The sequence below is a fragment of the Chelonia mydas genome, chromosome 7, assembly GCF_015237465.2.
Source record: "Chelonia mydas isolate rCheMyd1 chromosome 7, rCheMyd1.pri.v2, whole genome shotgun sequence".
NCBI classification, from domain to species: domain Eukaryota; kingdom Metazoa; phylum Chordata; order Testudines; family Cheloniidae; genus Chelonia; species Chelonia mydas.
Genome location: NC_057853.1, coordinates 90591934 through 90713451, shown reverse-complemented (window position 1 = coordinate 90713451; position 121518 = coordinate 90591934). Strand labels below are relative to the sequence as shown.

The 121518-nt window shown below is 40.5% G+C and overlaps 1 protein-coding gene across 6 annotated transcripts; it reads right to left on the bottom strand.

Moving 5' to 3' along the window:
- Positions 1 to 4236: 4236 nt before the first annotated feature.
- On the bottom strand, positions 4237 to 121271 carry PCGF5 (polycomb group ring finger 5). 6 transcript variants are annotated; one of them, XM_037905809.2, is made up of 11 exons: positions 120910 to 121263; positions 101781 to 101898; positions 68627 to 68927; positions 62866 to 62962; positions 43441 to 43496; positions 43268 to 43327; positions 29171 to 29319; positions 23074 to 23172; positions 21442 to 21531; positions 19274 to 19333; positions 4237 to 16825 (listed from the first exon to the last, which is right to left on the bottom strand). In XM_037905809.2, exons 3-11 carry the CDS (start codon positions 68736 to 68738, stop codon positions 16778 to 16780), a joined length of 771 nt encoding a protein of 256 aa, XP_037761737.1. In that variant the 5' UTR covers positions 68739 to 68927; positions 101781 to 101898; positions 120910 to 121263; the 3' UTR covers positions 4237 to 16777. The 6 variants fall into 6 exon arrangements, with proteins under 6 accessions (XP_037761737.1, XP_043408292.1, XP_043408294.1 ...); XM_043552357.1 differs by lacking the exon at positions 120910 to 121263 and adding an exon at positions 102316 to 103523; XM_043552359.1 differs by lacking the exon at positions 19274 to 19333 and having other exon boundaries at positions 120910 to 121271.
- Between the last annotated feature and the right edge of the window lie 247 nt (positions 121272 to 121518).

Genomic DNA, 121518 nt, shown 5'->3' with positions numbered 1-121518 from the left:
ATTTTAAGAAAGTAATGAGCTACTTGTGGAGTCAAGTGCTACTCAGCATGAGTAAAGGTGGTGCAATCTGGCCCTGTGTTATATGCTTAGATACTATGAGTGCTTTAAAAATGCCTGAAATAGATAGCTGCATTGTACTAAATTGGATGAGAAATACAGCACGTTCGGTGAGGGAATGGATCCAGTTTAGATAAGCAGATGCAAATTGCTTCCAACAGCCTACAAGAAATTTCACAAGCTGATGCCAAATGGTCTTAAAGGCTCTCTTCATACTCACTGTATTACAGTCAACAATCCATTGTAGGATTGACTAATGTAGACCAGGGCTTATACCATGCGTGGTGGCACCATGCAATATAGGCTGCATTACAGCATTCTAAATAAAATATCCCTTTTGTTCACTACAGCCAAGTCCTGTATCTTCTGTATCATGACGCACACCTTTGGCACCAAGATATGCAGATTGCTTGTGACAGAGAAAGTGGGAAAGAACTGTTCCAGGTGCTACAGGGTCTGGTGAATCCAGACCATCTCCATTAGTTTACAGAGTGGAGCACTTCTCATTGTGGGATTATTACCTACATAAAATCACTCCAATTTGGATGGCAGAACCATAGCTGGAGAGGAGTGGGACAGGATGCAAATATAGTGTCTTTGATTTAGTTTCAGTCAGCGTCAATTACGAAGTTTCTGGAAGTGTTTGAAGAGTTCTGGGCTATGAGCTGTGGACACGTTTTTGTTGGCTTGTGAAGTCCAGTAGGGAGGCAGAGAGTCCATTATTGGAAAAATCCTCCAATGTCTCCCTTCAGAAGGATTAGTGCTAGAAAGGGGATTTGCTAGGGTCTTACTAAAATTCTTGCAATGCTGAGAATCTCATCAACTATTGACCTTTCTCTAATATTCCTCTTTAATGAATATTGAGAAGTGTGTGGTGATGCAATTCTGTAAAATCTGAAGTCTTCAGATTTCCTGGATACCCTGAACATATTATGAGCTTGGAAATGGTACGTATCTTGTTGTTTGATGATCATCTTCTGGCAAGGATGAAGACCAAGTATCCCTACCTATTTCTTTAGATGAATGAGCAGCCTTTGAGATCACTGACCATGAGGTAGTGTTGACATGATTTTGACCATAACAGGCTTAGACAGAGTTCCTCATGAGTGGCTTCCCCCTTTTGTGTCTGAGATGACTCAGAACATAAGTACTCCTGAGGGAAGCGCCAAAAAATTAAAAATTCTGCACACAATATTTTAAAATTCTGCATATTTTGTTAAAATAACAATATAATCACACCATTTTCAACCATTTGCTGACAAGTATTGTGAAACAAATTACCAAAATACTTAAAAATGGTGTGATTATATTGTTATTGTGCTAGTGTTATTTTGACAAATAAAATATGCAGAACTTGGTAGAATTTTAAAATTTTTAATTATTTGGCATAGAATTTTTGATGCAGAATTCCCCCAAGAGTACCAGGGTTCTGTGTGGGGCAATCTGGGTGCAGGCAGCTCAATGCAGGGTCAGGGTGCAGGGGGGATTTGGATGCACAGGGGCTCATTGGGGGGTTCTGGGTGCAGGGGGAATGGGACTCTGCAGGCAAGTCCAGGTAAAGATGGTTAGGGCTCAGCGGGGGGTCTGGGTCCTGAGGAAGTAAGGCTTGGTGGGGTGGGGTTGGGGTCCAGGTGTCGGGGGCTCCTGATGCACGGAGTGAGGCTTGGGGTTGGGGTGGGAAATTCAGGGGGGATCAGGGGGATTCTTGGGGGGGGATGAGGCTCAGCATACGGCTTAGGTGCAGAATTCCCCCAGGAGTAAATAAGGTGATTTCTCATCTTCCTGAAGGGCTCTCTCCTGTGGTGTACTTGCTGGATTATAATTTGTATGTATGTATATATTTATTTTTAATGTTTTTTTTAGTTTCTTGAAATTCCTAACAAACAGAAATTAGAAAATATACACCCAATCACAAGGAACAATACTGATATCAGGTTAACTCAAGCAGACACTGTAACAAAATCAAAAGGAAAAAACGTAAAAGGGAAATTAAATATCATGATGAAAAAGCTACAATCGTATTGTTACATTTTAAAGGATTGCTTTGGAAATTGTAAAATACTGAATTGTATGGTAAAACCCACGCCCACACTATATACTCTGATTTGAAAAATACACTTAAAATAACTGTATTTTAAGGATGGGTATTCCAAAAGCATTCAGTATTTATTAGCCTATTTCTGTTTCTATTAAAGTTAATGGTAAAGCTCCCAATGACTTAAATAGGAGCAATATTAGGCCTACACTGAGCATCTTTGAAATTTCCATCCCAAATGTTTTACCATTACATCTCATGGCTGTATCACAATAAAGTATAAAAGCAAAATAGAAAGACTCATCAATCAAATCAATCTTACTGATCTGGACGTTAACGAAAAATCATTAGAGCCAAGCCCTATTCCTAAGGTACATGTGAACTTCTATATAATTTTCACTTATTTGGACTTGCACCAAGAGGCTCAGATAGGAACACATTAAAATTATCTAAATAAACAGTATTTCATATGCATTTTGAACTTTATTCAGAGTTATGGGTCTTTTGATTTGGAGATTTCAGAATGTTGGTCTAAGAAAAATAAAGTACCGTAGATCAGCAGTTCTCAACCAGGGGTCTGCAAGTAGGTTTCATGGGGGTCTATGAAGCAGGGCTGACAGACTCACTGGGACCCAGGACAGAAAGCCAAAGCCCAACCGCATGGGGCTGAAGACAAGGGCCCTGAGTCTTGCCACCTGGGGCTGAAGCCAAAGCCTGAACAACTTAGCTTTGTGGGGGCCCCTGTGGCATGGGGCCTTGGGGAATTTCCCTGCTTGCTACTCCCTAATGCCAGCCCTTTTATATGCAGAAAAACAGTTGTGGCACAGGTGGGCCATGGAATTTTTATAGTATATTGTGGGGCCTCAGAAAGAAAAAGGTTGAGAACCCCTGCTGTAGATAGTTTCTTCTTCCACAGCACGAAACAAACAGGGGCAGGGCTGTGCATAGCACATGATTATTTATGGTAATTATGGAACCTAGAACTTCTAAGGAGTGTCCAGAAATCAGCATTAGGTTCTTTAGTTCAGAAATGTTAACATTAGATTTATACATACAAAACACATTGATTGAAATGTTCCTACCAATCTCACATCAAATAAGGTGGAAGAGTGGGACTTATTTCACCTAAAAGGTAGAACAGCTGGCACTCCTGAGATTAACCTTTTAAGCAAATTTCTAACAGAAATTAAGTGAGAAGAAGGTGTGTTGATGACATCTGGTTTGGAACTCTACCATCTGAAACATGATCTGGAGCTACTGTTTCAACCCTCAGGCCCTATTTGCCACTTTTCTGAGATCAGGATGTGCAGATCTGACATAAGAATTTTTTCTTTATACTGCAAATAATTGGTGAAATTATGCTCTAATGGTTACTGCACATCCTGTCTTCTACTGTAGGGGAGAAAGCAGTGTAATGCTTGAACTTCCATACAGCTTTTTAAAAACTTCAAGGGCCGTACATATGATGTCATCTAGAGCAGTGTTTCTCAACAACCGGTCCCTGAGATCTCCCTGATACAGTTAGGAAGGCAGCAAGTCAGTCCCTGGTATCAAAAAGGTTGAGAAACTCTCATCTAGAGGAAGTTTAACATACAGTAGAATACTTATACATTTAAGTGGTTGCTGGTAGTAACTCTAACTCAACATTCAACAATCTTCCACATAAAACAAGTGCATGCTGATCTAGCAAAAATATATAGAGTTCCATTTCCAATTGGTTTTGAGCACTGGTATTTCATAACTTTAAAAGTAGGTTTTTACAAAATTACATTCTGAATGAAGTTTTCACTTCTGGACACTCTTCAGACATTTTAATATTACATTAATTGATTACTAAAAGTCCTGATTTTTTATCGCTCTAACACTGTCATTTCCTATCTCTTCTCCCCTTGTTTAGGTCAACTCTTGTGTTACATTTAATTTAAAGCCCAACCCTGTGGTTAGCTGAGTGCCATCAATGACCAGGACACACCACGCCTCTAGGAGGCACTAAGCATCATATAGGATTGAGCGTTAAATCAAGTATTGCAAAAAGAGACTCCTTGAAGTAAGGCACCTGCCATCTAATTGGTCTATAAAGCCTGCATGATTAGATTTGAAATTAGGAAATGTGAATTCAAATATTTTTACAATCTAGAGAAAAGTCAGAGAAACCAGAGAAACTTTTTATTGCACAAAATAAATTATATAGAAAACAAAATGCAACAAAACAATTTGTATTTGTAGGCTGCACAACAGATGTTACAACATGAATATATTTATTGCTTTCAGAAAGGAGCAATTCAGTGCTAGTAAGCAGATTAGTTATACTTCTTGCTCATCTAGATTTTTCATAGGATTAATTCAACTGGGCCAGAGGCATCTTGCAGCATATGGACCTTACACAATTGTAACTTACTATAGCAGTAAATGAAGGTGCCGTGGATATTCTTGACAATTACATGAAACACTCAATTTAACATCACTGGTACTGAAGCATACATACAATCACAATAAGAAACTGTTACATATCAAATATATTTCTTAAAATGTCCATTTACAGAGTTTGCATGAGTCATTGTACTAAAATTTACCCTCTTTACAAATGTAGATATAACTCCAAACAAACTCAATTCTCTCTGCATCAAAATACAACACAGACCCGATTTTGCCAAATGAAGGCTAGTACCAACTCAGTACCTAATTATAGAAGTGTTCACTTGTTCTAATGTAGTTATAGGTTTATCATCCTTTTTCAGGACAACCCTCTATTTTTTAAAAGAGTTATAACTCAGCTGAAAAGAATATTCGAGTGACCTTTGGCAGAGCGGGGGAGGGGGGAAGGGAAACGACAGTACTTGTTTTATACACTAACAAAAATATTCATTTGGTTACTTAAAAAAATATATAGGGCTGCAATATATATTTTACATATATATTACATTTATAACTCAAAGTGGTTTGAGACTCTAAAATACTACTTTGTTGACCCTGAGATGTTGAGCCCCCATTGATTTAATATGGACATACTATTAGTAGCTATTTAACAAGAAATTTAAAAAGTGTAAAATATTCAAATTGTAAGATGTTTAAAAAATACTGACTACTTTAGGAACTTAAGAAAAGCGTAAGTGTATTAATATGGTAATGGTTTTACCAAGTATTTGCAGTCTATTGAATAAAATCCTCTCACTATTTAATTATGTAAATATTTACACACATTTAGGATTGTAATATTGTAATTTACTGTGGACTTCTGGGATTATAGTTACTAAACTTTACAAACTTATGGAAAACTAACACAAAAGATTAAGTGTGACTAATGTTAGAGATATGACAGATGCCACAAATGTAAGGAAATTCAGAGTTAAGGTGGGAACACTTGGCCATATTCAAGTCTAAGTTACATGAATGTAAAAGCAAAGAAACACCATTAAAGTCAAATCTAGAGCTCTGACCCAGCCTAAGGACCTGTTAGTGAAGACCCATGCAGAGTCCCATTGTGTGAAGACTGTGGGTTTACACGTGTGGAACTGAGATCAGAGTCTGGCCATCTGTCTTTAAGTGATCTGGTAGAATTCATTTGGAATGGTGTGTGTGTGTTGCTGGGTTCTTTTAGATGTTAGATATACTACAGTGCAAGCTGGCACAAAAAATGGGTTAAGAATGGCAATTTAGCCATCATTGCAATTTCACCATTTCAGTGTCCATGGTTCCATGAGATTAAGTCCTAATGTCATATCATGTGATTTTTTGTGTTTTCAAAAAAGTAGTTTAAAAGTACGGTTGGTACAAATTACTATGTACTAGTAACTCAAAAGGTGCAGTTGTAACATGCATATGTTCCAGCAGCAGTTTCCTAAAATTAAAAAATATCGAGTATCAGATATGTCCCACGGCACTAGGAAAATACTATTTGCTTCACATATCTGGTATGTCATTTTCATTCAGTGGGGAATTTGCTATTAAATACTGATGTCTTGCAAATCTGTTGTAATTTTAGATAATTTTATGGATTGCATAAACTGTAAATGGACTATGTAAATATTGTATACCTTAAAACATCCATTGGAATGTGACCCTCACAATGAAATTTGCTGTATCACAACAAATACAATGAAGTAGGAATGTTATAAGGTAGGAAGAAAATAATGTCAAAAATGAAAAAACAGCACCGTCATTATATGTTATGCAATCAAATTATTGATAATGTAGACATTTTTTGTAGCATGGTCAGATATACTTGGCTAAGTCCAGGTATAAAATGCATTTAGCCCAGCTGTAACAACTATACAGCTTTATACAGAATAAACATTCCATAAATCAACTGAGAATGCATTTGAGCACAAAAATAAAAATATTTAAGTGATTCTCTAAGCAGCTTTTTGTTTTTTCAAAACATAAACATAGATATTGGACTGATTAAATATCTACAAGTGCTTTTCCTTTATAAAAATACATATATTCTTAGTAGTAGGATAGACTAAGTCATTAACAATGACCTGGTATTTTTTTTCACTTCAATTTGAATGATTTATAAGCTAAATTTTACAACCACAAAAAGGTTCATTTGTAATAAGGTGTTACCACTTTTGACAAAAAGCTTAAAATATTTTATATTTTAAAAGAAAATTAGCAACATAACATTACAATACGTTCTATGATCTATAAGTATTGTGAGGGCTGTTGTATTAAAAACGGATAGCCACTGACCAGATGCAAGGAAGAATTACTGCCCACCACAAGCTCCTTTCTTATCTTTACTTGGATCACAGCTTATATAAGGACACTTAGGCCCCCATCCAAAAAAATGCCATTTAGAGTACTCTATAAAGACTATTCGGTAGCCTGGAACGTCTAATAGATCAGGCTTTGCATTGATTTTTTTTAAAATGCAAAATATTTTTGAGTTTGCATTTGGGAAAATATTTACAAAATTATCCATTGCTTAATGTTTATTCCAGGAAGTTTCTACTCCTGAAAAAAAAGAAAAGAAATAAGAGCTACTGCAATTTTTTAAGTGACAGATTTTAAAATCTCTTTAAATAATTGTTCTGTTTTTTCCAATGTAGTTCAGGACTATCCTGGAAAAGAAATGCAAGAGATTTATCTAATTTTTTATTTTTACTGCACCACACACAAAATAACCTTGATATTTTTACTAATCAATAGTCTGATGTTACTGAAAGCAATGCCATTTGCTAAAAAAATAGCTATAAAATCTGTAAAATGTACTTTAACATCTTTGCATGATCCTCCAAGTCTGTTCTTTTTACCCTCCAAAAATTCACTAAGCTACAGCTAGAAAACCCAAAAGTATCTTGGTGAATATTTTGTGCTTCAGAAGGTTTATGAGATTGACAGTGCACGGAAGTATTTTATTAGTTCACAGGCCAGGTATAGCACAGATATCAGTAATGCAAGCCTTTATGCTTCTTTTTGTTAACAGACATTACCCATGACCTAAAAGGGACCATTCTTTCTACCCATGACTGGTAAATTCAATCCTTATGCTAATTTCCAATAATTTATCTGTTATTCAAAAATTGACAGGTATGCCAAACTCTAGTTTGGCAATAAACAGCTACCACCAGTAACATACGTTTGTTTGATACCAGATGCATTACACTTGACTAACTAGATGTCCACTGCACTCCTCAACGGAAAATGACAATGCTTCATTCCAAGTCAGTTTCTCGATGGCTGACCTTTGGTATTAAAATGTCCCTTACAACTATTAGGCAAGCAAATAAGTCATAAAAATATAGTCTTTAAAAAAAACTTTATGAATAAATTAAATGTATGATAGGCAGATGCACGGAGTAATTTAAGTCAATCAGAATTCAGTTTTCCAGTAAAAAGGTACAGTGAGCAACTGATTATACTGCACCAAAATCCCTCAGACACAACGGCAACATCTACATTGCTAATCACCTGATAGAATACAAAACACAGTTATGGGACCAGAATATCACCACAGAATAAATGCTTCTCACTTTGACAGTAAACATCTTTGCTTCACCTTTGTTTGCAATAGAAAACGTAGACTATAGCCAGCAGCACAAAAATGTTTTACCCTTGTAAGAATTTTATATACTACACCATTCTCTCTTAATCCAAACCCTGCCTGCTACTCATCACCTTAAGGGAAAAAAAATAATTTATTTTCATCCCATCCATCCTTTTATATGTCATGTATTAAGCCCCCTTTAAAAATATCTGCTAGAAAAAATTTATATATATACTGTAAGAAAAAGTACATATATCATAGCAATATGCAAATTCAATCTAATGCCTCTCTTTGGTTCATTAATATAATCATGGAATCTTTATCTTATGGGACTGGCCTCTCCTGCAGTTTGAAACATTAGAGCTGCACCTCTCTTTCTACAAATACAAGAGGCAGCTCAGGTCCACGGGCTTTTCCACACACCTACCACCACTCTTGAAGTGCTTCCAGAGCTGTATAGAAACATTAAATTGCTTATCAGTAAAGGAAACAAACTTCTTAATGGTAATGACAGGATTCAGAAGTGACCATTGTAAAAACACCAGCAGAATGTCTTGTGTCAAAGGAAACCCTACTTAGAAATCCCATCTGAAAGATCCTGACCTCTCCCTCCCATCTATCTGAGACATCTGGGATGTAGTGAGTAGTAAGGAAAAAAATTAGCTGGGAAGTAAAGATGAGTAAGATAAGGAAAATGTTCCCCTTCTCTAAAATTAGTAGCATTAATCTATTCTGGGATCACTGTTTGGAGCACATTCCCACAGAAGGATGCTTCAGTTGAGAAGGGAAGATCAAGCCAATAGTGTTTTACTAAAATGTTGATAGATGACCAGGTGGAAGTTTTTCAGATTTCTTCTGTGGTGGCTCAAGCTCTTTCTGCCCTGAAAGTCATCTTGGAAAGTGTTAAGTAGGCTCTGATCCCTTCTAGAATCAGTCTGTCTACAGCTGAATATGCTTTGGTGAAGCAGGACTAGATCCACCTGACTATGGAGGATTTAGCTGGCTTAGCCCAGGCATTATGGGCAAAAACAAAACAATCAATATTCTTCTGAATTGATTGGTTCTACTAAGGTATATTTTCACTGTTCTTCTCACATGTAGGATATGCCATGCTTTTATCCTCTCCAAATGTGAGGTATTGGACAAAATGAATGAATGATCTCCCATGAAGTACTGATGGGCTAACCTTGTTTATGAATGCCTCTAGAGTAGAAAGAGCTTTATCTTGTCCTCCTGGAAGATGTAGTAAGGCTTTATGTCTTCTAAAAGCAATGTTTTCTGAAACTCTTCTGGTTGACATGACGCATAATTTTACTATAAGGAAATACAGGGAATTATGTATCATTGATTCAAAGGTCTGGATTGCGAAAGCTTGTAGCATTGTGGACAGCTCCTATGTGGCTTGCTTTATTGGAAAATAGATGAGTTTATTCTCAGGAGGAAATCTGCATTACTTTGGCACTTAGACTTGAAATTCTCATGTCCTCATGTCAATTTATTTATGCCATGGTCATGACTGAACTAGAACATGCTCCTTCCCTAAGGCAAGAGCTGAAGTCTCAAAGAGCCAAATCTGGGAACCTGATGCTCTGGAGCTTTTTTAACTTTGTTTATTGTGGTGCTCCAGGTGTGTTCCCCATCCTGAAAGATTGATACCAGAAGTCTGGATTTTGGTATCTGGACTGCAGAAGGAAGTTGCTACAATCATATGGGCTTCCCATCACCACCAAATGAATCACTGAAACACTCTGGATAATATCTGCTTTCCTACACATCTCTTGTTGTGACAGTTCCAGGCTCATAAGAGAAATCCTTGACGTAATACCATATGCACTCTTGTCTAGGGTGTAATTTCTATGTACAAGGCCAGAAGACCAAGGGGCTGCAAGTATGCACAACTTAAAGATCAGTGCGTGGGCCATGTTGAATCTTTCCTGTGTTGGTAAGGCTGCATTCAACTCCTAGGTGAATGATACTTTGAGAGGGCCTCAGAAAATTCTTCTATCTGAATATTTTCTATTTTGTCAACCTGTTCATTTTCCTTGTCTAAGACCGCTTGGACTCTCCTCATCTTTTTCTTACTCTGAAGAATATGAAGCAGAGTCCCGAATCTTTGAGGGACAAGTTCTATTGCTTCTTACTCCAAGTGACTGTCTGACTGAACCAGGACATTTTCCTTCAGGTGTGAGATCTCCTTCAGGATTATTTGATGTTTTTAGTTGTCTTGCGAGGTTGAAGAGGGATGAAAAAGAGATGTGGAGGAGTCTGGAACTCCAGGGTGCATCTCTGCTTCACTCGGTTCTGAACTTACCTGTTGGAAATCAATTAGAATGAGGTATCTGGAAAAGGGAATACCCTGCTTTGTAGGCCTACTTGACTGAAAACTGTTGTAGGCCTACTTGACTGCTCAAACTGAATGAGCTGGAAAGAGGAGTTGGACTCATTTCTTGGTTTGGGCTTTCTTCTTATGTTCTTACCCCATTGTGGATAGGAATAAAAGGACCTTTACATCCTTCAACTTGACTGGAGTGGGAGCAAACACTTTGGCTAGTCCATGTAATTGGCTAGCACTGTATCAAGCTTTTCTCCAGGTAGGATTCCGCTGGTGTGTTTTGAAACTCAGAGAATTGGCACTGAATAACTATGCTGTCAAGAACTTCAATCAGTTAGGGCTTCTCTAGTTTGTGGCAAACTGGGATGTGAATCTACCCTGCCTTATTTTGCCATGGACTAACTGACGTGCATTAACAGTTCTTTTATTAACTGAATGAAACTGTATTAATGAACTGTTAATACTTGTCAGCAGGATCGAGAGCAGGCTAGTGTAGGGTATATTCACACTGCAGTTTGCGGGGAATTAAATGTTTGTGTACACAAGCCCTTAGTGTCTGGCTGAGTTGGCTTTTGTGGTTTTGCTGCAACTCCATGGAATGCCCTTCTGTAGCTTCTCAGACCTTATGGCAAATAGATTGCCTCTTGACCTCTGTGGTGATATGGAAATGGAAAACAAATAGAGCAAAAGAGCTCAGGGGTGGTCCCATTTAGGGAGAAAAGCCCTACAAATTTTGGTTCACTATGGGAGAGTAGAGAGCAAAAGATTTTGGTTGCTGCTGTCACAAAATCAGCTTTAAAAAGCTAGGATTGCAATGGATAAGATGGGAGCCTTGTCTACCACTCTGCTGCAGAAAGTGAATTTAAATCCTAAACCACAATGGACAAATCTGAGTTGCCCCTGGAATTTGTAAGAGAAATACAGCCAAAATATCTCAGACTAAGGAAAAAGATAAGGATCCAGAATTCAAGATTATTGCTTAGGGGAAGATAAAATTGACTCAACATAAGACTCATCCTTTTTAAATAGTTTCTAGTATGTGAGATACTGTATTTGCCCATATTTAAACTGCCTAATTAACAGAAAATATTTCTTTGATGTCAGCTTGTTTCACTTGAAGGAAGATTCTTCTATGTAGAGTTCTATTGAGAAATACTATTACTGAAAATATTGAGACCATTTATAATACACAGAAAAATATTCTTATTTAAAATGTATAAAGTGGGTCTAAAAGATATTCTATATTAGTAATCCACCATTTTCCTTTAAATAACATTTTCAGTAAAACCAGAAGAGTCAAAATAATTTACATTATAAAATGTCATTAAAAAGAAGTTACATTTTTGTTGCACATTGTTTCCTATCTGAGCACACCATACGTTAGGGTCTGATTCTGAAAACATTTATCTGAATAATCCTTACTGTAGTGATAAGTTCCAATGACTACAGTGGGGGCTATTCAGACAAATAAGAATTATTCATGTGTTTGCAGGATTGGGCCCTTAGTCAAGGTAGTTTAATAGTTCACAATGTAATGCACATTTCATGCTAATCTAATAGATTTGTATTATATATGCTTTTGAGATCTTACAAGATTCTATTCTGTAAACTCTTAATTTACAGTATGTTAGAGGACATACACTGCATACAGATTTCTAGTCTAACAAAAGGCATTACATTTGACTTCTATTAATGGGCTATCTGGGGGAAGGAGGTGGATGTAACTTGTGGGCTCTCATTTTAGAAAAAAACCTAAACGTGTGGGATAGAGTTAAAGGTTGTACAATTAGGGAAAGTGTCTCATTTTAGGTCTGACCACCCCCCATTGCAGGTGGGAACCAACAATATGGATAATTGCAGAATAACTACTGGGGGCTCAGCTATTTTCTTCCTTCCTGATTGACTTTATGCAGTGGTGAGACACTGTCTGCTATTTAAATGTCCACATCAAGCATGCCTGTACGTAGTAGTGTCCTGTTTTATTTGGAGACGCTGTGTGATTTTCATTGAATACCCATGTTCCCACTGCATTATAATCTGACTTTGGCACTCAAAAGTGTCATGCACTTGACTATTCTTACATTTGTCTTATTTTTTAATTGGCACAATGTATCAACAGGGATAATCACACATACATATCTGTAGACATGTCACACCTATGCAGTATAAGAAAAGAGGAATTTACTGCAGGAGAGACAGCACTTGTGTTATGCAAACTGCCCATATAGATATCAATTTGGCTGGCATCTAACCCCTAGGACAAGCATTCAACCAAACCACAAGCAGGCACTATGCTGTCATATCTGAAATTCATACTTGTAGGTAGCTAGATCGTATGTTTATAAAAGCACTGAAAGACAGGATACTCAGCTAAGTACATTGAAAATGTATCTGTCCTTAGTTTTCGAACTTATAGTGAAGAAGATTTGACTTCCCTAATCCAGTTCTGAGCTGGATTTAAAAAACAAACAAAAACCATGAAATAACACAGTTGTCAATTCTGAGCAAGACAAATTTTTGGCTTCCTGAACTTAGAATGCAGAAAATCTTATGAAACATTCAAATCTCTATTCATTGTCACTCATGGGCCCTCATAATAGAGTAAAAAGAATTTTCAGTGGCCATGCTAAATCCAATATGAATTTGTTGGTTGGGTGCAAAATTCTGTCTATGGCATGGCCTTAAGAATGGACTCAAAGTGATAAATTGTGTGTTAGACAAGGTAGGTGAGGGAAAATCTTATATTGGACCAACTTCTGTTGATGAAAGACAAGCTTTCAAGCTCACAGAGCTTTTCTTTGGGTCTGGGAAAGATACTCAGATTGCCAATGGTTAAATACAAGATGGAACAGACAGTTAAAAATAAAAAGTTAACACGTTTCAAGAGATCATTCAAGATAAAGTGGGAAAAATATTTGAGAAAAATGTTTACCCACAGGTAATATGGTGTTTCCACATTGGAACCCATATAGGGAATCATTAAATAATTATAACCCATACTCGATGGGACCACATCCTGAAATAAATCTTTCCCAAACCCCCTCTTCTGGCCTTCAAACAACCTTCCAACCTTACCAAGGTCATCATCAGAAGCAAGCTCCCCACAGACCAGAATACACCAACTCAAAGTGGCACTAGACCCTGCCAGAACAACAGATGCAAAACCTGGATGACATATCTCCACTTTTATAATGATCAGTATCTTCCACAATACACCATTCAAGATCCATGGGTTCTACACATGCCTAACACAATATGTGGTGTACCTCATTCAATGCACTAAATGCCCCATTAACAACTGTGGGTGAAACCAGACAATCACTATACTCTCAAATGAACTCACAGAGAAAAATGATAAAAGACAAAAAACACCCTATCACCCGTGACCAAACACCTTTCAAAAAGCCATCACTCCATATCTGACCTATCCTCATCCTCAAAGGAAGTCCGCATAACACCTTCAAAAGCTGGAAAAAATTCACAACTCTGCTAGACATTAAAAATCATGGACTCAATAAAGACACTGGATTTATGGCTCATTATAACCATCTGTGCTCCACTAGTCCTCCTTTGTCCCATGACTGCAGAGGTGTTAACTGCTCACTTAATGACCTGAATGGTCTCTTGCAACGTGTTAACTCCTTACGTTTAGCAATTTGTTCCGTCTTGTATTTAGCTGTGACACACTGTGTACTTTTCTCAGACCTGAAGAAGAGCTCTGTGAGCTTGAAAGCTTGTCTTTCACCAGCAGAAGTTGGTCCAATAAATATTACCTCACCTAACTTGTCTCTCGACTATCCTGAGACTACATGGCTACAATAACACTGCCGACAAATTCTGTGCTGTCCTTCTGTTTGTTTAAAACACCCAGTCCAAATGTACCAAACCAGCAAATATACAACTGAAGAAATACATTGTCTCCCCCAGATCAACTAAAAATTAAGCTTGAAATATTGCTATTAATTTTATGACAAACTGAAACCAAAAGCTTTGAAACAAACCTTTCATTTTAACGTGAAGCCACCCTGAAAATACTCCTGGCATAAAAACAATACTTCTATGATGTGAAGGGCATAAAAATTGTAAGGTGTCATTTGTACATACATGTAAATATTTAGAAATAACATCCTATTGCTACTTTATAAAGGAATTTAGTATGATGCACATAACATTGATATGCAATAGAAATTTGGATCCCCCTCCTGCAAGCTGATCCATGTGGGCAGACCTCTGTGTCTGTCAAGAGTACCACTGCATTTGTTAAGGCTCTGTGTAGGAGCTGGGGGTTTACCACCATGGAGCAGCTTGTCAAATCTGCCAACGAGCGTGCCATGGACTGGGAACAAGCATGCCATGGACTGGGAGGGCAAGAGGTGACTAGCCTTTGCAACCAGCAAGTGCATCTGTTTCTATCAACTGTATGACCCTGCTAGCCCCAAAACCAGTCAGCACACTGTGCCTGCAGAAGGGAGTATCAGAGTGTTTCCCATGGCACCCTGTGTCAGCACATTATATGCAATCTTCATCTGCAATGGCAGGATTCCTTAACAGAATGCTATGGGCAATGTCTCTACTCCCCCTTGTTATGTGGCTTTTGGAACACAAAGGTAGGATTTGACTCAGTGTGTACAAACAGGATGTAATCCTGTTGTCACTAAAGTCAATGGCAAAACTCCCATTGACTTCAGGGGCCACCATTTCACCCGTAATGCATGTTTGTTTGCATGCCCGACACATATAAATTGTACTGACACCAAACTTCTACAGGAGCTATTTCCCATCATCTATCTTTTATGCTTTGACCCTGTGGTTTTTTATTTAGGTTTTTTGTTTGATTTTCAAAGCTTGAGTAATTCATTCTATAGTAGCTTCTGAAAGTCAATTTGTTTCCTTTTTGTTGTATACATAAAGTCATATAAAAGTTAGTAGGAATGCTGGTAGCTGTGCATTAAGTAGAAATTATACCAAGTATTGAACTGTAAGTATCTCTGCAGAGTTTGAAATAAAAAACCCACTCTGACTTGTAAACTGAGCAAAGACAATGGAAGACTACAGAAAAATATATGAAATATAATGCTCCCTGCAATGTTACCAGAAACCTTAATACAATTTTCTTCACTAGAACCATTATATTTGTGATACCTAAGGCAAAAATCACATTTTTCCCCCACCACCACCAGGTCTGAGAAAAAAAATGCCTTAAACAGCCTATTTTCATCAGACTGCTTATCTACTACATTGCATTACCTCTAGTTTTATGGAACTAGCTTTAAGATGCGACAATAACTAATTAAATTAATCTGCAATAGCTTCTGAACTCCAGATAAACATAACAGAAATTTAATGCCATTAAAGCTGTGTATTTTGAAATATGTTAGTTTGTATTATTATACTCTATTATATGCCACACTTGGACACATCTAAACCCAATCTTAAAAAGAAATCCTTAATGTGAATGACAACAGAGTGACAAAAGATATATAAATGTTTGTCATATGGTGTAATTTCAGACAGGAATTTCTGCTTTTTTATTGGATATTTAAATGATTTTAACCTCACTTTTACACTGACTTTATTAAAAGAAATGTAATTTGACCAGCTGCCATTATCCTAAATAGTTGTATATCATTTTCCAATCTCTAGGCCAATCATACAATTTTGCACTCACGAGGGCTATTGTGCTATTTAGGTGACACTGGCAGAATCTATTTAGACAATTTAAAATGGCTTAGTTGAATTATTATGTTCTAATATTGTTGTAAGGATAATCTTCATTCATTGAAAAAGGACTGCTGCACACTCATGAGCGAGCTATACCTGGACGCATGAGAAACTTAACAAGAAAAATGTAGTGGCACAATCACCACTGTTCTAAATATATTTTCTATACAAAATATTTTCAAGGTATAATCCATAACTTTTTGTACAGTTCGCTATCATTTATACAACAATAATCAGTAAAATAGTAAATATGTGACAATTGCAACACCACATGGAATGAGCATTCTGCCATTTTGCTAGTGTAATCAACATTAGGACCAGAAAACTCTTCTAACAGGCAGGCAAAATGTTCTGTAGTTTTTGAATCTTGACTATACACGTCATGATTTTGGCTATGACTTGCAGCACACTTTTAAGATACTACAAATATCTTATGCACATTTCAGTAACAGAATGGCACTTGGCTTGCTCTAATAGAAACAACAAAGATGCAATTGACAATTTTAAGAAAGACAATGTCCTTATTTGCATGCTGAAAGTCTGGTTGTGTCCCCTTAGTCCAGGCACATCCATTCATTGTGCAATCTGTCGATGGGTAAACAAATAGTGCAGGATTCATCTCAGTGGGATCCAGCCCTTTGGTCTAACCAAAGTCAATTCTGGGTCGATACTGCAGTACCATAGGGTAAGACTAGAAACAAAAACAAAAGAAGAACACAACAACAAACAAAAAAAGACAAACAAGGATAACATGAAGGCATGGTTTATACGAAATACAAACAAGATATAATTAAACCGTACCGTAAGGAAAGTTAAAAACTTACCTCTAGGGTGAACATTAGATTAATGTGGTTTTATACATTTCAATAAAATTTACATCCACAACCAGATTTCAAAAATACAATGAAAAGTCTCTTTTTCACGGTGAGTTCACGAGTCAGATTATAATTATATCATCCATACACAATACACATGCTACATAACTTAAATTGTATGTATGACATACTGGAATCACACTTGTGTGATCCTAGAAATAATTCAGGTATTCCTGTGCTGTTAGATTTGACAAAAACATTCACAAGATGTTTTTATCCCATATTGATCAAATCAATTCTAAGATGACATACTTGGCCTGATATTTCAGAAGTACAGAGAGCCAACAGCTCCCATTATAACCAGTACTAACCAATGTAAGCTGCAGTTACTCAACTCTTTTGAAAATCAAGTCAACCAGTCACTTGCTTTCATGAGAAAGGAGGACTGAAATCTCCTGAAAATATTTCCCTTATTTTCATATTCATTCAGGACTGCATTTTCAATAGCTCTCAATCGTGCATTCACAAAAATGCAACACATCCATTTGGATACATAAACTGAGGAGCACTGTGATTAGGGAAGGAAGGTGGCTCTTGTGGTCACTTGCTGCTGAAAGTTCCATTTATATAATGTATATTTTTTCAGTCTAAGTCTGATGTTTTCTCCACATAACTTTACTTCAGTGTTGAAGCTTCTCTAACACAAAATCAGGAATGGTCTATTATGTCAACAGTAGCATGGGGTTCAAATAGCCTCTGACTTCACTAGCAGAAGGGACAACAGTTGAGGTACAAACTTCTTTAATTGTGTGGGTGGAATTACTGAGGTTTAACAAAATTATCATTAGCAAAAAAAATATTGCATTCTTTTTTCATTCTTCAAATACAACAGATGAATCTCAGAGACCAAAAAAAAAAGAATAACCATTGCATTCAAGACTTATGCAAGAAGTTAATGAATTTTTCTCACTATGGTAGAAAAAGAGTCAGAAATTGGAGTGATCACAATTGTTGTGGGCTTTTAGGTGTGGAAATCTGAAAAATCAGACAATTAGAGCAAAGGTATTTATAGTATCCAGGGCATTTGGGTGAGAAGGCAGAAAGCACTTTAAGTGAGTTCTTGTTATAAGTAATAACCATATGCTCAAATAAACTCAATCTCAGATTATTTAGTCCAGTATATGATTACTACATGAGAAATAGGAAACCATCCCATTTAACATTTAAGAATCTTTCACACCTCAAACTAATGCTTGGTCTTGCAGACTATGTATTTGCTTCTGAACACAAGCACCTAACTTCTATTAACACTAATGGGAATTACACACAAGCACTGAGGACAATTACACCCCTAAAATTTAGTATGAGACGATACTATACTCAAAACTGCTGTGGACAAAGTCTGCATACCACTAGAAATGTTGAGCTAACTGAACAAATACAAATTGTGATGCGTGAACAACAATGTTTTTCTAGAACACCCTTTTATTTGGACTGAATTCTGTCCTCAGTTACACCCAAGTCACTCAACTGAAGTCAGCACAATTGCAAAGTGTCATTTGTATCAGAATTTGACCCTCGATCATTAATTTTGGTTTTCCATGTAAGAAAAATATTACTTGGGGTCATTTTTAAAAAACAGCCATTTTTAATAGAGATGGGCTCAAATCAAACACTGAAACCAGGTTCAGATCCAAATTTGCAGCTTGAAATCTTCTTTAAAATTGGCCAAATTAGAACACCCATTGTGAACAATATGAAAATTTGAGAAAGTTTTGATCAGATTTCGATTCCAATGTTTTGGGGTGTTTAGATCTAGAGTTTTTGTTTGCTCCATTAGAGGGATATGAAGCTGGGATGTCAGCCCATTTCCAAATTTTAAAGCAGTAAAAAGGAACACAACATTAGCAAAATCTAACATTTCTTTACTCGCCAATTTTGGATGCTTTAGAGAGGTATAAACTTCCATTATGTCCCTAACCATGCAGTACCATGCAGTCCCTAACCATGCAGTATTATCATGAGGGAGGACAAGGGGAGAAAGGGAAGAGTGGAGACGTCTTTTAGCACCCTGCTGGTGATCATTGTATGCACTGAAGCATGAAGATAAAAAGCCTTTATTTAAAAAATCGTAAGCCTTAAAACTCCTGAGTGTACTTCATTAATTCAATACAAGCTTTATGGAATGAATAAATAGACGACTTAGACCTTATATGTCAAGTTTTAGCTCAGAGGAACATAGAGTTATAAAACCTCCACAATGACGAGTTACAATTAAAATGTTGACAGGATATGTAATATGTACAGTCGTGAGTGCCTCTTACCTGATAAAAAGTGCCATCCTGTGAGCAGACTTGCGAAGATGAGCAGTTCTGACACCGAAACTGCGGAGGAGATGATTTTCTGATCAGATAAGAGGCATCCACAACTGGACACATACATTTATCATCAATCATTTAATTTTTTTTGTTTCAAATTAGAGAATTAAAATTAATTATTTTTAAAATAGAAAAGCATTTTCCAAGGAATAAATTATCATTGTTTCTTAGACTATATCTAGCTCTCCTAGTGTCCAGAGGTGTGTCCACAAAAGGTCACAGTGAACAGTGTCATAGACACAGATAATGGATTTAACTGAGCTTCATCCATCAAAGAAAGAGATTATCAGCTAAGAACTAGTATAGCTTCTGTACCACACTTTGGCCTAAAACCAACTTGACCAGGGGCTAGACAACCACAGAAGAGCATATATCACTGGAGCTGCCTTACTATAACCTTCTTGATAATTCCCCCCCCCACCAAAAAAAAGAAGTTTCCAAACAGATTAATAACTGGAGAGTTTGTTACCAACATAATTTCTGAAATATTTCACCCAGGCAGGAATAGCACCCTGAAGAGACCTGAGCTACTTCAAAGATGATAGTATTATACATTTTATATTTTTTTCTGTTGGTTTTGGTTTGCAATCATTGGCTATTAAGAATAATTTATAATTCTCCAATGGAAAAGGTGAATGCATCACCTGGAGATTCTGTGGGACTATAAATAATCCATAAAATTTCACTGAGTTTTCAGTAACATCATATATACCCAAGAAAAAGTTTTTCTTTTAATTTTTTTGAAAAATTTAAGCTGATGCAAATATGAGCATTTGTCCAAATATTGCCTCCAAACCAATACAACTGTCAGGGATCCATGTGTTGACAGGAGGCAGTAGTTCAGCCATCTTGAATGCATTCTATTATTGTTATTGCCTCATTTCTCCTCAATATTTCCTTAGAGCACAAGCAATGTTACCAAAATTCAGAAGGTTAGTAAAACAAATATCAACTGGATTCAAGGGCAATACTACTCTTAGATTAAAACACTCTTTGATGGTGCAAAATTGCATTCTTGATAGCTATTTTAATCTCTGTGCAATATTCTGTCCTCAAACCCAGTCAATATTTGCTATGCAGAAATTAATTTTTTAAAGGTCTTTCTAGGTTTAAAGGTAAAACTGTTAAAGAAGTTTGCAAGTTGTTTGATCATCATTGTGCTTAATCCCATCTCCTCTGCCCATGCCACAGTGAGTACTTGTAAATCAGAAAAACAGAGTGATGGGGGTGCTCTGGAATTTACTACAGCTCAGTATGTAAAACTACACCAGTACTTAACCTTAATTGAACCCATGTGCAGCTTCCCCTTGCACTGAGATGCAACCACTTTGCACACAATCCAAAGCCTTGCAAGGTAAAAGCAGAATATATAACCACATATAACATGAATGAACATATAAAAGAAAGATAAAATAAATACAACAGACAATGAGATGATTTCTGACAATTAGTGATCAAATGGGAGTAGTTAATGGTCCAAAACAAACCTAAGGGTTACTAACTCAATTTGATTATTGATCCCTAAGAAATGTCCTTCAGCAAGACAGCTATTGCTTCTCTAAACTATATATGTGGGGGTAGAAAATTAGCTGTCCTATCTGTTGTGGACATTATTATATGTTTACTGTACATGACATGAATACAGAATTAAGCAATGTCAAAATAATTAGATGGCTCGAATGATTTCTGAATGTCCCATCGTATTATAAATAGAGCATTCTGAATACAGAATGATTGGACACAAACTCTTAGACTTTTGCAAGTTAAGGGATCATACTATTTCAGCTGAAATTCCCAGGATGACTAAGTGTTTGTGGTTTCAGATATTTCACCTAAGAATTCAAAATTAGAACATATATTCAAACTTTGTATTCCTGCTAATTCTGAATGTCAAACTTTATATAGTATGCCTGTTGTAGTGTTTCAATAACTAATCTTAGAATTTTTTAATATAAATAATCTGAAGAGTATGTGAGATTAATTTTTAAATACAAATTTTGTAAAGATCACAGAACACCTTTTGGACCAAGCCACGAAGCCATACAAACTCTATAAAGAAATCTGTCTCTACACAGGCACACACAAATACATGTAAAAATGATAAAAGTACTCACATTTTCGCCTCTTAGTCTCCATCTTGTCATATAGATGAATTCCATAGTATGATCCTTCCCCATAATTTCACCATTGCATAGTACATCCAGCTTTAAAAAAAATGATGACATAGTCCAACAGATATGAAATTGTTACTTTAAATGAAATAATAAGTGAATCTCTTAGGTATTTAATAATCCCACCAGAGATTCTTAGTGCATGAACCATACATTGACTTAAATAACATGTTGATAAATGTCAATGCAGATGAATTCCCCCTAAAATATTGATTTTATTAATCCTATACAGTTATCTGAGTAAAGAGAAAAGCTTTACAGTGTGCCTTGGAAGATGCTCTGAACATTGCAATACTCTTTCAGTCCTAAGGATACACACATGACTATCACACTTTCCTGCTTATTAAAAAACATAAGAATAACCCAAAAATGCAAATACCATTCTTCATTAATTGAGGACTTAGGGCAGGAGAAGGAAGCAATGTGATGAAGTGAGATAAGTCTGTGAGAAGCATTTCTACAAAAATGGCATTGTGGAGTCCCCTGTTTATCGTCACTCAGGTCTTATCTCCACTGAGACTTTTTAGAAATTTTCCTATTGCTGCTTAGCAGAAGAGCTGCTCCACTGGCTAGTTCAATATTACTTCCCCACTTCACATAGGTATGGTGAGGGCAAATATATTAAAGGTCATGAGGTGTTCAGATACTATGGTAATGGAGGCCATATAAGTTCTTAGACATAGGCTAGTCTATCAGAACTGGGCTGCTTTTCACATTACACAGTAAAAATGAAGAATCACTACTGAAACTGCAGAATGTTTTGGTCAGGTGGTGTCTAGTCACCACTCCTCCTTTCTCAGCAGTTATAGCTATAGGGCTCACTTTTGTTATTAACCATATAAAAGGAGGCAAGAAGAGAAAACAGACCTGTATATCAAAAAACTGAAAAGATAACTAATACATAAGGATATGATTCTGTTATGGATACTGTGACTTTCCAGGACCTCTACGACTTCTTCTGGGGCAGGGCTGGAGCTGCTGTCAGCCCTGGGCTGCCAAAGCAGCTGGCCGGGGTTGGGTCAGCCCCTGTTGCAGGAGCAGCATGGGGGCTGGAGCAGTGACCCCCCGGAACAGCTGACTAGCGGCTAGCCCCGGGGCCACCAAAGAAGCTGGCTGGGGTTGGGTCAGTCCCTGCCGCAAGAGCAGTGGAAGGGCTGGAGCAGCTGCAAGCCCCTGGCAGCACTCTATTTGTCCCTCCCTCCCCAGAGTATTTTTAGTAAAAGTCAGGGACAGGTCGCGGGCAACAAACAAAAGTTCATGGAAGCCCGCAACCTGTCCCTGACTTTTACTAAAAATACCTGTGACAGAATCTTAACCTTACTGATAAAACAAAATGATGGTCGCTCCAAAGCTGAGCAACAAGCAATATTTATATGAAGGTGCCTGGGTAGCAAGTGCAGTTGGGTGCTCCATTTTTTAAGTGCTCTTCAGTGGGCCCGGCTCATTTCCAGGTTTAGAAAACCTTGTACCAGAGACTGAATACTGCCTTGTACCCACTGATTGAGTTATTTTAAAAAGCCTTTGTTTAGCTGAAGCTTAAATTTATATTTTGCAGTTGGGGGCAGGAGAACTTACCTCATAAGAACTCGGAAGCTTTAATTTTAAACTGAGAAACTTTTTGATGGTTCCCACAGTCACTCGTGTAGAACAGCGGATGAATTTCTTCATTAAACCCTAAAGGAACATATCAGAGATGGGGTGTTAGATATTTTGAAACAAAGCACCCTCACTTAAATAGCATGTATGCAACTTTTGGTACAAGAATATTTATTAGAGTGGGCATGTTTACTGTTAACTAATTTTACTGTAGTGCCTGTATTTATTTAGTTTTATTATTAATTCATGAAGGATGTGTATAACTTTCTGGAAGGCTTGATTTTTTTATTAATCCAAGGTAGGCTGGTGACATTTACACTGCCACAATTTTCTTGTGCAGTAAAGACCTGGTGTTTGGCTGGGTTAGAGCACCCCCAATCTGCTACTGCTTTGCACTGGCTAGTTTGAAAATACCATAGATATTTGGAACAGCTAGCCCATCCTATTCAATGGGTCTGTATAAAGAATCTACACTCACTTTAGGTCTTTTCTTGTTCCATATAAATTCTAACAACCACCTTTGTATTCCTGCAAGGGTTTTATCTGAGATAATCACAGAAAGATTTTGAAACAAGAAAGATATTCTTGGCAAAACGTTTATTTTGAATGGACTATTCTTCCTAACCAAATTGCATACTTCCTCCAGTCCTCCGCATCTTTTTTCATTTGCTGAAATAGTTGTTTGACATTTAAATCATAGAGCTCTTCTAGGTTGTCTGAGATTTAAATTCCCAGGTATCTTGTAGAATTTGTTGCCCATTTGTACCTTCAAGGTTTCTGGAGCAGACTTTTCAGAATCTGGCAAATTTATAGCTAGCATTTCAGATTGACATAATTTACTTTAAATCCACTTTCCCAAAGTCATGGATTTCTTTAGAAATTTATTTTAGAGAAATACTTGGCTTAGTTAAAAATAATATGACAGTACTTGTATTTAAAGATACGTTCTGATAATTTTTTTATTCAATATTTTCATTAATGATTTGGAGGATGGCGTGGATTGCACCCTCAGCAAGTCTGCAGATTACACTAAACTGGGAAGAGTGGTAGATACACTGGAGATTAGGGATAGGATACAGAGGGACTTAGACAAATTAGAAGATTGGGCCAAAAGAAATCTGATGAGGTTCAACAAGGACAAGTGCAGAGTCCTGAACCTAGGAAGGAAGAATCCTATGCACTGCTACAGACTAGGGACTGAGTGGCTAGGCAGCAGTTCTGTAGAAAAGGACCTAGGGGTTACAGTGGACGAGAAGCTGGATATGAGTTAACAGTGTGCTAACGGCATTTTGGGCTGTGTCAGTAGGAGCACTGCCAGCAGATCGAAGAATGTGATCATTCCCCTCTATTCGGGATTGGTGAGGCCTCATCTGGAGTACTGTGTCCAGCTTTAGGCCCCACACTAAAAGAAGGATGTGAAAAAATTTGAAAGAGTCCAGCGGAGGGCAACAAAAATGATTAGGGGGCTGGAGCACATTATTTATGAGGAGAGGCTGAGGGAACCGGGATTATTTAGTCTGCAGAAGAGAAGAATGAGGGGGGATTTGATAGCTGCTTTCAACTACCTGAAAGGGGGTTCCAAAGAGGATGGATCTAGACTGTTCTCACTGGTACCAGATGATAGAACAAGGAGTAATGGTCTCAAGTTGCAGTGGGGGAGGTTTAGGTTGGATATTAGAAAAACTTTTTCACTAGGAGGGCGGTGAAGCACTGGAATGGGTTACCTAGGGAGGTGGTGGAATCTCCTTCCTTAGAGGTTTTTAAGGTCAGGCTCGACAAAGCCCTGGCTGGGATGATTTAGTTGGGGATTAGGTCCTGCTTTGAGCAGGGGGTTGGACTAGATGACCTCCTGACTTCCCTTCCAACCCTGATATTCTATGATTCTATGAAGTTCCTGCAAGTTTTATTCCTGTGATAGATTCATTGTCCTTTGTGCAAAAGGCTCCATGCCAGTGAAAAAGTAATGGACAATGGACATCCTTGCCTAGTCCCTCTGTGTAATTCAAACAGTGGTGATTTAACCCCAGTAACTTGCACAGCTGCTTTTGGACTGGTGTAAAAAGCAATTATTCATTTAAGGAACTGGGGGTCAGTGTCCATAAGGGGCAGGACTTGAAATAGAAAGTTCCACTCTATTCTACCAAATGGTTTCTCTACAAGAAGCGATAACAAAAGAAACAGATTTTTACTTGATTCAGCATTTTGGATGATTCCAAGTACTTTCTGAATATTGTCTGACATTTGTCTCTCCTTAATTAATCAAGTTTGATCTGGATTTATATAAGCTGAGAGCATGGAATTTTGCAATTGGCTAGCTAGTATTTTTGCTAAAATACTTATGTCATGATTCAACAGTGCATAAAGTAAGATCTTTTCCTACTTTAGGGAGAATAACAGTAGCTTCTTTCATAGGTTGTGGAAGTTCTTCCTTTAACAGAAAAGGGCAAAAGGTACCTCTTAAGGGACCCACAAATACCTCCTTAAATATCTTGTAAAATTCAGTTGGAACACCATCAGGTCCTGGAGTTTTATCACTGTTCATGCTTGCTATTGCCTCTAACATTTCTTCTTCTGTTATTTCTTTAACTTAAGTTGCTTAATCAATTTTATCTTTGGCAAGCCTGCTATTTACAGATATTTCTGAATAGCTTCAGAGCTTGGATAATCTGACATACTGAGGTTTTTATAATAAGCAGCAAAAATAGCACATATTTCATTAGGGTGTGTAATTATCTTTTGCTGATTGTTTTTACTTACTGGAATAACACGTTGCTGTTGAATCTCTAAGCTTTTGAGCCAAAAGATTATCATTTTTATTTCCTTTTCCATAAGACATCTGCTTTGGATACCTACAGGATTTTTCAGTGGCATCTGTCATCAACATATTCAGTTTCCCCTTATATTAGTTAATCATTGATGTTCTTCTTTTGAACCTATTTGTATGACTTTCTTGTAATCTTTTAATCTCCCATTCTAGTTCTGTTTTTTTCTTGAGCTCTTTCTTTCTTCAATTGAGAGTTCTGCTTATCCAAATGGTCCCTAAATACAGTTTTACCTATCTCCCAGATACGACCTCTTTTTATACTGTCTATATCATTAATCTGAAAGTATTTAACAATATCTTCTTTAATTGCTGAAACCCGATCTTTGTCTTTGAGAAGCAAGCAGTTCATTTTCCCAAAAAAGTCATCTTTAGGACCTATCCCACCTATCAAATACTACTTTCAGTGGTGCATGATCTGACCGTGTAATGGTGCCAATTTGTGCGGGTCCTGTCTGCGTCATTAAGGATTTAGACAGAAACAATACATCTAGCCTAGTGTGGGTGTGAATAAAATGTATAGTCTCTTTCCCACGGGTGCAGTTCTCTCCTACAATCTGAGATTGAGTTATTAGCACAGAGAAATCAATGCTACACCTGTTTTCCCACCCCTCTTGACTTTTTTGTCAGATCTGTCCCCCTAAAGAATCAGTGTGAAACAGAAGTCTCCTCCAGGTATAATTTCTCCATCCTAAAGTCCTTCAGAATTTTAAAAATCTTAAAAAAAAAGATTTGCTTTTGACTGGGAGGCACTGAGCCAACTCTTATTAATAACCCAGCCATGGTGCCCTTCAACAAGCTAAACTGGTCTTTAATGTTAAAACATACATGTTCAGCAAATACATGCACACCTATTTTTTGCTTGAGCCAAAGTAAGGATCTGCCTAAACCAATTACCTTTCATGCCCATAAGTTGCCCCTCCTGAGAATGAGTTTCTTGAAGTACAATAATCTAAAAGCATGTTTTTTAAATTTGGCCAGAACTTTTTCCCTTTTAATGCAATTACTTAGCCCTTTGACATTCAAAGATGTTATTTAAAAGGAAGAGCCATTGAGAATAACTATTTAAGCTTACTGAAAAACTTGAAATTATTGTGATTTTTTCAGCTGTTTGATGGCATGAATCCTTGTGTGTCCGATGTCTCTAGTTTCTAATTGTGTTACATTCGTGACAGTTTGCCTGAATATGGCTTGATTTCTGTTTCTAAACTTCCCTAGCTATTTCCTATAACACTTCCCCTCTGCCTCCCCACTCCTGCCTTTCCCATAGTTTCAATCCAAAACCAAAATACCACCATAGCATATAAATCACTCCCCAAACAAGCATTTTGCTGAACCCTAAACCTCTGTACTCTCCCCATGAATACTTGGACTGCTTCTCTTGTAATTCAAAGATGGTATACTCTCCACCTATGGGACCTTGACCCTCACCCTCAGGGATTGATTATCACCTGCTAACTTGAATTACATCTGATCCTAAGGGCTCCTCCCCATTACTTCTCTATTGTCAATCTCCTCCATACCTAGGATACCCCTACCCATTCCCTATTGTCCTTTATTTTCTAAAATGCAGCTATCACAATATTATGCTCATTTCACTTAAAGCAAATACCATACTATTTCCCTTCTAACATTAATACAGTTACTTCACAATTGTTCATTCTTGATGACTTCAGGAAGTCCCTTCTATATAATCTTTAGCTGATTCCTCAGATATCTGAGTACTCCTGTTTAGGTTCACTTCTGCCACTGACAGTACGTTATCAAGAGGATTTGTCTTTTCTTTTCCTAGTCTCCTTTTCTTGGGTTTCACCATCTGCCAGGATTTTTCCAGCATTTTATCCTTGATTTCTACCTCTGGAGTAGGTGTTCTGATTTTTTTTTTCCCTTGGAGACTCCATCTTCTGAAACCCTGTACTGTGCTTTATGAGAGGAATTAGTAGGTTCAGAAAGTTGATGGAGGCAGTTTACTTTGCTAACCCCTTACATCTCAGGCTTCAGGAAGCCATTTTTGTCCAGCCCCCTGCTGGTCCTCTATTGCATTGCTTTTAACTTTCTTTTAAGGGAATCAATAACACTGACAAAGCAAGTTCTTCCAATGTATCAGTATTTTGTACAGTTTTTAAAAAAATACAGAAATGAAGAAAATATAAAAGGGACATAGGCTAACAGGAAAGGGACACAGTCACATGACAGCTGAACAGATGGAACACTTCTTGAAACCTCTTTGGCTTATAAGAGTAAAAGACTAAAACCTTTTTCAAGTAATCCAGTGAAAACTCTCTAAGGCCCCAATGTTGAGATGTGATCTGTTATTGCAGAACCTAGCGCTTATGTGGTTAACACTTTTAATCCAACCTGCAAAACACAGAGACCTATCTTGGGAGAAAGAGACATTTCTTGCAACATGTGAGTTATCAAGCTGAGGGAGGGACACGGACACACACACAGTTCTGCTGATCCTGGGCCAGAACAAAGACTTTTCTACTGAGTAAGAGTTTCAAATATTGAGCATGATTGTTTAAAATACACACCTACACAGTAAAACATTCTGTAGTATTTGACTAGATGAGTACTTTGTATCTACCATTTTATGATTTTCTCTCTGCAGCAGTTTGACAATTTGACAGTAAAATCGGCAAGGATTCCTACATAGCTTACTCCCCCTAGAAAGAGCTCAGACATGAGAGAAAGAAAATACCCCTAAGTGCTGGAAGACTGGTAAGCAAGCCTCATCATCTCCATTTTTCAAATAGGGAAAGTGACTTGCCCCAAGATCACAGAACAAGTTCGTGTCAACACCAGGTTTATAGCTCAGAAGATTTGGCTCTCAGTTCCTCAGTACTCGAGCAATCCTTGGGTTAAAAATACTAAATACTTTTTTTTGTGAAAGTGATGGGAAGATATTTGAGCCTGTTCATGTTAAGTGGACAAACCACAACAGAAGAAGATTTAAAATATTGTAATACCACGGTGTACATTTCTATTTGGTATTCCAATTCTCATCCTGTTTTACCACAACATGTGCTAGTCCTATAGGTTATTGAAAAGGTTAATCACAAATTGAGTAATTTTATAGGCAGCGAATTGTGAAAATTGCAAGATTCTTTATAATGCTCCAATCAAGAGAGGATTTTGTTATGGCGACAATGGAGATGGTTATAGGTCATGAACACTGCAAAACTCTCTCCCACAGAAGTTTATCTTAAATTGTCAGGAAATAATAAGCAGCACAGATTCTTTCCAACAACTCACTTTTACTATGTTATCCCCTGACTGCCCATTGTTCCGTAAACAATCAAGGCAAATAGCAATCTGTGGGTCACTCCGATGATAATCTTTATCGTCTTGATTTTCATCATCCTCTTCATCTACTTTGGGCTTGTCAGCTTTTGGACTTTCATCTGTAACATATAAAGATCAGATTATTCAGGTACCATACAATTAAAAGGAATGGTTTGCAATGTCTGGGAATGAATTAGTACACTCATGCATACACACAGAGATATAGATATGAAATCAAAGATATATTTAAAGCTAAATTCTCCCAAATGCATTAAAATGCTTTGGTTCAATTATTTTAAATCTGGCACGTTCTTTAAAAATATGCTATTGGACTGAATTTCATTCAATGCATTCTTTAAAAACAGCTCAATTTACAATCCTTGAAAATTGAAGTTTACTACTGAAATTGCAATTTTACATGCACATAAAGGATTTCTACTTTACAGATAGTGGTTAGGCAGGTGGTGAGTAGTGATTATGGTAGTCTATTTTTGTGTGTTTACTTCCTGTAATTAATAAAGCTCACATCTCAGAATAAGTCAACCCCATTTTACTATGCAAAACTAACATGCATTTCAGTTGTGGGATAACTAACATGCATTAGCTATCCTGCAGTAAAATCCTAGAGGCGACAAAGCACTGTATTTTTACCATGAAGTATACTAGGCAAGATCAGCCACAGGTGGAGGTACAGTATTGACTTTGCAGTAATATCTACAGGTGCCATGTCTCCACTAAGATTTTACAACTAATATGTTAAATATACTGCTATAAACCCCCCGCCCCTTTTTTTTTCACAGTGAAGACATAGTCTCTGTAACTATGTGTTCTTATCAGTTACCTTTTATCCTCCTTCACCCATTCCCTCCATTTATTTGTTACACCCACTTGTTGCATCTTAATTTACACTGTAAACTTTTCAGGCCATGGAGTGTCTCCTACCATGTATGTTACAGTGTCTAGCACAATAGAGCCCAGTATCAGCGGAAGCTTCCTAAAAGTGGGGGGGAGTGGGGGAGCCCCACTGGTGACCTGCCCTTGCTGCCAGACCCTAGGCCCTGCCTCTGCACTGCTCCTTCTCCTCAAGCCCCTGCCCTCATGCTGCCCCTCCCCCCCAAGGCCCCGTCCCCGCTCACTCTTCTCCGCCCCTTCCTCACCCCTCATTCGCCCTCATGGCTGGTAAAAAGTGCATAGCCCTCCCACTTTTAAGAGTGCAGGGGCCGTGGCCCCCTCACCCCCCCCATTCTGGTGCCCCTGACAGAGTCCCAATCCTAACAGGCACCTCTGGGTGTTTTTGTAATACAAACAACACTAATCATACAGCAAATTAAAATGGTGTGTTTCTAACTGGCTTAGCTTTTAACAAGTTTGGAAGACAACATACAACACACCTATTATATACACCTAATAGTGCAGGGGCGGGCAAACTTTTTAGTCTGAGGGCCACACTGGGTTTCCAAAATTATATGGAGGGCCGGTTAGGGGAGGCTGTGTCTCCCCAAACAGCCAGGTGTGGTCCGGCCCCTGCCTCCTATCCGACCCCCCTGATTCTTACCCCTGACGGCTCCCCCAGGACTCCTGCCCTACCCAACCCCCACTGTTTCCTGTCTCCTGACGGCCCCCCAGGACTCCTGCCCCATCCACTACCCCCTGCTCCCTGTCTCCTGACTACCCCCGGACCGCCACTCCTGACTGCTCCTGCCGCCCCATCCAACCCCCTCCTCATTCCTGACTGCCCCCCGGGACCCCGCCCCATCCAACCCCCCCGTTCCCTGCCCTCTGACCCCCCCAACCCCTATTCACACCCCAGAACTCCCCTGCCCTCTATCCAACCTCCCCCCCGCCCCCTTACCGCACTGCCTGGAGCACCGGTGGCTGGCAGTGCTACAGCCACGCCGCCCAGAGCACCAGGTCAGGCCGCAGCTCTGCAACTGCGCTGCCCAGAACGTGGCACAATGTGCTGAGGCTGCGGGGGAGGGGGAACAGGAAGGGAGGGGCCGGGGGCTAGCCTCCTGGGCCAGGAGCTCAGGGGCCGGGCAGGAGGGTCCCGCGGTCCGGATATGGCCCGGGGGCCGTAGTTTGCCCACCTCTGTAATAGGGGCAATCTCAGAGTCTTTCTATTTTATTTAGGGGGTTACTAAATAAATGCTAGGTTTCAGAGCATCCGATGAAGTGAGCTGTAGCTCACGAAAGCTTATGCTCAAATAAATTGGTGAGCATCCGATGAAGTGAGCTGTAGCTCACGAAAGCTTATGCTCAAATAAATTGGTTAGTCTCTAAGGTGCCACAAGTACTCCTTTTCTTTTTGTAAATAAATGCTGTTCAGGGCAGGCACAAAACACTAATTCCACATATCAAGACTAATAAAGTGCTGACATGAGTTACAGAAAAATGAGTAGCTGATAAAAATTGAGAAATATGAATGAAACTAGGACAAAAGAACAGTTTAAACATTCTTATCTATCAGCTCCAATTCACATGCATGCAAAAACTGGTTTATGAGATAAACAAGTGACTTGAATGGATTACTTTTTGCCGATTCTGATACTCTGTTAAATCAGGTTCTATTATGTTTTTCTATTTCCACCTCAAACTACTCATACATGAATAAAAACAGTTAAAATGTGAAACCAGAGTCAAAACTGTATGGAAAACAATCTCTCATGCCTAAAGTAATTAATGAATAAATGCACACATTTTCAGACATAGTACCTTATTCACCTTGTCCACTTTTGTTACTCCAAATTTTTGGAAAGAAAAATATCTTAGACAAGCCAGAAACAAGACATCACTAATCACTGGCACGTTTTCTAGTTGAACAAACCACATTTTTATTTGTCCCTGCAGCTGCTTTTTACCATCTATAAACAGGATATACTGTATCAAACTACCAAGGAAAGTTCTGTGAAATTCCAGGAATTAAACCCCTTCCCTCGAACAGGCAAAGTACATATGACAAGCATTTGTCTGTGGAGAATTATCTGTGCTTCATGGCTTCTGCAGCAAATACAAAACCTTGCATAACTTTAATTTTCAGTAGTTACTAATGTTGAATAATAGAGGAAGCTTCAATTAAGGATCTGGGTTTCCTGTTAAGGCTTTTCCAATACCAGACGCTAGGGAATCAGCTAACTTTCAATCAGATAAACAATTCAGGAACATGTGCAAGAGAAATATCTTTCAGGACGCCCGGACAGGAATTCAAACTCCCCTCCCAGGCCTTAAGAGCTCTATGCTATTTCCCAGAAAAGTCCTTGCAGCTATTTCAACTATGATCTTGTCTAGGCAACTGTCCAGGCATCTGGTATAAGCAACCTCTTAAAGCATGACTTGATGCGATTGAAAAAAAAAAAAATCTTTTTTAGACTTATAATACTGAATCAGTATCCAAGAAATTTCTTCAAGTCAAAAGAACCAAACCACACATGGCAGAAAAGTCCTTCACACATTACAGTATTAAGCTGCTGCCGGTACCACAAGGAAACACTAGTGAAATTATTCAGTAAGAAATCCATACACTTAATTTCTTTTCAGAGCAGATTTCTAAGTACTTTCTGGGTGTCTAACTTATTCCAAATGCTTCTGTTATGTAAACATATCTATCCAACCTGTAATCTGGACTTAGAAGTGTCTTGCAGATCCAGACCCCCTCAGCCCAAGGTCACCTTGGCTCTAACAGAAAGACCTTATATCTGTGGCAGCATATTTTGGTAGTTTGAGACTTGCGGTGAACAGACCTCACTACTGATATTAATAAAATTATTATAACTTATTCTTAAAACATTAGGTCATAACAAACTTGCTTGTGCCTTTACTGAATAGTAACATATAGTTACAAGCAGATTATAGCCAGGGTACTTGGTGAGTATGATAAACATGTTTTTAGTTATTTATGTTAGGAGGTTTTCTAGCTAATCAAAGGAATTCCAGGAGGCTTCTGCCTCCTGTCACCTCAGGGACAAGTCCCCAAGTATCAAGGGAGATACTTAGGAAGCCTAAGAGTGTTTACAAAAACTTGGAAATGCTGCATTTTTAACTTTATCTTGCTTTAATCTTCTATGCCAATTCCTTTTATGCTATGTTTTGGAAAATGGATGTAAACTTGGGTGTTGTGATTCATACTTTGTATAGAATATTTAACTGGAGTTTTAATTGTAAAAATTGCAACTGTTAAACACAATTTGGTCAAAAGGACTTCAAAAAGAAGTAAGAAGAAGTTACTCACCTTGTACAGTAACGATGGTTCTTCGAGATGTGTGTCCCTGTGGGTGCTCCACTCTAGGTGTCGGTGTGTCCCTGCGCCGGAGATTTCTCGCAGCAGTACTTGGTCGGGGGAAGGGCACGCACAGGAGTCGTCTAGTGCAGCCGTTGGCACCTCCTGTAGCACACGCTCCCCCGACAGTCCCTCCGTTCCTTCTCTACCACAGAGCTCGGCTGCGTGAATTCTGAAGTAGAGCGGAGAAGGGTGGGTAGTGGCGCACCCACAGGGACACACATCTCGAAGAACCATCGTTACTGCACAAGGTGAGTAACTTCTTCTTCGAGTGGTGTCCCTGTGGGTGCTCCACTCTAGGTGCTTGTAGAGCAGTACCCCACGAAGGATGGTAGGGGTTCGGAGTTATGTATAAGTGTGTGATGAGAGCACTATAAGGCCAACGATAGAGTCTGAGACAAGGCCTGAGGTGATAGTGTAATGCTTTGCAAAAATGTGCTCCGATACCCAGGTTGCAGCTCTACAAATATCTATTAAGGGGACATTGTTCAAGAATGCAGTCGATGTCACCATGGCTTGCGTTGAGTGGGATCTGATGCCCATGGGTATGTGGGCACGGGTGTGATGCAGGTGGTAGCAAGTTTGAATACAGGTAGAGACCCATTTGGAGAGTCTCCGAGTCAATACTGTAGAGCTCTTAGAGCGCTCTGCTATAGAGATGAATAGTCTTGGTGACTTGCGGAAAGGTTTAGTTCTGTCCAAGTAGAAGGCTACAGCCCGTCTGACATCTAGCAAGTGCAATGTTGCTTCTCGAGAGTTGTTATGTGGCTTGGGATAGAAGGCAGGTAAAGTTATGGTTTGGTTAATATGAAAATTTGTAGCCACTTTGGGCAAGAATTTTGGGTGAGGACATAACAATTTTGTCTTTGGTAAATACAGTGTATGGTGGTTCAGCCATAAATGCTCCTATTTCACTGACACATCTGGCAGACATGATTGCCACTAGGAATGTAGCCTTCATTGACATATGAAGGAGCAAGCAGGTTGCTAGAGCTTTGAAGGGTGGTCTTGTGAGACATTTGAACACAAAAGACTGAGATCCCATGGTGGTGCAGGTTGGCGTACCTCTGGGTACATGTTCTGTATACCTGCTAGAAAGCGCCATGTAATCGGGTGAGCGAATATTGGAGCCCCTTCTATCTGTTTGTGGAGGGCCATAATGGCAGCGAGGTATACTTTAATAGAGCTTATGGCTAACCCCATTTCCTTAAGTTCTAGTAGGTAGTCTAGAATCATAGAGAGAGGCGCCTTGGTCACATCCAGCTGTTTTTGCTGACATCAAAGGGAGAATCTTCTCCACTTATGGCGGTAAGTATTTCTAGTGGTGAGGGGACAGCTATTTAGCAATACCTGTTTTACTTTCTCCGAACAGAGGAGCCATGCTTTGAGATGAAGTTTCGCTGGGTCTGGATGGAGCGTCAGGCCCTTGTTCTGGGTCAGGAAGGAGGTTCATCCGGAAAGGCAGTGGTTGTGGGGCATAGACTGCTAGACGTGAGAGGTACGCAAACCAAGTCTGTCTGGGCCGTGTGGGGACAATGAGAATGATGTATGCTTTATCGAGTCGTATCTTCTGGATGACCCGTGGGATCAGTGGTATCAGCGGGAAGGCGTACATGAGTGATGCATTCCATGAGATGAGGAAGGCATCCCCTAACGATCCAGGTGCCAGGCCTGCCCTTGAGCAAAATAGTGGACATTTGTGATCTGTCACTGAGGCGAAAAGGTCAATTACTGAGTAACCCCATTTTTGGAATATTGTGTTGAGAACACTGTTGTGGATTTCCCACTAGTGTTCCTGTGAGAAGTGCCTGCTGAGGTTGTTGGCTGTAGTGTTTTGGCACCCTGGTAGGTATGATGCTGTGATGTTTACATTGTTGCGGATGCAGAAGTTCCATAAATTCATGGCTTCTATGCACAGCGAGTGAGACCTGGCTCCTCCTTAGCGATTGATGTAAAACACGCACGCTACATTGTCGGTGAGAATAGAGATTGAGGTTTCTCGTATGAGAGGGAGGAAGTGTCGGCATGAATTGTGTACTGCGCGGAGTTCCAGGAGATTGATATGTAGTCGGGTTTCTGTTGCAGACCACTTGCCTTGTACATTGTGGTGACCCAAGTGAGCGCCCCTACCTATCAGGGAGGAATCTGTTGTAATAGTCACTGATGGGTAGTCTTGTTGAAAGGGAATCCCAGAGCATACATTCCCTGGCTTTGTCCACCATTGTAGGGAGAGGATAACCCTGGGTGGTAGTGTCACATGTCTGTTGAGTGTTTGCTGGGTGCATAGACCATGCTCAACCAGTGCTGCAGAGAGCGCATATGGAGTCTGGCATACTTTACTACGAAAGTCGTAGCTGCCATACATCCCAGAATCTGAAGGCATGTCCTCACTGAAGCTTGTGGGCTGATGGTCACCGTGGAAATAAGACTGGTCAACGTAGTGAATCTGTGGTTTGGCAATATTGCCTTGGCTTGTATGGAGTCTACGTCGGCTCCAATAAACTCCAATTGCTCGGTTGGTTCCAGGGTGGATTTCTTTTCATTTATCTGTAGACCTAGGTGGTCTATTGTGGTCTTCAGCATGGTCTATTGTGGTCTTCAGCATGCCTGCTGTTTCTTGTCGATTGGTACCCTTGAGAAGACAATCGTCCAAATAGGGAAGATGATGACTCCTTTGCATCGTAAATGTGCTGCTACTACCGTGAGCGTTTTTGAGAACACGCGGGGAGCAGGGGACAGTCCGAAGGGAAGGACCCTGTATTGGTAGTGATGGGTCCTACTGTGAACCTCAGGAACCGTCTGTGGGCAGGATGTATTGTAATATAGAAGTATGCATCTTGGAGGTCAAGGGATGCAAACCAGTCCCCCATCTAGCGCTGGGATTATTGTGGCCAGAGTGACCATTTTGAACCTGCGGTTACATACGAACCTGTTGAGTTTTCGGAGATCTAAGATTGGTCTCCATTCCCCTCCTTTCTTCTCCATCAGGAAATATTTGGAATAAAAACCCCCTCCCTCGGTACTGATGTGGTACTGGTTTTACAGCACCCAGCAGTAGGAGGTGCTCTACTTCCTGCTGCAGAAGGTGCTCGTGAGAGGGGTCCCTGAAGAGGGACGGGGAAGGGGGGATTGTAGGGGGGAATAGCTGTGAAAGGAATGGTGTAGCCAGACTGCATGATCTCCAAAACCCATTGATCTGTCGTTATCACAGCCCAGGCATGGTAAGATGGGCATAGACGGTGATCAAAATTGTGGGATGGGGTATCTATTGGCGCTAGAGGTGTGGGGAGGTCGTGCATACTCTCGACCATGACTTGAAAATTGTGGCTTAGATGTAAATGGACGGGTGGACGAGGCCTGGTTCTGTGGAGCTCGTCGTCTCTGAGCCCGTTGTTTGGGTCTGTTCTGAGTGAAGTATCTTGGTTGTTGATGGTTAAACGAGGCGTCTCGTGACCTCTGGTATGGTGTAAAGCAAGGGCGCTTGTCTGGCGGTGGATATATGTCTAGTGTACGCAGCATTGCTCGGGAGACCCTCATGGTATGGAGGATGTTGTCTGTTTGAGACGAGAATAGTTTATCCCTATCGAAGGGGAGGTCCTCCACTTTTAGCTGTAGTTCTTTTGGAATTCCCAAAGCCTGCAACCATGATGTTCTTCTCATTACGACAGCTCTTGCGGTTGTTCGGGCAGCTGTGTCCACTACATCCATTGAGGCTTGCAGCGCTGTGCGGGCTATTAACTGACCCTCATCGATAATGGTGTTGTGTTGAGGACGTTTATGCTATGTTTATGCTTTATCCTCCACAAGCTCTTGTATTTTACTGTAGTTAGAGTAGTCCTAATTTGCTAGTAAAGCAGAATAGTTGGCAACTCTACGCAGAAGGGTGGCTGACAAGTAAACTTTTCGCCCAAAGAGGTCCAGTCTCTTGTGTTCTTTATCTTGCAGTGAGGAGCGGAAATGAGGCTGTTTACTGCGCTGATTAGCAGCCTCTACTACCAGAGAACAGGCTTGAGGGTGTGAAAACAAAAATTCCATGCCTTTGGCTGGAACGAAGTATTTTCTGTCAGCCCTTTTGTTGGTGGGTGGTGCTGATGCCGGTGTTTGCCATATTACCTCTGCAGACTCCATTATAGCCTCATCCATGGGGAGGGCAATCCTGGTCGATGATGCCGGTTGTAAGATTTTTAACAACTTATGTTGTTTCTCCTGCACCTCATGTAAGGCAATTTCTTGGCTGTCTGCTACTCTTTTGAAGAGTTCTTAGAACCGTTTCAGGTCATCTGGTGTCGTAGGGGTAGACGGCGTCACTGCTTCATCTGGTGCAGAAGATGAGTGTGGGGCACGTGGTGAATCATCCAGGTCTGCCTGAGATAGTATCTCTTCCTCTTCTATCTCTGTCTCAGGGGGGTCAGGTTTCTCTGTGTGGTAATGATGGGTGTACCCTGGAACCTCTGGGGAAGGGGGACCAGAATAGGGGTTCTGGTATGTGGGCCAAGGACCCCATTGTGGCCACTGCATGGGCTAAGGTGGCAATGGGTAAGGCCAGTGCTGTGCATACCAGGGCTGTGAATGCTTGGAGGGATGTGGCTTAGGTTTCACAGCATTCCAAGTAGGTCTCATCTGTGATGGGGATGAACGTTGAGAGGAGACGCCATTGTCCTGTACATCTCCTTCCTTGCCACTATGCATGGAGAGTGGTGCAGGAGATGAAGGATGGTACCGCACTATGTAGCTCGGGGAGTGTTCGGTGCCGAGCAGTGGTGACTGTGGTGCTGAAGAAACTGCTATGTCAGCAGGATGCAGGAGTTGTGCTGGTCCCGCCTTGGGGTTGCGGTCAACCGTTGGAGCACCGACACGTACTGGGTTCGGCTTGTTAGGCGGCAGCAAGTCTTGGGTCAGTGCCGGTGGTGGCAGCATTGATCGCGGTGCCGCTGCCTGTGCCGTGCTCTGCACCGGGGTACTTGGGGCTGTGGAGGAGACTTGACGTCTCAACTCTTGTGCCGCGCGTTGAGGCTGGGCGGTGGTCCGCTGAGGGATGGTGCTGGAGGAGCCCAGTGCCTCGTAAGTGCTAACTCTGGATGAGTGGAGCACTGAGGGTAAAGACCTCGCTGGGGAAGCTCTCTTTTTCTGAGAGACCCTTGCTGGAGAGGTCAAGGCTCGCTTCCTGACAGTTTGGAAGTCAGAGCCTTATCAGAGCTCAGGGATCTCGATTTATGAGACTCCCCGGAGGATGTCTCTTGCGGAGGTTGGGGGATTTCTCCAGGAGAAGCACTTTCAAGCGGAGATCCCTGTCACGTCTTGCCCTTGTTATTAAGTTGGTGCAATGTATGCATTTCTGGGAGATATGAGTTTCTCCCAGACAGCGAATGCAGGATGTGTGGCCATCAGAGACCAGCATCGGTTCACGGCAGGAGTCACACTTTTTAAATCCTGTTGAGCCCGGCATGATTGCAGTTAAGCCTCTCCCACCTCTCGAGAGATAAGGGTTAATTGTAATGGTAAACAGAAACTGTTCCCAAACGGGGAGTTAAGGAGAGAAAAAGTCTTTTTTGTTCTTCTCTTTTCCTTTTTTTTTTTTTTAAAGAAAAACATCTAAGAGAAATTATTGAAACTATGTAATTATGTATTGACTAAGACCAACTAAACAATGTAACTAAGTATAGACTAAAAAGAAGTTCCTATGTAACTTGTAACTTTTTTTTTTTTTTTTAATAGAAAGTATCAAAGAGAGCACTGCCGCGGAAATCTGTCTGCAGCCGAGGACGGTCGGGGGAGTGCACACTACAGGAGGTTCTAACGGTTGTACGAGACGACTCCTGTGGGTGCCCTTCCCCCGACCGCGTACTGCTGCGAGAAATCTCCAATCTCCGGCGCAGTGACGCACCAACACCTAGAATGGAGCACCCACAGGGACACCACTCGAAGAGGAACACTGAAGATCCTTATCAAAGACATAAAACCCAGGAGTATAGCGGGCCTCTGCAAGCTCCCCTTTCCAAGAAAAAACACTGTAGTAAACCCAAACAAAAGAATGCTGGAAATATCCTTATTGAAATGGGTTTCTTTCACAATCACTCTAAAATCTTCATTCTGGAAATTCTAGGAAAAATGCCTTACAGAAAATTTTTGTTTATTTCTTAAATGTTGAAATGGCATATCTATAAGTATTCTAAGTGAATGAAAAACATTTAATATGGTTTGCTAATATCATGGCTATGGTAAAATGCTTTATGTACCAACCTGAAATTTAATAACCTTGCTAAACTGATTTCTAGTCTAAGAAGCCTTTTAAGTATAGAATATATATATTGATGGGAGCTTTATTAATTATTTAATACGTAAGCAATCCCCTCCCCCAAGTCAGGAAGAATCATCTCTCCAAAAATTATGATGAACCAATAAATTCTGCAATGACCATTTAAGCTAGAGACCCTCTTTAAAAGTTATTTAATTTTAAAAAAGATTGTAAAACTGAAAGTGTTTATATTAAGAGTGTCTGGAGTTTTTACAAACAGAATTTCATTTCCTGCTGAACCCTAATGAAACTGAAGAGATCTCTGAGGCCTGGTCTACCCTACAGACTTAGTTTGGTATAACTACATCACTCAGGGATGTGGATTGTTCACACCAGTAGTTATACTGACGAAACCCCTTGTACAGAAAGCGCTACGTCAGTGTGAGAGGTTTGCCCGTCAACACAGCTAGCGCCTCTTGTGGAGGGGAGTGACTACGCCAACGGGAGGAGCTCTCCCATAGGCATAGGCGTGTCTTCACTTAAACATTACTCTAGTTCAGCTGTGCCATTGCGACCTTTTAAGTGTAGATCTGCCCTCAGGAAATGGACTGAATAATAATAATAATAATAATACTAATAACAACAACAAAAAGATAAAACTAATTTTAAAAGATTATCTGAGGATAAGAGAACAAAGGCAATTAGAAGTATGCGGCAAATTCATTAAACAGATTGCGTGCTCAGGAGCTGAAGGTGTGACCAAAACCAGGCATGGAGCCCATGAAAGTATAATGGCAGCCAACCTTGAATCTAAACAGACCTGAAAGAGGTGTATTTTCCTAAAATTCCATTAAAATAGAAAGAAGAGTATAAAACTCTTAAGTGATCACCCTTCACTCACACTCTCTGCTACCCTGCTCAAGAACTCCTACAGTCATCCTATCGATCTCTACAAGCAAGCTGCCACAAACACCTGAGAAGAGAAAGAAGGTAACAACTGTGACAATCAGGGTGCAGACACCCCAGGGAGAACAGGTGTGTCTGAACCCAAGAAATAAGCAACTGAATCAACTGGTTGTATACAATGTTATTGTGTATAAATATATGCCAAGTAAGGTCTTTTATGAAAGCTTGTAATGTTCTGACCTTGATGGTCATTAGGTGATATGTATACAGGTTATGGTTATGAATGTGTATGTGTGTGTGTATAGAAAATTGTAATAACTGTAGTGCAACTACAGCATCACCTCAGAACAGAGGGTGAAGTAATCAGGCAGAGAAGGGCACCTTCCAGGTTAGTTGTTTACATGAAACCAACTTCAAATACCCACCCATTGTCCAGCCAGGAAGATACAATGGTGGATCATTAAAGTTAATGGAAAGACATTTAAATTGAAAAGAAAACTAAGGAAGGAGGGAGTTTCCCCTGCTCTGTGTAACCATGAATTACCAGAGCCTGACAGAAAGGGGGGAAAAAAAAAAAAGGCACACCCTGTTAAAAGAGAAGAGGGTTTGAAGTGAAGGCTATCCAAAAACTGAGGGCCAGCATCTAAGCTGGGTGCTATCTGGGAAACATGGGATCCCCTGTAGAACAGAGGGTATATGCTGGGAAACTGTTCAGAGGCAATAGTTAACTTGTATGAGAAAAGGGAATTTAACTAACATAGAAGGGTAAAGACCGAGACTCCATCTTTATATATATTTTCTGTGTAACGTGTGTTTGTTTTTCCTCCCTATTTCATCTTTGAATTTATGATTTTTCTATCAAACAAAAACTTTGGTTTATTTTTACTGCAAGCAAGAGTTTGTTGTGCAAACTGTATGGAGTGTGTGTGCCCAAGTGAACTCATGACTGGGGGCAGGTTTCACTCCTTCAGGGGTGACAAACCGGAGGAGAAAAGTCCAAGTGTCTGATAGTTAAGAACTTGGGCAGACAGATTTGGGAGAGACTCGAGACTAGAAGGGCTAGTGGGATCAGCCCTGCAACGAGTAACTAGGCAGGTGGAAGCCAGGGTTGAGACCTTTATGCTTGTAGGCTGGCTACTGGTGTCAAAACGCTGAGCTCTTATAGCATAGCAGTAAAGCACCCAAAATTACAAGACAGGTGGTGACAGAATCACCTGGGTGATCCCCAAAATGTCACAACAACCGCACAGTAGGAGCAAAGGCAGGCAACCTTTCAGCCTAGATGACAACCAAGAAGACTTCATCGTGGTGAGATGGAAGTAGCCAGCCTACATAACCCGTTTATATTCTACACTTTGATTTACAAAGCAAAGAAGTCCTTAGATTAACAACTGAACTATTTGAGGAAGATCTAGAAGGACGAACTGGTTAAAAATATATCAATCGTACAATCCTTATAACTGTATAAATTTACAGAAACTGGTAATTTACAGTGTATTTCCTTGACTCTGTTATATTCCTTTATCTTGTAAAGGACACCCTTCTTTTAATGGATCATTATGATGAGTAAATAACACTATCAACAGTTCTGTTTATCGTTAATAAAAATTAATAAATAAATATATTTGTCTTAAGTTTATTTAATATGTACTTCTAATTATATCTGGTACTTTGTAGTGGACTAGTAAAGTTTTGTCTAAATTGTACTATAGGCTAACATTAAAATAATTGTATTAATAGGAAGAGAAAAAATTAAAGCTGTCCCTGTAATGTTTGCCAAATGTAAATGTACAAAGTACTAGTGAGGTAGGAAATATTATTTTTTCAAACTGCAAAGAGAATATTATAAACAGAAAATATATAAAAAATTTATAAAAAGAGTACTTGACAATGCCTCTTTGAAACAGATGATCCTCATACAGCATAATAAATCTCTCTTTGGATTGACAGTGCGTCTTTAAATGGTTTACAAAAAGTCAAACACGCTGTGGCATCCCAATCATGAAACCAGTTTAGAGAATACAAAACCCCTGGATTTTCTGCACTACTTATCAGCTCAATAAAGGACTCCGAAAGATTTTTAAGACTAAATAGTGAAAGACGTCCATTCTGGAATATATATAAAGCAATTGTTTAGCACTTGTGGAAAAATATTTCTGTTACTTGTCAAACCTAATTCTTGACAACCTCCCACTTAACAGCTGGCCAAATTTGATAACAAAAGAAATTAACTGTATATAAAGACTCACGTAGTTCTATGTTTTACCACTGGTAGATTATAACTAGGGTCGAAGTAGAAAACATCAAGTATAAAAGATATTAAGAATTCAAAGCAGAAAGTAGTATGAATCTCAAACATGGGAATATTATTGGGAAAATTATTGGGAAATGCAAGTGAAAATAAGGATGAAATTGTTAGATTTAAAATTTACAATTGCTGAATAGACAAACATCAGGGTATCGTGGCCCTAATCCTGTAAACACGTATGCAAAGGTGTAATTTTATGCACCTGTGTAGTTCCAACCACTTAATTCAATGGATCTATACACAAACACCAGTATTTGCAGGGGACTGCGGCCTATGGAGGAGCCATTACATTACTTAACAGATACATTATTAAATTTATAGCTAGAACAGCAACAAAAAAATCACCTTGTCCATTTTCTTGAGGTTTGTTTTTCTTCCAAAATTCGATCTCACGCTGAAGTTCCTCTAGTTAACATCAAACAAAAGCAAAGTGATGTTTCAGATCAGCAGTATAGAAATATCACTAGAAATGCTGCTTCCAATAACACAAAAAAGGTAGCAAAACTAATCAAACTTACGTTCTCGAAGTCCAGGCACCAGCTTAAATATAATTTCCTCTAATGTGTTATCCAACCTTTCAAGGAAGAAAAAAAAATTTCTTTCAAAGAAAGAAGATGCCTATGCAGGATTTTAGACACCCCTTATAAGTAATTAAAAACAAATTTAAAAAGCCTCCTAAACAAACATTTCAGGAATTATATAACAATGCTCCTGGTAAGTAATACATCATTCACAACCCAATAGATTTCAAAATGAAAAAAAAAAAGAAAAACATGAGAAAAATATATTCACACTTATCTCCTCTCACCCACTCCTTGCACTGATTTGTTACAGAATCAGGCATAACTTCAGGTGTCAGTATTTAAAAAGATACAGAGAAAAAGGGAGGGGGGGGAAGAAAGAGGAGAAAAACAATCTCACTATATAAAACATTCATAGTATTTTTCAATTTCTATCACATGCAAATTATTGTGTATCATTGTGAAGTGATTCACTTAATATTTGAAAAGTACAATTAGAAAAACGATAAAATGTAACCACCCCCCCAACCATTTTAAGATGGTGGCCATTGTAGTCAACTTTAAATAATAAATTCATTGACCGTAATGTTTCTCTGGTAAATTTCTGGTTGACTGTGTTTTTTTTCTGGACTAAAGAATGTTGCTATAAACTATTATGCTCATAAGCATTTTTAAGATGTCCATCACTACAGTATCAAGGTACCACCAAACAAAGCAACGACACATCATCTCTTAAAAATAATTAAAAACAGGTAGCCATACAGAAAAATAACCACTGGGTTAATATAGAGTGCTAGCACACACAAACATTATGTTTCATAAGGTTATAGTTTGTGTCACAAACTAAGAAAAGGAAGGCTACTTACAGATAAAGGTAGCAAATATATTTTTATCTCGGTGTGTGTAAACAGACGAGGTTAACTACCTAGTACTGAAGTTGTTATCTTAAACTTTATGAAACAAGACAGAATATGCGTCTGCTATCACTTCTACCAGCCTGGATAGGAACTCAGTTTCTATGATACTGCTTTTTTATATATTAACAAAACATACAGTTTTCTATAGTAATATGACATCCAAATAATCTTTAGATTAAAAGAGAATATATGTATTTTGGGTATCAACAATTCAGACTATTGATAAAATAATCTAACAGCTCCATATAAAATATAACTATATATTATAGAATAGTAAAACCATAGGACTAAATTCAATGGTGATATAAAGGGAGGTGCAGATTGGAGTAAGTGCTAGAATAGCATAATTTACACGAATATTGCATTAATTGGGTGTGGGAAATGAATGTAATTTACACACCACAGAACAGAAGGACAAGATCGAAAACAAAAAAGTAAAGTAAAAAATAAAGCAAAGATGATTCCACTCTATTGTCAAGCTGTTAGCAAAGAGGTATAAGAAAGTGGTGGGGTGTGCTTGCTTTTAAACCCTTCTGTAAGTTTCTTTTCCTGATCACCCCACTTTCTGCATCCTGAATTTTGACACTCATTAGGCTAAATCCTTGGTCCCTGTTCTGGCTGCTTTGCTGGGGACTCAACCCTGGACTCCTCCTGCTGAGAATCCCACAGGTGACACAAAGCTAGAGTAGTTTTCAGAGTAACAGCCGTCTTAGTCTGTATTTGCAAAAAGAAAAGGACTACTTGTGGCACCTTAGAGACTAACCAATTTATTTGAGCATAAGCTTTCGTGAGCTACAGCTCACTTCATCGGATGCATACTGTGGAAAATACAGAAGATGTTTTTATATACACGAACCATGAAAAAATGGGTGTTTATCACTACAAAAGGTTTTCTCTTCCCCCACCCCACTCTCCTGCTGGCAACAGCTTATCTAAAGTGATCACTCTCCTTACAATGTGTATGATAATCAAGGTGGGCCATTTCCAGCACCAATCCAGGTTTTCTTCCCACCCCCCCACCCCCCACAAACCCACTCTCCTGTTGGTTACCAACAGGAGAGTGGGTTTGTGTGTGTGGGGGGGGCATGGGGAGAAAACCTGGATTTGTGCTGGAAATGGCCCACCTTGATTATCATACACATTGTAAGGAGAGTGATCACTTTAGATAAGCTATTACCAGCAGGAGAATGGGGTGGGGGGAGAGAAAACCTTTTGTAGTGATAAACACCCATTTTTTCATGGTTTGTGTGTATAAAAACGTCTTCTGTATTTTCCACAGTATGCATCCGATGAAGTGAGCTGTAGCTCACGAAAGCTTATGCTCAAATAAATTGGTTAGTCTCTAAAGTAAAGCTAGAGTAGTTGGCTCAATGCAACTTGTTTCACTTCTTCACATAGAGGGAGTGATGGAGGTGGGACATGCTAGGAGCAAGTCTGAGCACAGAGGGCTCTGCCAGATCCCCCAGGATGCTGACTGGTTGCTGCGAGCATAAGTTAGAGGCTGCTCTAAATTATGCTGGGAATCCTTTTGGCCATCAGCCGCGCAGGATCAAGGAAGCAAAAAGGTGGCTTTGAGCCATCTCCCAACTTTCCCCAAGCTGCAAGGAACGTGAATTTGGCACAGGTGAGAACTGAGGCTACCAGGTGCCAAATTGATGCTAGCTGTGCTACTTTTTCATTTACACTGGTTTGTGATCCAGTTACACCTGACAGGAGTTGCACTCATTTAATCCAGGTCTAAATTTGGTCAATAGACAACTGTCCTAATAGGTTTTTAAGCCTTCAGTTCATCTACAGTCTCTCATAAAGAACCCACCACATACTGTATTTATGGTCAGACACTATGTACAAGGGCGTTTAGAGACTTAAAAATGCAGGGTTTTGATATCAACTCTCTCTCAATTTTCTGATCACTAAAATATGACCCATTGTTTCAATACAGCTGCCAAGAACAGATATAATCTTTTCCAGAAAATAACATGCATCTATGTTTTTATCGCTAAAGCTAACAATGTTCTTTTACCTCTCTTAATCTCACCCACTTTCCTGTCCACTTAGTCTATCCTCTTCTTTCTACCTCTTCACCTCTCCTTTTGGTCTCCTCTCCCTCTCTGTTTCCTCTTCTCTCCTGTTTTCTCTTCCTTCCTCTCCTCACTGTTTCATCTCCTCTCACCAACAGTAAAGTACGTTGTTCAGAACCTGGACAACAAACAGGACTCTAAGGCAAACAAATAAGGTACAATATAATAATACTAGGGAAACAAAACAATTCTAGAGTCACTCAGAGGTCACATCACAAATGCAGTGTTTGCTGTTGGATTATGTGAGATGTCTGTAGCGCACTCTACTTGCCCTCACAATAATTAATAATGTAGAAGAGAAAATGCACTCATACACACACCTCCTTTAATTTTCAGCATCAAAATTCAATGAAAAGAGCATGTTATCTTCTGGAAATTATGGTAAATCTCTGTGTTAAAAATACTGAAGTAGTAATTAACATTTTACTAACACCAATATTAATATTTTCTAAATAAAAAGCCCTTAAATTTCCCATCCTTGACCCCTTATCATGCATATTAGATATTATTAACTTGCAAAATGACAATGTAGCAAACAAAGCTGTTTGAAGCTGTGTGTGTGTATCATCTGAAACTCCTAACTGCAGTTTGTTTATTTAGACTCATAGACTTTAAGGTCATAAGGGACGATCGTGATCATCTAGTCTGACCTCCTGCACATTACAGGCCATAGAACCCCATCCACCTACTTCTGTAACAGAGCCATAACTTATGGTTGAGTTAATGAAGTCCTCAAATCATGATTTAAAAGCAGTGATAATCAGACTTAGGCTTGCAAGTGGTTCTGTAGAATGTCTCCTGAGGCTCTTTGAGGCAGATGATATTAAAACACTGTGTGATTTAATTATTAACCAATCAGGATGCTTTTACTACGTTATTAACCAACTGTAGTTGATAAAATAATAATACTAGGTCAGTCATTTTGCTGTGTGTGTGTGTGTAAAAATAAATTTAAATAAATAATTTAAAAAAAAATGAATTAACACTACTGTGACTCTTTTGGGTATTGTTGATCTCTAATTTGACTCCTGAAACATGGAGGTATGAGTATTACTGACTAAAGACTTCAAGTTACAGAGAATCCACTATTTACTCTAGTTTAAACCAGCAAGTGACCTGTGCCCCATGCTGCTGAGGAAGGCAATCTGCCAATCTGACCTGGAGGGAAAATTCCTTCCTGCCCCCAAATATGATGATCAGTTAGACCCCAAGCATGATGGCAAGACCCACCAGCCAGACACCTGGGAAGGAATTTCATTGTAGTAACTCTGAATCCTCCCCATGTAGTGTCCCATGTCCAGCAGTTGGAGATATTTGCCACTAGCAGTCACAGATGGACCATATGCCAGTGTAGGCAATCTCATCATACCATCTATAATGGTATTCACATACCACATGCTACTATAATAATCTTTGTACAAAATATGCATTGTAAAGTATCATTTGAAAACGAATAACTCAATGGTCAATAATATCATGATTATTTATATATAAAGTTATAAACAGCTAAATTAGGTCTGAAATGTGTTTACCAGACAAGTCTGGGTAAACCAGTTTCTCAAAGACAAAGGACAAGATGACACCTTTAACCAGATATCATAAAAGTAGATAGGCAATCATCTATCAAGTGGCCATTTTTTGGCAAGGAAGAGGAGCAAGCACAGCAACTTCTCACTTAAAGTCGTCTCGGTTAATGCTGTTTCGTTCTTATGTTGCTGATCAATCAGGGAACATGCTTGTTTAAAGTTCTGCAATGCTCCCTTATAATGTTGTTTGGCAGCCACCTGCATTGTCCACTGCTGGCAGGAAGAGCAGCCCATTGGAGCTAGCTGGTAGGGGCTTGGAACCCAGGTGGACGGGCAGCCCCCCTATCAGCTCCCCACTCCCCTAAGTTCCCTGTGCGGCAGCTGCCCAGCAGGCTATCAATTGCTGGCAGTTTAGTTGTCCCTCCCCGCACTGCCATGTGCTGCTCCTGGGAGCCTCCTGCTTGCTGTGCGGGGGTGTGTGTGTGTGTGTCAGGGTGGGTGTGTCAGTAGTAACCTTCACTAATTTCAGGGTGGCCCCCACCCCCCTGCTCCTGCCCCCCACTTACCCCTTCTCCATATAGAGCAGGGTGGAGACACGACAGGGCTCTGGACGGAGGGAGCTTGCTGGTCGCAGCTACTGTCTCAACTTGCTGATCTACTTAAAAAGGCAATGTACTTAGAGTGGTGTCAGCATACTTAAAGGGGCAATGCGCATCTCTCTCTCACACAGGATATGTCTCTCTGTCTGCCATGCTGTCTCCTCTCCCTCCATTCGTGCTGCCTTGTAGAGTGTGAGGCTACAATAACAATGTGTTAACCCTTGAGGGCTCAGCCGAATGCTAGTTCATCATTTAGCAGTAAGACATTCCCTGGGAAATATCCCACCCTCTTCCACACTCTAACTTCACCACCTCAACCAAGTTTCACAATCATCATTGCTGTGTACAGTATTAAATTGTTTGTTTAAAACTTATACTGTGTGTGTATATATAAATATATAGTTTTTTCTCTGATGAAAAAAATTTCCCTGGAACCTAACCCCCTGTATTTACATTAATTCTTATGGAGAAATTGGATTCGCTAAACATCGTTTTGCTTAAAGTTGCATTTTTCAAGAACATACCTACAACGTTAAGCAAGGAGTTACTGTATGAACAGATCTGTATCTTAGCAAACAATAGAATGAAACCTCTTTCACCACAAGACTCCAACAGTAGCAATGAACTTTAGGGACTGAACTATAAAGTGAGGGGCAAAAACACCCCAAGATATCTCTCCCTATCCATCTCTCTCTCTCACCTTAGACGACAAAAGGAACAGCCTTTGGACTTTGGGAGTAGATCCTGGCATGAGATTCTGGTCCAGAAGAGCGCTGGACAGTGCAGAACACATGTTTTTGGGGGAAATTCAGGACTGTGAGAATGCTGGGGCCACCTGGAAGTGGACACCAGAATGTGACTGATGTGTGGCTGGCAGGCTGTTTGAGAGTAGCCCAGGTGGGAGCTACAGGAGCAAAGCATTGTGAGACATCCTAGGGTGCAGGGCAAGGATGAGAAAGGCCCTCACAGGTCTGGATGGCACCCTGGAATGTCATACCATCCCCACCATAAACTTATCAAGCTCAGTCTTGAAAACAGTTAGGTTTTTTGCCCCCACTTCCCTCCACTGGAAGGCTATTCCTGATCAGTCCTCTAATGCTTAGAAACCTTCACTAATTATGAACCTAAGCTTGTTGATGGCCAGTTTACATCCATTTGTTCTTGTGCCAACATTGGCCATTAACTTAAAAAACTCCTCCCCCTTCCTGCTGTTTATCCCTCTGATGTATTTATAAAGAGCAATCGTATCTCCTCTCAGCCTTCGTTTGGTTAGGTTAAACAAGCCAAGCTCCTTAAGTCTCCTCTCATAAGGAAGGTTCTCCATTTCTCTGATCATCCTAGTAGCCATTCTCTGAACCTGTTCCAGTTTGAATTCATCTTTCGTAAACATGAGACACCAGAACTGCGTGTAGTATTCCAAATCAGGTCTCACCAGTGCCTTGTACAATGGTAATAACAACACTTCCCTATCTTGACTGAAAATACCTCGTCTGAGGCATCCTATGATTGCATTAGCCTTTTTCATGGCCGCATTACATTGGTGGCTCATAGTCATCCTGTGATAGATCAAAACACCCAGGTCTCTCTCTTCCTTTGCCACTTCGAAATGATATGTCCCCAGCTGATAGCAAAAATGATTTTTGTTAGTCCCTAAGTGCATGACTTTTCACTTTACACTATTAAATTTCATTCAGTTTCTATTACTCCACTTCTATTACTACGTCATCCACTTCTTCTTGTCTGATATTCCAGTCTTCCTCTGTATTGCCGATAGTTTCCAACGTTGTGTCATCTGCAAATTTATTTGCACACTCCCACGTTCTGTGCCAAATTGAGTCATTCTGTGTCATTAATGAAAATGTTAAATAAATTGGTCCCAAGACTGATCCCTAAGAAACCCCACTAGTAACCTCCCTCCAGTCTGACAGTTCAACTTTCAGTATAACCCATTGTAGTCTCCCCTTTACGCAGTTTCTTACCCACCTTTCAATTCTTGCAGTAAGCCCCATCTTCTCCATATTAACCATGTGGAACTGTATGAAATCCAGGTAGATTAGAGCTGCTGCATTTCCTTTATCTAAAAAATCAGTTATCTTCTCAAAGAAAAAGATCAGGTTGGTCTGGCACAATCTACCTTTGTAAACCATGTTGCATTTTATCCTAATTACTGTTTACCTCTATGCCTTCAACTACTTTCTCTTTCAAAATTTGTTCCAAGACCTTGTATATAATTGAAGTCAAACGAACAGGCTTATAGTATCCTAGATCATTTTTTCCCTCTCTCTTAAAAATAGGTACTATATTAACAATTCTCTAGTCATAGGATACAATCCCCAAATTTACAAAGTCATTAAAAATCCCTGCTACTGTGCTTGCAATTTTGTGTGTGTTTAATATTCTTGGCTGGAGATTATCTGGGCTCCTCGATTAGGTCCCATTAAGCTGTTTGAGTTTGACTTCTACCTTGGATGTGGTAATTTCTACTTCCATATCCTCGTCTCCATTAGCCGCCCTGCCACTACCTCTAATCTCATTACCCTTATTAAAAACTGAGGCAAAGCATTGGTTTAGGTGTTGGGCCACGCCTAGACTATCATTAATCTGCACCCCATCTTCAGTGTTTAGCTCACTTCTTTCCTTGCTTTTTTTTTAATTTATGTGGCTAAAGAACCTTTTACTATTGGTTTTAATTCCCTTTACAAGGTCCAGCTCTGCTTGGCTTGTGGCAGTTCTCACTTTCCCCCTACACTTTCTGACCTCCAAGATCCATCCTATCTTCCATTCCTTGTAGGCTTTCTGCTTTCTCTTAATAACCTGCTTAAGATGCTTGTTCATCCAGTTTGGTCTTCAACCCTTCCCCACAAATTTTTTCTCCTTGCTTCGGGTACAGGCTTCAGATAGTTCCTGCAACTTTGAGTTAAAGTAATTCCAAGCCTCTTCTACATTCAGATCATTGAGTTTTCAGTCCAGTCCTCTTCCCCAACTACTTCCCTTAAATTTTTTAAAGTTTGCCCTTTTGAAATCAAAGATCCTAGTTGCAGACCTATTTTCATTTATCTATCTTTAATTTATCTTAAATTAAATTAGATCATAATCACTCTATCAAGGTTGTCTTCTACAACCAGTTCTTCTATGAGGTCCTTGCTACCAATACTAAATCTAAAGTGGCATCACCTCTTGTTGGTTCGGTGACTATTTGGTGAAGAAATCTATTAGATATCACATCCAGGAATATCTGAGCCATACCATTATTAGTAGCACTCATTCTCCAAACTATATCTGGGAAATTAAAGTCTCCCCTAATCACACAATTCCCAGTAGTATTTATTTCATTAAAAATATTAAAGAGGTCTCCATCTATATCCAAATCGGATCCTGGGGGTCTTGTAGTCCCAAGCACTAGCCCACCGTAGCCTCTGTTACCTTTCTTCCACAAAATGATTTTGACTCAAACAGATTCCGTTTTATCCATTCTTCAACCGTACAATAAAATACCTTTTTCAAATTTCACAGAAAAAGAAACTAAGGTACACAACCTTATTCTCTGACTGAGACATGCATGCCAAATTTCAGTCAAAATTTATTTATTATAAATATATTATTTATAATGTAATCCTCCCATAGACTGCATGCTTGTTCACTACCTTTTCCTATGAGGGGTGAAAAGTTAAGGAAGAGGAGAGAGGTGATCTTATAGTTGGGGAATGGATAAAGGTGATTTCTACAGATAATTATCTTCCTGTAGTAAATATATGAGAATTCCAGATTCTCTCTTTACAGACAGCATGTCTAATTAAAAAAAGGTCAAATTAGATCGGTCACCAAAGCATTTTGGTATGAGACACCTATACTAGTTTTTGAACTTTAGTCCTGGACTATTGTGTCACATTGTGAAGAAAACCCTGCTATGGCATTTTTCATATTCTAGGCACTTTTACAAATCACTTACTAATCATTTCTCAACTTCGTGCCAGAACTGAAATGAGACTCTACCATCTAAAATGGGCTGTCCCAACATGCCAGGGAAGCTAAGAGAGCAACACTCATAGAGCTAGAGGGAGAACAAGAATCCCAGGACACTGGAGCACTCCTGCTCTGATAGTTACCCCAATGAGCCTGCCAGCCTGGCCCAGGTGCACTGAGGTCCTTTTACAGCCTCAGCTCTGAATGTCCAGTGCAGCTAAGGGGCACTGTTTTGTATAAGGTTCCCAAAGCTTAGTGGTGCTGGGGTAAGGGCATATCACACAAGTGGGAATGTACATAGGCTACCTAGAACCAACTCCATATCCTAAAGTAGCTCCATCTGACTCCTCCTCTTACTACTACAACACCGCCCCCTTCCCCAACAAAACAGCTCCTAATTCCCCAGAAGGGCAAACAAACCCCGAAAAAACCTCCTCCATCCTTTTCGTTTACAGAATGGAACTCCCCATCTGTTGGCTTTTATTTTGTCTTCTAACTTGGGTGCCAAAGATGGAAAATAGCACTGAGTACTGGTTTCATGGTCTACAATTAATGTTTTCTTTCAATAAGGAAACAAACCAGAGTCATTTTCACATTTGCTCTCTAAGAAGCATAAATATTACACAAATCAATATATGTCTGAAGTAATAAATCAAAAAATGGCAGAAAAAGTAATGTTAGGTTCTGACTACAAACTATAGGGAATAAAAAAAAAATTGAAAGTATTTGTCACTTTCAGGTGTGCCTTTCAGAGTAGTCCCATCATCCTAAGGTTTTCAAAACTGCAAGGAAATGTCTTTCATTCTACACCAAACCAATTCCAAAATGAAACCTGAACAACTACGTTAGATAATTCCAAAGTCAATCCTTTCTGTTATTTAACATAATAGTTCCTATAAAAGTTGAAGCAAGTATTTTCAGAGATTAACTATAGTCACCTTTCCCTGCATCAAAAAAACCCCAAAGGTACAGAAGAGTATAAACAATCAAATGTAAATACCAGCTTTAGACTGAACCCTGACATTTTTATTTTTAAAAGACAGGATGAATTACATGAGCAAAGCAATTCTCCACTACTAATTGTGTATCACAAGGCAAACTTAAAACTCATTCAGGTTCACTGGTGTCCCTAGAGCAGGATATCAAAAGAGTGTGATCCTACCTTCTTTGTGCACCCAAAGCCCCCAATGATTTTTGGTGCATACATAATTCTTGTTAGACAGGGAATGCAGGACAGGGCCCAAAGTGATTTTAACAATGTAACATCCCTCAGAAACTGAATCTCCATTTTCAAGATTGACATAGAATTTCACAGTTAACTTTGCAATTTAAACAGGCCCTGAACACTAGTAACTGAAAGATATATTTTTAAAAAATTAACACTTATGGCAATTACTCAGAAGTTAGTTTATAATGATATAGTACCTATATTTCAAAAATCTAACTGGTTCAAACATGTAATAACACAGTTCACTCATATATCCCTGAGAAGTTTCAAGCATAATAAACTACAGTGCAATTCGTTTCTAGTTAAAACTTCATACAGTGTTTAATGCCATTGCACATAAAATATTATTCTGTTCTCAAGCAATGATAAGGATAGGCTCTCTGAAAACTCATTGTGTAAAATATATACAGCAAGCCATATAGTCAACATCAGAAGACTCAGTTTGATATTTCTGCTCATTTGCTCTTCTGATTACTTTGAGTTTAACATATCTTTAAAACTGTTTTTTATAAATTGTAACTAGCAAACTACTTGTTTTATGAAGGTTCTTGTCAAATAAACCCCTTTTAGGGTACCTGGGTTTAAGGAAACTTCCCACAGAATATTGCTGTTTCTGCAGTTCTAGCTTGTGGTCTTAGTTTTTTTCTCACCTTAATATTTTCTGTCTAGAGCACAAAATTATTTACATAGTTCAGAAATGTATTTTTCAGATTAAGTGAAATTCTCACATCAACATAGAAATATTTCTACTATATTTTTGTTTTCAGCACATAAGTAGCATTGTTTGTGCTACACACCATCTTCTGAGAGGACAAACACAGTGCACCAGAGTCACTCAGGCACTATTGTGAGGGGAAGCAATATGAATACCTATAACATTTAAATATAGTATATATAAAGAGAGAGAGGTCCTTTCATGCCTAACCTCCCCAAAAGCTCAGAATGACATTTTATGAGATATTCATTAACCACACTGGTCAGATGCAGCTGAATATCACCCTGTCTTTTTTGTATACAATTTAAATATGTCATTCTCCCATGAACTGCTCTACATACAAACACCTAACCATAAACCCACAGGGAATAAACAAATAAACAACTCTGATGTAATTAAGACCTGAATATTTGCTCTTATATTGACACCATATGGATATTTTCTTCACTTTTAATCATAAGCTCTCCTGGTAGAATATCTGTTACAAAGTAGGAAAAACTCAGACTACATTACCGGTGTAAAAGGTTGGGGGTTATTTTTTTTACCCTTACAGAAAGCAAGAGATAGTTGCTGGGCACAAAGAGATGGTAGGTAGTCCATCATGCATCCTCAAAAATTACCATTAACATTAAACTACCTTTTTAAGCACAAGTCAGATACCTATTACAGCTTTTCCCAGGTAATATTAGATCAATTATAGTCAGTTTCACCATGCAAACTGTACCACAGAGAATAGTTAATTTCTTATCTGTTAATTTGGTTTCTTCAGTTCCCTCTGAAAGCCCAGACAATGGTTAAATGTCCTCTTTTCAGCAGAGAGAAAGAATAGCAAACCAAACCCACCAAACTAGCTCCTGTGATATCACTCCCTCTATACAGTAGTCTGCCTGTCTGCCCAATTTACTTTAGATAGAAGTTACCTGAACAATACAAACCCTACCAATGTAAAGGAACTACATGCAAAATTATTCAAAGAAAAACTCAACCCTAACTCAAACAGCACCACAAAAATTGTGGGTTATATACTGTGTGGTATAGAGGAATACGGAGCAACAAAATTACTTATCCCTAATACATCTTTACTCTAGTCAGCAAGAAACTGCAGAGTAGGTGCCTATGAAAAACCCAGAAAGTAAAACACTTGTGTGCACAACTGGGCACATTTGAAGGCCTTGGAGGAGGTGAAAAGCTGTCAGGACACTGCATCCCCAAATCTGCTAACCCTTTGGTAAAAAGGGCTGACCCAAGGGGGAAGGCAACTTTCAGATTCTTCTTTAACAATTTAAAATTTGAGTGTCTCTTGTCGGTCAAAACTACCAAAGTGATTTTTGCCCATCAGGTTTGTAGCCTTAAGGCTTGTCAAACTAGGGCATCCACAACAAAGATGGAAGTCTTGATACTATAACAGATGAAATTTCAGTGTTAATAAATGCACAGTAATGCACACTGGAAAACATAATCCCAACAGTACATATAAAATGATGGGATTTAAATTAACTGTTTTCAGTATCTCTTTCTTGAGTGGTATCATTGTGGATAGTTCTCTGAAAACATTCACACAGTATGCAGCAGCAGTTAAAAAAGCTAATAGAACGTTGGGAATCAGTAGGAAAGGGATAGATAACAAGACAGAAAATATCATATTGCCTCTATATAAATCCCTGGTATGCTCAGATCTTGAATGCTGTGTGCAGATCTCGTTGCCCCATCTCAGAAAAGATATACTGGAATTGGAAAAGGTACAGAAAAGGGAAACAAAAATGATTAGGACTATGGAACAGCTTCCAGATGAGAGATTAATAAGACTGGGACTTTTCAGCTTGGAAAAAAGACGACTAAGGGGGGATATGACAGAGATCTATAAAATCATGACTGGTGTGGCGAAAGTAAGTAAGAAAGTGTTATTTACTCTTCATAACACAAGGACTAGGGATCACCCAATGAAATTAACAGGCAGCAGGTTTAAAACGAACAAAAGGAAGTATTCCTTCACACAATGCACATTCAACCTGTTGAACTCTTTGCCAGAAAATGTTCTGAAGGCCAAGACTATAACAGGGTTCGAAAAAGAACTAGATAAATTCATGGAGGACAGGTCCATCAATGGTTATTAGCCAGGATGGACAGGGATGCAAAATGATGCTCTGAAATTTCCTTAGCCTCTGTTTGCCAGAAGCTGTGAATAGGTGACAGGGGGTGGATCACTTGATGAATACCTGTTCTGTTCATTCCCTCTGAAGCACTTGGCATTGGACACTGTCAGAAGACAGGATACTGGGCTAGATGGACCATTGATCTGATCCAGTATAGTCGTTCTTATGTTATTATGCCATTGCAGAGAAAAATCTCAAAAGTCTCTACCTAGGAGAAAAAGTGCTCATCAGTCTGCCTTGGAAATCAGTATTGTAGACAGCAGTGACAGGTTGCTGGGGCAGTATCTGGTCCTTAGTGAACAAGGGATTAACCTCAGTTCAACTTCACCCTCCTCTTGGCACATGTACTCTGGGAAGAACCATAAAATAACTGCTTGAGGGACACAGAGGGAAGAATGCCTATGGAAAGACAGGGCTCCATACCCAAGAACTGAGTTGAACAGAACTGAGTTGAACTCTAGGTTGTCATCTGTTAACTTTTTTTTGCCTGTGTCAACTCAGTTTGGGGGGATAGTTAAAAAGAAACAAGTATTTTCTGTGAATTTTCAACCAAATTAAAATATTTTCACTTTGTTCAAAAATTTTCACTGAAATGCTTCAGTGAAATTAAAATTGTCTTTATTTGAATCATCATTTTGTTTCAGTTATCAAAGGGATTATTGTTGTTCCCATCCTCATCTCTCCCACTGGAAAAGGGGGGGAAACATATTGAAAATTTTTTTGATTCAATACAAAACAATTTTCACTTTGATTCATTTCACTGTAACTTTTTAAGGAAACAAAAAATTCCATTTTCTTCAAAAAGCCATTTTGTACCGAAACATTTTTGGATGAAAAATTTTCAGAGGCTCAATTGATTTAATTTCTGAATATATAGAAGGGCAGTTGATTAACTTGATTAAACGCAGTTAACTCACGTGATTAACACAAAAAAATTAACTGCAATTAAAAAAATTAATCACGATTAATCACACTGTTAAACAATAGTATACCAATTTAAATTTATTAAATATTTTTGGATGTGTTGCTACATTTTCAAATATATTGATTTCTATTATAACACAAAATACAAAGTGTACAGTACTCACTTTATATAGTTTTATTACAAATATTTACACTGTAAAAATGATAAACAAAAGAAATAGTATTTTTCAATTCACCTCATGGAAGTACTGTAGTGCAATCTCTATTGTGAAAGTGTAATTTACAAATGTTCATTTTGTTACATAATTGTACTCAAAAACAAAACAATATAAAACTTTAGAACCTACAAGTACAGTCAGTCCTACTTCTTGTTCAGCGAATCGCTAAGACAAACAAGTTTGTTTACATTTACAGGAGATACTGCTGCCTGCTTCTTATTTACAACGTCACCTGAAAGTGAGAACAGGAGTTCCCATGGCACTTTTGTAGCTGTTGCAAGGTATTTGTGTACCAGATACGCTAAACATTCGTATGCCCCTTCATGCTTCAGCCACCATTCCGGAGAACATGCTTCCATGCTGGTGATATGCGTTAATTAAATTTGTGACTGAACTCCTTGGGAGAGAACTGTATGTCTCTCATTCTGTTTTACCTGCATTCGCCATGTATTTCATGTTATAGTAGTCTTGGATGATGACCCAGCACGTTTGATTTACGAACACTGTCACTGCAGATCTGACAAAACGCAAAGAAGGTACCAGTGTGAGATTTCTAAAAAATAGCTACACCACTCAACCCAAGGTTTAAGAATCCAAAGTGCCTTCCAAAATCTGAGAGGGACGAGGTGTGGAGCATGCTTTCAGAAGTCTCAAAAGAGCAACACTCCGTTGTGGAAACTACAGAATCTGAACCACCAAAAAAGAAAATCCATCCTTCTGCTGGTGGCATCTGACTCAGATGATGAAAATGAACATGCATCAGTCTGCTCTGCTTTGGATCATTATCAAGCAGAACCCGTCATCAACATGGATGCATGCCCTCTGGAATGGTGGTTGAGCACGAAGGGACATATGAATCTTTAGCGCATCTGGCACATAAATATCTTGTGATGCTGGTTACAACAGTGCCATGCGAATGCCTGTTCTCACTTTCAGGTGACGTTGTAAACAAGAAGCTGGCAGCATTATCTCCTGAAAATGTAACCAAACTTGTTTGTCTGAGAGATTGGCTGAAGTAGGACCGAGTGGACTTGTAGGCTCTAAAGTTTTACATTGTTTTATTTTTGAAGGCAGTTATCTTTTTGTACATAATTCTACATTTGTAAGTTCAACTTTAATAATAAAGAGATTGCACTACAGTACTTGCATTAGGTGAATTGAAAAATACTGTTTCTCTTGTTTTTTACAGTGCAAATATTTGTAATAAAAAATAAATATAAAGTGAGCACTGTTCACTTTGTATTCTGTGTTGTAACTGAAATAGATATATTTGAAAATGTAGAAAAACATCCAAAAATATTTAAATAAATGGTATTCTATTATTGTTTAAAAGAGTGATTAATCGTGATTAATTAATCACTTGACAGCCCTAATGTCAATATCTAAAATATATTTATATCTATATCTATCACCCCTGGAGGAAAAACCCTTGCAGACTCTACTGTACTGGTGTTTTCTTTCTGCTATATCAATTTACCAGATCTATACCACATTACTAATGGCAGGATTTTGTAGGCCAAACAGATCACAAGCTGCACAGAAACTGCAAAAATCATGAACTCTCTCAGGTGCTCTCTCTCTGATTTCCAGCCCATTGAAACCTTTGGACCCTCCCTTCCAGTTAACTAGGAAAGTGGTATTTCTATGCACTTCTAGATGCTGGATTCTACTTTACAGTGCATCTATACTGCAGCTGGGAGTGAACTTCCCAGCCCAGGCAGACAGACTTGTGCTACCTGGGCTTGAGCTAACACAATAAAAATAGCAATGTGGACATTGCAGTGCTGGCAGAGACTTGGGCTAGCCACCTAAGCTTACACCCAAGGGGTTGGGTGGTCTTCAAGCTACTGCCCGAGCCACAATGTCCACAATGCTATTGTTAGCATACAAGCTCGAGCCCCGCAAATCTAAGTCTATTTACCCATGCTGAGAGGCTTGCTCGCAGACGCAATGTACACATACCTTTAGATGCTACAAGAACTGAAATTAGATACATTCTTGGAGCCACTTAAAAGTTGTCTAAGAGCATATGGAATAGTGGGGGGTTTTCCATTATAGTTCATCCTCTGTCAAAAATGTTGTGGATAAACATATTCCATTGGCTAGCAATAACTGAAGCTCTCTTCTTCGACTTCAAGGAGTTCTCTTGTAGATTAATAATGCAGCTCACCTGTTTAATTGGCATAAATATATTTTCTTTTTAAAACATTTTGACATTGAAGATGTCCAACTCACCCCCATAGGAATTTTTTCCCTTCAGGATTATTAGTTTTCATAGCTTTCTCCGTAACAATGGTATCCACAAAGGGATGCTAATCCGCTGCTGAGAAAAACTCTGAGACTGAGGTTTCTTTCTCCTTTGGGTCAACTGTGAGCTGTCATGAGACTAGGACAGAGGCCATGGCCATGAAGGCTGATATATTTCATATAAGGACAATATATGGGAGAAACTGCATTTCTCCCAATTATCTTTTGGCCTACTAAGTAATCATCAGGGAGAAGAGTTGGTCACCCAAATCTACAGAGTCATCCAAGGCTGGAGCTGTAACTATCTCTGCGGAACATGGACAAAAAGTGTTGGAACAGCCATCCTCAGGAGAACCACCATGCAATAAACATTGTGTAGGCAGTTCTTATTCTCTTTCTGGCAAGGCCAAGGCTCCTTCCATGATGAACATATTTTAATGACTGAGCAAATGGGTACTAATTTTCACCTTAAAAGTTCCCTTCAGAACTCATAGAATTACGTAGACTGGACCTGGATATGTCATCAAGCGCAGTTCCCTGCACTGAGACAGGTCTAAGTATTATCTAGACCATCCCTGACAGGAGTTTGTCTAACCTGTTCTTAAAAACCTCTGATGACGGAGATTCCACAAACTCTCCAGGCAATTTGTTCCAGTGCTTAACTACCCTTACCATTAGGACATTTTTCCTAATGTCTAAACTAAATCTCCCTTGTTACAATTTAAGTTCATTTCTTATTGTCCAACCCTCAGGAGATAAGGATATCACCCTCTGTATAACAACTTTTTATGTACTTGACCATAGTTACCATGAAACCCCCCCTCACCTCAATCTTCTCTTCTCTAGAAGAAACAAATCCATTGTTTTCAATCTTTCCATGTTTTCTAGACTTTTGATAATTTTTGTTGCTCTTTTCTAGACTTTCTCCAATTTGTCCACATCTTTCTCAACGTGTGGTGCCCTGAACTGGACACAGTACTCCAGCTGAGGCCTTATCAGTGCCGAGAAGAATGGAACAATTTCTTCTAGTGTCATTTCAAAGCGCCCTTCACTAAACAATCTAATCCTGACAGAGAGGTAAGAGAGAGAAAAGAAAAGTATACACATACAGAAAAAGATGGCTAGGCTAAGAAGGAAAGAACTATCATCATGGGCTGCAGACAAACAGACACAGCCAGAGCCCTCTATAGCAGGAGTGTTGTCACCAGAATTTTGCTTTTCTCCAACTTCATCGGCTGGTAGGAGAACTTATACTCCATTATATACCTGGGCTGACACAGAGGGACACTGGAAAAACTGTTCTGGAGTGTATGTAGCTCCTGTTAATTTCTGCAGTTGCCAGTATATTGGCGACACTATCAGAGACAGAAAAGGAAGGAAAGACACAGGAAATGGGGGACAGCGCTAAGGCTGGTGCAAAAAATAAAATGTGTTTTAAAAAAGTAATAGATATCCCATTCTCTCCATGAGGATTATAGCGGTGAACTGTTTTGGCCTTTCAGCCTATGGGATTCCATATTTCATATACATTTGTTTCTCTCTAGAGTAAGTACTTTGCACTGTGGGAAATTAGTTATGTACTTAAGGGTGAACATTTTCTAGAGGTAGCCTTGTTAGTCTAAACTGGATCAAGGAAAAGCTGCTCAACAAGGCAGATAGGACAGAGAATTTAGGTATTGGAGGTTTATGCCTTTAACTGCATGAAATATATTTTCACATCATGACAATTCAAAACTCTGTTAAACAATTGTTTTTCTTGAAACTTTGAATTCTTCTGAGGAAATCTTATGTTGAAATCAAGGCGACAGGCAACTTATAAATATGACAGAGAGAAATCAAGAAACATGCCATTGGGAATGTGACATAGTAATTTGCTAATTCTGTTGTTTCTATTTCATATAGCATCAAACTGGGTTCCTTTAGGGATGGAAAACACCATGTCTACTGTTCTCTTGTCTGCTAAAGAGGGGATTTCTGTCTAGCTTCTGGCTAATGTCTTGAATAAATCGAAGTATATTATGGATATTTAATGCTAGACTTTAAGGATGCTTGCATCCAGACGGGCATAGGGGTATATAAATTTTAATGCCAATCAATTTACAGGCCTAGATCAAGCAATCATCTACATATGTAAGCTTATTGTATGCAATTCTTGGTGAGGCAATTCTGGAAAAGGGACTTATTAGAGATCGGGTTTGAAATGGTACCCAGCAACTGTACAAGTGCATTCTGGAATGTTTGAATTATGAATGAACAATATATTGAAAGGCCATACTAGAAACAACAGTAAATTTAAATATAAACATTAGGCTACAGAGCAATGGGCAAAACGACAGACCATTAAAATATAGTAACAGCAAATTTTAAAAAATCATATTAAAAGAAGAGGCCTAGAAGGGGAACTGGCAGTTTTGGAAGCACTTTCTAGGGAATATATAGAGTTTGTGCCACTGCTCCTTTCCCAGGTGCAAAATAAGCGTATAATATTTAATGTAGATCTCAGAGGTATTTTTAAAGTGCTTTCTCCTTTTAAGTGAATTTATTCTAAATGGAGGTTAGTCAAACTACAATGGTCACCTTTCTTTCTATGTATTTGAAGACCGGGAGTAATTTAAAGGAGGGGAAATTGAAACTTTTTAGTTGACCAGTTTGCTGCTGGTGGGTTATGCTGGGTATTCATTTAGTTTTATATTCAAGTAATATAAAGGGGGCCTAGAGCATACACATAGGAAGCAGCATTTGAATAAATTAAAAATAAAAAAGAAGAAGAAAATTATGGTATTTCCTTAGAACAATAAAGTTATTAAAAAGACCGTTATATTTAATCAAATTTTGTTTAATGTTGTCTTACCTTAACATTTCTAATGGATTGGTCTCATGCACCTGATTGCCACACCGGGGGCAATCATTGCTATCTTCAAAGTGCTGAACAATACATGTCTTACAAACTGTAAAAGAAAAAATTGTGCTTTAGATAAAATTATACATTATTACAGTGCAACTTTTAGATCAAGAAAATATTATTGCTCACATTTGGCTTGCAATTAAAAAAAACAGACTAATGCTGAATGCTTCTGGTAGCAGGGATAAGAGGGGTATTCTTTAACACAAGTGATTACAATGCACCATTAACTTATCTGTTTCTTGTTCCCAAAAATTATGACTAGCTGTGGCCTGCTGAGATATTATAACATTGAGCTAATACAGGTTAGGAGAGTATTGTTCATAAGTATGCAATTTTTTTTAATTGTTTTATATTCCTCACAACATTGCACAGCAATTCAGAGAAAGTGCATGCTGGGGAGTCTCAGCAGAGCAGGAGCTAGCCATGACTTTGGAGGATCTGAAATGAAGGTAAGTTTGCAATCAGTTACAATACAGATTTCCTTGCAATGTTGGTGACTGAAAAACTTGACATCTACTATTTTCTAAAAGGGTAAAAAGAAAATTATAAAAAATTGTTCTGCGGGTTGAAATGAGCTATTTTCCTCTCCAGATATATAACCTTTAACAACAGTGATAGTAGAAGCATTGGTGAACATTCAGTACTTGAATCTTAAAATCAGAATAATCAGAGGAGCATGGATATTGCATTAGGAATAAATAACATCAAAATAAGAGCCTATAAATTTATATTAACCCAAACACTACTATAGTTTTTAATCAGAAAGTATGGCACTGTGGTTGCTTCCAAATATGATTAAGTGCAGATTTTAGCATCATTAAGACAAAAAATGGAACATAATTTGGCAAGAAGTAATAGGTCTGCTATTATTAATTTGTTAAAATGTTCTGGATGCAGATTAACTCTCTTCTATTTATTATTTTTCACCTGAATTGAAATGTGAACTGCAAATACTTTAATAAATGGACTGAAAAACTATTTTGTAATTTCTTCCAACAATTCTCCAAAGAACTAAAACCACTTCTGAAACAAAAACAGTGAACCCTAATAATATGGGGATCTTTGAGGGACTCCTGAAATCTTCAGACAACAAGCATTTTAATAATCTTGAAAGCCAGCACAAGAAGTTCTAAAGTCTGCATTCACATCTCCCTGAGTCTGGGGCACAGACTTTAAGGCCCACTGGCTGGCTCTCCTAATTATAAAGAGTGATGGCTGGCTTCCCAAGGATGGATGGATCTAGAAGCCAGGCTGCACTGCAGGTCCCCCATAATCCTAATGAAGTGAGGAGGATCTCTTGCTGGCAAGTCCAGCAACAGGGGCACACCCGATGCACTTCAGGCTTGTGACACACAGGGTGCAGAGGAGAAAGCAGATGCCATCAAGGAGGCACAGTACAACCCTCAGGACACAAATGAACTTTCATTATCTGGGGTTGCATGGTATAAAGTATTAATATGGAATAGCAACAAACAGTAACCACAGAGACTCACTACACAGATCTCATTACAGCAATCAACAATAAAATACTTTAATATTTCTGACTGTTTAAATACTGAACCTGATTTTCATTTGTATGAAAATACATGCACAAAACAAAACGATCTTACAGAGCAAAAATTCTTCAAAGGGCTTAAGAACAGAAGAACAAACTTGATATTCTAGTCTTGTTTGCTCTTATATGAACTTTTTTTATACCTAAACCTCTTAAACATGAATACTTCAGTACTATCGTTTTTAGTGTCATATGAATATATTTACAAACTATTACCTTAGAAAACAGTATGCAATAAGTTATCAATACTCTAAACTTCAAATATAAAAGAGCTATAAAATCTACCTAACAACATTAAGGCCCTGATCCAGCAAAGCACTTAAAGACATGTTTTACTTTAAGCAGATAAGTAGTCGCAATGACTTCTTACAGATCTGCAATTAAGCTCTTCGTAATTTAGTTTTATAAAAGTGACTGATAATTACCTCTGCATGCAACTCAGAATAAGCAAAAATCTTCTCATCCTCCAAAAAGGACAGATGTCAAGATAAGAACTCCCCCTCCATTACCCCAAGTTAAAGAAAAAAAGGGCATAGTTTGACCAAAATTGAATGTTACCAGCCCAAAACACTTGGTCATCATCAGAAAAAGGAAAAACTGATTTGTAAATGAATATTGAATAACTTGTGCTCTTTATTATGTACAACTGTGCTGTCATTAGGGAGTTGTTTACCAGTAGCTATATATGACTTTTACATATCTGTCAGTAAATTAGAACTCAAAATGCGAATTCTAGCACTCAAAAACTTTGTACAGACTTTGATACCTCTATAGGAGTAGGCCCATCAACCAATATTTTCATCTGTCACAGGCATGATCTTATTCTATTATTCCTAATATGGAAAACTCTGCACATTGTCCTGGGTCTATCACTTTGAAACTTCTAGAGTAGGGGGAAAAAATCTCGGAGCAGGAATTTAAGTGACAACTATATTTATTTAACACCTTTTAAAAACCTTTACACTTACAGTATGAGATACACAAATATGGTACAATTTTAACTGTCTTGTTTTATAGTACAACACAAAGCGACAGCTAACACAATGGAGAAAAGAATAAACAAAATGTGAGATGGGTTTCAGAATTTTGAGATGTGTGCCATGCATATCAGTGAAGCAAGAGAACCGTCAGATACACTTGATTTTTGGCTGCACCATGACACTTAGGGCAAACCATTATACAAGTTTCACGACTCACTCTAGGTGACTTACCACAGCTTAAAAGCACCAATGTGACATACCTTTAATTCACTAACATACAAATCATGCCATATAGTGCGCTAGTTTCCCTTTATATAGGGTAATTGTTAATACGGATGATCCACTTTCAAACCCTGGTACTGAGCCAAACAGTTATGTATACGTGTCAGTGCTGCTGCACCCACATCAACACTGAAGGAACACAACGTGAATGATACTTTATTTTCAAAGACAAGGTGGGTGAGGTAATATCTTTTATTGGATCAACTTCTGTTTGAAAAAGCGACAAGCTTTTGAAATTACATAGAGCTCTTCTTCAGCTCTGCGTAAGCTTGAAAGTTTCTCTCTTTCCACAACAGAAATTGGTCCAATAAAAGATATTAGCTCACCCCCCTTGTGTTTCGAATATCCTGGGATCAACACAGCTACAACAAGACTGCAAACAATTGTATTTACATAGCATTCTAGTTTCTTTATGTCAAAAATAGCTCAAGGGAAAGAGCCTCTCTAAGATTTTCAATGATAATCACAAAGGTATCTAAGCACTGATTGCAACTAAATAGAAGTCTCATATTGGAACAAGAGATTTGCTTATATTTTACATTATATTTTGCATTTTACACTGAATAACTGTTCTATTTATATAAGATGAAATTTTCAATAGAAGTGCTCATTATAGGGCAAAACCTCCCTCAGAATCCAGCCCAAATCAAGGGAGTGCAGGCCTAAAACTCAAAGACAAACTGGAGTCAGTTCTCAGAGGCTACTCCAGCCTCCACGCCTTTGGAGCAAGAAGGGGCATATGGAAGGACCAGAGGATCTGCATAGCATGTGGTTCTCCAGCTCTGACTCATCTCTCCCTTACCCACAGCTAAGTAACAAGATAGGTGATACACAGAAAAGCTTCTCTGTAGATCAGCTACTTTATTAAACTAAACTTTTACCTCTTTATATAGTAACTTTAAAAATAACCTAATTTTTAGAACAATGTCCTTGTTAGCAAGCTTAAAATTATAATTTAAAAACACTTCACTTGTTCAAGGGCACAAATAAAGTTGACTGTTAATCAGCCACTCACTTACAATGTAGAATTCCATTAAAGGATCAACTATTCCCCAAATCTACTGCAGACTTGCACGCACTTTATCACCCTTCTGAAAATTGGTTAGGCACTTACCTTCCACTTACATGCTCCATTAAGTGCCTATCTGCCTATTTAAGTACACGCTCAAGAGACCACCTTACTGTCACAATTACAAGGAGCAGAGACTCAAATTGGAGTTCCCTCTATTTACAAATGGAGGGGTCTTGGTGGTAGGGTATTCTCCTTGAGGGACTCACCTTGTTCCAAAACTGGATGGGTTTACTGACCTTCAGGACACACTGCAAGTCATACACAATTACTTAGGCTTCAGAGGAGGGAAGGGCACCAAAGGGACTGAGGTTTGTTTGTTGAGGGTTGGGAAATTCTGTAGGCCTTCTGATGTGAGTACAGCCCTGTTAGGAGATGCTGTAGGATGAGCTGGTAGTTTCAGCAGGGAGATTTGTTTTTGTAATTTATGTCAAAGACACTCAGATTGATATATATATATATTTATTATTATTATTATTATTAATATTTAATACGCAACAAACAGTTATGAAAATTCTGGCCCAGGTAATTTTTCTGTGTGGAATGGCATCCTTAAATCATGGTAAAGCTAGTACTCCCTCCTTCCTGAACTTCACTGAGTAGACATTACACGCTCACTTGATGAGGATGCTGCTCTTTGAGCCTGATCTGCAAGGACTATACTCTGTGTGTAAGATACCCCAGAGAGTTCTCCCTGTCTCTATCATTCAGAAGGCACAGGATGGTTTAAAATTCCCAGCTGTTACTTATGACAGACACTGCACTAAGACCATTGTCCAGATACCTAAATATTACGAGTGGCAGAGCAGCCGCATCTACAACTTCTCTACCAAGAAAAGCTAATAATATACATCTGGTCTAAAGGGAGAGAAACGAAGAGAGAATCCAGGCTGAGGAGATGCCATTCATCAACATCTTCATCATCTGGGTGTGGCTTTATTAGCTAAATGATTAGTCAAGTCCCTGAGAAGTCACAGCACTAACACCATTAGTAGTCCTTCTGTGCTGCACGAATAGCATTTATTATTCAGGAAGCACCCTGTGTGATCCATCAAGCCTAAATTATTAGAATTGTATGATTTAGGCTTGAAGAACTCTGATGGCTGATTGGGGTTAAAGAACTGGGAAGTGAAAACAATCCACAGCCCCAGAAGTTTTGGAAGCCTTCCATCCTCACAAGAATGTAGGTATTTTTGGCATACAGATCAGCAGGACACGCTTCACTGCAACAGATTCCTCCTATGCTATATCTCCCAGAGTGCTCTTCTGCAAACCAAAGAATTCTCAGGGAGAAGTAGTCTCTGTTCTTGGATAGTCAGCAGTAGCAACTCAACTTGCCACAAAGGAAATGGTTCCCACATGGGTGGCTATACATTGTAAAGCTGTAGTCAGTTCCATGTGCAGAAACTCAAAGGTGGGGGGTCTTGTGCAGATGCCTCGGCCATTCATTTTCAGTGCAGACAGAAAATTTCTCACCAACTGGCAGAGCTTGGCTTAGTTCAGAGCCTTCCCTCCCCATAGTTCATGTTCTTATGTTATTAGAAATGTACATTGGATACAGTATACTGTAATTTTAAGTATAGTATACTACCAGAACCATAATAAATCCCACTGAAATATTTGACTTCTCTCTTCCCCAATTAACTCTAAGGCCCAAAGTACTCCACAGTGAGATTTTTCAGTGATAACAGTGTATATCCAAGCTGAACATCCTGAAACATTTTATAATCTTTCAGGCTATACAATTTTTAAAAAATGAGTGGTGATATCTGGAGGACGCATTACTTGTGAAGGATGGATACCTTGCAAAGTACTACTTACAGGTATGGAGACATTCAGTTACTGTGGTTGGCTTGATAAGATATCCTTTACAGATGTAACAGGTGATATGAGGATTGAAATCTTTCACCAAGTGCTTCCTCTGGGTAGCCATTCGTGGGGCAGGCGATGCTGGCTGAACGCTTTAGGCCAGAGGCGTGAGTTTGACAGCTGGAGGTGATGTGGTTCACAGGAGCTGCTCTGTGCAACTGCACCTCTCCAGGCATTTGATGGACATTCCAGACCTCTCACAGGGACATCATTCATAACTCCTGCTCCTTTTCTGGACTAGGCGTTTTCATACCTGCAAGGCATTGAAAGGAGAAGCATAATGATGATGTCCCAACAGACAAGTGTCACAGTCCTTCGCATGGGGCACTGACTCTGTGCTAGGCGCTTTTTGCTGACAAGAATTAAGCCAGTGCCTCCGCCCCCCATGAGCTTACTGTGAGCTAGCAAAGTGACCAGGGCAAGGTGACACTCAGGGCTGGGGGAGAAGGTGGGTGGGGGACAGGTGCAGGGGCTGCGCTTAAGCTGCCGGGACCCTAGGAGATTTTCAGTAAGCCCTGGAGGAGCCTGGGAACGTCCCACTGAACCACACACAGGGCGAACTCCTCCTTCCGTAGAAGCACAGCCCGTAAACAGGCCTCACACTGGGTCCCGGCGAAGGGCGGCTCTCCCCGCGCTGGTCCCGTCCCCCGGCCTGAGGGGAAGGGGGGAGTCTCCCCGAGCGCTGGGCAGGCCGGGGCACCACGGCCCAGACTCAGGGCTGTAGTGTGGCGCTCCCTCCCTCTTGGAAAACTCCTGTCCCTCCCCCCATGCACCTGCGGCGCCTCGTGCCCCGTGTCCGCCCCAGCTCCCCCCGAGCGGTACCTGCGGCGCCCGTCGGCCTCTGGCCGGCAGCAGCCCCAGCCGCGCTGCCCAGCGAAAGAGAAAGGGAAACAGCGTGCGCCTCCCGCCCCTTCAAGCCCGCCCTCCTTCCCGCCGGGCTGCCGCGGCCGGTCCCAGCGCTGGGCCAGAGCGAGAGCAGGCGGGACAGGCGCGCAGGCGCTGCTCCCACGCCGAGCCCTCCTGCGCCACAGCCCAGGCGGCCTCTCGGGGCAGGGCGCGGCGTCCCCCCGCGGGCCCTGGGGCTGCCGCTCCCAAGAGCCCCAGGCACCGGCCGCTAGAGCGGGCAGCTGGGGACTCGGGGGAGCCGCTGGGGAGAGTGGGTAGTTTTGGAGGTGAGGCAGAGGGCAGCTGGAGAGAGGAGGGGACGTGGGGATGGAGGGGGCAGATGGCTGGGGAGAGGAGGGGCAGTAGCGGAGCTGGAGAGGGCAGATGGCTGGGGAGAGGAGGGGCAGTAGCGGAGCTAGAGGGCAGATGGCTGGGAAGTTGCAATGGGGCTGGCAGATGGGTGTGGATGGAGAGGAGGGGTGGCTGGGAGACGTGGGGCTGGAGAGGGCAGATGGCTGGGGAGAGGAGGGGTGGCTGGGAGACGTGGGGCTGGAGAGGGCAGATGGCTGGGGAGAGGAGGGACGGTAACCGAGCTGGAGAGGACAGATGGCTGGGAAGTTGCAATGGGGCTGGGAGATAGGTGTGGATGGAGAGGAGGGGTGGCTGGGAGACGTGGGGCTGGAGAGGGCAGATGGCTGGGGAGTGGAGGGGCAGTAGCGGAGCTAGAGGGCAGATGGCTGGGAAGTTGCAATGGGGCTGGCAGATAGGTGTGGATGGAGAGGAGGGGTGGCTGGGAGATGTGGGGCTGGAGAGGGCAGATGGCTGGGGAGAGGAGGGGTAGCGAAGAGGCTGGATGGCTCTGAAGCTGGGAGCAGCTTGTGTTGAGTGGTAATAGGTGAGGAGAGCAGTAATTGGAACAAGATAGTAAGGGCCCCACTGATCTGTACTCAGTGACTTTTCTCTTTCTGTCATGGTTTTAATAAAAATATCTCCAAAGGGACTTGAATCACACCTCTCAAGGTGTTTGTTTTTTTTTAAATATTGAATTTTGTTATTATTATAAGGCATATCAAACTTTTGGACAGCTGAAACTTAAAATGAATTTTCAAAACTTTTATCCTTTCTATATAGCGCTGGGCATTTAGGGAGAGAACACAGTTACTATCAGTAAAATACTGAAATAAATTAGGCTCAGGTCCAGAAAATAATTACATACACGCTTACCTTCAATGGGACTACTCATGGATGTAAAATTAAGCATGAATGAAAGCATTCCCCATTGTCAGATGTTTACTGTTTTGCTCCCTGATTTAAAATACAGGGTTGCTATCAAAGTTGTTGGGATGGACCTGCTGGTGTATATTTAAAAAAACAAAACTGATGCATGGTTGGCGGAGACACAAATTAGGTGGAATTTGCTAAAGATAAAAACAGAACAAAGTACTTCCCATGCTGTGATTTTGCTGTAGAATCTGTGACTGTGTCGTGCCATGTCTACCACCTGTAGCCTGTGACTTTCCACTTTACTTGTGAAACATTTGCTTTGTGTAGGCCCAGTTCAGTCTCATCTTCCATATTTAACTATGCTGCAACAGTAGAAGGCTTTCCTAAGGCCCAATCCTGCCATCAAATCTGGATGCGTTGAACCGTTACACCCAAATGGAGTCCCATTACTTCAGTCTGAGTGCAGGATAGGTCAAGTATTGTTCAAAAGAAATCTTACTTATAATTAAAGTTATGGTACAATGAAAGTATTGGAATTTTTTTTAAGTATGAGGTTTTTTTTAATTCATCAAAAGTTCTTTTCCAACAAAAAAAGACTACAATATAAGTGAAAGTTTGCTGAACTATAATCAATTTTAACTTAATAGTAAAAAAACAAAAACAGCATGTATTAAGAACATAAGAATGGCCATACTGGGTCAGACCAAAGGTCCATCTAGCCCAGTATCCTGTCTTCTGACAGTGGCCAATGCCAGGTGTTTCAGAAGGAATGAACAGAACTGGTAATCATCAAATTATCCATTCCCTGTCACCCATTCCCAGCTTCTGGCAAACTATCATCTACCAAAAGTTACATTTTGGTGGTTTTGGCCTTGTACTGTTCCCACTGTTTGTCATACTAGACCCTCTGGCAAGTTTTACTAAGATTAGAAAACATTACCTTGTAAGAAGGAAAACATGCATCGTAAGCAAATATTTGTTAGATGACAAAATTGTTTAAAAGAAGTATAAGAAAACAGTGAAATAAAGTCCCAAGTATTTTCAAAAGTTTCAATTGATAAAACATTACAAGTTAATGAAAAAACATTGTTTCCCACAATCTAAACAACTTTTACCACGAGGTATATAAAAAGGAGGATTTTAAGACCCGATTTTCTAAAGCTGTTCCTTCTTTACACACAGCAGACAGGCATTGACTCAGATTAGGGAAATGTGGGGGAGGAGGGAAGAGGAAATCAGTAATTTTTACAAACTACAATATAATTAAAGTCAAGTAACAGTTTTGAAACATAATTAAAACCAAAATTATGAAGATACAGGGAAGTTCAGCTATTTGAAATTGAAAGCTGGAAAGGGTGTGGATGTCTGAATGGAGTATTTAAAAAAAAACATTGAATTGTTACTCTTTTAAAAATCATAATGATCTTTAACAAATTTATTCCTAGAAGAATAACTGTAATACCTTTTTCATATCAATCAATCTTTTATTTGGCAAATTGAATATTTCCATTTGTGATTAAGTTTTATCAACTGTCAGAAGTTGATTTTTTTTTTCAGTATCATCACTTGGGTGGCCCTACTGAACATGAAATAAAGTCTATAAGCATCAGAGTACAATATGAAACCCCTTTGGGTGTAAAATAAGCTGCTGACATTCTCTTGGCCGTTTCAAAATGGTTGAAGCTGGGAGGGTTGTTTTAAAAGAAATTCTGTTTGGATCCTAATTTTGTGGACTTCAAAACTTACTCGGTTTATAAAATCTCTTGCTTTACTCCTGCGGGAATTCTGCGCCAAGAATTAAAAATTCTGCACACAATATTTTAAAATTCTGCAAATTTTGTCAAAATAATATTGCATAATCACGCCCGTTTCAATTAATTTGGTAATTTATTTCAAAATACCTATCAGCAAGTATCTCTGTAACAATACAGACACACAAAAATTCCCCCAGGAGTAGAGAGTTAAAGAAAGCCCTATGACAACCCAGTTCCTGTTTCTCTGCCCCCTTTGCCCCCCCCCACCAGAGCCCAGCAGGGAGCCAGACACCCACAACCCCTCCCTCCCCCCAGAGCTCAGTCACAGGACCCCCCGTAGCTCAGACACCCACACCGCCTTCCCCCCACAGCCCAGCTGCAGCCCCCCCCCCGAGCCCAGCCATGCCCCTCCTTGCCCAGATACTCACATCCCCTACCCACCAAAGCCCAGCCATGCCCAGACACTTGCCCCCTACCCCTCAGAGCCCAGGGATCCAGAAGGAGAAACAGCCTGATGGAGGCTTGCATGGAGTTTCCTGCAGGCTGTCTCCTTCCCTCAAGGCATGTTGGGAACTGCAGCTGCTGGGAACCCTCTAGCTCCCTTCCTTTGGCAGTGTCTTCTATGTGCGAACTGGGCTCTGCTGCGTCCAGTGGCCCCTAGTGGTGGCCAGCAGCACTGCAGCAAGTTTCTGTGGGGGAAAGGAAATTCTGCCTACACAACATTAATTTCTGCAAAATTCTGCATTGTGCAGTGGCGCAGAATTCCCCCAGGAGTATTGCTTGTTAAAAGGACATTTCTAAGTATATTTGTTCTTCCACCAGACTCAGTTTCAAATAGTAATTGATGCACAACATCCCATTAAAGCATAGCTATAAAGGTGGAATGATGTTGTTGTAATGATGTCTAGCTCATACCATATTTTAGAGCCAAACTGCAGTTCTGCTAACTACCCATACAGATGTGACTGGTTTAGACACTCATGAAATTCAATAAGGACAAATGCAAAGTACTCCACTTAGGAAGGATCAATTGCACACATACAAAATGAAAAATTACTGCCTAGGAAGGAGCACTGCAGAAAGGGAGCTGGGGATCATAGTGGATCACAAGCTAAATATGTAGTGTAATACTGTTGTAATAAAAGCAAACAGCATTCTGGGATATATTAGCAGGAGTGTCACAAGCAAGACACAAGAAGTAATTCTTCTGCTCTATCCTGCGTTGATAAGGCATCAACTGAAATATTGTGTCCAGTTCTGGGCACCACATTTTAGGAAAGATGTGGATAAATTGGGGAAAGTCCTGAGGAGAACAACAAAAAATGGTTAAAGGTCTAGAAAACATGGCCTATGAAGAAAGATTGAAAAAAACGGGGTTTGTTTAGTCTGGAGAAGAAAAGACTAAGGGGGGACATGATACCAGTTTTCAAGTACATAAAAGGTTGTTAACAAGGAGGAGAGAGAAAAATTGTTCTTGTTAATCTGAGGACAGGATGAGAAGCAGTGGGCTTAAATTGCTGCAGAGGAGGTTTAGGTTGGACATTAGGAAAAACTTCCTGTCAGGGAAGTTAAATGCTGGAATAAACTGCCTATAGAAGTTGTGGAATTTCCATCATTGGAGGTTTTTAAGAGCAGGTTAGACAAACACCTGTCAGGGATGGTCTATAATACCTAGTCCTGCCTTGACTGCAGGGGACTAGACTAGAAGACCTCTCAAGATCCCTTCCAGTCCTACATGTCTATGACTCTATGATTCATAAGCCAAGTCTTTTAAAACCCTTTTTATAAGGAATATCGATCAGGATTTAATATTTTGGTGTCAAATGAGTGATATTTTTGCATTGTAAGAAAAACAGCATGATCAAGAATAATAAATTACATTAGTGCTTTTAAATATATTACATATATACAGGGCATCAAGTACAGAGGAGATAACTACATCCCTTGAATGCTAACGAGGAAACTAAAGCTGCCAAACTTTTTCATATTCTTTAAACACCTGATTTTGCTTCTGATTGACTTGCTCTTTTTTCCATAGATGGTAGAAACAAAAGCGTGTCCTGTAATGTACTATGGTTTTAGCTAGATACCGCCATTACTACTGTGGAAAACAGTCTACTGTGTGGAAAATACAGACTGTATCCTAAAAAGTTTTAAAGTTGAGGGGTAATTTGTTGCATTCCCTATTAAACTGTTGCAGTACTCTGACATACATGATGTACAGTAATTCCTTGCATTCTACAGAAAATAAATATCTTTTTAATGGAGTGGCCAGGTCATAAATAACAGAGGAGTGAATAATGCAACCTGTGAACTGCAACTGCTCCATTAATTTTGCTCGTTAATGAAGCTGTAACACTTTCAAGAACTGACATCAAATATTGACAACATTTAAGTTTTCTGCTGTATGTCAGGAAACAGAAAATAAGCGTTGGATCAATAGTCAAGATGACACTAGCATTTTACAATCAAACTAAGACCCTGCTCCTCCAAGCAGATCCATGTAGCTAGGCCCTGAGACACCTATGGAGCCCTACTGGCTCAGTAAAAGCATACTCATCTATCCATGCAGCTCCAAGTGCAGGACTGAAGCCCCAGTTTTTCTGATTATCACTTTGAGATACAGTTTAAACATTAATTGGTCAAAAGCTAATGTGTTCTATTTCCCCCTTACATAATATTCATTGTAATCAAGCACCCAGTTATCCCAAGAGACATTTGGATTTATTGGGTAGGCAGAAAAGATCCTGGGCCACATCTGGTTTGGAAAAATTGTTTCCCATCTGAAGAACTATGTTTGGAAAACTGTGTTTTGTCTTGTCTGAGCAGTCAGAATCCTGTTTAAGAAGAGTCACTGTACTTCCATCAAAAATAGAACCACTGGACAGGAAGTCATAATTAGGAAATAATCATTGTTCTGTGGTGACAGTACTAACTTTAAAACAAATATTCACGATTTAAAATTACTGCATCTTTTCACAGATGAAAATTAAAATATGCTAATTATAACCTCTTCTAGCACTTACTTTATTTTTGTTTCTGATGCTATGTTCCTGAATTATGGTTAAAATATTTTTTCCCTAAATATAAGTAAACTAACAGCTTTTGTTGTCATTATCTTGGGATCATACATTGTCATTTTCTTTACTTTCCAAGGGAATGGAAACTACTATGTAAAAAATCATTTTATTTTATTTAAATTTATACTATCAAAGACTATCTTTCACTTGGGGCTTTTCTATCTCTGATTTGGTGGAAAAGCGTGGGAATATTTCCTTCTCCCTCATACTCCTGAGAAAAGGTCACCAGAAGGGCTCTGGAATGGGAATCCTTTCCCATCACCTTTGAGCTCTATACAAGGTGCCTATCTGTTGGCAAGTACTAGCAGTTACTTAACTCATTTTGCCAGAGGGTGGCATTTCTCTCACATGCTCACTCTTATTTTGTATGCTATGAATGCACAGTGAAATCTAAGGTGCGAGCCTGAATACGGTGATACCTTTGGCAAATAAATGTGCTGACACATGTTTTCGAGAGGAGGGCGAGGTTTTATCATAAAAAGGACTCCTATTCATTTTCATTGGTCAAAAACATACTCTTTATACCTTTATATGGCACTCTGACAGTTATCCTATTTGAATTATAGGATACAAATACCTGAATTATTTGCAGTCAAAGGAGGGCACTATTCAGGCCTTGAACCATGGATATTAATGTGTACATATGGATCCAAATAAAATGACTGTACTATGAGACTTGTCTGAAACATTCAGATCAGAAATGGAAAATACTATTAGATCATTAACCCATCCCCTCCCAAAGTAGGATTGTTTCTACATTCTATGTAAGTGTTATCTTGAAGCAATAGCAGGACGTATACCATCCTCTGCAAAGAGGAAATAGGATGAGCCAGCTGAGCAGGGTTATGTCAGCAGAGGGCAGTGTGGTGAATCCCTTAAGGGTGAATTTGCTTCTGTTCTTTTTCCTCTTACTCAGAAGTTGTTCCAGGATGACTGGAAGGGCAGTTGGTGAGGAGTGGGTCACAGAGGTAGGATGTCTGGGGGCCCTGAGGACAGTGGTGTGGGAGGCAAGTAGTGGAGTGTACATTGGAAGATACCAGGTGTTAGAGCCCTAGGCTCAGCTTTTTCAAGATATGTAGTGTTGCTGCGCTCAATTTCAAAGGGAATTTAGCTACTTAGAAGTCCTTTTGAAACTGAGATGTAGGCTCCTATATCAGTTTGGCATTGCAACGCTGAGCACAGTGATGCCTAGATACTTAAAAATCTAGGGTAGGGGTGGGCAAACTTTTTGGCCCGAGGGCCACATCTGGGAATAGAAATTGTATGGCGGGCCATGAATGCTCACAAAATTGGGGTTGGCGTGCGAGAGGTGGTGCAGGCTCCAGCTGGGGGTGCGGGCTGTGGGGTGGGGCTGGGGCTGAGAGGTTTGGGGTGCAGGAAGGTGCTCCAGGCTGGGATCAAGGAGTTTGGAGGGTGGGAGGAGGATCAGGGCTGGGGCAGGGGGTTGAGGCACTGGGGGAGGCTCAGGGATACAGGCTCGGGGAAGTGCTTACCCCAAGTGGCTCCCAGAAGCAGCGGCATGCCCTTCTCCAGCTCCTATGCGGAGGCGCAGCCAGGCAGACTGCACGCTGCCCTGTCCACAGACACCGCTCCCACAGCTCGCACTGGCCGCAGTTCCTGCCCAATGGGACCTGTGGCGGGTGGTGCTTGGGGTGGGGGCAGTGTGCAGAGCAGAGCCCCCTGGATGCCCGTACATGCTGCTGCTTCTGGGAACCGCATGGAGCAGCCCCCAACCCTGCTCCCCGGCTGGAGCGCTGGAGAGGGACCATGCCACTGCTTCTGGGAGCTGTGTGGAGTGGCCCCCGACCCTTCTCCCTGTCTGGAGTGCCAGAGCGGGGCAAGCCCCAGACCCCGCTTCCCAGCAGGAGCTCGAGGGCTGGATGAAATGGCTTGCAGGCCAAGTCTGGCCTGTCAGCCATAGTTTGCCCACCCCTGATCTAGGGCATAGTACATAGTGCTTAGAATGCCTGCAGCACTGGCTCGAAGCTTTTGATAATTAGAGCACACATCAGACATTTAGAGAGGACTGGTGTACCACAGGACTCCAGCAATGCAAAGAGTAGGTGTCGATCACACAAAGTAAATGTCAAGTAGAAAACCTTAATGTGATTGAGACAGGGAGGGCGAGGTAATTTCTTTTATTAGATCAACTTTGGTTGGTGGAAGAGACAAGGTTTTGAGCTACCCAGAGCTCTTCTTCAGGTCTCGAAAAGATAAGCAGAGTGCCTTAGCTAAGTACAAGGTGGAACAGATTGTTAAGCATAAGGGGTTAACACAGGGCCAGCCTTGTGGAAAATGGCACCCTGGTAGAACTTGTTGTGACATTGCACTCTATATGATTTTATGAAAATATGCTAATGAGTGTGAATATAATGTAACTGGAATATGCTTCATTCAAAAGGCCTCTTGTAAGATATCATTAGAAAGCTTATAATCTACTGAGTGTGGTCATCCAATTTGTATAAATGTATCGTTCTTGTATCTGAAACTAGAAATATGAAATATAACTCTGAGATCCTACTGTAATTATACAAAGTGTGGGCCATTGGAATCTTGATGGTTCCCAGGAACTAGGACAATTGTAAATGGCTCTGTTTACTCGCAAGCCTTCCTGTGAGTCAGGCGAGGAAGAATGAAGGCTTGGGGTCTCCCAGGACATGTGACCATGTCACCTGGTATTGGAATCCATCTTAAACCGGGTGCTTTTCCATTTAGAAGGAGGAGTGGGGACCCAGAGAGAGAGAGACAAACGATTTCCACCTTGTGCCAAAGTTATATGGCGGGGGGGGACAGAACAAAGGAGCTGCAGTCATGAAAAATCCCCTAGCTACCACCTAAGCTGGAACAAGGACTGTACCAGGGGAAAGGATTGGGCCCAGACTAGGAAGGAGTCCAGTCTGTGAAAGAAGCTTATTGGAACATCTTTGAGGGTGAGATTTTATCTGTAATCAGTTTCTTAATGTAGTAGGCTTGGACTGGCGTGTTTTGTTTCATTTTGCTTGGTAACTTACTTTGTTTTCTCTGTTATTACTTGGAACCACTGAGAGCCTACTTTTTATATTTAATAAAATCACTTTTGCTTATAAATTAACCCAAAGTAATTAATTTCTGGGGGAGCAAATAGCTGTGCAGCTCTCTTGATCAGTGTTATAGAGGGTGGACAATTTATGAGTTTACCCTGTATAAGCTTACAGAGTAAAATGTATTTATTTGAAATTTGGATCCCATTAGGAGCTGGGTGTCTGGATGCTAGAGACAGGAGCATTTCTTAAGCTGTTTTCAGTTAAGTCTGCAGCTTTTGGAGGACGTGGTTCAGACGTGGGTCTGTGTTTGCATCAGGCTGGCGTGTCTGGCTCAACAAGACAGGGTACTGAAGTCCCAAGCTGGCAGGGAAAACGGGCTCAAAGGTAGTCTCAGCACATCAGGTGGCAGCCCCAAGGGGGTCTCTGTGACCGAACCCGTCACACTTGTAATTTAGCACCCCTGGCCTCCACTGTAGTCCATCTTTTTGTGGAATGTTGGTGTAGAGGGTTTCTACATCCATAGTGGCTAGGATGGTGTTTTCAGGAAGATCACCGATGGATTGTAGTTTCCTCAGGAAGTCAGTGGTGTCTCGAAGATAGCTGGGAGTCCTGGTAGCATAAGGGCCTGAGGAGGGAGTCTACATAGCCAGACAATCCTGCTGTCAGGGTGCCAATGCCTGAGATGATGGGGCGTCCAGGATTTCCAGGTTTATGGATCTTGGGTAGCAAATAGAATACCCCTGGTCGGGGTTCCAGGGGTGTGTCTGTGCGGATTTGTTCTTGTGCTTTTTCAAGGAGTTTCTTGAGCAAATAGTGTAGTTTCTTTTGGTAACCTTCAGTGGGATCAGAAGATAATGGCTTGTAGAAAGTGGTGTTGGAGAGCTGCCTCACAGCCTCTTGTTCATATTCTGACCTATTCGTGATGACGACAGCACCTCGTTTGTCAGCCTTTTTGATTATGATGTCAGAGTTACTGACTGCTATGCCTACCTACATGCCTCCAGCTTTCATCCAGACCACACCACACGATCCATTGTCTACAGCCAAGCTCTACAATACAACTGCATTTGCTCCAACCCCTCAGACAGAGACAAACACCTACAAGATCTCTATCAAGCGTTCTTACAACTAGAATACCCACCTGCTGAAGTGAAGAAACAGATTGACAGAGACAGAAGAGTATCCAGAAGTCACCTAGTACAGGACAGGCCCAACAAAGAAAATAACAGAACGCCACTAGCCCTAACTTTCAGCCCCCAACTAAAACCTCTCCAATGCATCATAAGGAATCTACAACCTATCCTGAAGGAAGACCCATCACTCTCACAGATCTTGAGAGACAGGCCAGTCCTCGCTTACAGACAGCCCCCCAGCCTGAAGCAAATACTCACCAGCAACCACACACCACACAACAGAACCACTAACCCAGAAACCTATCCTTGCAACAAAGCCCGTTGCCAACTGTGTCCACATATCTATTCAGGGGACACCATCATAGGGCCTAATCACATCAGCCACACTATCAGAGGCTCGTTCACCTGCACATCTACCAATGTGATATATGCCATCATGTGCCAGCAATGCCCCTCTCCCATGTACATTGGCCAAACTGGACAGTCTCTCCGTAAAAGAATAAATGGACACAGATCAGATGTCAAGAATTATAACATTCAAAAACCAGTTGGAGAACATTTCAATCTCTTTGGTCACTCGATTACAGACCTAAAAGTGGCAATTCTTCAACAAAAAGCTTCAAAAACAGACTCCAACGAGAGATTGCTGAATTGGAATTAATTTGCAAACTGGATACAATTAATTTAGGCTTGAATAGAGACTGGGAGTGGATGGGTCATTACACAAAGTAAAACTATTCCCCCCGCCCCGTACTGTTCCTCCGACGTTCTTGTCAACTGCTGGAAATGGCCCACCTTGATTATCATTACAAAAGGTTTTCCCCCCCCCGCTCTCCTGCTGGTAATAGCTCACCTTACCTGATCACTCTCATTACAGTGTGTATGGTAACACCCATTATTTCACATTCTCTGTGTACATAGAATCTCCCCACTGTATTTTCCACTGAATGCATCTGATGAAGTGAGCTGTAGCTCACGAAAGCTTATGCTCAAATAAATTTGTTAATCTCTAAGATGCCATAAGTACTCTTTTTTTAAAGGAGGGTTAGTAGGTCACAAATTGTTGTAATGAGCCATAAAACCAGTATCTCTGTTGAAACCATGCATGTCTAGCAAATATGTTCCCACGCTTGTCTTCTGAAGATGATGTGCAGGTTTCCTTTGAGAACAATTACTAATAGGTCAGATAATGAGCGATCATACTGTGAAAAGTGTTCACCTGTGGGTGATAGGGTGATTTTGTCTTTTATCGTTTTTCTGAGAGTTCATTTCAAAGTGGGTTTCACATACATGGTTGTTGTTGGGGCATTTGATGCACTGAATGAGGTACACCACATGTTGTGACAGGCCCATGGATCTTGAAAGGTATGTTGTGGGAGGGGTATTGATCATTGTAGCAAGGGAATTAAGCGTCCAACTCCCACTGACTTTCAATAGGAGTTGGTCTTTCAACTCTCAGACGTCTAAAATGTGTGTGCATTAAATCAGACTAAAACCTATATTTAATCATGTAACATTGCAGAGTCTTCGATTTATTTGCATTGTGTGGGAAGACACTCATTCATGGGAATGTCCTTTCATCTGCCTATTAAAATAGTAGACTTCATTGCCCAAAATTTAAGTCTAATATAGATATTTCTGAATTTCTGAACTTACTAAAATAGATAATGTATTCCCTGGTTGAACAGGGAGAAAATAAGGGGAAGATCAAGATACTTTGACCCTAGTTTGATGTTCCTGTGTCACCCTTTGATTAACAATTTGGCAGAGATATTGAGTAAAATTCTGTACAAACATATACTTTGTGTGAGCCCACTGAAATCCACAGGGCAAAACTTAGCCCATTGAGAGTAAGAAAAAACATTCTCTCCATATTGGTCTAAGACTCTTGGCTGAAATGTGAAGGTCTTTAAAAGCTATGGACTCTTATAACAGTTATTAACAACAAATGTGAGTTATTCTGGATAACATTTTACTGGAAGCATACCCTGAAACATATTAATGATTTTATTCAATATTGCAATGGAATAAAACTAAGCAAAATTGATGTTTTTAATTGATTTCCTATCTGAATAATACAGTTAGAGGAGGAGGCAGGCTCAGGATTCTAGCCAGAAAACTATTCTCAAGTGAGCAATCACTCACCGCCCATAACTTGGCACCGTATGCCAGTAGGGAAGTCACTTTGGCCTAAAAACTGACAGGCCTGGTTTCTTGGCTTTAACCCTGTATCTGTAATAGGGTCATAAAATTCCATCTAAAGATTTCACACTATCAACTTTATCATCTGTGTGACTTTTCCAAGAATTGGATTTAGAAAAACAGATTCTCAAGTATAATAACTAGTGTTTTTAATTTTAATTTTATGGCCACAGAACTAAGAAAAACTCTTAGAGCAGGTCTACACTACCAGTTTAGTCAATCTAAGTTATGTCACTCAGGGGTGTGAAAAAGCTCCCTCCTCCCCGAGCGATGCAAATTTCACACTGTCCACACTGGTGCTATGTTGGTGGGAGACGCTCTCCCTCCAACATAGCTCACGCTTCTTGCCAAGGTGGAGTAGTTATGCCAACGGAAGAGCGCTCTCCCCTCGGCATAGCGCGTCTTCAACAGATGTTCTAGAGCAGCTGCATCGGTGCAGGTGCGTTGATGTAGCACTGTACTGTAGACTTGTCCTTAGAGTCGCAAATAACTAATTTTTCCAGGCATATCTCCTCAGGTTGCAAATTTGTCCACTCCAATAAACTAAGCAATGTAGGTTACTATTTTCGTTAAGGAAAACCCAGTTGCTACATGAAATGGTGGTAATACTTCAAAAGATGGTACTCTTCCTTCTGCATCTGTACTGAACCAATGCCTCATTATAGTGCTACAGGGCACAGTATTGCTAGAGGTTCCATCTTTTGGATAAGATGTAAAACAGAGACTCCTGCTTGTTGTGGTCATTAAAGATCTGATGACACTTTTCTAACTCAAGTCCTGATTATAGCTCAAGTTGGGTAATTAAAAAAATTAACCATGATTAATCATGCAATTAAAAATTAACTGTGATTAATCACACTGTTAATAATAGAATATCATTTATTTCTACATTTTTAAATATATTGATTTCAATTATAACAGAAAAAGTGTACAGTGCTAAGTTTATTTTTTATTACAAATATTTGCACTGTAAAAAAATAGTATTTTTCAATTCACTGAATACAAGCACTGTAGTGCAATCTCTTTATTATGAAAGCTGAACTTACAAAATGTAGAATTATGTAAAAAAACCGCATTCAAAAATAAAACAAAGTCCACTCAGTCCTATTTCTTGTTCAGTCAATTGCTCAGACAAACAAGTTTGTTTACATTTTCAGGAGATAAAGCTGCCCGCTTCTTGTTCATAATGTCACCTGAAAGTGAGAATAGGTGTTCTCATTGCACTGTTGTAGCCGGCGTTGCAAGATATTTACATGTCAGATGCGCTAAAGATTCATATGTCCTTTCATGCTTCAACCACCATTCCAGAGGACGTGTGTCCATGCTGATGACAGGTTCTGCTCGATAACAGTACAAAGCAGTGTGAACCGACGCATGTTCATTTTCATCATCTGAGTCAGATGCCACCAGCAAAAGGTTGATTTTCTTTTTTGGTGGTTCAGGTTCTGTAGTTTCCACAACAGAGTGTTACTCTTTTAAAACTTCTGAAAGCATGCTCCACACCTCGTCCCTCTCAGATTTTGGAAGGCACTTCAGATTCTTAAACCTTGGGTCATGTGCTGTAACTATCTTTAGAAATCTCACATTGGTATCTTCTTTGCATTTTATCAAATCTGCAGTGAAAGTGTTCTTAAAACGAATAACATGTGCTGAGTCATCATCTGAGACTACTATAACATGAAATATATGGCAGAATGCAGGCAAAATAAAGCTGGAGACATACAGTTCTCCCCAAAGGAGTTCAATCACAAATTTAATAAAAGCATTATTTTTTTAATGCAAGTTCTCACTTTCTAGTAACACTGTAAATAAGAAGTGGGCAGCATTATCTCCTGTCCATGTAAACAAACTTGTTTGTTTTAGTGATTGGCTGAATGAGAAGTAGGACTAAGTGGACTTGTAGGCTCTAAAGTTTTGCATTGTTTTGTTTTTGAGTGCAGTTATGTAACAAAAAAAAAATCAACATTTGTAAGTTGCACTTTCACAATAAAGAGATTGCACTACAGTACTTGTATGAGGTGAATTGAAAAATACTGTTTCTTTTGTTTGTCATTTTTACAGAGCAAACATTTGTAATCAAAAATAATGTAGAATGAGCAGTGTACACTTTGCATTTTGTGTTGTAATTGAAATCAGTATATTTGAAAATGTACAAAAACATCCAACATATTTAATAAATTTCAATTGGTATTCTATTGTTTAACAATGTGATTAAAACAGCGATTAATCACAAAAAATTTTTTAATCACGATTAATTTCTTTTAGTTATCGCATGAGTTAACTGCTATTAATCGACAGCTCTAGTAATTACATTCTACCGCCTCAATTTCCTGTATTTTATTTGAAAAAAAGAATCCTCATTTCCCTTGCTAAAACTGTTGTTTAGCACTGTGAGTGCAGAAAAGCTGCCATGGTCTACTGAAGAGATTCATATATTTCAGTGGCATGTAAGTGATGCTTATATACTCCGATAATAGGAACTCCTGGCAAGTGGGATACAGGAATTTCCTGATTCTGGTATCAACGAAGAATGTCATGTGGGGTCTTAAATGAAGGCTGGGGCACACCGGTCATTAATTTCATTGTGAAATGTATGTACAGAGATTAGGTAAGGAGTTATGAATATGTATATTTACGGAAAATACATTTTTAAAGGTTTCTGTCAGACAGGAAATATTTATTCACCAGTCTCCCTGCTGAGATGTAAATTAAGCATTGTAAGATAACACAATGGATAGCCATTTACATACAAAATCAAGAAAGATGTGAAGTCAACAGGTAAAAACACACAGAAAAAACAAGTGATGAAGGGTTATACTGCCCCTGAGTACAAACAATGAACTTTGGGGATATAAACAGAAGGCAAATCAAACAATCCTTTATCCTGCACCTAGGAACTAAACAGGCAGTGTGTTTACATTCATGAAAATGGGATCACAACAGGCCTCGGTTGGAAATGCTGCAGAAGACGTTGGGTGAGAAGACTTCTTTAGCCAGGAGACTAGTCCGGTAGGTTTAGTCTCTAGAAAGCATGTTATGATTTTGTTTTCTATATAACTCTTTCTTTCCGTTATTCTTACTCATTATCTTTTGACTCTCTGGTAATAAACATATCCCTGTTCTCACTATAAATATATCTAAGTGCTGTGATATTAAGCTAGGTGCTGATCCTGAGCTGAATCATATAAACTTCTAAATACACAGTTCCCTTGGGGATAGCCAACTTAGTATTTCTGTGAGTGTTCAGCAGAGAATGGGCTGGACACTACAGGGGTCTGCTTTAGAAGGGCTCACCGACTGGAGTGTACTTATTGTTAACCTATAAAGCAAAGTAAGGGCTAGCACTGCCTGGTAGTGTTAGGCAGCTGAAACCCAGCTTAGCACAAGCAAGTCTCCCTCACGCTGGAGGCAGGGGAGTACCTAGATAGCTCACAGTCCTAGGTACCCCAAGAACTGTCACATATACCTACAATACATAAGCCCTGATTCTGCAAAAACATATACACATACTTGTGATGCATGTGAATACTCCCATTAAATTCAGTGGATTGCTCACATGTGTAAAGCTAAGCATGTGTGTCCTTGCAAATTGGGATCATAGTCTATAAAGTACTTTGGAAAGTACAATATATTTGAATTATTGTAATTCATCTACATTCCACAACTGAGGTACAAAAACAAATAAGTTGTTTTTTTATGCATGACAGTTTAATACAGTATTAATACTACTTTATGCCTTACTGCTGTTTCTGCTCTATATTGTATTAATCCCTAGCCTTTAAGGTCATCCTCACTGTTTCTGGAATCCAAAATGTGAGATGATTTACCTCACATGGAAGCTTCTCACCCTAATTTTTTCTTACTCAATTAATGAACACAAATTAATGCATTACTTGAGCTCCAGTTAAACATCTTCCAACAAACCTGTCATCTAAAGCAGATGACAAAGTCTGCTTTCAGTAGTGATTAATGTACAATACCATGACCTTTCAACATTCCTAGGTCATCTTTATACTATGCTCACACCAAAAACACAATGATTTTTAGCCTGGAACAACAGACCCGACTGTTTTCTTCAGTTCTGTCATGGGCTAATATTCTATAGGCCTAAAGTAAGTATGCTTCAATTATCAATTTGCATAGCAAACCTCCTTGGCTTTCGTCAGTCTATTATTCTTCCTCATTAGGATTTTAAGAATAGAAAACAATTATTATTAAACCATTGGCCTTCATAACAAATTCATGGAGACTTGATTAGTTTTTTGACAAGGAATTCAGCTTATGAGCACTTGTTGACACACATCTTAAGATGTAGCCTGTTCATATTATCTTAATTCTACTTATTCATTTACACCTAAATATAAACTCTTAATTTTATTTCTGCTTAGCTGTGAAAACTAACATAAATTAAGGAGATTTACCTCTGCTGCTGAGAAAACAAGACAGCTGTCAGATGTTTTATCATCTCCGTGTGTCTTATAACTCTTCAGAAATGCCAGTGCCATAGCATGCCTTCACCAACCACAAACTGAAAGTTGCCTGTTTGGGTTAATTGCCCTCTGAGGATTCATGTGGATAATGAGAGAAGCCATTATTAGTAAAATACCTAAAGACAGTCTGCCAACTTACACCTTTGTCTGAAATGTATTTTACCTACTGTTGTGAGCTCTCCCTGCTGTTTCTGTGGGTCTTCCGCATTGTAAAAAGGAAGAGAAAAACATTTTTAAATAGGCTAACGTAATTGCGAAAGGACAGAAATGGGCAAGGAGACTCAAGGTCAGGGATAGTACCTGAAATTACTTTAAACATTTCTTTAAATACATAAGTGGATTTCAACTTGCCAGTGACCTTTAAAATTGTTGTGTTTGCTGCACAAAAGGGATGAACTACTCAGTTCTAGCACTGGCAGAGAAAATGCGTCAAACTTTCTGAAGACTATATAGTACAATGAATGTGATGCTGTTGAAACTGCTCAACATAGAGTTCATTATAAATAGAAGAACTGGACAACATATTTCATTGAGACAAATTACTGAAATAAGTTGTTGTACATAAAGTAAAACAAGTAATTTCAAATTTCATCTGTAGTCAAGAAAGCTCTGCACACACCTCTTTAATAAATAGATACTTTTATTATGTAGAGATTATATTTTCCAGTTTCAGAGCTGACATCCTTATTAGGAGTCTGATATTACTTCTGTTGAAATCAATGACCATACTACTGGCTTCATTGGGAGCAGGAGCAAACCTTAAATGGGATTGACTGTATCCTGTGAATAACAAACCTTAAACAGCTGAAAACGGACACTGTCATTTAGGTAGCACAGACAATGGAACTCCATGCTTTGCTTGACTGACCTTCCACACAAGCCAGTTTAAAGCAGCACTGATCAGAGTCAGGATGTGAACTTGATTGTTAGAGTGAAAGGTAGTTGTACTATCCCACTGTATCTCTTAGTCCCTCTCATTATGACCTTGAGCTGGCAAAACACATAAGCATGAGCTTAACTTTAAGCATGTGAATACAGGATCAGTCTGTATAAAATTATCTTATTTCTCTTAGTATTTGTCACCTGTGCTTTGTGTGTCCATTTTTGAAAATTATGCCTGTTTCCAGTTTTCTTTTATTAGGAGCTGGAGCAGTAAAATCGAACAAAAAACCCCATCAAAATTCTAGGTACCGGTATATAAAAGCTATTAATGGAAAAACTAAAGGCATTTTTCACTTCCTCAATTAATTAATAGAAGGTTTGAGTCTAAACATAAGAGACACTTATATTCAGCTGACAAAACAAGTCATCTTAAACAATTCACTTTGGAAATGTCCAATAATAAACTAGACATTTACAGAATTGCATGTCTAGCTTACTAGATGTCTATCGATCTTTCACGGAGGATCCTGGTAGATCTATTATTTCTATAGCTCCTGCCACCCAGGAGGGTGAACTAGATGACCTCTTGAGGTCCCTCCCAGCCCTACTCTTCTATGGTTCTATGACCATTTGGCCTGAATTTCTGAGGTGCTCAGCACCCAACATTCCCATTTAATTCAGTTGGAATTGTGGGTGCTTGGTACCACTCAAAAATAGGCCTTAAAGTTCCTAGATGTCGCTTCAGGCACCTCCTATTTTCTTCTCATGTACTATTATTTTACTTAAAAATAAAAAATGTGAGCGCCAATAAATCAGTTCTGGTCCTGAAGAACTTAACACAAAAGATCAACAATGCTGCTGAATCCCAGAGGTGTACAAGCCCAAAAACCATCTTTGTTTAGAAATTAAGTTACCAAAAGGCAGGGTGCAGTGATTTTAATGAAGAGCTGGGGTATGTCATTTTTTGAGTGCAGTACCCTGCAGCCTATGCTCAATGTAAATGCACTCTAGTGGCCCAGTATACAAGTACTACTAGTAGAAATAACAGAAACAACACTGTTTCCTTTCAGTGCATCCCAAAGGGGCTAAGTATTTAGGGTTTAAATGGACGTTTTTAGGATCACCCAGACCAGTAATGTGTTCTGTCACCACTTGCCCTGGAACCTTGGGTGCCTTTATGCTGTGCAGCTTTGGTTCAGGACCCTGAAACCAGCAGCCAGCCCACAAGCACGGTCTCACCCTGGCTTCCACCAGCCTAGTTACTCTTTGAAGGATGACACCAACAGTCCTTCTAGTCCCAAGACTCCCCAGTCCCATCCTTCTCAAGTGCTTAACTACCAGACATTCAGACTTTTCCCCTCTGGTTTGTCATCCCTGAAGGTGTAAAACCAGCCTCCATTTATCAACTCACTTTGGCACACACACTCCACACAGTCTGCACGACAGAAACCTGTTTGAGGTAAAAATAAACTAAAGGTTTATTTAACAGAAAAGCCACAGATTCAAAGATGAAGTAATAAGGGAAGCAAACACATGTAAGTTACACAGAAACTAAACATAAAAACACAATATCAGGCTTTATGCTTCTATACTAGATAAAATCCCTTTTCTAAGACAAGTTACCTATTTCTTTGAACAGTTTCTTAGTGTACCCCTATCCATAGGGGGATCCAGTGTTCACACACAGCCTCCCACCTCCAAGACTGTGCCTCAAGTTCTGGATATCTTCAGTTCATACCCCTCCGTTTTAAAGATTTTGCAGTTTTTCCCCCTCAGCCACTATAGATATTAAAAGTGGGGAAAACACCTTCATTTCGTAGTTTTCAAAGTCTGGGGTTTTCTTTTCAGTTTCAAGCTGTTCCCATTTGACTTGATGGTTCCTCATAGTTTTTTTCCTGACCTGGACGATGGCTTCAAGCCAGTCTAATCTAGGGTTGCCAACCGTCTAATCACACAAACCCAAACACCCTTGCCCCGCCTCCACCCCCACCCTTCCCCCCAAGGCCCCACCCCAGTCCCACCCCTTCTCCAAGGCCCCATCCTGCTCACTCCATCCCCCTCCCTCCGTTTGGGTTGGGGTGCGGGCTCTGGGAGGGAGTTTGGGTGCAGGAGGGGACTTCAGCTGGGGTAGGGGGTTGGGGTGCAGGAGTAGGTGCGGGATGTAGACTCTGGCCGGGAGGTGCTTACCTCGGGTGGCTCCCAGGCGGCAGCACAGCAGGGCTAAGGCAGGCTCCCTGCCTGCCCTGGCCCCACACCGCTCCCAGAAGCATCTGGCACATCTCTGGGTCCCTGGGGGGGGGGACGGGGCTCCATGCGCTGCCCGCACCCACAAGCACCGCACCCGCAGCTCCCATTGATCACAGTTCCAGCCCCAGGGGCTGCAGGGATGTGCCAGCCACTTCTGGGAGCAGTGCAGGGACAGGGCAGGCAGGGAGCCTGCCTTAGCCCCGCTGTGCCACCAGACTTTCAGCACCTAAAATCTCCCAGTTTGGCTTCAGTAGCCTCCAGGATATAGGGCGTGAATCCGGAAGACTCCTCGCGAAACTGGGAGGGTTGGCAATCCTAGTCTCATCTAATTAGGGGGGTAGCCCTTCTCTGCCTGATTGCATCACTGCCCAGTTGTGAAGTGATGCTGAAATTGCACCACAATTGCCATTACGATTTTCTACATATATATATATACACACACGGACACATTCTTAACTATAACTGTGTATATATCTCATGACTATGAAGTTAAGTGCATTACAGCTTTCGTTAAAGACTTTACTTGACATATTTTACAGTACAATAGCACAGTCAGTTGGGTTTGGGTTTAAACCTTCAGTTGTCCCCTGGGAGTGTCTGGACCCTGATTGTCACACCAGTCTTTCAAGCGATCTTCATGTGGAACTCACGGATATTAATGACAGATACAAGTGTGAAGGGACAACAAGCTCTCTGTGGGTTCAGGGGCCTGTGTGAGGGGAGGTGGTGTCTGAGGGAGACTGCATCTGTGGTCAGGGACATCCACTGTCCCAAACAAGCCCTTTGGGGAATTTGTGTGATAGGTAATACAGACCCAGACTTTTTTTTTTTTTGCCCCCTCAGTGCTGTGAAGCCTCCCCTTCGTGGGAGTCCCAAAATCATCTACCCATATGGGAGTCCCTGACAATTTGGCTCTGTTGAGCAAGGAAGCCACAGACTTGGCATAGGAGCTGGGGCCTCTATACCGATGGTCCTGTGTCTATCTTGGAGCAATCTGCAGGACAGAGGGTAGAACCACTTGCTTCTTTAGCTAGGAAAAGATGGTAAGAGGAAGAAGAGAGTCCTCAAACAGTACCACCCATGCTTTCTCTCACAGGTTCTTTTGCAGAAGGCCATAATCTGGCCCCAAGAGTTTTGTAAAGATAATCAGAACTCATTAAAATATTACCAATTTTTAAGGGATAGAAAAATATTAATCTGCTGCGTTGAAATAGAAGGAACCAGAGTAAGTGCTTAGCTAACACTAAATCTCTGCTGAAACACTTAGTTTAAAAAGCAAATGGAGAATGAAGAGGCTTGTAAGCAGTCTAACTCATAATACAACTATTATATTTGGAAGAAGGGGTAAATTAATTGAAGCACTATGAAGTACTATAGGGCATCAGAAAAAAAATACATATAATGAATATTTTATTTATATGCAAACCTGAACATTTGTACCAAGCACTGCATAATACAAAGGCATGCACCAAGACACAGGTGTGGAACTAGAAATAAAATGGTAGAGTGGAACAGGGAACCACAAAGTTTGACAGGACTTGGATGCTAGAACAAAAGTCTTTAGGGGAACAGAAGAGAGGTGCACAGAAGGACTGGAGCAGACAGAGGGTGGGTTTAAGAAGCTACGGGGCCACTTCATCGCAATGGTCTCATGAGATTGAATCAAACTATTAAAAAGAAGAAGGAAGCCTACGGCAATGACTGGATTGGTAACGTGAAATTAAAGGTTTGTCTACCCTGCCGCCTGGAGTGAGCTTCCCAGCCTAGGCAGGCTGATGGGCTTGCACAAGTACACTAAAAATAGCGTAGACATATCCCATCGGGTCAATTGTGGTTTTGCCACAATCCCTATATAGTGGTCAGCATGTAGGTGTGATATCTCAGGAGCAGAACAGGAAGCAGATTGTGACACTCCGAGTCATCATTTGCCTCTTGATTTCCTCCTGCTCCACAGGCGTGCGTGTAAACCTGCTCCAGCCCCTAATTCCTGGTGTGGCATACATCTCCTGTTGTGATGGTGCAGCTGGCCTGGCCTGCACATATTTGGGTGGGGACAGGTGGCACTGGTGATCCACCCTCTTCCTGCCCACATGTGCAGGGGGTATAGAGATCCTGTGGGTCTCCCATCTGTGCTACTTGTGATGTGGGTCATGTGGGTTGGCAGCATGGGATACAACCTAGTCCTACACTAATAAACTCCTGAATAGAAAACCATAGGGTTTGGGACACTACTAGATATTGCCTGTACAATCCTAAAAATTAGCTGAAAGGAAAGGAACAGCTTTCATACTATAATGCTACACTATTTAATAAAGTCGCTATGATTCAACCAAGAGGTCACTGATGTTGCATACAAAAATATTTAGTTTTTAAAACTATATGAACTTGACCAGATGCATGTAGCCTGAAGTAAATCTTTGTTTCCTTTTCTGTAAAAAGGGAGAAAGTTACAGAGGAATGTTATAAACTTTGATTTCAGTGGGAACAGGAACAGGCTCCAGATTATTAATTGTTATGTGTATTAAAACTAGTGTATGGAAGCTCCAACTGAGCTAGGTCCCCACTGTGCTAGGCACTGTGCATAAGCCTACTAAGAGACAGTCCTTGTCCCAACGAGCTTAAAAACTAAATAGATTAGACTGACAAGTGTGGGAAAGGGAAGTATGATTAACCCACTTTCACAGATGGGTATAGAAAGATTAAGTAACTCCCACAAGGGCATCAGAATTTTCTACCAGGAGTTATAAGGAGGGATTCTACTACGCTAGGAATGAAACCCAGCTCTTGAATCCCTGTCCAGTGCCTTTAGCACAATACCATTCTTCCTCTCTAAATTCATTTACTCCTGACCTAAACCAGACAACCTCTGCATCACTAGAAAACACTGCACCCGAGAGTCCCAAATTTCACATAAAATAATCAGGTGAAACACTCAGTCCTTGATTATTTTCAGAGACTATTCATTGTCACTTTTAGAACAGAAGTTTTAATGATTTAAAGTCAAATCCCAAATCTCTCTCTGGTCTCAGAAGAAGGCAAGGAAAACAGCCCTGAGAAACTGCTACAGTTGAAGATAAAAACCCTGATTCTCCAGTGCCTTGCACCTTGTGCAGTCATTTATACCTGTGCAAAATGGAATTGAATCACTATCATTTTGATTTAGTAGCATTTTACATTCACTTTGCACATTAGGTGCAAGACAGTGCAGAATCAAGCCCACAGACTGAAAACTCAACACTATTTTTCTTTCTTATTAACATAAACACATAATGAACACGAGCAAGTCTGTTTACACTATCTAATTTCATACACAGCCTCTACAACTTCCAGACATGAGTTATTTTTATGCCTCTACGATGTAATTAATCTATTTATGCTGGTGGTGTGATGATCCAGTTATTGGGTACCATGCATGCAGTACTGATAGATTGCTTCATAGCTAAACATGCATTATTAAAAAAGGAAATAAAAATGCATTAGCCTGCTTATTTCCAAACAATGTTTTTAATAACATAAGCAATCGTTGAAGCAAAAATATTGTCTCATTTTGTATTTTTAACCAACAAAGAAAATGCTCTGGGACAAATTAAAACAGTCGTAAACAGATAGATTTACGCAAACACATATGTAAACTCTGGGAACAGGTATGTTTAAGGAGGACATCTCTTCATTACCACACTTTAGAATAACGGTTAGAAGTACATGCACAGTCCTATCTCGTGCGCAGAGGGGCTGGAAAAACGCACAAGTACTGGCCAAAGCTAATGGAATAAGGGAAAATACACTGTATACAATACAGGTTTCAGAGTAGCAGCCGTGTTAGTCGTGAGCGAAAGCTTATGCTCAAATAAACTGGTTAGTCTCTAAGGTGCCACTAGTACTCCTTTTCTTTTTCTGTATACAATACACTTCATGACCCTGCTCGTGAAACTTGCAGAAGCCTCCTCTATGGATATTTCTAAACTTGAAGCTGGGGGTGTGGTTCCCATCTCAAAGAGACATACCCATGCTAGCTCTCATCAAACTACCGTGCTAGAAATAGCATGCAGCCATGGTAACGTAAGTGGAGGGACAGGTTAGCCACCCTGACAATGTGCCTATGATTTCTGATGGACACGTACGTGGGGCAGCTAGCCTGTCTGCTGTTCATATTGCCACAGCTACATTCTATTTTTTAGCATGCTAGCGTGATGAACCTAGGTATGTCTCCTCGAGCCATGAATCACACCCCTAGCTCCTCATGTAGATGCAACCTGTTTCTACAGATGCAGGGGCGGCAGGGTAACTTTCCACACCATCATTTCCCTGTGAGAATGTAATGCATATGAAAATTCTGACAACATCAACCTTATCTTACATACAAATGCCATGCACATATTGAAACTGCTCCGAAAGGGGGCTTGTAGTGTCAGGAGACCAAGGGATCTTAAGGTGTGCTGCTTCTCTTTTGCCTCTCTCCCCTGGAGTTTGCACTGTAGGCCCCATTTCTGAATGTCTTTTGGAGGCTACACCCTCTGATTGCAAGGGCTGGATTTGTCCACCACAGTACGAACAGAATGATCAATCAGGAACTCTGAGTTTCAACTTGCAGAATTTCCATTCCCCTCTATGGGTTTTTCCCAAGGAGAGGATGATTTGGCTCTATAATTTGAACACCACCTACTCTGACTTTTTTCTCAAGGGCACAGAAACTTTTTGAGCACCAAAGCAAATTCTCTGCTTTGCAGTTAACTGGGTGACTCATTTTACTATTAGCATGTGGGCATAAAGAAAGAATGAGGGTTTCACACAAGTTTCCAGTATTGTTATGGCATGACATATCTTCATGTGCATATGAGGAATGTTTGACGGCTTATATTTCTTCAGATCCCAAATCAACAAAAATAAGAGTAGCCACCATGAGCTGTATTCCCAGAACAATATTGTCAGTAACTTGCAATGCTGATATGAGAATTCAGCTCAAAAATAGTTTCAGTTTCACTGTAGAGAAATGCCACATGTAATCTTTCAGATCTCATTTCTTTTTTAAAAAACTCTCCCCAAGATTTTTTTAGAAAGGTGAAAATTAAAATGGTGGAAATGAAGGTACACAGTTTAAACAGAATTTCCAAAAGCTTTTGGTACAAGAAAATAATTAATACAAGTGGAAAAAAATATGTTTAGGGTAACACAATTTTTCATGCATTATAAAATGTACACAGCTTTATACATGCATGTTTTATACAATAAAATGAACAAAACCCGACACCTATTATGATAGGGGGCCCGCTTGGGTGAATATAAACTTTTGTTTGAAACAGGGCCAAATTCTACTTACTTCACACATGCATGTCATCCACTGACTTTACCAAGATACCTTGCTTGAGTACATAGGACTGGAATGAACCTCCTGAGTCACTGAATCCCATCCCTAACAATTTCAGGCAACCCCGTCATATAATCCCATTTATAAATTTAATCACGCACCATTTTAAAACTAGCTATGTTTTCTGCCTCCATTACTCTTATGGGACGGCTCTTCCAGAACCTCACTCCTCTGATGGTTAGCAACCTTCTCTAATTTCCAGCCTAAAAATTTATCCATGGCCAGTTTATACCCATTTGTTCTTGTGCCAATATTGTTATTTAAATAGTTCTTCACCCTCCTGGTGTTTACTTCTTGATGTATTTATGAAGAACAATCATGTCCCCTCTCAGCCTTTGTTTTCCTAGGCTAAACAAGCCATACTCTTTTAGTCTCTTTTCATAAAAGTCAGGCCTTCTATTTCCCTGTTTACCCTAGTAGCCCTTCTCTACACCTGTCCATTTTGCATTCATTTTTCTTGAACCTGGGTGGCCAGAATTGTACACACTATTCCAGATGAGTCTTACCAGTGCCTTGTATAATGGGATTAATACTTCTCTCTCTCTCTACTGGAACTGCCTTGCCATACACATCCTAGGATCACATTTGCCTTTTTCACAGCTGCATCACATTGGTAGCTAATAGTCAGCCTGTAATCAACTAATACATACAGAAAATTCTCCTTTTCCATCACTTCCAACTGATGAGACCGCATCTTATAGCAGAAACTCTTGTTATTGGCCCCTAAATGCACGATCTTGCACTTTTTAATATTATTTTTCATCCCATTTCTATTACTCCAAACCTCAAAGCAAGCAGGATTTGGGCCAGATTCATAAACTAATTAACTTTCTGAATGCTATTTTACTATTCCCTCCTTAAATATTCATGAAAGATACAGTGTATGTATTTAGTTCTATACCATATGATTAGGAGGCTTTTCAGAACAAATCTCTTCTGGGATCAAAAAAAAGACATGCTATTTCCCTAAAATGTTACAAATTTGTTGTACTGGCTTGAAATTACTACTATAATTCTAACGTTAAAAAGGAACAGACTACTTTTACTATACATTTAGCTGATACAGAAATGCTTCAAATATCTCACTGATTAGTGTTGCTGGAGAAGCTGCCTGTAGAAGTCACATTTAGAATCATATAGGAGCATCGTGATATACACAGAGATACGTGTCCGAAAGACCAGATAATTGCTAACGTGAGATTTTCATCATAATGGCTACAGCTTTTGCAAACAGCACATATTTAAACAAAACCCACACAAATATAATTGCTTTGCTCAAAGCTAAACCAAATTACTTATGTAATACTGTAAATCCCAGAGCCTTTGTTCAACATGTTAAACTTACCTATCAATAGAAAAGAATGAAACAGAAAATTAGAGATCACTTTGCACTGTGGCCTTGTGATGGGGCGTATAAACCCTGAACTAGAACTGAAGGGGTTAAAGAGCAACTCTGACCTACAGAGCATGCACCAGCTAGAGGTGGAATTTAAAAGGGAGCCAATCAGCTCAGAATTGGCCTGACAAATCAGGAAGAAGGACCTGCCTTGGGAGTGCCTGAAGAAGGATGCTACAGAAATCATCTCTGGTGGAGCCGGAGCCTGCCTAATGAGCCCAGAAGGGCTGAAGGTGCAACTGATACCTTTTCTCTTATGACTTAGTGACAGTCTGAAAGCCTTTGACAAGAGAGTGGGTGGTAGGAAGTGGCCCAAGGAGGCAGCCTTAGGCACTCCTGGGTGCTAGACATTTGGTAATGCTTATAGATAAGGCTACGTTTTAGTCACGGGTATTTTTAGTAAAAAAGTCTTGGACACATCATAGGAGTAAACAAAAAATCGCGGCCTGTGACCTGTCCATGACTTTTACTATATAACCCTAATTAAAACTTTGGCGTGGGGTGCTCTGGGGGTGGTGGTCCAGGGGTGCCATTGATGCTAGGGGGGGGCCCAGGACCCCCGCTGGTGCTGAGGGAGGGGAACTGGGCAGCAGCACATGACCCCACTGGTGCTGGGGGAGGGGGGAAGAACAGGCGGTAGCTCATGGCCTGGGATCCCCGCTGGTGCTGGGGTTGGTGGGGGGGGGGGGGGGGGGGGGGGTTGGCAGGGCTGATAGGCTCCCTACCTGGCTCTGCATGCCCCCACAGCTCCTAGGGGGAGGGAAGGCCAGGGGGCTCCGGGCGAGCTGCTCCTGCCACAAGTGCAGTTCCCATTGGCCAGGTACCACAGCCAATGGGAGCTCCAGCTCAGGCAGCCTCTGAGCCTCACCAGCTGCTGCACAAGTCACAGAAAGTCACGGAATCCATGACTTCCGTGACAGACACCCAGCCTTACTTATAGGCCCTAGGTTGGACTTCAGTGGAGTGGGAGGGCCTGGACTCCACTGCCAATTCTCCACCTCATTAAGAAAGGCAAAAAAATCCCTCACCTTTTTAGACTCACCCTTGGAGGTACAAAAGGAAGGAAAGGATTAATACCTTTTGCAAACCCTGGCTGGGATTTGACACTTGTGAGGTGGGCCATGTCAGATTGGAGGGAGAGAGGACTGAGTTGTAACCTGACTGGAGGGTTGAGTCAAACCCCAATAAACAACAGACTAACACCAGGTGTGAAGATGGTCTAGGGGAAAGAGTAGAGCCTAACTCCCTAAGTACTGGGCAATGCCACCTGCAAACACCCACCCCCACTCATCATGTTCTCTATAACTATGGTGATTGCAAAAGTATCCACTAGCAAAGTACAGCAACATCATACCCTCTTAATCACAAGATATATCAACATTCTTGAATGGGCATAAACCTCTAAAACTAAATCATGATGCACATCCAATACTTTATCTGTGGAGAGTATCTCTCCATCTTGGATAGTTCTAACCCATTTATCCCCAAAGCACGAGTCCTGTACAGCTTATTAGAAAGCACTAACAATGTCCATAAGGTTATTACCCCCCCTTCCCTGGTGGATATTTTAGTTTGGTTGCATTTTACTGTGTTTTTTTTTTAATCTCATGCACTGTAAACTCTCTGAAACTCCTCCAGACAAAATCACACACTTCTGAATAGTGCAACTGATTAGATTATAATAGCTAAGAATTTCTGTAGTAGGATCACTTATTATACATTGCCTTCTCTAGCAACTACATAGCAACATGTATATTAAAGCAACAAAAATAAAACAAAATCTGCCTCCCAAAGAACAACCACATCCCTGCCCCCCCCCCCGCCAAAAAAAACCCCATAGCCAAAACAGTCAATGCTCCCCTGACAATATCCTCTATGCAGGGTGCCTTCTTAGCTGATATAAAGCTAGCATAAGGGCTCTACATCAGCCCCCTGATTTATGGGTGGATCATGGGTGTGCTGAAGATGTGGCTGGAGTGCACCACAGGATAGCTATTCTTTGTCTGATAGCCACTGATGTTCATGGAAAGCAGAGCATCATTTATAGAACTCCTGAGGCTGCTCTATATTAGGGGCCAGGCAGTTTCTTGCACAGCCCTAGAATGAAGGGAGCACAAAGGTGACTTATAATTTGGCTACTGAGAATCAGGTCCATTGATTTACTGGAGAATAAAACTTGATCAGGTACTGAAACATTAAAATTCTGAGGCTGATAAAAAAAGAAAAGGAGGGGACTTGATATCCTTTCTGAAAACTGTCTTCCAAGAACTCAGACACACCTGATAATTCTACTTCTACTAAGAGTACAAATTGCACTGCCTTTAGAAAACTGTCATATACAGCCACAAGATATTTATTTTTCCTAGATCTTGGATCTGGCACTTTAGGCTCAAATATATGCTCGGAGTCCACTGAAGCATGACTTTCTTAAAAAAAAAAAAATATTAAAACTATCTTTCCAGAAGAACTCTTGGGGTTTTTCTTTTAAAAATGTTTTGTAATTTACTTGCCTTCTTTTTACCAAATATTATCAATTGGTACAACAGTGTTTTACAGTATCTATTCTTATTTTACATGCTTTTTTTTTTTTTAGAATGAAAAATCAGTTGGGACAGATTTAATCTACTAATCACAATATACAGTTTAAATTGGAGGCAACAATTTTACACCCAGCCAAAATGTCAGATAAGTTTCATATACAACAAAAATACCTATTTTGTAATCTTAAAATCACATTGAGACTAATAGATTATATGAAAACAATACCTGGTGCTGATTTAGATATGGACAATCTTTTGCTTCTAACTCATTGGGTATTATTTGTTCAACTCATGAAATGATAGGAAAGATAATTTAAAGCTAAATACACACATTTAAGGTAACTTTGATTTGTTTAGGTAAGCCTTTTAAAAAAAAAAAAAAAATTGGATAACCCACAGCAGATACACCAGTCTTGAAACTTTTGGCTCTGTTGTCCAACAACACAACACAGCTTTCTCTATACACAGGTATTTGTGCTTCACTTTTCCTGGATTAAGATAATCAGCATTCAAGAGAATTATAGGTAAATTAATGCAAAGCACTGTGTGTCAAGGTTGCACTTAATTAAGCACCCAGTCAAGGCTGAATGTGCAGCCTTTATTCTGTCCCTTTGCAAATATGCATGCAGTGCCATACAGTTTCTGGGCCTTTCCTTGCTACTCCCAAAATGGTCAGAGGGATTATTGCTGAGCAATTTAAGTTCCTGTCCCCACAATCAGAGGCTAAGCATATTGCCTTTTCAATATTTTCAGCACCTCCCGAAATAAGAGGGACATTTTTTGAGGCTCTGACTATAATGATTAGTGCATCTATCATACCTAACTCTCTTTGGATCATGGTGCTGTACTAAATTAGGCTCCTATTTCCTCTTAACAATCAGTTTGTATCTCATAATGATGTCTGCTCTTCTATTACATATATTATCTCAAGAGTTCCACTATACCGTTCCAGCTGCCTTGATTTACATACTACTATTAGGTGAACTGATCTATCACCAGGGTGTTTAATTTAATTTATATACTGGGAACACAATTAAATTTAATTTGTCCCCATACTCTACTTGCTATCTCTGTTGTGAATGCCTAAATAGTGTCAAGGCATATTTAGATATTTCTTACAACTTAATGCAAGGGTTTGTGGGATATACACACAAGCTAAAAATCACTCATCTCTTAATTCTGTCTTTTCTCTCCATCTCTTTTATAATGCTTTTTTTCCCCAGGATTTGCAATTGAGTAGTTCAGCTGGAGTCTCGTCTAACATTTGAATGAAATGTTTGTTTTATGGAAATCTCCATTATATTGCCTTAGGAATATTGCCAGATTACATCTCCACCTCATTTCTGCTGACGCATAGGTCTTTATTCAAACCTTTGTGTCATCTTGTTTAGACTATTGTTGTAGAGCCCTTTTATGCTGTTTTGCCCTGCATGCCATTAATAGATTTCAGCTGGTACAAAATGCCACAGCTAGAATTCTGCTTGGCATCTGATAGTAAGAGCATAACTCCAGTTTTGATCAGTAGACACTACATAAGTGTTCTTATTTAAGGGCATAGGTGTATGGACCTAGACAATCTGCAGTATGTCAAGAGGCCATGCAATGTTACACTATGAAGATTTTTGATTAAAAAGATTACAAAAAGAAAGCAAATATCTGAAACCACCAAAGGAAGCTTTATCTCCAATCTAGATCTAACCTCCTCAGCCCCCAAACAGTGCTGAAAAATAAGCAGTTTCCAAAGGAGGGGTGATTGACTCCACGCAGACAACATGAAATGTAAAAGTATACGAAGATTTAGTCTGAGACTTTAAATGGCCAAGTTATGGAAACAACAACAATTAGTCACAAAAATGAAAATGTTCTTTTTCTAATTGTAGCATTACTAAATCCCTTGTGAGTGAGTCTGTCTATATTTTCCTTGTTATGTTGTCTTACATACTTATGACAAAATCTGATTTCATTGGTAAAGCCCCCCTTTCACGCTGATTTTGGGCTCACAGATGTAGAGCATGTAAATCCACATATTTACTTTTCACAACCTTGCTATAACAAGGCAAACTTTGGTCCCTTAATTCAGTGGGAATTTTGTCAGTAATTTCAGTGGGATCATGGGACCAGGGACTCTGACATGTGAAATTGAGGTTGGATTATCTAGATTAATACAGTATGCCAATATCTTCTTCAGTCATAAATGAATCATTCAACTACCTTTTGGCTTTACATTGAGGGGAGACAGGGTAAGAAATATTATACGTCCCCCTCCCTATTCCCTTGTATAATATTAAAACACTCAAAATTCAACAAGTCCTAACTAATCCTATTTGATTATAAATATTGCTGTTTAACTCTCTGCTTAGTTGCTTAAATCTTCACTTAAGAACAGATGCAATGATTTTAAAATGCCCTCTGTTTATTATCATTTAATACATAATTATAGCAAATTTTTAACTGATCAATTTTGTGCAGAGTACTTATTGCAATATGTTCTGATTTTTGAAAGGCAATGTGCCTGATAATAGTTTCCAAAAAAGTTATACAACTATTGAAAAAATAATCAGAGTCAATATTTCTAACAACGTCATTTCAAAACCTAGTGCTAGAAGGTAATAGCCTGGTATTGCTACATATAAGGAATCAAGACACTATACAACCAATTACTTCAAGCTTGAAGAGAAACAGGCCCCATGTGCAGTAGAAGCAATACTGTGTTAGCCAAAATCATATTTAAATATTGTCCTTCTAGTAAGGATGGTTTCAACACTCTGCCTGGTCAGTGTTGACCAAGGAGAACTGTTTTACAAACTGTGCTCTATATTAGGTCAGGTTTCTCTTCCAGGGTAGACACTGTCCTAAGTCCAACAAAAATATTTGTAGTTTCATACCAGCACTTGTACTCTAGATTCTGCTCCGGGACACTTGCTTGTTTTCTTTGTGGTATACTCCAGTTTCTTCTGATTCCTTAATTTATCTTCTACCTGGAGTTTTCACCAGCTCCTCATCCTTGTAAGATAACCAGAAACATGCAAAGGAAAAGAACAAAATGATTAATGAAAAATAAAACCCTTGAAATATAAAACCTTGAAAATAACCCTAATAAAAAGAAATGCCACAGTTGCAGGAGTGGGAAAGGACAAGGATGAAAGATTTGAAACAGGAATGTACCAGAACAAAATATATATAGCACACACAGCAAAATATTTTTTTAAACTGAAAATATTTAATGGATGCACATGCTGCTTACTCATCACAATATAATTCTCTACAGTCTATTTGCTGCCATTCTTAATTAACTGAGTGAAGTTCAGTACGCAGTTAAACAAGAATGGTGGCTATTGGTAGGGTCCCATGCATTGTTTAGGCATTGGAACAAGTTTGCCTCCATATTTGGTACAGACCCAGGAATCAATGTGCACCTACTTGGTGGAGTTCCTAGGGAGCATTCCTGCAGAAATGGCAGAGTGAGTGAAGCAGGGGCATCAGGGCTTCCAGCCAATACTCCACAACGTGCATGAGCCTCAGTGCATACACAACTGTGGTAGGAGGGAAAAGTTACTCCAGTCTAGAAGAAGCAAAAGCACAATAGCAGCAATGGGGTCATGTGACACACCTGATTATTGGGCTAAACTGTCACCATCATTAATTCCAACAGTTTGTCCTCTCACCTAAGGAGAGCGCCAATAGTTGCAGAAGACATCATACAAAAGAGGTGTGATCTTCCCTGAATTTCAAAACTGTCCCATACCAGACACTCAGGAAACAGCTCCTGTTGATATGATACTCAGTGATTCCTAAGAAATGTCTTCCATTTGGGTAGAAAAGCATAGGAAACTGTATTAAGGCCCAAGTCCATATTTTAAAGAAATGTTTGGGTGAATACAGTAGGTCCCACTCACTCTAGTGAGCCTGAGTAATCCTGTTTGTTGAGATATTTAAAAAAATGTTTCTAAAATCTTTAATTTGAAGTATCTTGGATTTGTTTCTATTATCCCACTCTTCCACGTGTGCCTTCTCACCCCTCATGCATGAACACCCTCCACAAACTAATCCATAACACCACTGCTGTGTCCTCCTCAAGTTCCACAGGCATCTGTTGTGATGGCTATGGAACACAGGTGGCTGATAATGGTTAGGAAGGTGGGGAGCTGGGACAACTTTTAAAAACAACCTCCACAGTACTTTTGTACCTACAAATTACACACCCAGCCAGTCTATGAAAGACATGGTGGTATTACTGTTGCCTCTCCTAATCCCAGTTTGTCTGTCACACCCATTTGTTTAGACTGAAAAGTCTCTGGGACAGGAACTTCATCTATATTTGTAAAACACCAACCTCAGTTTGGGGGTCTCAAGACACTACTGTAATATAAATAATAATTACAAGCAAAGAAAGTTAAAAGAATTCAATCCTCTTTGTGTGCATGTATGATACAGCCTTCACTGACATCACCATATAATATTTTTCCAACACCTATCCATTCAGTTAATGGGTGGTTATTCAAATTTTTTTTAGTTTTCTCATACAGTGTGCAGCCTCAGGCCTTATTTACAGCACACAATCCAAACCCTGCACTGAATACTAATATTAAACTTTCTCCTACTATGTTGCTGATTGCTATAACATCTGAAGGCTTCACAAACATCAATAAATTTATCTTCAGAACATGCTGTGAAATTAGGTGATATTATTATCCCCATTTTAAAGATGGGGGAAACCGAGGCACAGACAGATTTAAACTCAAAATTGCCAACAGGTTTCTCCAGCAGCAGAATACGGACCCTGGACTTCAGAAAAGCAGACTTTGACTCTCGCAGGGAACTGATGGGCAGGATCCCCTGGCAGAATAAGTGGAGGGGGAAAGGAGTCCAGGAGAGCTGGCTGTATTTTAAAGAATCTTTATTGAGGTTACAGGAACAAACCATCCCGATGTGTAGAAAGAATAGTAAATATGGCAGGCAACCAGCTTGGCTTAACAGTGAAATCCTTGCTCATCTTAAAAACAAAAAAGAAGCTTACAAGAAGTGGAAGATTGGACAGATGACCAGGGAAGAGTATAAAAATATTGCTCGGGCATGCAGGAGTGAACTCAGGAAGGCCCAATCACACTTGGAGTTGCAGCTAGCAAGAGATGTTAAGAGTAACAAGAAGGGTTTCTTCAGGTATGTTAGCAACAAGAAGAAAGTCAAGGAAAGTGTGGGCCCCTTACTGAATGAGGGAGGCAACCTAGTGACAGAGGATATGGAAAAAGCTAATGTATTCAATGCTTTTTTTTGCCTCTGTCTTCACAAACAAGGTCAGTTCCCAGACTACTGCACTGGGCACTGCAGCATGGGGAGGAGGCAACCAGTCCTCTGTGGAGAAAGAAGTGGTTCGGGACTATTTAGAAAAGCTGGATGAGCACAAGACCATGGGGCCGGATGTGCTGCATCTGAGTGTGCTAAAGGAGTTGGTGGATGTGATTGCAGAGCCATTGGCCATTATCTTTGAAAACTCATGGCGACCGGGGGAGGTCCCGGACGACTGGAAAAAGGCTAATGTAGTGCCCATCTTTAAAAAAGGGAAGGAGGACGATCCGGGGAACTACAGGCCAGTCAGCCTCACCTCAGTCCCTGGAAAAATCATGGAGCAGGTCCTCAAGGAATCAATTCTGAAGCACTTAGAGGAGAGGAAAGTGATCAGGAACAGTCAGCATGGATTCACCAAGGGAAAGTCATGCCTGACTAATCTAATTGCCTTCTATGACGAGATAACTGGCTCTGTGGATGAGGGGAAAGCAGTGGACGTGTTATTCCTCGACTTTAGCAAAGCTTTTGATACGGTCTCCCACAGTATTCTTACCAGCAAGTTAAAGAAATATGGACTGGATGAATGGACTATAAGGTGGATAGAAAGCTGGCTAGATCGTCTGGCTCAACAGCTCCATGTCTAGTTGGCAGCCCGTATCAAGCAGAGTGCCCCCAGGGTTGGTCCTTGGGCTGGTTTTGTTCAATATCTTCATTAATGATCTGGAGGATGGTATGGACTGCACCCTCAGCAAGTTTGCAGATAACACTAAACTGGGAGGAGTGGTAGATACGCTGGAGGGTAGAGATAGGATACAGAGGGACCTAGACAAATTAGAGGATTGGGCCAAAAGAAATCTGATGAGGTTCATCAAGGACAAGTGCAGAGTCCTGCACTTAGGACGGAAGAATCCTATGCACTGCTACAGACTAGGGACCAAATGGCTAGGCAGCAGTTCTGCAGAAAAGGACCTAGGGGTTATAGTGGACGAGAAGCTGGACATGAGTCAACAGTGTGCCCTTGTTGCCAAGAAGGCCAATGGCATTTTGGGCTGTATAAGTAGGGGCACTGGCAGCAGATCGAGGGACGCGATCGCTCCCCTCTATTCGACATTGGTGAGGCCTCATCTGGAGTACTGTGTCCAGTTTTGGGCCCACACTACAAGAAGGATATGGAAAAATTGGAAAGCGTCCAGCGGAGGGCAACAAAAATGATTAGGGGACTGGAATACATGACTTATGAGGAGAGGCTGAAGGAACTAGGATTGTTTAGTCAGCAGAAGAGAAGAATGACGGGGGATTTGATAGCTGCTTTCAACTACCTGAAAGGGGTTCCAAAGAGGATGGTTCTAGACTGTTCTCAGTGGTAGAAGATGACAGGACAAGGAGTAATGGTCTCAAGTTGCAGTGGGGGAGGTTTAGGTTGGATAGTAGGAAAAACTTTTTCACTAGGAGGGTGGTGAAGCACTGGAATGTGATACATAGGGAGGTGGTGGAATCTCCTTCCTTTGAAGTTTTTAAGGTCAGGCTTGACAAAGCCCTGGCTGGGATGATTTAGTTGGGGATTAGATCCTGCTTTGAGCAGGGGGTTGGACTAGATGACCTCCTGAGGTCCCCTCCAACCCTGATATTCTGTGATTCTATGAATTTGGGGTACCTACTTGAGATATCCTAAAAAATTGGACCCTGGGTACTTGGCACATTATAGCACTCTTTATGTTCCAAGTACAGCTCCATTTGGCTTTAGTGGCAGCTGTGAGTGCTTATCACTTCTACAAACCTGGCTATAAGTGTCTCATATTGGGCACCCAGGAAACAGGAATATACAGTTAGCGGCCAACTCAACATTTTCCTTAACATGACTTATGGAATCATAGAATAACAGAGTTGGAAGGGACCTCTGGAGGCCATCTCGTCCAACCCCCTGCCCAGAGCAGGACCAATCCCAACTAAATCATCCTAGCCAGGGCTTTGTCAAGCCTGACCTTAAAAACTTCTAAGGAAGGGGATTCCACCACCTCCCTAGGTAACGCATTCCAGTGTTTCACCACCCTCCTAGTGAAAAAGTTTTTCCTAATATCCAACCTAAATCTCCCCCACTGCAACTTGAGACCATTACTTCTTGTCCTGTCATCTGCTATCACTGAGAATAGTCTAGATCCATCCTCTTTGGATCCACCTTTCAGGTAGTTAAAAGCAGCTATCAAATCCCCCCTCATTCTTCTCTTCCGTAGACTAAACAATCCCAGTTCCCTCAGCCTCTCCTCATAAGTCATGTGTTCCAGTCCCCTAATCATTTTTGTTGCCCTTCGCTGGACTCTCTCCAATTTCTCCACATCCTTCTTGTAGTGTGGGGCCCAGAACTGGACACAGTACTCCAGATGAGGCCTCACCAGTGTCGAATAGAGGGGAATGATCATGTCCCTCTATCTGCTGGCAATGCCCCTACTTATACATCCCAAAATGCCACTGGCCTTCTTGGCAACAAGGGCACACTGTTGACTCATATCCAGCTTCTCGTCCACTGTAACCCCTAGGTCCTTCTCTGCAGAACTGCTGCCTAGCCATTTGGTCCCTAGTCTGTAGCGGTGCATTGGATTCTTCCGTCCTAAGTGCAGGACTCTGCACTTGTCCTTGTTGAACCTCATCAGATTTCTTTTGGCCCAATCCTCCAATTTGTCTAGGTCCCTCTGTATCCTATCTCTACCCTCCAGCGTATCTACCACTCCTCCCAGTTTAGTGTCATCCGCAAACTTGCTGAGGGTGCAATCCACACCATCCTCCAGATCATTAATGAAGATATTGAACAAAACTGGCCCCAGGACCGACCCTTGGGGCACTCCGCTAGATACCGGCTGCCAACTAGACATGGAGCCATTGATCACTACCCGTTGAGCCCGACAATCTAGCCAATTTTCTACCCACCTTGTAGTGCATCCATCCAGCCCATACTTCTTTAACTTGCTGACAAGAATACTGTGGGAGACCATGTCAAAAGCTTTGCTAAAGTCGAGGAATAACACGTCCACTGCTTTCCCTTCATCCACAGAACCAGTTATCTCATCATAGAAGGCAATTAGATTAGTCAGGCATGACTTTCCCTTGGTGAATCCATGCTGACTATTCCTGATCACTTTCCTCTCGTCTAAGTGCTTCAGAATTGATTCCTTGAGGACTTGCCCATCATCACCTAGTACTTCTTTGGCAGAGGCAGGAACAGGCTCCGCGCTGGGAACAAGGGGTTCAGAGTGTGGGAGAGCTCAGGGCAGGGACAGGGGTTTGGGGTGCGGGGGGGGGGTGTAGGCTCTGGGGTGGGGCCATGGATGAGGGGTTTGGGGTGCAGGATGGGTCTCCGGGCTGGAGCAGGAGGTTGGGGTGCAAGAGGGAATGGGGCAGGGGGTTGAGGTGCGGGAGGGACTCAGAGCTGGGGCAAGGGGTTTGGGGAACAGTTGCCAGTTTTCATGCAGTAAATAAGCACCCCAACTTTCACAATAAGCCAAAAATCAAGCTAATCCCATTTCAAAACAAGGCCAAAATAAGCCAATCCCTAACAACCCCTAAATTCTATGTGACTAGATCCCCCTGGCATGCAGTCTGGGACTGTGGTGGGCCTGCTGTGTATCCCTGACTCTCTCCGCCCCTTGCCCCTGCTTCCCGGGAGCTGATAAAAAAAAAAAAAAAGCAGCAACAAGCTACAAGCCAAAAACTAGCCAACAAGCCAATTAAGCCAAAAACAAGTGCAATTTCTGTGTTTTTTTCATGGGTTTGGCATGTCTGGTTTGAGGTGCAGGCTCCGGCCAGGCGGTGCTTACCTTGGGCGGCTCCTGGAAGTGGCCAGTCTGGTTCCTAGGCTCAGGAGCAGCCAGGTGGCTCTGTGTGCTGCCCCTGCTTGCAGGCACCGTCTCCGCAGCTCCCATTGGCTGTGGTTCCTGGCCAATGGGAGCTGTGGAGATGGCAATCGGGGCAGGGGCAGCACGCAAAGACCCCCTGGCCGCCCTTGCACCTAGCAGCCAGATTGGCCGCTTCCAGGAGCGGCGTGGAGCCAGGGCAAGTAGGGACCAGACTTTTAGTGGCCTAGTAAAATCTCCCAGATTGCTTTCAATAGTCACCAGGAGATTGATGCCAATTCCGGTAGACTCCCGGCTAATCCGAGATTGTTGGCAACCCTATCTTTGGGAGATAGTAAGGATTGATTCTTCAGATTACCTCATCTTTGAGGGAACATGGAGAATTGAGGATCTATACAAATAAGTTTGATTCCCCTTATGGAGCTATATTAGAGGCTCAAAAAGACTTTGGCAAACACTTAAAACATGATAGAAAACCCCCACTAATTTACTATTGAATCTTCGTGCAAAGAATAGTAAACCAGTATGATTGCAGAAACAACAAGGAGTACTCGTGGCACCTTAGAGACTAACAAATGTATTTGGGCATAAGCTTTCGTGGGCTAAAACCCACTTCATCAGATGCATGGAGTGAAAAATACAGTAGGCAGATATATACACACACACACACACACACACACACACACACACACACACACAGAGAAAGAGTACATGAAAAGATGGGAGTAGCCTTATTTAATTAATATTATAATGGATCTAATAGTGTTCTGATTTCCCTAGAATATGGATCACTTTGAGTACACAGTTCTCTTTTTCCTGTGGTGTGGGACCGGCTATAGAAACACTAGTTAACAGGCTGGTGGTTCATCTATACAAACATATACATCTTTCTTTTTAATTTATCCTCCCACCACTTCAGGTGTGGAGGGTGTCCACCGATTTCTGCCACTTATTTTGCTCTTGCCCTGGTCTCTTCAGGCTCCTGAGTGTCATGTTGATGGATCTGGCTTCTTTCACTATCGTTCTGTGTAATGTTTCTCTAGATCACCCTCTTTTGCTCTTCTGTAATATTTGTGATTAGAATGGCCACAAAGGAAATCTCGCCAATGAAGAACATCAAGTTACTGAGGAACACTCCAGCTAATGAAAGACACGATCAATTTCCCATATGCCTCATCCACAACTACAGGAAAATGTGCTTGTCACACCAGAACTCAAGAAAAATTAGACTCACCCCAGCAGAACACCACCAAAAATGAATCAATATGTATCATCAGTGAAATAATCACACCTCAGAGAGGGGCGGTATCACATATGTGACAGTTTAGGGCATCGGTCTATGTAAAACTTATGTATTCGGATTGATTTTATTAACACTATGTATATAAAGTGATCCTCAGTGTGTACTGAATCAGCCACTTGTTAGCAAAGACTGGTCATGTCTCTCACAAACCCTATCTGGAAGCTGCTTCAGGACAATCAAGAAGTCATTAACGCTGAATGCCTCTAAGTTGCTAGAACAATGGTTACTCTAAAGCAGGGGTAATCAATTATTTTTTGTCAAGGTCCAAATTTCTTGGACAAGGTCTAGTCAAGGTCCAGACTCCAGAGAAAATAATAATAATAATAAAAAATGATATAATAACTAAATAAATAGATTTTGAGGTCAGTTCAAAGGCATCTGGTGGTCTAGATTTGGCCCCTGGTCCGCTTATTGGCTACCCCTGCTCTAAAGAGCATATGACCAGGCTAAAGGAAGCTGGTTCTCCCAGGTTGCGTGAAGGGGGTAGGGTTGGAGCAATAAACAATCCTGAGTAAAAAAGAAACTGGCACAAGTTCTAACATGCAAAATTCACCTTGGTTTGAATGAACAGAGCTAACTCAGATTTTCTTTTGTTCTGGGATACCAGAACAGATTCAATAGGAAGGCACCATCAGTTTGAAAGGAAACTTACTCTTGAAATTTTGAGCAAAGCCAGATGTTATAGAAAAGCCCCATTGAAACCAATAAAAATTGCTAAAATCCAGCCTCTCTGAATTCAATGGAAAATCTCTTGTGAAACCAATGGAAAATTTTGCATCTTATTCAGTGTTGTAACAAATACAAATTATGATCCAAATTTTCAAAAGATCATACACAGAAAAGTGCACACATCAGTAAGGGAATTCAAATGCACACGCACATAGGACATCAGGCATTGCACTTGTGTATGTGTATGTTATTTCAAATGCATGTGCATGTGTAAATGCACGTGCATTGGTCACTGCAAACACACACTTGAAAATTTGGGCACATGTGGGAAGGGGGGAGAAAGCTCATCTAAATCTTACTGAAACAAAAAGTTAAGATTAAAAAAAAATCAAAACTATCAGTCTGATCTTGCAAGCCTGCAAAATCAATTCTCAAGAAGGGAAACCATAAATTAAGCAATATCTAGTCAGGTTACTCTTTGTTTTATTAAAATATAATGTGCCTATTGCCATTCAGCTACCACAGGTGCTTGTTTACATAATTAAAGGAAATAAATTCCATAAAATCATGAAAGCAAGAAATATTCCTAACTTTCACAGAAATGTAGGCTGGAAGGGACCTCATTGAGTCCAGCCCCCTGCAATGTGGGCAGGACAAAGTAAACTTAGATCATCCCTCAAAGGTATTTGTCTAACCTTAGAAACCTCCAGTGATAGGGATTCCACAACTTCCTTGGGAAACCTATTCTAGATCTTAACTACCCACATAATGAGAAAGTTTTTCCTAACATCTCCCAGGCTGCAAATTAAGCCCATTACAACTTGTCTTATCTTCAGTGGACATGGAGAACAATTGATCCAACTGTTCCTTCATTGTGACTAGATACCCAAGAGTTAATCCTTAGCTGTGAAGAACAGCTATGATTTTCTGGCATTAAACCAGAGCCTGGATGTTATTCTGATGCTGTTTTTCCCTCTTTGGTGAATAATGTTGTTACACCTGCATTAACTACTAGTGATGTTTCTGTAAGGGACTCCTGGGACTCTTATCCTCTTGTCTCATTTCCAGTAAATCAACTACTCATCCTTAACACCAACACGATCCCCACTGGATAAAAAACAGAACTCAACTCATCTGGCTGTCTGATCATTGGCTAACTAGCACTGAAATGCCACCTGAACAGTATTACACTTTATTTTTATGGCAGCAGTCATTTTAGATACTCACTACTGCTTGGGAAATTCCAGTTCTTAATAAAGTCTTGATCCTGACCAAGGTTACTATGCCCTACCACAATATCAAATAATAATAATAATAATAAATATAATCAATTACATACACGTGACTTCCAACTGCAGGTATTATTTATATATGTGAATAGAACAATGGTTCTCAAACTCTGACCTATGGACCACCAGTTGTCCATGGAATTTTTGCTCATGGTCAGCAGAACAAAATATTTTGAGAACCAAGAAGTGGGTGACTGGGGAAGGTGGAAAGGGGAGATGGTTCCATAAGAGGGTCTTTTTCACAAGATGGTCCACAGGATGAAATGCTAGAAAACTACTGGGATAAAATATTTGTAACATCCTAGTTTCATTTCTTATATAAGTCCAAGTTCCACAGCCCTTACTCACATGAATAGTCCCACTGGGAACAGAATTGAGTCCAACATGCTATTCCCACAGGCCACCAAAATATAAATGTAATTAATATGGGTATACCACATCACACACCCCTATTAACTATACTGATTGCATGTGTATTGAAACCAACTTGCTTCTTTTCTACACGGAATGCAAAGACATTTTCTAAAAAAAACGTAATCTTTTATATTAAAAATAATGTATACAAGAATACACCATCTTAAAATTCTAAAGAGAAATCACTTATGTTCTGCTTAATGATATCACCAGAAACCCTCAATGGCTTTATATCTTTGTATGAGAGAGTTACTCATCTATATGTTCAGACACCAAGTTGTTCACTTTTACTGCAAAGTAAATTGGTGGTGGGGGAGAGGTTTTGTTTTCTGTTACAGAACAACATGTGCAGGGAATACATTACTCTTGAAAGACTGGAAACAGCAAGTTACAGCCTAAACTATTCCAGTAGGCAACTCTTCTAGTCCTGAAAACTGACCCAAGAATTGCAATAATTTAAAGATATATAAATGTAATATGTATCACTATATTGTAAATTCACATATTTCCTATCCTTCAGAGTAGTACCAATAAAAAATCACCCTTATAAGTATAATATGAAGATAAATTGTCTCTCTACAATGTAGTCATACCACAGTATTTGGTTTTATATAGCCTTTTTTCATAGTCAACATATCCCAAATCCCAGTCAGAGTAGCGCAGGACATTTTGTCCACAGAAACTCGTTTTGGTTTTTAAACAAAGTTCAAATTTTAATTTTCTTAGGGTTTAATTTTGACATCAGTGACTCCTGTGCACTTGCCCTTGTAGTTGTTGGAGCTTCACAGGAGTCACCAAGGGCAAAATTTAGGCTTACTTGTTTTCATTCTTATTATTGACTATTTGTCTTTTATAATGCTCTGGTGCTTGGGGAGAACACTCTTATCCCTGCAGTAAAATGTTGTGGGGTTTTTATATTTTGTTTTGAGAAGACTTGGGCAAATTCCTAAACCTAGAATCACTTTTAAACATTTATATTACAGCATCACCTAAATGACAAACTGAAAAGTTGTTAGAAAAAGCCATATGGGTGGCCAACAATTAAAAAAATATATATCAGGGTGAACAGATTATTGGTGTGCACTACAGAGTATAAGTGAATTAGGAAACAATACTGAGGCTTCAGTACTCTTTGAGAGTTGAACAACTCCCAGCAATTTCCATATACAATTTTTAAGCCCCTCTGAGAGGAAGGCCTTTTCTCCTTGAGTCTCCTCAGTAGTGCCTTTTGGGCAAATAAGATTATCATTGTACTTCAGGCAAAAAGGTCACAATATAGTGGTTTGAAACAAGAACATTTCTATTCCCTTCTGTCCTTAATATTCCTCATTGAAAAGTTCTTGATGAAAAACAAATTGCTGGACAAAGAACTAAGAAAACTGCTTGCAAGTGCAGTTCAATGTGTCTTCCAGTGCTTCTTGCAGTACACGGTGCAGGAGAGGCCACACTGGCTGAATGAGTGGAGAACAGAACATTAAGGACATTTGAAGGGCAAAATTCTGCAGTGAATTATACTCTGTAAATGCCATTGACATCAGTACACAGGCATAGGGTGTCAGTCAGTGCAAATTTGCCTGGAAACTGCCAATATCTATTTGTTGGAAAGAGAGAAAGCCTCCAGTCCAGAGAGATGGAACTGAAGATAAAGAAATTTAAGAGGTTCGTTCAAATTAAATTAACATTTAAGAACTAAATGATATGAACTTTCTACTGAGCTCCAATCAGTTAAAAATAACTGTATAGCTTATGCAACTCTACACTAAGCCTGAGGAAGCCCATTTAAAAAAAAACCTCTCTTTCTCACTTGGCACCAAGCAGAATAAGCCTACAGTGCAAACATGGAGCTGCAACACTCATGCAAATGGACTGTGGTATCCAAACATCTTCAAGGGCTGAGGGGTTAACTTTTTTCCTCTCTCCTATTTTCTTTGTTTAAAATAACCAGTTTGTTTCCATTTGTATGTCATACATCAACCCAGCAAAAGCACTCCCAGTTTACAAATACATACATTTAAGGTAATGGCATAAAGGAAGAAAATTATTTAATCTCAGAAGATGACAGAACAAGCAGTAATGTCCTAACCCTAAGGAACAAAAAGGTGGGTAGCTGTTAGGAAAGTTCTTGGGGACTGGATGGATTTGGCAGTTAGTAATGGGAAATGAGCATTTCACCTTTAGGTTACCGGATCAAATGTGAACATGGTCAGTCATCACTATAAATTGTTACCATATGAGGACTGTTCAGTGTTTTATACGTAAAAAGAGATGGTGGCGGCAATAGTTCAGTCCCTCCTTGACAAGTGAGAATATGTATCCTGCATATCACAAAACCACCACAAAGGTACCTTTATAGCCAGTTTTCATAGAGAGAACAAAGAATGGAGATTGAAACACCACTCCTCCCAATACGTGCACTTAAAGGTTGTCTTGCCACATGACTGAGGTTGCTGCCTGTGCTATACCTCTTCTGTTGATAAAGGGCTTCAGCCTCAAAGGCTGTCAAGCTGGCACTTTTCATGACCACTACAGTGACTGAAAAAATAGTTAAGAAAAGGTACAATAGAGAACTAGACTATCAAGGGAAATGGTCAAGGCACCAATACCACAGAGATTCAAGAACAGGTTAGATAAGGCATTAACAGGAATGATGGAGTGAATGGAGAATGGAAGGTGGAAGATTCTGTTACACAGTGGTCTTTTCTGGCCCTACTCTCCATTATATTTTGATTTATATTTGTAACTAGCAAAAGAAATTAAACCTATTTTAGATATAATTATTACCTTGCACAACATGTAGGAACTGGCAACAAGTATCTTCATTTAAGGAGTTTGTGGACAAACAGTCCACAGACTAGTGTGTGTTCTGTGGAGAATTTTTTCTATAGATGTTAAAGGAAATATTGTATTTTTCCCAGTTTTGCCTCCGGTTGTGTTGCTGTCTAGTCACACTAGTCTGAACTCTGCTTTGGATCACTGCAGGTATCTAGCAAGGATCTCTAAAGCAGGAACGGGGGTGAGGTAAGTGTCTTGTTAATTTTTTCCAGTTGGGAGGCTGACTACTCATTTCCAGTTTCAGGTAGCTGGAAGAGATTTACATGAAGGTGCTGCTGGCATGAACCATCAATGGCACAGAGTCTGTGAAGCAAGTGGGAACATTTGATACCTCATAAGCAAGATTTAATACTTCAGACTTCATACTCAACATTTCTTTTAAAAAAATGGGGAGGGATGGGGTTGGTTTAAGGTTTGGAATATCACAGTGTGTATCCTATTGAAAACTATGCTTCCCTGATATAAGACAATAAAAGCAACAGGATTCAAAGTTAATCTGACACTCCCCTTTTATCTGCTTTCTCACACCACTTTACCCTCATTGTTCTTTGGGTTCTGGTATGTAGAATATAGCAATCTGCCTACCAATCCAAAAAAGAGCGTTATGCTCTATCTTCCTTAAACCCACCCATGAATTTGGCACCCTGCCATTCCACCTCACTTTATTCTGTGTATTTTACAATGAAATGAAATTTACACTCTCTCAATTTTACTTTGAATCCCACGGCACACACAGAACTCAGAAGAAAAAAGTGGAGCAGATAGTCCTTTTATACTGCTTTACTGCTAGTTTTCTTAGTGCAGTTCCACTTTTGTGCTAAATAGTACCCAAATAAAATATGGATTTTCTTCTTTTTGTCTGTTTGTCGATGTTTTAAAGAAAATTAAATGAAAGAAACATTAATGCAGCGTTAATGTTGGTAATTTAAACATATCAAACTAAATTTTCCACTTCTGTGTTAACTTGGCCATATTGCACACCTATTTCTGATGAATATTTTATTCATTTAAATATACCTCCTGTTGTTTAGTGTGTCCAGTATTGCTGAGCTACCACCGCTATGCAGACTAACCCTTGTTAACTCCTGAACTTCCTGAGTTTTGAGTGTTAAAATGATTAGAGTGAACACTGAATTAATCTAGTCTTTTTACATCCAACAACTACACTATTTGTTGATATAGAATTATCTATGAAGTGCCAGTGTGTTCACCTCTGTCTGAACACAGAAGATGGCATGCCCCCTCTATCCTAACAGTAATGTAGGAGACACTAACAGCAACCCTGTCCATGAACGTTTGCTTTCCTGCCCTCTTCTGGAGAAGATCTGCAGATATGGAGCTCAGCCCTTTAGAGATAAGTAGGGCCCTTCCAAATTCATAGCTGTGAAAAATGTGTCAAGGACTATGAAATCTGGTCTTTTGTGTACTTTTACCCTATACATACATATTTCACAGGGAAGACCAGCATTTTTCAAAAAGTGGCTACGGGGGGCGGGGGGGGGGGTCAGAAAGTTTTTTGGGGGGCAGGGGGGTCACGGTATTGCCACCCTTGCTCCTGTGCTGCCTTCAGAGCTAGGTGGCCAGAGAGTGGCAGCTGCTGGCTGGGCACCCAGCTTTGAAGGCAGCGCCCCGCCAGCAGCAGCGCAGAAGTAAGAGTGCCAATACCATACCATGCCACCCTTACTTCTGCGATGCTGCCTTCAGAGCTGTGTGGCATAAGAGTGGAAGCTGCTGGCTGAAGGCCCAGCTCTGAAAGCAACAGCACAGAAGTAAGGGAGGCAATACAATACCATGCTATCCTTACTTCTGCACTGCTGCTGTTGGCAGTGCAGCCTTCAGAGCTGGGCTTCCAGCCACCCGCCACCGCTCTCCACTACCCAGCTATGAAGAAGGCAGCGCTGCTGTCAGCAGCAGCACAGAAGTAAGGGTGGTAATACGGCAACCTCCCTACGATAACTTTGCGACCCCCCCAGTCCCATTTTGAGTCAGGACCCCTACAGTTACACCACCATGAAATCTGAGATTTAAATATCTGAAATCATGAAGTTTATAGGATTTTAAAAATCCTATGACAGTGAAATTGACCAAAATGGACCATGAATTTGGTAAGGTCGTAGAAATAAAGGATGTACAACGACCAGACAAGAGGGTGGGGGTTTAAATAGAAACTGTCATATGGACACACACAGAAACATACACACACCCCCCACTTGACACAATACTTACGTTTTTGTATTGCAGGTGCCTGAATGTGTACAGTGGAGTTGCATCTTACGCAGGGGTTAGGTTCTAAAGTCAGCACGTAAGGCAAGAATCGTGTATAGTCAAATTACCCTTGAAAATCCCTTAAATCGCCCATAAAACACAGTATACTGTACATGGTTTTGTGTAAACAACCCTGTACAATAATATGTATAAATGTATATAATAAAAAGAGTACATATGCAAAATATAATTTTACAGTACTGTATTTTTAATTACAGAGGGGTAATTACAAGGGTCATCAGGGCGTGATGTCGATCCAGGTGACGGACAGCTTGGGTGATGGAGAGCTAGTCGTAGACGAAGTGGTTGGCTCTGGTTCAGCTCGAGAAGTTGATTGCGTAGGCTCATCTGCTGCTGGTTGTTTTTCCTTGAAAAACATGGTGATCGTCAACTGTCGCTGTTGTCTCTTGAGCTGCTCAAACATTTCTTGATACAGTCTCAAATTGTCCATAATACTACGTGTGATTTTGAGGCTTCGTTCGCTCAAATTGTCCATAATACTACGTGTGATTTTGAGGGATCGTATTCAGAAATTAAATCATTCAAGTGTTTCGCTGCTTGGAACATTTCAGCAAATTTATGAAGATTCCAGCTTGCTGGCTCTTCCTGTTAGTCATCATCATCTTCTGTAGATGATTTTATCAGTTCCTGTAACTCTTCGTTAGTCAATGTTTCTCTACGGCTCTCAAATAATTCTTCAATTTCTTCCTCAAGGATGTCGACGAAGCCATCACCACCCACTTGTCTGGTCACCTGAACAATGCATTTCACTTCTTTGTCAATGGTTGGGAAACCCTTAAAATCATTCACACATTCTTTCTATTGGTTTCGCCAACATGCATTGACTGTTTTAGGCTTGATTGCATCACTTATATTAAACAGGCAATGGATGCAATCGGCAATGTTGAAGGACTTCCAACACTCCATCACATTAAGATTGGGATCAGCATCCATAGCGCTACGTATCCGTGAGAACGTAAGCCTCGTGTATGTGGCCTTGAAACAGCAAATCACGCCTTGGTTGAGAGGTTTGAGGTGGTATGGGGTGGGGGGGGAGAAAGAGGACTTCAGTGTCGTTATGCGCAAACCAGAGTGCCGCAGGGTGGCGAGGAGCATTGTCTATGATCAGCAACACTTTAAAGTCAAGTCCTTTCTCTACAAGGTACCGCTTGACCTCCTGAATAAAACACTTGTGGAACCAATTCAGAAATAATGCTGCTGTCACCCAAGCCTTTTTATTTGATTGCCAGAACACAGGCAGGAGATTTTTGTTCTTGCCTTTTAGGGCACAGGGATTTGCAGCCCTGTAGAACAAGCCCGGCTTTATTAAATGCTCAGCCACATTACCACAAAACAACACGGTTACACTGTCTTTAGCTGCTCTGAAGCCAGGGGCTTGTCTTTCTGATTTCAAAGTGTAAGTGCGGTTGGGCATTTTTTTCCAGAACAGCCCAGTCTTGTAAGCATTAAAAACTTGTTCCAGAAGATAGCCCTTTTCTTCTACGATTTTCTTTAATTGTTTGGAGTAGGCTTTTGCTGCCTCTTCATTGGCAGATGCAGCTTCACCAGTAGTCTGCACATTTTTGAGGTTGAAGCGGTTCCTAAAACTGTTAAGCCAATCTTGGCTGGCTTTGAATTCCTTCTCATCAGAAGGCTGTCCCTCTTCGGCGGGAGGTTTGAACAGCGCATAGAAGCTAAGAGCCTTTTCTCACAAGGTGTTGCCATCGATAGGCACGCATTTACAGTTCACATCTTCCAGCCATAAGTTTAATGCCTTTTCAGTCTTCACTAAAGTCTTATCACGCACCTGGCTCATCACCTTAGCAGTTATTGGAGCACTTGATGCCACGGCTTGACGAATTTCTCTCTCTCAAATCTTGATGGCACGGATGCTAGATTCGTTGTGGCCATATTTAAGCGCCACGTTGGAGACCGACATATCTACTCTCAATAAGTTCAACACAGCCAGTTTTTCCTCCAGCGTTGGAACAGATTGCTGTTTCTTCGGTTGAGCACCAGATGAAGTAGTTGGCTCGTGTTTAGCGGCCATGTTGTATGAAAAATACGTACAGTATCTTTAAAGCCTAGAATCACACTCAGCACGGCGAGATGCTCACACTATGAGAGGCATGCGGGAACTGAGACCAACTGAGGGAACAACAGATTCACGTCTCCCATCTCACGCTCACTCCGGGGCATACGGTCATCGAGTGGAATGGTGGGCGGAATCGCCTGCACTATTTACAGGTATCTTGTTATTTTTCTTTTCTTTTTTGCCGAGTGCGTATAGTTGAATTTGCATAAGTTAAATGCGTGTATGATGCGACTCACCTGTACAGCATTTTCCCCTGCTATACTTGGCTGCTTCATTCTTGAATGCAAGTTGGCACCACAGGGAAGGAGAGGAACTGTAAATTTCATGTTACCGCCTCCATACAAGAAGACAGGAGACAGAAGTCCAGGAAAAGTGGAAGGTATGCAAATCGCATTCCAGAGAGAAGCTGTATACTAAGGACCCAGTAATAGTCTCAGTGGACTCAGTGGCCATCAACTTTAAAGGGAGCAGGATCAGACTGTAGTTTATGTAAGAGTGCAACTGTAGCACATTTATTGAGTAAATTGGCTCAGCTTTTCCCCAAAATACAGAATGCTTGGAACAAACTTTTATTTTGAAATAGGTCAATTATTTTGGCCTACAACCAAAACCCTTTTAAAAACCTTTGTATTTAACAAAGAATGTCCTTGGCCTATGTTTTACAGATATATAACTATACAATTTCATATTTTTCCCTGTTCAAATCTGATTTAAAATATACTGCTTCCTGTCCTGCACCCCAAATATTAATGATGAGATATTGGCAACCTTAATATCATTTAAGATAGTAAGGAAATCAAAGGGTTGGTTAGTTCCTAAAGGCACAGGTTACCACTCTCTTCTGACCGTGCCAAGAAAAATAACAGTTTAGTGTCGCAAGACTTTCTCAGCTCATGAACTAGCCTCAGGAAACCGGGGTGGGTTTTTGAGTGCAAAGTACATCCTATCCCCCTCCCACTGTTTCAGACACTGACACTGATCCTTCACTGTCAACAACAATGTATTTTGTGTGTATGCATGCACACACGTGTGTGAGAAAGATGATTCACCAGCCTTTATTCCATAGAGATGATTCATTCAGTCATCTCCAGATCATACTAACATACTAAACATGCTCAATAATAAAGCAAAAAACAAGTTCTTAAACTTTTTTGCTCAAACATTTATTTTTTAAAGTGAGAAATATGCAGAGTAAGAGGAAGAAAACGTGCAATGAGGAAATACAAAGGGCTGTATTTCACTTCCACCACAACCATTGGAAAACACACCCAACAGTATGCATAAAAATAGCTCATCAGTTTTGCCTGGGGGCTCAGACAGGTGTGTCTGCCAGTTCTGCACTGGCTACATCCTTTGGGCCATGACTAGTCCCTCTATCCCCAACTACTTGGGGAGAGAAATGCACAGGAGTAGCTCTCTATGCAACAGAGGACTTCTGTCTCTCCTCCTTATATAATAATCCAACCTAATCAAAACGGAAGCCAACGACGCTGCCATGGAGCATTAACTAGAGATAATTACCCTAGAAACAGATGGTCTGAACCAGAACCTATTGCTCACTAACTAGCCACCCAGGCTCTTTTGCTAGGAAAATCCTTGGTGGAAGCACACGCAGCAGCCAAATGCAAACCTGCTTGTTACCCAACAGCGAATGTGCTGCTGCTGCTCTCAGTCCCCAGCTACAAGCATCACAAACTGCAGCAGCTTCTTCCAAACACATTTCAGGGTCTCTCTCTCTCTCCCCCTCTCTCCAGCCAGACATCTCAGCTCGCTCAGCCTCTGCCCGCACTGAAACAGGCTCTCTAATTAAAGGGAAATAAGGGAGAAAGTTACTCTGTGGCTCTCTGCTCCAGTCCCTTGGAGCCCGTCACCTCCCTCCTGCCTCGCTGCTGCTCTTCCCTGCAATATGATTCAACAGCAATGTCACGTTAAGCAACTTGTTACGACACCTGCTCGCCCCCCTGCGCCCCAGAACCGGGCTCCCCAGCCCCCTGCTCGGGCGTGCGGGTCCCTTACCTTCCCTCAAGAGGCCCTGAGCTGGGGGGGGAGCGCGGGCGGGCGGCAGGTAACGGTAGGGCGCTCCGGAGCGGGCGGGCGGGGGAGGAGGCGGCTGCGGGAGCCAGCCGGGGGAGAGCACGGCGGAGCGGAGTGCGAGGGAGCGGCGCGGGGGGCGGAGGAGTTTCCCGGGCTTGTTTACGCATTGCTGCCCTGTTCCGCGCGCACCCCGCACGCTCTGATTGGACACAAAGTGGGGCACAGCCTGTCGCCGCCCGCCTGCCCTGCGAGCCACGCCGCCGCTCCCTGGCGCTGGCCCCGGCCGGTCGGGGCTGCGGAGCGGGGCCGGGGACCACTCGAACCGCCCCGCCCCGCCTCAGGAGCTGCCCTCCCCGGCGCCGCAGATGCCCAGGCGCCCGGCCGCTGGGGCCCCGATGAGCGTGTGCACCGCCGCTGCACAGGCCCAGTAGCGCAGGGAAGCCCCAGCAGCGCTGCTGCCGCCCTTACCCGGCCAGCTGCCTGGCTGAGGCGCCCCGGGCCCGGAGCAGCGCGGGGCGGGGCGGGGCGGGGAATGGGGAGAAGGCTGCGCGTGCTGGCGGCGAGGAGAAGGGGGGGGGGGTGCTGAGAGCA

Coding starts and splice junctions, on each gene's coding strand:
- PCGF5 (XM_037905809.2), bottom strand. CDS start 68,738: ATGGCTACCCAGAGGAAGCACTTGGTGAAAGATTTCAATCCTCATATC. Junction 23,173..29,170: donor CAGGGGATAACATAGTAAAA/GTGAGTTGTTGG, acceptor ATGTTCCTTTAG/GGTTTAATGAAGAAATTCAT. Junction 19,334..21,441: donor GGAGACTAAGAGGCGAAAAT/GTGAGTACTTTT, acceptor TCTCCTCCGCAG/TTTCGGTGTCAGAACTGCTC.